The sequence below is a fragment of the Perca flavescens genome, chromosome 2, assembly GCF_004354835.1.
Source record: "Perca flavescens isolate YP-PL-M2 chromosome 2, PFLA_1.0, whole genome shotgun sequence".
In the NCBI taxonomy this organism is placed as follows: domain Eukaryota; kingdom Metazoa; phylum Chordata; class Actinopteri; order Perciformes; family Percidae; genus Perca; species Perca flavescens.
In genome coordinates this window covers 21179493-21323671 of record NC_041332.1, presented here as the reverse complement: position 1 = coordinate 21323671, position 144179 = coordinate 21179493, and the positions used below count along the sequence as shown (strand labels likewise).

The following is a 144179-nucleotide window of genomic DNA, read 5'->3' as shown; positions in this document are numbered from 1 at the left end:
CATGTCTGTTGGTCTGAGTCGATCTTGTGGTTAGGTTATTTTTGTAAACAAGTAAAATGTATTATACTGACTTTTGGTTGTGAGAAAAAACAGGGGGAAAAGTTTGTTTTCTTTTAAATATGCATTTTTGTATTGGATGTGGAGCATTGTACAGCCGACACACTTGATCTGATTTGACTCAGAGTGTGTGTATTTGTATGCAGTGTATCTTTAGTTTTCTATACTGTTTGGTTATATCTTACATTTGCACTATTTATAATGTATTACTGTATTGTACATATTACTTATCTTTTTTAATTGTATATATTACTTATCTTTTATATTATCCTTGTACGTGTTGGAGAGAAACGTATTTTCAATTGATATGTCTGGCACATATTCCAGAATTGACAATAAAGTTGACTTGACTTGACGTGACACTAAGCCATAGTGTGTGTGTGTGTGTGTGTGTGTGTGTGTGTGTGTGTGTGTGTGTGTTCAGGAAGCACCACTTGCAGTAGAATAGTGTGTCTCCAAAGGTGGTTTAGTGTAAATACATGATTAAAGTGTGTGTGTGTGTGTGTGTGTGTGTGTGTGTGTGTGTGTGTGTAATAACTAACTGTCTTGCTCTTGGTAGTCATGGCTGCATGATATTTATTTTTACAGCAACAACAAAATAGAATTGATCTACTCACTGCCAGTGTTTCAGTTTTCATCACTCAGCAGAAAGTTCTGTAAAAGCTAGGACCTTTATTATTTTAAGATTAAAGGGTTTTATTTCTCACACACTCGAGTCGCACGATATGTGAAATGCAAAAGAAGTAAGTTCTTATGTTTTGCAGGTTTGTAGAATTTGTAGGTGGAGAAGTGTACTACATAAAGTATTCTACTTTATTTCATGTTCAGCACTAAAATCTATATTAAAATCAGTCTTTTGTTCCCCTGTAAATTCAACCCGTCTCATTCCCTCTCATCAACACCCTCCTAAAAACAGACACACTGTAACTGGACATGTTTTGACAGGTGGTCGTCCCTGGTTTATACTGTATAATAGTAGCCTGCAGAAGTTCCTCCGGGAACGGAAGAAGAGACGAAAAGAGAAAGTGTGTGTGTGTGTGTTATGTATATAACTAAATGACAGACAACCAGAGCAAACACACACATATGGAAAAAGTAGAGAGTGATTGAGAAAGAAAGAGAGGGAGGCTGAATGTTATTTCAGTCACAATGCATCCAATTGTCACTAAGCTTCGTGACCAAAAACCTTTTCATTCCCTTCTTTTTCATAAACTACCTCCTTATGTTGTAACAGCACATCTGGTGGACAGATGTCTATCCCTCCTCCAGCTCTTGTTTTCTCTCCCTCTGTACTCCCCCCCCTCCCCTCCTTCAGGCAGGCCTGGTGTTAATCCCTCTCTCCTCCACCTGGTCCAGACCACCCAGGCACTGAGCGGTGCAGCGGCGGCCCACCAGCAGCGAGCAAGTGTGTGTGTGTGTGTATACAACGTCATGCCTACAAAAGGAGAACTGTACTTACAGTACATTTACATATAAGCAATAATAAAATGCAGAGAAATGGAAATGAACAGAATATATGTTTTGTGTATAAAACATAATATTAATTAATTTTATTAAAATATTAATTCTGTTATATGTTTCTGATAGCACATAAACATGATAATCAAACTCTTATATAATTATATAATAATACTCTTATAATTGTAACAACTATATCACTGTGTTCATTGCTGGGAATTGTTTTTACAAACAGCACAAATGAATGTGGTTGTGGAACGATGGACAGAAAACAACAGTGTCTTGTTGTTTTCCTCTCGGAGAGTGAGAGGGGAATTTGAAGTTGCTTAGTTGAGGGTTTTGCCACCTGGGACAAAAATTCAGTTTCACCATGTTGATTTAAAGGTATTAGAGCTGGACACTTAGGATCTTAACTTACATGCAAACTTTTAAAAATGAAAGAGTCCCAAATTAAAAGGAGCACCACCAACTTTCAACATTTTCTTTGGGTACATGGGGTGCATTGATCACATTGTCACTGTATATTAACTATTGCCTACGTATACTGTACATCTAATGATACTTTTACACAGTGGTTTGACTTTAGTTTTTCTCTTTATGTCAACTTATTTTCTTATTAAATACAGATGACATAATGACAAGGTTCATGGTGAAGATAAGAATGCCATAAAAGACAGAAAAAAGGTTGAAAAAATGTCCCTTTAAATAGTCAAGCAGCAGCTTGGAAGTTACAAGTTTAATACTTAGTCTTTGTCGCCATCTAGTGGTGAGCCAACCAAAACACAAAAAACAATCAAATCTGACCGCATTAGACAAAAATGGCACCTTTATATATACTGACTTGCCAGTTTATTAGATGCACGTAGCTAGACTAATGCAGTCTGATGCAACAGTCCTACAATAAATGCTACCTTCATGAAGGTTAATGTTCAGTTTTTGTTGAAACTGTTTTAGAGAAGATATGATTCAACTGTATGATCATTTTGGAGGCTGCAGTTTGTGGTGCTGTTGAACCATATTGTATTATATTGACAGGTGTTTGTTATTTAACCTACCCTCATTGATACAAATGTGGTAGACAAAATAATAAAAACACCTGTCCTTTTTAGAGAAGTGTTGAAATTAATCACTGCATCGATGCATCACAATGCGGACGTGGATGAGTCTGCATCGATGTAGTGACAGACGATAATCAATTTTTGCCTACTGATGTTTCTCGCAGATTTTTCGGTCGCTGCTTTTCTGGTTTTTGCCTGTTGTCTGCTGTGTTCAGGCTACATTCAGAAAGTGTTTTATTAAGAGCAGATGCAATAAAAATGGATGGTCACATACTGTATATCTGCTTGAATTTGTGAATTGATGAAAACCATGTGTAGCAAAATATAATAAATTTGAGGAGGTGGTGCATCATGATGCATCGGGATATTGAATCGTATCAAATCGTTGACAGGATAATCCTAATCGAATTGAATCGTGAGACCAGTGGAGATTCACACCCCTATTGTAGAGGGTTAGGGTGAGGAAAAGAAGCACCTCTGCAGGTTTAACAGGCTGTTCAAAAGTGGATTCTCTGGTCTAGACTTTCCAGACTAGCACAGTTAGGAAAGTGAAAGAGCAGAACTTACATCATATGTTGAGGTGCCCATGAGCAAGAATCTTAACTCATAACTGCTTCAGTGTAGCCGACAGATTAGACTGTCTAAACAGGACTGTAGCTACCACTGAGGACACTAGCCTATCACTGAACCTATGTGCTTTGCACTTTGGTAAATATGTAACCATGTCTAACTTTCAATTTAGATAGAAATTAAGTATGGAAATAGGGCAGTGTAGATTTTGAAATTCAGGCCTTGAAAGTCAGATCCTGTGGTGGAGAACCAAAGGAATCTGAAAAGGGCAACAGACTTTTTTTTGGTGTAGTTGAAACAAAATGGTCACATATGCTATATGTGCTTGATGAAATAAAATTAGCACTGCAAATATACCTTGACATCAAAGTTGTGTGAATGGGCCTGCTGTTTTTGCTTCCATGCATGCATGTTTTTGTAACATTTTCATAAAAACCTAAAACATTTTTTGTAAAAATGTTGATCAAATAGTTTAACCATATGCTTGCAGCTTAATGTTTTATCAAAAACCAGACAATAACATTTATTATCCACAAAAGCCACACACAGAAGTTATGTCATCAGTATTTAAAGATATATAGAGATATTTAAGTAACACACTTCACATGTCAGAATGAGTCAAGGGCACTTACTGTACTGACCGATAGTTAGATATTATTTCTCCTTTTGACCCGGCAGAGTTTCGTACATTGGCACATACAGTATAATGTGCAAAAAGAGAAGAGGTGGTTTCTACATTACAAATGTGTTCCTACCTCCACCCATACACAGAAAAACACATTATATCAACAAAAGCATTTTAGATAAGAAAGCAAACTGCATGCAGCTTTAATCCAAAACAATCAAGTCCAGAGCGAGGGAGCTCCAAACAGGAACTCATATATTTTGAATTAGAGTGTAAAAGTGAGGGAGAAAGTGGAAAAGTGATGCTGTGTTTCCTATTATTGCAGGATGGGGGTTGACAACAGGGCCGAGTCCCTCCGCCACACTGTGAACACACCAGTGGAATTTGGACGCCGGCAGTGCTGATGATGAGAAATATGAGAGAGGAAGACACAATACGCTGTTGTTCCGTGCAGTGTCATCGTGACCCGAGGGCCCCACACACACACACACACACACACACACACTATTGTCAGTGCTCATCTCATATGGAAATATTTGTAGTTGTGTTGCCAGAAGTGGAAGTGAGTGCGATTGGGCTGTCTGAATAGCCGCAGTGCACTCGTAAAGTTCTGCACGTAATCCATCGCAGGTGATGACGCTTCAGAGCCAAAGGTTAGACTGAGGCATTGAGGTCAACTGATTCAGACTAGTCCTCCCAGTGAGAGTAACAGGCTCTCGACTGCGTGTGTCTCCTCTTCTTTTCTGCATTTCTACGCACCAAGGGCGTGATTTTACTGGACACACACACACACACAGTGGAATGTTAGCATTACAACTTCTTTTTTTTAAAAGTGTCTGTGACAACTTTGTATTTAAAAGCCCATAGGCTCTTGTTTTATAATTGAATTCATATTGGTTTGAAGAGTAGGGGCAGATATGGCACTATTAGTGCAAATTTGAACAAAACCCAAGCAATAGGTGAACATTTACACAAGTGGTTTTATTCTGCACATTTTCAATTATGGGTAAAAAAAAAAAAAAAAAAAAAAAAAAAAAATATATATATATATATATATATATATATATATATATATATATACACACACACACAAAATCTCAGCATTCATTGCTGTAAATTGTTTTCACATTTTGCCTGTTCTGCAACTCAAATGGACAGTGCCTTCAATCATTTTTATTATTGGGCATTTAATATTATTATTACAAGCAAATGTGCAATGGGTAATGGAGAAGTGATGAAACTCAACTTAGCAAAAAATAGGAAATAAAATGAGTAAAATAAGAGAGTACATAAGGTTTAGATTTATTGTGTCAACTTAATTTTCTTCACTGACCCTATACTGACCATCACTCACTATACATCATTTTTATATAATTGTCAGGTTTCTTATGTTTTTTTTTTTGGTAGCCATAGAAACATAGTAATGTGCTGCTTATACTGCAGAAGGGTCAATGAAACATCATCACTGTTACACTCCTGACTTGAAAACACGTTGCCGTGCTGCTTTTCAGGCTCCTGTTCAACTGTTGACGTTCAATGTACAGTATGTGTGCAATCAAGGAAACTATTGATTGAACCCATTATGCTTTAAAGCAAGATCTGGAAGACCAAGAAAAATATCAGACAGAACAGCTCGCAGGATTGTGAGAAAAGCAAGTCAAAACCCACGTTTGACTGTACGATCCATCCAAAAAGATCTGGCAGACACTGGAGTTGTGGTACACCATTCCACTATAAAGAGATACTTGTACAAATATGGTCTTCATGGAAGAGTCATCAGAAGAAAACCTCTTCTACGTCCTCACCACAAAAATCTGCGTTTGAAGTTTGCAAATGAACATATAGACAAGCCTGATGCATTGTGGAAACAAGTTCTGTGGACCGATAAGGTTAAAATAGAACTTTTTGGCAGGAATGAGCAATGGAACGTTTGGAGAAGAAAGGGCACAGAATTTAATTAAAAGAATCTCTGTCCAACTGTTAAGCATGGGGGTGGATCAATCATGCTTTGGGGTTTTATTGCAGCCAGTGGCACAGGGAACATTTCACGAGTAGAAGGAAAAATGGATTCAATAAAATTTCAGCAAATTTTGGACGCTAACTTGATGCCATCTGTGAAAAAACTGAAGTTAAAGAGAGGATGGCTTCTACAAATGGATAATGATCCTAAACACACCTCAAAATCCACGGTGGATTACATCAAGAGGCGTAAACTGAAGGTTTTGCCATGGCCTTCACAATTTCCTGACCTCAACATAATTGAAAATCTATGGATAGACCTTAAAAGAGCAGTGCGTGACAGACAGCCCAGAAATCTCAAAGAACTGGAAGACTTTTGTAAGGAAGAATGGGCGAAGATACCTCAAACAAGAATTGAAAGACTCTTGGCTGGCTAGAAAAAGCGTTTACAAGCTGTGATACTTGCCAAAGGGGGCAGTACAAGGTATTAACTCTGCAGGGTGCCCAAACTTTTGCAGATGCCATTTTATTTTGAAAGTGTAAATGATGGAAATAAAATCTAACTTTTTTGACATATTATAAGAATGTCTAATCTGTCATTTGATGCCTTTTGGAGATTTTTCCATCTTTTCTTGGCTTCTTTATGCACGTTAATAAAAATTTTTTTACCTGGGGTGCCCAAACTTTCGAGCCCCACTGTATATAATAGTAAATAATACTGCTTCTGTCTACCCCACCTTCCTTTCTCCTCTATATATTTTTCATCTTATCCTTATCTACTTATTCTTCCACTTACCTTCATCATATAACCCTCCCTTCAATCAGTAGGGTATTTGTTTTCTTTAAAAAAAAAAAAAAAAAAAAAAAATATGTATATATATATATGAGGATGAGGAGCCTTGGTACCCTCACACCTGTGGCTGTGGCAGATATATCCTGTTTGGAAAAGGCCTGTTCCACCCCTTCGCCTGCCCCCTCCACTCCCCACCACAATCCCCCCTCTGCTCTGCCGAACCAGGAAGTGTGCACAGGAAACAGCTGTCCCCCACGTCCGCCCGCTCGCCCCAGGCCAGGTGCATCCTGGGAATGGAGCGATGTGTGACCGTCCACATGTGGCTGACAGCATATGAGGTGCTGCTACAGTAATCAGGATCTCCATGAACTTTAAGGTCCTTGCTGTCTACTTGGAAAACATCTACAATGTTTGGGCCTTGATGTTACAGGGCAGTAATGAGGAAGAGCCAAATAATTTGTTTGATCTGCTCGAGATGAAGCGGATACACTTGACTTACAAATGATTGCTTTCCCTCAACTTAAAGGGAAACTCCAATTTTACAGATCAAAGTCTGTTTACAGGTGTTGGAGAGTTCTACTGCATAAAGTATGTAATCAAGATGTGTAAAGCCTTTTGTGGCTCCAGAGGGAGCTGTGTGAAGTCTGATAAATTGCCTCAAGTGAGGTCAGTTGAGTCAGCGTCGGTTGACTACAAGTTAGAAACTTAAAAAAATCTATTATTGGCGTGAAGTTATAAAGAAGTGAGTTTACCAGACCCCTGTAGCGGCTCCTGATCTCTGCTTGAGGCCAGCAGCTCGAGGCAACATTAGCTGCTACTAGCATAACACACCTCAATCTCCCAACAGTCTGCACTTGAGTTGCATTGTGGGTAATGTAGGCACCAGGTTATGACAAGAAGAAGAATTTGTGAAATAAAAATTATATATTTTGTTCTTTTTTTAAACTGTCCACCATACATTAAATCCAACCATGTTATAGGAGTAAAATGTTAAATTGGTGGAGTACTAAATTTGTGATAATTGATTTGAACTAATGCATAAGTATGCAGATTGTTCATCAATATAACTTTTTCTTTTTAAAACATTTCAGGCTATAAACAATGTTTTAGTCCAAATTGTGTACTCCACTTTCACCAGCTCTACAAATAAAATCAATTTGCTCATGTTTTTGGTGTGAATGCTGCAGTACTGCACCTCCACTGATGTTTTACACTCACCTTTTGTTTATTTATTTGAACATATGATACATTTTTTCTTAATTAATTAACTAACCTTGGTTTTAATTTTTTTATATACAACACTTTGATCTACTATTTTAATATCTTACAGAACATTTAAAAATAAATCTCTTTGCTAATTGTATAGTGTCAATAATATTGCAATGTGCTCCTTTTGCCACCTCTAATTTAGTCAAACACCTGCTGTCCTGATGAGGTGGATCAGGTCTCTGTCATGTTAATGAAAGTATGCAGGATCAGATGCTAGGCCAACGGTGTAAAACCAATCCTCATGTTTTGTCCTAAATCTCCCACATTAAAGGTCCCATGACATGGTGCTCTTTGGATGCTTTTATATAGACATTAGGGGTCCCCTAATAGTGTATCTGAAGTCTCTTTCCCAAAATTCAGCCTTGGTGCAGAATTAAAGCCACTAGAGCCAGTCCCACAATGAGCTTCCCTTAGGATATGCCATTTCTGTGTCTGTAGCTATTGAGGAGGAGAGAGGGGGGGGCAAGGTGGAGGTTGGGGGTGTGCCTTGACCAACTGCCACTTTGCTCGTTTGAAAGCCATGCTGTCTCTCTCTCATGGGTGGGCCAAATTCTCTGGGCAGGCAAAGCACAGAAAGGGGAGGTAACCTTGCTCCTTATGACCTCATAAGGAGCAAGATTCCAGATCGGCCCATCTGAGCTTTCATTTTCTCAAAGGCAGAGCAGGATACCCAGGGCTCGGTTTACACCTATCGCCATTTCTAGCCACTGGGGGACCATAGGCAGGCTGGGGGAATGCATATTAATGTTAAAAAACCTCATAAAGTGAAATTTTCATGCCATGGGACCTTTAACTCAAAATCTTGTTTTCGTTCTCTGTAGTTAGATGGCCGGTCTCCAGGACAATAAGGAAAAATAAATAGAGTCGACATCTGTCGCAGCAGAGGAGGAGAGAGAGCGTCTGTCCCGGCCAGCGCTCGCAGCATTGTTTGTCACTTTCTCCATGAAATGCACTGTGAATATTGCCTTAAACAATTATGTGCCAGTGATCCGTATCGCCCGGCACACAATAGTGTTTACATGACGTGGAGGAAACGTGGCCATGGAGCCCACTTAGGGGAGTGTGTTTGTGTGTGTGTGTGTGTGTGTGTGTGTGTGTTCATACGACTTTTATGACTCCAAGTTCACACTAAATTTTGTGAAGGGATGAAAAATATTGGTGTTATAGAAAAGATTAATTCAAAATTCAAAAAAATGTTGTCACAGTGGCCACTTGTAGCACTTGCACTCCATGTAATAATATATATATATATATATATATATATATATATATATATATATATATATATATATATATATACATACATATGTGTGTATATATATATATATATATATATATATATATATATATATATATACACACACACACACACACACAAATTTAAAAGGGATGTTGAAGAACCAGAGGCCTGTACTACGAAGCAAGATCAACATGCCCTGGATTTATTTCAGTTACCCGGCTTCACCAAACCTAACCACCGCGGTCCCGCATAACCTGTGTCACGACGGTGGTTAACAACTAGTTCAATCAACCCAGGGTTTTCCAATCTAGCGGCATGCGTGTTCACATAAAAGAGGCGACGTTTGCACAGCATGACCAATTGCAAACATCTACCAGAGCCGTATACTTTACATAACAACAGCAAACTATAATTCTACATAAATATGAAGAACACAGACACGGTTTTACAGGCAAAATGCAATACAGTCCCTGCTTCCTAAAACAGGAAGGAAAGCTGGCAAAAAAGCTGACGCTGTTATGCGTAAATCACAACGCTTATCAATAGGGTATCACTTCCCCATCAGTCAGGCACTAGATCTGAACATAATTACGCTTGTGCTTTCCATAAAGTGTCGTTGCTTTAGCCTATTATTTCAGTTGCAACCCTGCCAGTGATAAGCAACAGCGAGAGCAAATAAAATATATAAAAACATAATTCAAAACGATGTGTGCATTGGCAACACACGGCTCAATAAGCCAACAAATAGCCTGTATGTAATTCCCTCCGCTGAAAATCTATATCTTTCATAAAAAATACCCATCGGGGGTTGTCGGTCTCTACATGTTTTAACTTTTCTTAGCGCACCTCTCTCTCTCTGCGCACCGAGCTCCACCGGATCTTCTAAGAACGGTGATGCTGTTATCAATCGAGTATTGATTGGTCAATAGGCGGGGCTTTTACACCGGTTGATCTCTAATCTCCAACATAACCTGCTCCCGAGCCTCTGGTTGATAAGCAGGAGTAAATGCAAAAACGTGGCATTTACTTACAAAAGGTTTACTGAAACAAAGGCAAACATGTAACCCGGGAACTAAATTAAACAGAAGCTAAATGAACAGAAACTAATAAAGCTGCAGCCTCACAACAAGCTGCTACCTCCTTCCTTCCTTTAGGCCCCCACCTAAATGGAACCTACCACCTGCTCAGGTAAGTATAGGGTAAGCTAAACAGAGAGCAAACATCAAAATGAGACAAAATAATTAACCAAGCATTCATGTAAGATTTCTTTCATGTAAGAGTTTTTTTCTCTCTAACTGCTGACATCAAAATGGGCACACTATATTCCTACATCTACAAAGGTGCTGTAGGTAGGATTGTGAAGATCCGGGACTTAGCCAAAAATTTTACAACTTATCAGTCCCTCCCCCCTTTCTGCTAAAGCCCAAACCTGTCTCCTACATCCCTCCCCCCCACAAGGGAGAATGAATGTGTGTGCATGAGCACTGTACTTGGGCGGCCTGCCCAGGTAGATTGAGAACCGCCCAGGCAATCCAAATTACATTTTCTTTTCCAATCAACATGTTGTTGTTTTTTACAGCGCACACAGACCGGTGGCCTCCAGCCCCTCCCCCTCGTCAAGTCTCGCACTGCGTGCATGACACAGCGTCAACAGGCACAGCTCAGAGGCTAGCTAGCAGTAGCATGCTGCTGGTGGTCTTGCTGTGGGATTTACTGTACTAATAAACCATAGAAATGCCGCGGCCCCACCGCTGTGAAAGCTCCCCGAACATCATTTATCAGAGTCTGGTTGTTCACCCTCTCTGCAGCAGTCTCCTCCACTCTATATCTTTATAATGGAGCTAACTGGAGCTAATCGTTGCTAACCACTAACCAAGCATTTTCTCTGTGCCCGTAACCACTTACTGTATTTATGGACTCGAACCCAAATAAAACGGATATACTTAACTCATAGTATAGTATTAAGGTTGTTAATATAACAATTTTGGCTCCGGGTAATCAGGTATTTTATCTGCTGAACCATAACCTTTGACAAACCAACCAGATTTAATTGACAAAGCACATCATGGCTGCACTTCATTTGTATCTATATCATCTTTTAGTTTAATTTGTTTAATATGTAAATAGGTATTTCTTTCTGAATTATCTGTTAATGTTATGTAGTAATTGTTTTTAATAAATAGTTCATAAACCTTTGTTTGACTAGTTTATTACTGAAACCAGCCATCACGTGCCGCGCCATCACATCCTGCACTACCCACTACCACAAGTACATTTTTAACCTGTGGGAAACACTGTATCAGTTAGTATTATATTTTGGTTCCTGGACTGCAATTTAATAGCTGGTATTTTCTTTCAACAATGAATAGGCCACAAGCTTTTCAGTTTCCACTCCTCACCCACACATGCTTACTGGCCCAGCAAGAAGATCAATGTTGTTTCTGCTGGTGAACACACACACACACACACACACACACACACACACACACACACACACACACACACACACAGAGCGACAGAACCTTTACATTTATTTTTACGATAAGTCTCAAGGGTATTTTAACAAATAGCCTGACCCTTGCTTTCACACATAAAAACACACACACACACACACACACACTTTACTCATTCACAATGTCTCCTCCATCGATACTCCATTTATCAAGCTAGGTATTTTGAGGTAGCCAGGAGGAGGGCGTGATAGCGAGGTTTTAAGATTAAAACAATCCCCTCTTGATTTCTTCCTCACTCAAGGGAAAAGCGGAAGCTGTCTGTTATCGCTTACTTCTATTATTATTCCCTGTTTACAGTTTGGGTGTTCACACTGAGCCGTAAATGAGAGTGTGAACGAGAGTCTGAGAAATCAGGCTTTTACAGTAAGGGGGTGGGGGGGAGGGAGCCCACAATGTTCACTGATTTGTTTTATCTCGACAAAGTTAAAGACATTAAGAGGCTTTTGCAACTAAAACTGCATTCTGAAATGTTTTTGGGGTCCAGGTTCAGTTTGGATAATTGTTGCCATGTTTCTATGCATTTATTTTTTGTCTTTGTTTAGCATCTGATAAACCATATTTACCCTCATGGTTTTTTAGCACAAACTCAGCTATAAGTCAGACTTGTCTTGACTTTGAAAATGTATTTATGTTTCTTTATTATATTTCCTAGAAGCACATATAGCCACAAACAATTATAAACAATCACTGAAAAAAAAGCAAAAGGCATTTTAAAGCATTTTTTATTAAAGTTATATTTTGAATGAACCCCAAAAAGCCAGATGCAGAAACACCTTTAAAAGAACCACAAACGCACTGACAAAACAGCAATGTTACAATATTGAATTATATTACTTTTAACAGTACCATATAAAGCACAGAAAAAGTTAATCCCAAAGGATTTGTCTCTGTCCCTTGGTGTAGCTTTTTATATGTCACAGGCAAATTCATGCAGCATCTGCAGGCACAGCGGTGCCACTGCAACTTAATTCTGGAACACAGAGTGCGATCAACTGGAACCACAGCTGCCAGACGCAAAAGAGTGTGACAGACCGATAGATGACTCTGTCTGAACTCGGATTGTACTATTATTATTTCAGCATATTCAGACCACAGTGCAGTTATTGTTGACAATGACGATGATCATTATGACTAAAACGAAAACAAATCACAATGATGATGATAATAATGATGATGAAGGCGATGACAGATCTTTTTTTCTTTCTTTCCCAGGACCTTGAAGTTCACGTAACTGTAAAGCCTTTATAATGTTAGTGTTTCAGTCTGTCTAAGAAGGAAATGACTGATGGAATGTAAAAGAGGTGCTGACCCTGAGGTTGAGAGAGAGAGAGATAAAGAGAGAGAGTGAAAGATAAATTTAGGAAGGAAGTTTGGGAGCTCTTGGAGAGGAAAGTTACCATGATGACGCGACATAGATCAGTGACACAGGTGTGCTCTGATGTCATAACAGAAAAGCCCCTGCCCAAAATCTCCAATGAATAGAGATCTTTTGTGTTTGTACCATGCTGTTACACACACACACACACACACACACACACACACACACACACACACACACACACACACACACACACACACACACACACACACACACACACACACACACACACACGAACCAGGATAAGACAATCAACTATAATAAAAGAAAAGCTCTATTCAGGAATAGTTGCTCCTCATCTCTCATTTGTATTTCATCTCTGCTCACCTCCTTTATTAAATCAATTTGTCTCAAATAATCCAGAATAAAAGAACATGTGTTTTTATAATGCTGCTACAAAGACAAATTATACGATCCTCATGAGATTCAAATCGAACAATCAAGATTTAAAAATTACCATTAATAGCAGACTGTTTAAGATATTTATCTACTGATTCCCCAAGGGCCTCTTTGGCATTGTCTATGTATGAACATCCACCATATACGTATGTGTGTATGAAGAAGCATGTGCTTGTGTGTACAGTACACTATTGTCTATTTATTATATTGATATTTTCTTGGAAACAGTCAAGATGCCTTCAAAGTCTAGGACTGACCAGTCTAGTGTGTGTGTGTGTGTGTGTGTGTGTGTGTGTGTGTGTGTGTGTGTGTTGGTATTGGTGGTGGAGGGGGAGGAGGGGTGGTGGAGGTTCCTTATCTACAGGCCACAGGCAGCTTTGAGGCTCTTATCAGGAGCCACCATATTGTACTAGCACATCCTCTTGTCCAGCAGGGAGCGGAAAACTCTCCTTGCAACATGGTTCCCTCTCTCCCCCTTGTCTCTCTCTCTCTCTCTCTCTCTCTCTCCCCTCCCACCTCACACTTGCCAGTACCAGAGTTCTCCGCCTGGCAACCAGCTAGAGCATTGTGTCTTCTTGGCCAAGAGAGTGGGAGAAAGAAGGATAGACAGGACAGTGAAAGAGAGAGCGAGAGAGAGAGAGAGAGAGAGAGAGAGAGAGGTGAGAATGACATATGGACAAGGGACGGCATGCTTTGAGTGTGTCTTCGTTCAAAGGAGCAACTTCACAACGAAAAACAAATACGTACATTTGGACGGTCTAATTCTGACTTCATCTCTTTGTGAATATTTGGGACTTTTATAAATATATCTAGTTATTAGCTTTTAAAGGGATTCACAGAATACGAGAAGTGTTTTGAGCGGTGTCAGTTTTGACCTTAGACATTGACAGACAGACAGTGACAGGCTGCTGGAGGAGGAGGAGGAAGAGGAGGAGGAGGAGGAGGGCGTTAAACACTGAGGAGATACAACATGTGCGTTTACAGATCACTTGAACGGATTTTGCATGACAGACAGACGAGCCACACTGGATATCATAATGTATCTGTAAGTACTTATGTTTATTTTATTTGTATGCGGCCTGTAGTGCATGAATGGTTTGCAGCCTCAACAATTATAAAAAAATATGTATGTATAAATATATAATATAAATAATAACAAAATAGCATCTGTTTGGAGTTTGTCATATGTGATACGTCATACAGTGTGTACTTTAGTAAAAAAAAAAAAAATTGGAAAACTGATAATAAAATGGTTATCTAGTGGTAAATAGATGAAGATAAAAATGTAATATCCCACCACGTCAGATGCTTTTTGATGGCCATTTACTCTATTGAATACAATACAAATAGTTTTCTTAAAAGCTGAAATATATATATATATATATATATATATTTCTTAACCAGTCTACTGGTGACAGTAAATATAAGGCAATAACATATAAATTGATTAAACAGAAAGAAAACACAAATATTGGACATATATAAAAATCTAGAGCAAAGAAATATTGGTAGCATAAAGGTTTATTATTAACTCGTGCAGAAATGTGCCAGAGAATACAGGCTTGACCAAAAGTCAAATGCTATATTATCTATACTTCAAAAAAAGTATATGAGTAGTGATAGTCGCTGTGTTTCTTGGCCACAACAGCAAAATAAATTATTTTTAAAAAAAAAACGTGCAAATCATTATGTCTTCATCAAAAATAGCCATGTACAACCGAGGCCTTTTAAATATTCATCTGTAACTTTCTGTCTGTGTTGCTTCTCTATGCATTCAATTTATATGTAAGTAAATACAACACTGCTGCAAATTAAATGATAAAAAAACTACCTGCAAGTGTTGTCCGCACATCATTGTGAAAGAGGGAACTGACCAAAATAAAGTCATGACCACTAGAAAAGACAAAACAGGAACACTTGCGATTGCAAAACCTGAGAAATCATAAGAGTGTAACGCATGGCAGCGCAGAGTAAAACCAAACGTCTCCTTCCTTGAAGAAATAGAGAACAGTGAATTAACTTGATATCCAGCATTTTAACATCACCTCAGGGCAGTAGTATGTGATGAATCTGTAAATTATGAATCAAATTCAGATTTTAAACTGTAGACCAGCTTCCACTGAGGGAACCAACAACTACTCCTTACATTTTAGTACAAGCTCCTGTGGTGCTTATTTGCAAATTATGACTTTTTAGAACATTTTTATATCTATATATACACCAAATATATATCCTGAGTGTGTTTTTTATTTTGTTCAACAGACTCTTTTGATATCAATCCAATCTTCAGGGGTCTGGGACGTTTTGAATGCTTAAACGGATTTTGACTCACATCCTCAAAATACACACAGACAGATAGACGGACAGACTCATAAAGAACAGCCACTAGAGACTTTTTCAAAACCTAGAATCTGCTGCTCAGGATGTACTGTGGGAGAAATCCACTCCAGATCAGACCGCAACAACCACCCTGGCTCCACGCTGCACCCAGAGACGATACCACAGGAGGGCTACTCCATTAAAGACTGCAAAGACTGAACATTTGTTTCATTGGCACCCTCTGTAATGTTGAAGTGAGGGAATGAATACAGGCTCACGTTTACTCACACTCACAGCCAGCAGAGGCGGGAATGATGGGTAATAAGGCTGGATCAGAGGACAGCTATAGCTCAATCTGAGGCAAATGTAATCTGAACTGACAGACAGAAGATACACATACTGACCCTGGCAAAGATAAGAACAACTGATGGGTTGCAGGTTGGCCAGAGGAAAATACACATTTCAAGTGAGGTAGAGCAGCAAACTATTGCATAATTTGCAAGAAAGCAGAACAAATGAAGAGGAAATAAAGACGTATAAGTAAAAGACTTGGTTAGGAGAGGTTTAAAGGGCTCTGTAGGACAAGCTGCAGGTGGTACACATGAATATGTTACTTATTCTCACACATATATATATATATATATATATATAGACACACTGACACACTCTCACCGCATACACTGAGCAGCCGGGAGGAACTAAATTTTGGAACTACTGAGTCTTTCCTACCATGATGGAGAAGCTAAACCCCACTGGCCCACCTACCTCACCCCCAAACCTACCTCGCCCCTCCTCCTCCTCCTCTTCCTCCTCCTCCTCCTCCTCTTCCTCCCCATCCTGTGCCTCCGTAGAGCAGCACAGTCCACTCCAAAACAGGCCTTTAGCATCCTCGTACGCTATCAGCAGCCTGTGTCCTGCTAACAAGACAGGGCACAAGGGACACACGGATGTCCCCTCTGTTGACTCGATTCAGTCCCCCATTGCCACGGCGACGGTGTTAACCAGTCACAACGTAGGGACAGCTACTGCACCTGAGCCCATCGTCATGGAGACCGAGGAGGAGGAAGAGGAGAAGCGAGGAGGACCAAAGTGCACCACAGCCCCTTCTGCTTCTGCCAAGGGGTCCCCAACTCTTTCCTCTCCACCTCCACTCCTCCCGGCGCCAGCAAAGACCTCCTTGTGTACTTTACCACCTCCAACCTCCACCAGATCCTTCCCTTTGTCTTCATCATCCTCTCCTCTTCCTCCACACATTCCAGTCATCAGCCTCGGTCACAGCAAACCCCCTCTCCCGCTCCCTAATACCCCTTTGACTGCCCTCCACCCAATTCCCAGTCTCCTACATGGGCCCCATGGGGACCTTCGCCGCAGTCAGCTGGCCTGTTTGCCTGTGGCCAGCCCTGGAGCTTCTGGGGGCCATTCAGCTTCCTCCCCAGGACCCCTGTTGCCTCAGCAGTACCTGTCTGCACACCCCTTCTTCACCAGGTGAGATCTGGCTTATATAGACCTTCTTCAGTGAGTGCTAAGCAGAGTGATTTCCTCCTTTCTCAGATTGTTTCAGTTTAATAATTTTTGGGTCCTAAAGAAGCAAATATTTCTATTCCACAAGAAAAAAAAGGTTGGTGAAAAGTGAAGCAAGGTGAAATCAATGTACTTTTGTGTTTTTACATCTTTCTTATTGGTTAATCATCATGCTACTTCTCAATCTTGCAACCCCTTTGAGGGGTCCCGACTAGGGCTGAACGATTAATCGCATTTGCAATAATATCGCGATATGTTAAAACATGATTTCCTAATCGCAAAGGCTGCAATTTGGTCACATGACTCGCGAGAGCAAAGCAGTCTGCACTCTGCAGAGAAAGCATCAACTTGGACGCTATGCCGTACCTTGACCTGTTGTACATTTAACTTTGAGTTACCTAAATATTTTCAAACAGGTACAGGCAGATATTTCTCTTCTTTTATTTTCTGCATTATGTTTTTTTACTGACTGGAGATCAGTAATATATACTATATTTTTACTTAATTAACTGTCTAGTGAAGTTCAAAGACAGCGTTTAAAAAGTGCAATCCACATGTTTACATATGTTTATTACAGTAAATAATAATCTAAATACGTTAAAGCCACATATTTGTTTTTATATTTAGGGAATTTGCACTTTAATTTGTGTTATTTGTTCTGACTTTCATATGAATGTTTCCACCAGGCTTGGTCAGTGCTCAATATACTACTGTGATTGAAGTAGTTAAATAAAAGATGTCATTCATATAAATTCATGCATCACCTAATTTCATCATCACTTACAGGCCTGGCCTCCAGGAAAGAACAGTTTGTTTAATCTATCTAATCTTGTGTTGTTCATACTATACAATGATTTATTGCTTGTCTTTGTTGAATAATACAGAAGACAAAAAGCTTAAAAAAGAATCGCATTTTAAATCGCAATCGCAATATTAGTGAAAAAAAAAATTACATTATTTTCCAAAATCGTTCAGCCCTAGTCCCAACCCCAAGGTTGGGAACCACAACATTAGCAGACAGCACTGACAGTGTTATCTAACGTATGAGCTATGGATTAAATAATCTTGTTGGTGGAATAGCAGTTTCATGACAAGTTAAACAATTCTGGAGTTTGCATTTTATGCTGTAAGAAAGTCTGAATTATTGAAAATATAATAAAACTTCAGCTCTCTATGAAACATAATACAATAGTATATCAAATATAACACATGGCACGTGCTCATGCACCTCCTTTTCAGCAGGCATGCAAACAGATGTGTAACTCTTAACCATAAAATAAAAAACGCTTTCCTGTGATGTTACTAGTGATGATGATGCCACCTCGTTGGTAGCAATTTTCTGTTTCATATGAAACCTTAACTGCTACGATTTCACGACTTCCCATTGAGATTAATTGTGGCTATGCTGCACGGTTATGTGAAATTGACAGCAGGATGTGTGCTGTTATGAAGGGACCTCACATTTCTCACGCTACATTTTCTCATCAGGACATTTGGGTGCTAAATACAAGTTGCATCATGAATTGTTTTTTTATTGTGTGCAACCAATAACCTGAAGATATTACTTTCCAAACTAAACATCTACTTTTAATTGCAACTAAATTTAGTCGTTGAACTGACAAAAGACAACAAAACAGATCTCTTAAAGCTTTTTTGGGGCTCGTAGAGTTGGCAACTCTTAGCTTACACTCATGACGAAAGGCATTCCTTTGCAGATATTATCAGAGCCCTCCTACTGTTCATCTATTCTCTACACCAAAAAAGACTTTCCTCACAGTTTCTTTCTGTAACAAAGGAGCATCATCTATGTAAAAAGTAGGACTTTTTTTCTACATCTAAGGTTTCACCATCTGTCATGGAGGTCTGGGAATAAGATTCCCTCCTCACTTCTCTCTGGTCTGTTTGTAGCAGGAAGCATTGATCTATTCCATCCCCCTGAAGTAGAATCACTTTAACCAGACTTAATGAGACTGGGCTAAAACTCTGCATGCACACTCAATCAACGCCACAAACCTAATCACATCGCAGTTAATGGCTTCCACCATATTCTTGATTTCTCCAACCACTCTACCTTTCTTTCTATTTACAAGAAGAGATTCTTTTTTTATATATTTAGCTGCACTTGATCGCAAATGCAGTTACAAAAATGTCACATTTTGCTGTTTTTATCTATAGTTCTTACCTGGGTCCTTCAGGAGGAAACTATGGTGTCATCAACAACAGCCGGATCAAGAGAAGACCCTCATCGCACTTTGAGGTGGAGATCAATGATTGTGAGTTTCTGTGTGACCAAATAAAGAATGAAACATCAATATTGATACAGCCATAATTATTGTATGTGAATGTTTGCATGTTTGAAATTGTACTGATTATGGAAATGCTGCACTGATCCTGGAGAAGGTTAATTTTGAATGTATGATGTTTAAAAAAGAAGTAAAAAAGGTTACAGATAATCTGTATTTTCCTTATGGTCAGCAAGTTCTATCTCTCAATACATTTCTACTTCCTTAACTTGTGTGTGGCTTTCAGCTCCAAGCACTGTTGTTCTTACTGAAGACATAAATGTTTTAAAAAATGGGTCATGGATACATGTTTAGATTTTTTTTTTGAAAGGTTAAATAATTCCCTAAAATAGCAGGGCACTGTAGTTTAAGTAAATGTTATTCAAACAGGAGTAAATAGTGCATTTGTTGTAGGACTATTTTCAGCAGTGGATTAATACACGTGGTGCTCAAGTGAGTATTTACAGCAGCAAGGCAGTATATGTGGAATTTACTCAAAATAAACTTAAGTACAGATGACTCATGACTGAAGATGTCCCAGTGCAACAGTGTTGTTTTAATAGTTTTTGAACAACAGAGTTCTATGTCACAGATGAATAAGACATATCAGACATTGGCTACACAACACATTATGATAGTAGGATAATTTCATTGTTGCTTTTTTATGGTATTTGTTGACAATAATAATATATATATTAACTTATTTTTATGTCCTTTAAGGCCCTGCACACTCAGACAGTGATTATGTGTGTCTAACAGGCCCTCCTCAGAAACTCGCTCGCCGTGTCTTCACCAACAGCCGCGAGCGCTGGCGACAGCAGAACGTAAACGGGGCTTTCTCTGAGCTGAGAAAACTCATTCCCACACACCCACCAGACAAGAAGCTCAGCAAGAATGAAATCCTCCGTCTGGCTGTAAAGTACATCAACTTCTTGGTCACTCTGCTCAATGACCAGGCACAGGACAAGAACAAGGACTCAGCTGAGGACGAGCGCAGCACCACTGGGTTGGACAGTAATAAACGGAACCGTATTTTTCAGTGCAACACTCCTTCTCCGTCCCACGCCACCCCGCCATCCTCAGCACGTCCCACTGCAGTCCACAGAGACTCAACTGACTCAGTCATTGCTCTGGCTAACTCCCCAGCAACATCCAGTTGCTATGGTGACACAGACAGTGAGGAAAACTTTGGGGCTAAGACCTCTTTGGTGACACAGGGCCTTCTGGGGAAGGTCAAAGGTCAGATACGGATGGTGGCAGCCACAAATGATGAGCGGTGACACCAAAAGACGGCAAGTAAAGAGGTGTAAATGTCACACTGACAAGACAGGACACACAATCACTGCCAGATTCCAAAAAAAGGGTTTGTGGAGCCAGTATGATTCTCATTTCAACTCCTAAGTAGTGAAATGGAATTTTGGAGAATTTATTGTAGTTTTAACTATCTCTGTCTTTTGCAGTGATGTGTAAACATTGAGGGTAAGTGCTCTGTGTTTTAGGAAAAGACTGAAATTGTGCTGTGGGGAAAGTAGTGAGGCATTTAAACACCACAGAACATTCAAACAGACTTGAACGTGTTTTATATCCAAGTAAGGTCCCAAAGTTCCAATGTCAAACAATGTGGATCCACAACACGGACGAATTATGCAAAACAGGATCCTGGAAATCTAATGAGATCGTCCGTTTTGATTTCTACGTGTTAATGATAAAAATCTAATAATCTCTTCTCAGTCAAGATATTCAGGATTTTGAATTCCTCCTCTGTAGACTCATAAAATGGTAAATCTCTCACAAGAGCCTTAAAAACCAGATTATTTTGTTCCAGCCTCAGAAATGTACAATTAAATAATCTGCATTGCCCCAGTACAATTATTAAAAGTATATAAATACTTTATTGTGCCTGCAAAGAAGAGCATGTAATGCATTCATGAATTGAAGTTGCAGTTATTAATGTTAATGTCAGAGAAGCAGGGCCGATGGTCCCTCCCTGACATTGTGACACACTTGTACCGGACAGAAATAAAGTGTGTTTTAGTTTGCTGTTCCTTATTTGACATCCTCTTATTGCGCTCCAAAGACTGCTCTTTGTCAGCACTATTTCTCAACACATGCAAAAGTTTTGCCGTGTTTAGGGAACATTTACGTATCCTCGAAGTGTTCAGTAAGTAGAAATCTCAGTGTGAGATGATCACAGTAACCATCACGTTAGAGGTATTTTGCAAAGCTACTTGGTTAGGCCTATAAAAGAGCCAACTTAAATGTCAATGCTTATTTTAAACAATAACATGTAGGCCTAGATAAGTCTACATGATTAACTACATAGATTAACACAACAACTTGTTACCTTATACAGTATGAGCAGAATAGTGAAAGCCAAACTCCATCGGTTTTATAGTTCACCAGAATGACGAATGATGAATAATGGTTAGTTTAACAATGAAGCCATAAGGCTCGTTCGAGATGAGCCAGATCTGCGCAGAATCGATCACCATCGTCTACTTTACAGGCGAGGCGCAGTTCATCTCGAACGAGCCTAACAACTTGCCTTGCACGGCAGCTGGATTCTCGCGAAATCACGAGATCAGGCGATACTCTCTGGATCACATATCACACGAAAATACATCTTGTCAGGCTTCAAGTAGCCTAATGTGTTTGTGTCTGAATTACCATCTAACCAAACCAATCGCCGTCCGGTGCAGAGCTATTTGCTGATACCGGAGTGGTTTAGGTGTGTACAATACATGTGTGCGACCATGGTGTGTGACGGCCGCGGTTGTTTGTTCAAAACAACAATGGCGGACGTGGTAGACAGATGGTTCATCCAATCACCTGTCAGGTATTTATTTTTTGTGAAAGTACCTGCCCAAACAATTTTCAATGACGGCTTCTCAGATGATTAACACACAGCCACAGTAATCCAATATAGAATAATAGATCACTGGATTATATGATATATAGGCCTATAGGAGATATATATATATCACTGACTGTGATATATATATATATATCACTGACTGACTTACTTACAAATTATTATTTTTGTATATATTGTTGAATATCTTAATCTAATAATAATGTATTAGTTGATTTATATTTTTGAATTAATAATATGAATCTGCAGTTACTAGTAACTAATGTTGTCAAATCAATGTAATGGCATAAAAAGTAGTATAAAGTACATAAAGTAGATACCTTGAAATTGTAGAAAAGTACAGTAGACCTACATGAGTAAATGCACTTAGTTAAATTCCACAACCGCACGTTTTGACATGCATTCTGTATGTGTGTGCAAGCAATCAAGAGGCAAAAGATTTATGTATATTGCATAATGGAAAGTTGGGGGTAAGTTGCAGCTGTGCAATAGTGCTGCTTTCACTCTGCCTGCGTGCTCGGCTCTATCAAGTGGCCATGAACGCCTACAGTTAGTGCTGTCTCATTGACGGTCAACGAGTTTCCTGGAGGAGGGGTGGTGGCTGTGTGCGTGTGTGTGTGTGTGTGTGTGTGTGTGTGTGTGTGTGTGTGTGTGTGTGTGTGTGTGTGTGTGTGTGTGTGTGAGTGTGTGATGGGTGTTTAGCCATATGGGGTGGCAACCACTGCACGGGAGAAAGGGAGAGGGGGAAAACAAAAAAATAATACAGCCACCAGGATGCTCTGGGAAGCCCTACACCCGGTCTTGGGACCACACAACAGGAAGAGCTGCTTTCACAACGCTGCTATGGCTGACTCTGCCCGCTCTGCTGTGCCAGGCTGATCTGTCCCCTCCTGCTCCGTTATAAAACCACAGAGAGGATTACAGAGGCAGGGGTCACACACATATTAAGGGGGTACTGCAGTATTCTGCAATTGCACACACTAAAGTTTTAGCCGGGTTTTTGCAGCAACACAAGTGATTTGCTGTGTTGTTGGAAGTTATTTAACACTATATGACAGATTATTATTATTAAAGATAAAAGTGGCACACTCTTGCAAAAGGCTTCCTGGTGTCATGGTGGGATGCATTAAAGGATAAACGAATAGACCTTTTTCACAGCAGAAATGTTGGCTTGTCATGGCAGGATTTAATAACATTAAAACAACTGCATTCCATTTAGATGAGCTAGTTCCATGGTCAACTGGTGGTATTGTGCATGCAGGCTCACTGTCATGGCTTACTGGAACACTTGATGGAGTTGAGCCATTGTTAACTAAATTTGTTTCACCAAGTGAAGATGTTTGTCTTGTATGTAAGAAATTGAAAATTGAATTTGCCTAATTTTGCGAAGCCTATATGAATAGGCCTTCTTTCACAGTGGACATTTACTTGTCAGCGTAGCAAAAGCACAGGTGTTACTAATAACATTAAAAGTTGTGAACACAAAACTGACATATCATCACCCTTTAAGTTATGGTGAACTCTTTGGCAAACAGTTGCTTTACACATCTAGCAGTTACAGAGCAACATTATCATTCATTTTGGGTTGTATTTCTGGTCACCTGGTGAATCTAAATCCAAAATTTTTGTTTGTGGTCTCCACCAACTTCTGAAAAAAACATGTCTCTTTAGCTGCTAAATGCTCCACTATGTTCACCAGCTAGTTGCTAACTTTGTCTGTCTGCTGTTTGGTGCTTAGCAGGTAGTGTACAGTGAGTTTATAAATTTTTTTTTTTTTTTTTTGAAAATGGCTATATGAGAGCGATGAGAGGGAACCAAAACAGTGATGCTGCGGACTGGACAGCTAAACAATGAGCTAAACTTGATATAAAGCTCCGTAAAGCCGAATGGAGCTGCAGATTCAGATGATAATTCTCTGAAAGTTCATCACTACGAGCGACCCATTTCACATTGTTTTCATATTGTCATTTAATACGTTATTATTATAGGAATACCAATTTTAGCTGCTATAACAATGGCTTTGTTCTATTTAAGTGTCCCAGTAAGCCATGACAGTGAGCCAGCGGGGACAACCCTGAAACTGAAGCAGCTTAATGAAATTGAGCCACTATTAATTTTATTATATATGTATATGTTTTTCCTTATGTGACAAGTCAAAATTTCTTCTGTGAAAAAAGCCTATTCACATTTTCATTGCATCAATTCATTTCCAGGATGTCTAACTCCATTCTCTTCGAGAAACAATGACAAACTTCGAGCTAGGAAGCTAGTTTTGAAGAAAATATGGATTGTGCAATAAGGCAGGCCTGCTTCGTTCTTTCAGAGAATTAATGTAAAGATTTACAAAGAATATGTTTGCGGCATTTAATATCTAACTGGGACGTTTTGGGACCTATTGGCGGGGATTTGCTACGGACAAAATACACACGGCGTTACACTGGTAAGTTTAGTTTTATAAAAGCAAATTACGTTTAAGTATGTATCCAGCTAATTTAAATAGCTCACGTTACTGTATTGTGTGAACAGTTAACTTCAGTTAATATTGTATGAGGCGTTTTCTTTTGCGGGTTACAAATGTTCCACCAAAACAAGTTCCTTTCCTAGACCATTTTGCAGAGCCATCGTCTGCATCCAGAGCTTAGCACAAGACCAATGTGATTGGTTTAAAGCAGAGATCTTCAACAGGGGGTCCTCCGAGTCACTCAAAAAGTATTGTTAATTTTTGAAAGTTTTTTTTTAAAATTGAAATGTCTTAACATGACACCAACATATTATTAGCAAATATAGTCACTAAGGTAGCCATACACAGACACAGTAAATCCTAAAGATTCACCGTGCCACATGTATTTTAACATTAAAAGATGATTTATAAAATCATGCCAACAATTATTTTACAAAAGCAGAATTTATAAATCCAGGATAACCGATAAAGCGAGGCTTGACCTAGTCTAATCTGTGTTGTGCGTTTCACAAAGGCCAAGCCAGGCTAAGGAGGAGTGTCTAGAACAGCAGTTTTCATACAGCAATATAACAGTAACAATGACACAATGTCACATGAATAATTCTAAAAAAATAATGGTCACAACTTTAAATAATAAGTGCTTAACTGAACAGCAATATGCACCTGTTGTATTTTAATGCAGGCTGACAATAATAAGGTAAAACCACTGAGTGAACAGAAAAGGCCCCAGGATTAATACATCCTGGCTGTTAGCCTGGTTGGGAGCAGGCTAGCTGCATAGAATAAATCTCCATGGTAATTTAGGTGCCTCTGCTTTTGTGAAACCGAGTCAAGGCTAAATTGAGCCAAGATAACTGGGAAATACCAGCTTAATCCGCTAGCTATGTTTTGTGAAATAGCCCTTTGGTTTAAAGAAATTTCAACAACCCAGAGCGTGTTTTTGTGTAGCCAGACCTTACGCCACAGCACTGTGGAGATTGGTCGGGCAATGTGAGACTACTAATTCAATTATTAATTCAACGTGAAAATATTAGTAACTTTATTGAAATCAACGGAACATCACAGCTTCTGCCTGAATTTACCTGTTAAGCCTTTAGAGTAAAGTGCAAGCTTGTGTGTTTGGTTTTTAGGTCTAAATATTGCAATGGCGTATAGGTCAGAAAAAATAAACTTTATAATACTGGTTGAGACTGCTGGGGTGTTTACCTTCTGTCCTTCTTTTGATACAGGAGGCCAAGCAGGGTGATGGTGGCCAGCCTGGGACTTAGAGATAAAGTCCTTGACTCCGCCCCTCTTGCTACACCCGCATGCACACAGAAATGCCATTAGCCCTTTTCCATCAGTCACATACAGACTGAACCTGCATGTCCCATGTGAGGATTGGACATGCTAGAAGGTTCTTGGTCCTAAAGCAGCTTTAGCATGCTGATCATGAGCATACAGCTTTTTAATGCAGAGGCTTAGCAAGTTGTGAGCTTTAGTAAATGTAAAAACAAAGTCAGTGTAGAACGGTGAAATTGTGAAATATATTTTTAAAAATTCATGATAAAACTTTCCATCATATTTGCATTGTGACACTCAAAACAGACAAAGACCCAATCATTATATAATAGTTTTTAATTAAGCACTAGTAGTACTAGTAGCACAGTGAAAATGCTAAGTGACCCATGTACTGTATATAGAATATAACTTATATAACTTGCTAAATGACTTACATAAGTTTAAATTAATGCTGAATTTACTACTTACATGAAATAACAATAAATCATCATTCAAAATAATTGCATTTATACTTTTACAGAATTTGACATATCTTGCAAACAGTAAGAGAAGCACCTAAATACTTTTCATGTGTATTAACAAAATCAATTTAGCCAAGTTTAGCAGAGTTCTTTTTGTCAAAATTATATTTGTGAAAACATAATTTAGTGTGAGTGATATTCACCCTTTTAAAAAACATAAAAAAACTTCATACAATGTGACAGAAGCAAACAAACAAAGAAACACTAATAGAAAAGTGTCTGTGTTTTAAAGATTGTCTGGTGCGATAAATTTAAAATACATATTTGCCACTGTTTAATTATACACTCTTATGTCACTTATTCACAACTAAATGTTTTTGCATTTGTTATACATTTTATATGCATGATCTTTTCAGCCTTTCATTCAGTTTTGAATACTTTCTCTCCTTGTTTTACCAGAGAGTCTATGCTGTCGTTCACTGTTCTCTCCACATTTTTTGCAGCTTTATCTGTCTTTTCTAACGTGTTTTTGTTGCCGATTTTCCGTCTGCCCACCTCAGTTACCACAGATCCAGCAGCTGCCCCCACAGCTCCGCCAATCACACCCCCTAAAATCACACCGAGCACCAGACCCAGCAATGTGCCCACTATGACTACCATGGGCACCTGTTTAGCAGTAGTCCCGATTTTCTCCCACACCGAGCTCTCCGCCACTATTTTTGCCCCTGCTTTGGCCCCAGAGCCAACCTTCCCCCACACAGGACTTTGCACCACCATCTTTGCACCGGTAAAAATTCCAGCTCCAATTTGCACAGAGCCGTCAGCAATCAGCTTAGCTCCAGTTTTGGCCCCAGATCCTACTTTTTCCCACATAGGACTAGCTGCTGCTGACTTTGCTCCGGATCCCACCCATGCAGAACCATCCACCATTACCTTGGGAACTCTATCTCCTACTAGTTTGGACACATGTCCAACATTAGCTCCAACCTTCTCCCATACAGAACTATCAACCACCATCTTCTGGACATTTTGTGCCTTGCTGCCGACTGTCTCCCACACCGGACTACCTTTCACCTTCGTTGCTCCCTCACCGACCCACACAGAGCCATCTGCCAGGAGTTGAGGTAACATCTTTGCACTTGACTCCATTTTCTCCATAATGGAACGGAGAAGTGAAGGGGACATGGTGGAATGCGTAATGGGAGGAAGGCTGTCAATATTCATTGTACTTACACTCATCTCTGCCTCATCCCTTGTTTTCTCAATCTCATCCTCTGTCACTTCCTCTTCTGCCTCAGCCACAGGCTGCATGTAGGGATAAAGTACCCGCCTTTCAGAGCTGAGCTGTCTAACGTCGCCCAGTCTTTCTTGCTCTAGTTCCCCCCCCCGTCTCTCCCTTGCTATCTCCAACTGTCTCTGCCTCACTCGTTTCTCCGCCTCCTGAAAAGCAGGATGGGAATAGCACTGTCCTCCACTTTCCTTCACTGTCTGCTCCACCTTCTCTAGCAGCCGTGCCACATTTCTTCTGTCCCTTCCTCCTCCTTCCGTCTCCATCACATGAAACCTGTCACCACATTTCTCCACAAGCTTTACCAAATCCCCCCGCTGACCAGCAATGTATGCCTCCACACTGTCATTTCCTGCCTTCCCGCTCTTTTTCAGTTTATCTGCATAAGTAAAGAGGAGCACAGTGTGTCTCTGGACCGCTTCTGGGCCAAAAACTGCCTCGAGGACCCCGAGAGCGTGCAGCTCGGTCTTTGCAGGCTGGTCTAAGGGGACGCACAGGAGGAAGGCGTGTGGACCGGGACTGGTTAAAGCAACACAGGAGGAGATCTGAGCTCGCACCTCATCTGGAGTTTGTTCTGAACTGAACCAGTCTGGGGTATCCACCACCGCCACCTGCAGGTGAAAAAGGAGAAATATGCAGCAATATGAAGAGTTGATTCTTGGGAAATCCGCATGATTTAATTGTTTTATGATGGAAAACAAGACGAGAGTGTCAAAGATTAGATTTTGGGGGGGGTTGGCAATGGCACATCAGTGAAAGAAAAATGAAAACATGAAAGCAAATGACATCTTAATAACTTACCCGTCTTCCGTCAACCAGTGCTTTTTTTTTCTCACATTCCTGAGTGATCGCAGTGAGGCTGTCCGGGCGTGACTCAAACTCCTCCTGCCCCAGTATGATGTTACCAGCTGCACTCTTCCCTGCTCCAGATCGCCCAAGCAGCACCAGACGCAGCTCCGGAGATGATGAAGAAGAAGATACGGAGGATGAGGGGAATGAGGAGGGAGAGGAGTAGGAGGGCAATGAGGAGGGAGAGGAAGATGAGGGGAAAGAGGAGGGAGAGGAGGATGAGGGGAATGAGGAGGGAGTGGAGGATGAGGGAAATGAGGACGGAGAGGAGGCAAAGGTTGGTGAGGACGGGGAAGAGAGGATGACTGGCGAATGAGGAGAGGAAGTCGGAGACGCCTCAGGGGATCTCTCTTCAAAGCTGTTCAATCTTTGATGAACTGAAAACAATCAGGTGAAATTTGGAGTTAAATATGGAACATTTTAAAATGACAATTATTTTCAAACATCTTATATCATAGGAGTGCACTTTTTAGTGACATAATACGAGACAGTGGACCTGTGACTCACAAGTAGTGACCACTCTCGGAGTTGATTTAACCTCAGACATTTGTGAGAGTATAGCTCCATCTACAGAGGAAAAACAGTAAATATAAGTCCTGTTTTGTGCTCACATTCATTTTCTACATGATATTGTGATGTAGAACAACATTGGGTACAAAAATGCATACATTTACCTGCATTTAGTCTGAAACTGGGCGTCCTGTTCAACTGCCTTTCATTATGCGTCTCTGAATAGGACTGTTGCTCTGGTGCTGGCGTTGAATGAAGCCCGTTAGATCTTTGGCTCACACTCACACTTCCCTCAATCTCATCCCTCCCTTCTCTCCTCCTCCTCTCCAAGGCGGCACTGTTCTCCTCTCTATCGATACTCCTGCGTGTTTCTGTGCTTTGGATGTGTGTTGAAGCGACAGTCTCTCTTCTCTCCTCCTTTTGAGCTCTGTAACTTTCCATAAGTTCTCTCCGTCTGTCTTTCACTCGCTTCTCCAGCTCTCTCTCCTGAGCCGTTTTCACATAGTATTCCCCATTTTCCTTCACCATATTGTCCACCTGATACATACATACATAAATAAATGTACAAAATATATTTAGTAAATCTCCCCCATACTTACATTTACAGTTACAGCGTCACACTTTATAAGTCCTGCAGTTAATCTCCATTGTGGAATCAATTCCCATGTCAGTCAAAGTTGCAATGTAATCAGCCTAATTATTAATAACTGTCCGACTACGACTGGGTGTGATAGTAGGAAAGTGAAACAGGGCCTTGCATGCTCAGTAACCTTCTGAGACAAAGAAGTTAAAACAAAGAGCTCTACCACTTGCAGTTTGCAATAAAACATAATTTTACTTTCTGAAGATCTTAAAAAGCGGTTAAAAAAAAAAAATCAGGAAATCTGCTGTACCTCTTTATTCGGGTTTTGTAACTATACACCCATACTGACTAAATTGTGAGATAACCACCATAATCAGTATGAAAACAGAGAAGCTGTTAACAATACCACTGCAAAATGTGTGCAAACTCTAGTCTTGATGCCGTTAATCGTTGTCTACACCGACGTCTCACCTTCTCCAGCAGCTCACAGACCTGCTCCCTGTCCTGACGCTTACGATTATTGAAGACATGGTACCTCCCCCGACAGCGCTCAATTATTTGCCTCAGGCCCGGGTGTTCTTTCTGCAGGTATTCCTGTGGGAAACAATTTACATTTGCAATGGGTTGCCTCCCTCCTGCTAAAACAGCAGCCGATTAGTCCAAATTGGACACAATGTATGGTGAGGAAATACTGCAAAGATGTCTGAAGGAGAATGCAGCAGTTTCCATTTTTCAAAGTAAAAATAATAAATAATATATTGTTGTTTGAATTTGTTTACATAACCTAACCTAGTTAGAAAGATTACTTTAATTCCTGTGTCAGTGTGTCACAAGACTGGCCAACCCAGTTAAAAATGAAATACAAAAGCTGAATTTGAATTGCAGGGTACCAACGTGTATAGACTTTAAAAACACAAAAATTAAGAGGACTTGACATTTGTATCTAGTGTACAACTCTAATACCTCCACTGTTCTTCCCATCAAGTAGTCCCCACAGGTCAGCAGGACCATGGTGTGATCCAGCACCTCGCCCCCAAACGCTTCCTCCAGCTCTGCAGGCACATGACTCTCCATCTGGTAACATCAGGGAAAGAAAAAGAAAAAAAAAAAAAAGATTATTAGGGCTAATATTAGGAATTTTACTGACAACTGTTATTTGATGATACACAGCAATACTGTATATCAGCACCAAACCATCCACTAAGTCCCCCCCCCCCTTCCCTGGTCAACTGTCTGCATGACATCAAAGCCTGGATGTCAACCAACCTACTCAAACTGAACAGCAATAAAACAGAGCTCTTGGTTATGGCCCCTAAGGCGCTGCTCCAGAAGGTTGGAGATCTCATCCTGGAGGTTGATGGGTGCGCCAACTGCCCATCCTCGGAGGTCCGCAACCTTGGTGTAATCCTGGACTCCACCATCAAATCCACCACCAAATCAGCCTTTTTTCATCTCAAAAACATCTCCAGTCTCCTAGCCTGGTTGACACCAGACCCTTCTCAGTTTTAACTGAGAGTGGGTCTGGGCAAGGTTAATTCACAGCTCATTTCCAAAGGGGCGTCACCAACGGACGCCGCTCAATTGCCTCTGGGCGCAATTGGATAGTCCTTCAACCAATCAGACCAACGATCCGGGTGACGTAGCAGCAACATCAACGGGTTGCTGCGCTTCGGTGGCCATCATATTGAATGTAAACAAAAAGCTGCTTGCTGTCGCTGCGCTATCATCATCGTGTAAAGCCCGCCTCAACAGTTGCGATTGGTGCCTCGATTTGAAAAAATTGGAAATGGGCTTGAATGGGCTCTTGGCCAAATTTGCCGGAAGTTCATCCGGGTTTTCCCAGGCTTCCAGACTCCGGCAATCACTCTCCGACTCCGTGGCAGAACCCTTCATTCATGCTTTCATAACCTCCCGTTTGGACTACTGCAATGGAGTCCTGTTTGGGAGCCCAAGCAAAACCATAGAGAGGCTCCAGTATGTCCAAAACTCTGCCGCCAGGGTCCTCACCCATACCAAGACCTGGCAGCGTATCACCCCAACCCTCATCCACCTTCACTGGCTCCCAATTAAGTCCTGCATCACATATAAAATCCTCCTTCTCACCTACAAGTCCCTCCATGCCCTGGCCCCACTGTAACTCTCCGACCTCCTCCAGCCATACACTCCACCCCGAAAACGGCTGTCCTCAGACGCTTGCTGCTCTCCATTCCCCACACCAGATTTCATACCTTTGGAGACGGAGCCTTTAGTGTTGCAGCCCCATCCATCTGGAACACCGTCCCTGCAGATATCCAAAATACTACATCCCTGGACATATTTAAAAGGTCCCATGAAATGGTGCTCTTTGTATGCTTTTATATAGGCCTTAGTGGTCCCCTAATACTGTATCTGAAGTCTCAAATTCAGCCTCGGTGCAGAATTACAGCCACTAGAGCCAGTCCCCTTAGGATATGCCATTTCTGTGTCTGTAGCTATTGAGGAGGAGAGAGGGTGGGGAAAAGGTGGAGGTGTGGCCTTGACCAACTGCCATTTTGCTCATTTGAAAGCCATGAGGTCTCTCTCTCATGGGTGGGCCAAATTCTCTGGGTGGGCAAAGCAGAGAAAGGGGAGGTAACCTTGCTCCTTATGACCTCATAAGGAGCAAGATTCCAGATCGGCCCATCTGAGCTTTTATTTTCTCAAAGGCAGAGCAGGATACCCAGGGCTCGGTTTACACCTATCGCCATTTCTAGCCACTGGGGGACCATGTTAAAAAACCTCAAAGTGAAATTTTCATGCCAAGGGACCTTTAAAAAAACTCCTGAAAAACCACCTGTTCACCACAGCCTACAACATCCTTTGGCTTAGCCACAGTAATTCTGTAAAGTGTCCTTGGGTTTCTTGAAAGGCGCTATATAAATAAGTTATTATTATTTTTATTATTTATAAAGACATGGTTAAAAATTATGCACATTTTATACCAACATATTGCTCCTTGTACTACAAATATGAATGGATGTTGTGTGTGTGTGTGTGTATATATATATATTAGGAAACACAGAAACGTAAATCAAAAACATGTCTTTTACTTAAAGTAATTGATGAATGCATGAGTCAATGAGAAATAATGGCAAAAGCACGGCAACCAACCTCTGTGAATTGGTTAACCGGCACGAGCAGCAAAATAGCATGTGGGCCTGGTGCTACCAGCGTCATCGCTCTCTCTGTCTCCTTCCTGACACTGTCCTCCATCTTGACGCCGTCCCAGTACCATCTCGGCGCCTCCACCACAGTCACACTCCTGCTCTCAGAGATGCCCTCAGAGATGCCCCGTCGCAGCTGGCAGCTCCTGGAGGCACTGGGAGAGATGGGGGACAGCTGGCCCAGGATAGTGTCTGCTGAAGACGTCTTTCCACATCCAATGTTTCCCAAAAGAACAAGTCTCAGCTCTGGGGGAGAGGACCCGTAGTAGCTCCCTTTCAAGTGTTCACTCATGGCTGAAAAAAAAAAGAAGAGGAAAGGATCAAAAGTACTACCTGGATGTAATTCAGTACCAAATAGTACTGGTTCTATTGGGTAGGAAGCTACACCAATGCACCAAAAGCAAAAGTGAGTTGTGAGAACGTGTTCATACATTTGTTTGACTGTTAGAAGATAAAACCACATGTAAATAAAACTGGAAAAACAGACTTGGACAGGTTGGGTAGGAGTTTGTAACATCTGATATGTGGACAGGATGAGTCACTTCTAAAAACAAATGGATGACTTTTGATGCATTTCATCTGTGACGTGCATGATTCCAATTGTTTGTGTCCAAAAGTACAATGTCTTCATATTTACTTTCTTCTGAGCATTACTTTTCTCTCCTACGTATTCACTCCATTCTCTCACCTGCATGAGTTAACAAGAACTAAGATAATTGATAATTGCTGTGCTCTTAGCTGAAGATTTAATTTCACTGAAACTTTTCTTCCTTTTCTGACTGCATCCTTTTCTCATAGTGTGCATGATACGCCACACCTTGCCAGTCCTGTTCAACTACATTCTACCTAGATGTTTATTTTTGGACTGAAAAAACGCACAAAACATATCTTCATATATGCACACAAAAATAAATACTGAACATAAGACACCACACATTAGTGCAGTATTTAATACAGACTGTACATATTTAGCCCTAAAGGGATATTCAAACTTGGCATTAAACTAAAAGGGTCCAGCTAGACACTTGTCTACGTGTCTATTCAAAGCTCACATAACACTGACAACCATTTGTATAATCTACAATTTAGTGCTTTAGTTAAACTCCCACTTAAATATTCAGATTAGTACTAGTACCAGTACAGTACTTAGTTTAGTAAACGGATGTATAATTCAAACAATAACAAACATACTTACTCAATCGTGTGAGGACTTTTAAGCTGTGTTCATGTATTGTCTTCTCTGTGTGCTCCGTTTGTTCAGTAGTTGTTCACTGAATTATGTCGCTCATCCAGACAACTTCAGTACATGGCGACTGCCAGTTGACAATCTCACCGAAAGCTGCCTACGTAGGTGAAATCCGCAGTCTCAGAAAGGCATTTGTCTCACCACTCCCAATTTTGAACACATGAACACACTTGTAAGTTTATTTTTTTCGTGCACAACAGGTTTGGGGAATCATTATCTACCACACCCATGAAGTGTCAAAACTCAAGGTTGACTGTCAAAAAAGCTGTCCTTCAGTGTTTATAGTCAAGGTTAATAACTATATGCCTGTACATTTTTGAGAGGCTGTAGTTGTCATGGCTGAGGGCATGTCACAGACAGAAGTGACAAGTTGACGACGGTAGTAAATCAACAAGGAACTTCCCTCTGCTTGGGTTGTGTGTAATACGGATGGGCATTCCCAAAATAGTACTTTGCAGTTTGATCCTACTACATAGTGTATTAAAACTTTGAATCCTCAAGCTTCAATTATTTAGAGCATATGAGTTTTGTATTATCTATATAAAATTCTGTGTTTAATTATTACAGCGATTACGTAAGGGTCATTGCCCGACGATGTGTCCATAATCAGGAATTAATGGACAACGGCAAGGCCAGAGCCTCAGGCTGCTGCAGACAGTACGTATCATTTGTTTGTGAAAGTCTTTATTGATTTGAGGACAATGACATAGCTGGATAGCTATGCTAGCTGCAGAAAGTGGGTTTCCCGATGATCTACATAGTTTATTGTGCAGTGAATCATGTCAGGCTGCTCTATAGGAGTCCTGAATCAAAAACTAAGACCAGAAAAGTAGTAGGCCTACAATAGCTGCTTTTTAAGTAATGTCTGTTAAGTCACTATCTGTCACAGAAGGAGGAATCACAATGTTGATTGAGCCTATGGCCCAATGATGAAAGTATTGCAATATTTATATATTTGAGATATTACAAACTGGGTGTCTTGCATGACATCTTCTGGTTAAAAGAATCTTGTAGTAGTTTTTTTTCAATTGTATACACACAACAAGACTTGTTCAATTGTTGTCAGTGGGGCCGAAAAGAGTGTTGCAGCTTGCTGGGAGGAGAGCAGGCCAACGGAGCTAGGGAGACATTTTCACCCAGCGGCAGTGGGTCAGCGGGCTGTTTGCCTCATTTTTTAATTAACCTTTGCACCATGAAAGCACAGCGGAACCAGCAAGCCGACCAGCGGACGACGGCTAGTTAGCTAGGTTGCTAACTCCATCATGCCCCCATGTCACAAAACGAGACAAACAAAGTTGTCACTCATCTGACGACAGCAATGTGCTTTATGTAATTGAAGCATTAAGTTGTTATATTTCAGTCATTAGCTAATTGGCTGGCTCTGCATCCTAACGTTACTACTCCACTGCTCATTTGGCCGTTGCTGCAAAACCTCACCTCCGCGACTTGCTGCTAGTCTGTTTATACAGAAGTTAGTCTGTTGCCATGTCCACGGTACACATAAAAATGGCTGCCGCTCTGATCATTCTGCTACGTTGATTTGAATAGGAATGGCCTTTCTATCCATTTTATTTCTATGGTCTGGAGTCTTGTCTGCTTCAAGTTTTCAGAATTATGTGTATAGTTAAAAATGTTTGCATGTATACAATGGCGAAAAACTGCAGTTTGTAGTACTGCAAATATAATTATTGCAATACTTCATCATCAGTGGGCTATAGGCTTTATCACCATTGTGTTAATTCCTTCAGTGATAGTGACTTAGACATTTATTTAAATGAAAATGTTTGAGTTTACAGCTTTAAATGCTAACCTGTGGTCAAATAATTTGTAAAACTTAAATTGAAATTACTCTCTAAGCATATATTTAGCTTGACATGAGTTAATTGCTCATGTTGCATTATTGCAGGTTGGATGCACATAGCCCATAAACTGTGAGCTTCTGTGTTCCCTGGGTATACTGTATGCTGCCATATTTATCATCAGAAAGGCCAAAAGATTCAGTTAAATTCCTTAAAATTAACTTATCTAAATTGGTAGTTTCTCCAACTTTTATATTTGAGTATAAACCAAGCGCGCGTGCGCTTTAATAAAGCGCGCATGTGACTTATAAAGCGTACACGCTTACAAAAAAAAAAAAAAAAAACGTCCATGTCACCCTCAGGGCTCAGTAAGTAAAAGCCTATGTAGTAAACATATGTGAGGTTACATCAACTCCACTGTCAATAAGAAAAATACACAGACAGAAGGTATCTGGGGTCTCTATAAATGTGGCCACTTCCCACGCAAAGGTTGTGATTTATAAAAAACCAACTTGACGGGAGAGTGTGCGGTCCTCCACGCAAACTCTGACCCATGCGTACGCACATTTTGGAGACAATGGGAATTGGTGACGCAGATGGTGAGGTGGTGAACTGAAGTCAGACTGCAGAAAGTAAACGTGGGAATAACGATTACTTGTAATATTTTCAAGTATTGAACATTTTTTCACTCCATATCATCCACATTACCATGAAGATTAAATCCAGCAGTGCTATTTGCGCTTGTACTGAGTGATACTTGTTCCATAAACCCCTTGTAAAATCCAACTCAAATCTTAAAAATTAAGTTATTAATGTTTAATCGGTGCTGTCTCACCATCACAGAGTCCACTACGGAGCGCAGGAAGAGGGGACGGCCCGATTGCATGAAATACAGGATAGCATTGGGATAATGGGAGAACACAGTGTAAATAACTAAATATCTGTCTTTAATACTGTGCATATCATCAAATGTCAAAGTCTGGAAATACAGCCGTTAAGCTCTCGCGCACACTTAATGTCCTTGTTATCAGTCCGAACTTTAATACTGTTTGTGACAAAACCTGCATGAAGAAAAGTGTGTTTGCCTAGACTTTCGTCTTCAAATTGAATCCCGGGGTGAGTAATACCACTAATTGATGCTGTGATTTTGGCAAGGTGTTAACAATCACAATATGTTGTAAACATATAAATACTGCTGTGAGCCCCGTGCGTAATGCTGCATGATGGCACTGTTGGCCCTGCAGGAGGACTACGCTAATGGAAGAAACAGAAGAAAAAAAAAAAAAAAAAAGAGACTTCAGGGACCATGATCTCTGTACTGAATTGGGTCCAGTAGAGAGGGCAACGCGACCGAACCGTGCCATCTCGGTACAAATACAGGTCCTCGCCACTCTGGGGGCAACCGGCTGTTTCCAGCGGTAAATGGCAGACAGCTAAGTGTTTCATATAAATATTATACATCATTTTCAAGCTCTAAGGCTTGTTTGGATATAATATATAGTTCTGTTAAATCTTATCATATACGTCTGGTATATCGAAGCTGTCCCCGAGTGCCGTAATGCCTGCCGTTTTGGATGGTATTATTAATATAGGTAGTCTATAAATCAGGTTTCCCTACACTGTGTGAGAACAGGCCAGCTTTATAATTCAATTTGCAGCAATTCACCAGCGTCTGAGAAGTTTTTAGCTTTTTCCCCGCCAGTCATCATGATTCGGCATAATGAAAGAACAACTGCCAGGGTCATTAACATACTGACCAGCATTCATGAGGTGCTTTGCATTGACTATTTATGCATGATAATGGGCGTGTACATGGCAGGATAAGAGGCTGATTCACATACGCACACTTGTGGGTAATCTGATTTATAAAGGGAACATTGCTTGTAGATGTGCGCACGCACGGTTTTATAAATCTGAATTTTTTTTGACGTACGCCATTTTTGGCTTTTGGGCGTACGTACACTTTTAGTAAGGATCCTACGCACAGTTTTATAAATGAGCCCCTGGTCAGTAAAAACAAGTTACATAGTTCAATCTTTACACACATCTTTTAATTAACCAACCAATACAAGACAGTAACCTGACATATCAAAGTAAACTTGCATGTTTGTGATAAAACAAAAAATTTTTTTTAGTGCAAACAATTATTCTTTTATAACAAAATTGATTTTAGACATATTTTTCAAGTGTAAACTAACCTATAGTGTCTTTCAGCATATTAGAACGTGCTGTGTGCTGCCAGTGTGGTCTTCATCATGACTCACAACCCGGGCATCACATAGGCAATGTTTCCCAGAGTGGAGGCCTTAAAAGAGAATAAAAAATAGGTGTTTCCTCCTTAACATGTAACTGGCAGAACAATAATTTCACTCATGTGCACACATAAATAGAGTGTAAAGTATGTGGTGTGTATGCGCTTATAAGTGGCTGCATCTCTCACCAGTGTGTGTTGAGTGCAGCTCCTCAGCTCTGGTATCTGTGCAGTGAGGCAGATTAGAGGAGCCAGGGCACACAGCAGAGAGTCCAAGAGCAGAGACAAGCTACTCGACATACTCACCATTTTCTGCAGAGAGATAAAGAAAGTCAATTATCATCTCTTAATGCAGTGAATAGGCTTTATGTTCTCTTGATGCTAAATGTAATCTGTCCTTCTTGATCCTGTTGTCAGTTAGTGTTTGGGCAGATTAAAGATGCAGTAGGTAAGACTTATAAAACTAACTTTCTGTCATATTTGCTGAAACTGACCCTATGTTCGAGTAGAACTACTTGAAGCAGGTAATGTTAAAAAAAAAAGAAAATCCAGCTCCTCTGGCACCACCTACAGCCTGTAGTGCGATTTGCAAAAATCCACAGCTCCCTGTTCAGATGCGCCAATCATGGGTGTCTAACTGCATGTCAATCACTGCTCATGCACACGCATTCATGCTCCCTTGTGGGGGGAGGGGCTTAGGAGACCTTTTGAGCTTTAACAAAAAGCGGGGGAGGGACTGAGAAGTTATCAATGTTCAAATTCTTTGGCTAAAGCCTGGATCTTCACAATCCTACCTACAGCACCTTTAATGTAACAAAAACTAGAGAATCACATTTGTCAAAACTTGAATTCTAAAATACTGTTTAAGTACAAATTAGTGTTGTTAATTTTCAAAATTGTGAGACAAAATAGCTTTGACTACATTTACCTCCTTCAGTACCATACATAACATGTAAAATTTAAACTTATTTAAACTATTTCTGTAATTTCCTCATTTTCCTCCTTATGCATAAATGTGACAAAAAAAGGTTCAATGCTCCCTTGGGGTTTTATCCATATATTTTTAACTACACATAATATAATGTCTTAAATTAATGAAAATCTTTTTTTCTACACTGAATCTACTCACATTGGTCTCCTGAAGATGGTGTCCAATCAGGGACAAGGATTCTCCCAACAGGTGTAGGTGAGCTGCAGCACTAACAGGATCCTGATCAGCGCAGCCAGGACTCGTGGATGTAGATCTGAGAGTGTCCCAAGCTGAACTGGTGGGACTACACATATAACTAATGGGACTACAGGTGTCAGTCATGGGGCTAGACATCATGGGATTAACTACAGAGCACACTGTAGAAGCAACCTCTGTCACTGAACTAGGAACAGGTATGAATGGACAAGGCCTGTGGGTTACTGGAGTAGCCAGAGGGGTGATAGTCCTGGTAATGGGACAGTCTGCCATACTGTGCTGGTTATCTGGATACACCCAATACTCTAACATGGAGCTTGGACTTGCCTGGGAGAAACAAAAAGGTAGAAAAATGATGAGGAGTAGAAGTGAAAGTAGCAGTATGTGAATGCAACAACTTGTCTTGGATATCCTGGAAGAGAGTTTAAAACATCATGAAGTATAGAAGGGATCAAATGACAGGTAGTTTAAATGAGTTCTTACAATCTTAACACCCACAAACAAACTTAATCCGACAGCGTCAAATTTATTTAATCTCATATATTCTCTCACCTCTTCTTCTTCTCCTCTTTCTTCCCATCTGTCTCGTGACACACAGACTGGATAAGCAGGGAGGAAGCCAGAGGACTCTGCTCCATAAAGTTCAGACTCAGCTTCACTATTTCCTACAATGTGATGTATTTAGTATTAATATGTATTAGGACTGTACTATGGTCATCATATGAACAGTCATGGCGTTTTAGTTACAATTTGCTCACCATTTACCACTGAGATTTACTGTAATCCAGCCATGATGGATTTGTGAGAGTTAAAATATAAAAACCTCTTTAGCTATTGTGGGAAATGAACATTTTTAGATTTTAGTACTCAATGAATTGATTTTGGCAAAGTGTGCTGACAATCAACTGAAAGACCAAGAATCAAAGGGTCATTGTCCTGAGGGAAGGATAAGAGTTTTTGTGCTGTGGGATGGCTAAGGCTTTTAACAGAAAATTGTCTAGGTACTATAACATGACCTTGGTTCTCAGGAAGGCCTCACACTGAATGTCGTAAATGCCTGACTGAATCAACCTTTGTCATGAGGTCAGGTGAGGTTGTCCTTTTTTTTTTTTTTTAAACTTGATACTGTACATAAGGCAAGCTACGCTGAAAGAACTTCAGAGATCATTCCAGATCTTCTCTCCATGCTGCATGAGTAAAGAAACTTTATTCATCACACCATCATTGACTCTTTAGTTTTTTAGGAGAACTAGAAGAATTTCTCTGACACCATCTACACAGCTGAGGCATGATAAAAGCACACGGTTACCTTAAAAGCACCTTACCAGAGTGTTTCCTTTTCTTGTTGAGTAAACCTTCTGTGTCCTGAAAAGTGTGAATAATAAATTATCACACATGGGAAAATAAAATGAATCTCCAATGAACATCCAAAAATAACAGTTTTGCAATCTGCAATCAGTTTTTTATAATATGTAAAAAGTACCTAATCTAGAAACATACTTTCACCTAATTTCAGGGATCAATATTCAATCAATCATATACTGTATTTATTAGCTGTCTGTTTCACAGAGTTAAATAGAGAGCTTAACCCCCGTAATGTCCTCCCGAATGCCTTACACCTTTTGCCCTCTGGGTTCAAAAGTGACCCCACCTGGTTTGACTGTTATTTAAAGCATAAAGTATAAATGGTCAATCAATTCTGTGTTACACCTTTAGTCTTACTTCAGTTCAACCCATTACTAAAAATTTTTCCCTTCGTTTTGGAATTTAGAGCCAATAGACCTTTACATAAAAGTATACCCTGTTTTTGAGTAAAAATAAAATGAAACTATGAATTATTTTTAAATTAATGGATGCGTTTTTTAAATCATTTGAATTTTTTTTTTTTTTTTTTTTTAATGGCAGCCCATAATCACACCCATAATCACACCTGTTGTCCTCTGGGGTCAAAACTGACCCCATCTGGTTTTACGGTTATTTAAATAATATTTAGTGGATAATTCAATTAATTCTGTATTACACCTTTAATGACAACTTAATTCAAACACATTGATACCATTTTTTTTTTATTTCATTTGAAATTTAAGGCCAATAAGACGAGTCAAAAGTGGACTTTATGTCATGAATTCGAGACATTGCGTATGCAGTAGGACCATGGTGGCTTGTCTCTCTCTCTGCTGTCAACATGCGTCGTCCGTCAGTGGGAGGGATGGGATTTTTGAATGAAAAATGAAAGCAGAGAGAGAGGGGGAATGACATGCAGCAGAACGTCGGAGTCAAACCTGGGCCCGCTGCGTTGAGGAGTAAACCTCTATATATGGCCAACCGCTCTACCAACTGAGCTATCCCGGCGCTAATGTTTCATCCTTTTACTGGAAATTTTCTTCCATCTCAGATTTTATATTAAAACATATCTGGCAAGCCTCCTGTGCAGTATAGAGCTTCTGCCTCCTCATTGTGCTGCCTGTCTCTCTCAGACTAAACTGTGAAATGCCCCAACACCTGTGAGAAAAGACCTGTTTTGTTGTTTTTATTGTTGTCCTAACCATTGCTTGACACCACACATCAAACATCCATGATCAAAGATGTTTTGGCAAGCGAGTATGTTTTGACAATTTGATCCATTGCACCACTTTGTGCTGCGGGGTCTTTTTGACGCCAGAGGACAACAGAAGTTATTAAATTCAGTAAAACTCAATAATTCAATCAAATTACTTCAAATTTAGTTTGATCATTAAGAGCATAATATTAAACAACTACCATTATTTTCAGACCATTTGATGAATAAAAAACATTTTGACGGCAAAAGATTTCCTTTGGGGTCAAAATGATCCCAGGACAACACGAGGGTTAAACACACAGCCATACACTGTTAAAAGGCTGCCACAAAGCAGAACAGTCCAGAGTTCAAATATCTGCAGTTAAGGATACACCTCTGAAATTGCAACAGAACGTATTGATGCCAATAAATCAATAGCATATGCCAAGAGACTACATATATATCAGAATATATTAAATGTATTATTTGTCACATCGATAATTACAACTGCTGCAGATGAAACATACTTTGAAAAACCCAATTTCTCTAACTACCACTAACCGTACAGACCCAGAGTCCACCTTGTAAAGCTTATTGGTGCTACATTCCTCAAAATCCGAATCTGCTTCCTCCAGCTCCTCCACATCCATCACTAAGTCTTTGCATGACCTTTTCTTCTCTCTCTGGCTGCCTCCACACACTGGGCCTGCTTCACCATCCATCTGCACCAGTCAGGGATGAGGGAGCATAAATGTTCATGTAAAGTATGAGCTCCTAAGAAATAATTCAGCTAGAGTATGAGACCATTTCATTATGAAATGTGCTTTATTTTAAAGCTGTGATGGCCCTATTTTATTTAAGATTTATGTCAGACCAAGGACTATGGTAATGCCATAGTAAGCAAAATGATACCCTGATATCTTATTGCTAAATTTACACACATTGACACTTCCAGTACATTTTGTAAACTATATTTGATTGTGAAATATCCAAAAGACTTTGGACAGATTTATGGTCTACTCTTTTGACCTTAGAAATATCACCTGTTTCTATAATAGTCCAGATAATGGCGCTCTTATCTGATTAATTTCATATGCCAAATGTTTTATTCAAAGATTTTTTTTTATTCATTTTTGTTTATTCATTACCATATGCCAAATGTTTTATTCAAAGATTTTTTATTATTATTCATTACCTAATTTTTTATGTTTTCTCATAGAACTGAATTCTAAACTCATGTCACTCAGTTTGTTAAACAACAAAAAAGTATTAAGCTTTTTGCTTAGAGAGCTTATCCCCCTCCAAATCCTCTGACTGAATATGATTTTCCTGTGGTGTAGCCTACATGTTGTTTTATTTATTTTATGTAATATTTCCTTAAAATCCTCACTTTATGTTCATCACATATTTTTCTGTATGAGGTTTGATCTGTGTGCTAATGTTGCTTACTTGTATATTGCATGTTGTCAATAAAAATAAATAAAATAGAAATAGGAGCTAGGCAAATAGTGAGCAACTTACTAAACGGTAGACCTACCTGTTGGTTTGGTACCGCGGAGGTGTTGCTAATGTAGAACTCTATAGCAACAATGGCGGTTCGTGGGGCTTTATTGTTATGGCGTAGGCTAATAATAGAGAGTAGGCTACATTTGATACTGTCTGCTCAGCAGACAGAGTCCGTTTTAATCTAGGTTACAATCAAAACAAACGGATAAGGCTGTGAGTTAACAATTAACTTAATTAGTAACGTCACGTCTCGCCGTGTTCAAAGTCTGTCGTCGACGGTTACAGCGACAGTTAACGCGAACGTTAATTCAGGGACACCTTTCTGTGTGATCCAGTTTTGTCGACTGAACAGCGAGCTAACATGTAGCTAACAACCTTAAAAAAAATTCTTGGATTCGGGTCACTTTTTTCGCCTTAGGTAAACAACTTATTCTCGGTCGACTGGTCTGAAACACAGTGGAAGAAAAGTTGCTGAATCACGTTTAGTTCTCTCTCTCTCTCTCTCTCTCTCTCTCTCTCTCTCTCTCTCTCTCTCTCTCTCTCTCTCTCTCTCTCTCGTCTCTGCTGATTCATGTTAAGACTGGAGTGAATGAACTGATTTATCAGATGACCTGCAGCTGGCTGAGCAGAAGCACGTGCGCATGCAGTTCGTTAGTTTTTACATAAAATGATCCTCTCGAAATGTTTTTGATATTTGTTTGCTTGGTTGTGCTCAAGAATACGATTATGTTTCCTACACTATTTTACAGTAAGGCTTCAGTAGACATAACTCATTTCTACATATAAATTAATTTCAAATAAAATGATTTCATGTGAGCCTAGCCCTAGGCTAATTATACTTTATGACCAAAAGTATGTAGATATGCTTTTGTGTAAACCATAGTCTGTCTTAATGATCTTAATGATGCATACTGCACTGATTGTGATTGTTGAAAAAGCTGAATTGTTGGCTTGATTAGTTGTTATGGTAGTAACATTATTTACAAAAATAATATGAATCCAAGTGGTTTTCATCAATCGGTGTAACTTTAATTCCAACAGTGTTTTTTTTAATGGAGAAATTCATAGCAGCAGCTTCTGCTGCCTGACTCAACACTGCTCATATCTGCTCTACTTTCTCAGTATTGCCTCTTGTTCTGCTGACATATTCTTTTCATGTGAACATTGACAGAGTTAACAGTGGTCTAGGAACATGGTTAAACTTGTTCATGTTTCTGATTAACTGAAAACTGTTGGTGTATTGTTTCCTCTCTAACATGAGTCACTATTTTGACACTTCCTCTCTCTCGCTTCAGAAATGTATACAGTCATGTTTAGTCGGCTCCACCTCTTGTCTGATCCAACTTTAGAACTCCAAAGCTGCCGTGTCATGTTTAGCACTCAGCCCTCCCTCCCTCTGGTTTTCCAGGGCATTACTGAAACTTCCATACTCATGCTAAGCCCCGTAGTCCCTCCCTCAAAACTTTTCCAAGTTGTTCTCAAAGTTGCTGCATCATGTTAACTCTCAGCCCCTCCTACTGTTTTTGCTGAAGTTGCCATATCACGTTTAGAGGTTTTGTGAGGCTGAGTTCCTGTTTTCATTCAGCTGCTAGAAGGAGGAGACAGAGTAGGAACATATAAAAGCAGGGAGAAGACTGTAGTCACACAGAGCACAAACCGTACTGCACATCCAGCGAGAAAACAGTGAATCACTGTGGACATCGATCAAGCTACCTAACTATCAAACCTTCAGAACTTTATCCTAACTGGTGAGTAAATATCTACATTGCTGTTTTTGTCATACTCTGAATTTCATAACCTCTTGCTGACGTTTTACTTCATTATGTTGGATGGCCTGCAAAAGCACTTTTCTGACACCTTGATTTTTTTTTACAGAGCTGCAATGGAGCCAGAGAAGAAGACTCAGACAACATCAGAGCAGATGACTGACAGGTAAGAATGAGCTGCCTTGATTTATTGTATCTCTAAATCCTTGCATTCACATTTCACCACCGAGCATTGCGAAATTCATCCTTGAAATGCTCCTACATTATTATGCTCGAACTGTACATTTCTTTAAACTTACACCAAGTTTGGATGATCTTATTTGCATTGGCGAGCAGCATCCGAGAGTAGGTTTCTAGTGCAGTATGTGCTGACTTTCTGTTTTTATCAGCTGCTGCACGTTGCCTACATTACATAAACATTTATAGGTTCAGTAATTCACAGTGTATTCACACAATGTCTATCTTCTGTACTCCCATATTTGTTCTTTACACTTATTTCATGCCTCCCTCTTTGACCTCCTTACTCATTTTCTTTTTTGCAGGGATCTGTCAGAACAAATCAAAAAGGTGACAAAGGATAGTCACGTCAGGGCCGAAAACACAGAACTGATGCTCAGCTTCCAGAAGGGAAAAGTCACCCTGCCACAGTACAAGGTAAAATATATTTTAAATCTCTTTTTTTTTTTTTTTTAAATTGCACAATCTTACATTTGTTCATACCTTTTTCTATGGTAGGCTATTAGCTACTGTGATCTTCTTGTCTGACACCACCTCTCCTCCTCCTCTTTTTTCTTCAGCTCCTTCTGTGCTCGCTGTATGAGGTCTACCAGGCCTTGGAGGAAGAGCTGGACAGGAACTCTAACCACCCCAGTGTTGCACCCATTTACTTCCCGGCTGAACTGGCCAGACTGGACGCCATCGAGAAAGACCTGGAATACTTCTATGGCCAGGACTGGAGAGAGAAGATTGTTGTCCCTGCAGCTACTAAAAGATACTGCCACAGACTCCGACAAGTATGTGTCATTGTGTGTGTGTATGTGTGTATATATATATATATATATATATATATCTATCTATCTATCTATCTCACACACAATCCTTTTCATACTGAAATAACACTCTTTATCCCTTTTCTTTTTTAGATTGGTAAAGAAAACCCAGAATTTTTGGTTGCCCATGCTTACACTAGGTACCTAGGTGACCTGTCTGGAGGGCAGGTCCTGGGTCGAATCGCCCAGAAGTCCATGGGGCTAAAGGGCAGCGAAGGTCTGTCATTCTTCGCTTTCCCCGGTGTGTCCAGCCCCAACCTGTTCAAACAGCTGTATCGCAGCCGGATGAACAGCGTGGAGCTGACGGAGGAGGAGAGGAACGGCGTGCTGGAGGAGGCTGTCAGAGCGTTTGAGTTAAACATTCAGGTACAGAGTGAAGACGCAGAGCTAGTAACCTTAAACCAAGAAATGTCATTGAGAATTTACAAGACGTACCTTTTTGATCTTGCAGTTGTTTATCAAGCAAGAAGAAGCTGATGAGCGTTGTTGCCTTTTTGTTTTACAGGTCTTTGAGGGTTTGCAGATGTTGGCGAGTGTCACTGAAAACGAGCTACAGACATGTTCAACACACTCCACACCAGTAAATACACTCCAGATCCCCGGAGCCATCATCAAAACTACCCCACTGCTCAGGATGGTGCTCGGACTTTTTGTGGCTCTGGTCACAGTCAGTGTGGGAATCTATGCTTTTTAGAAAAGATAAACAAAAAAAATACCATGCGTTGGTCTATTTCTGTAAGACCATTACAAACTTGTAAGATTTTAAATGACAAAATACTGTATATTTTTATGAAAGTTGAGTGTAATGATTTTTTAATTCTATTTTATGTCTAACACGGTTATCCAGTGTGCATTAAAATGTGCAATACATGTGCTTTTAATCCTGTAAATATGTTATCTTTGTAATAAAATCTTATTGAAAGAAAGTACCTCTCCTTTCTTAGTATGCCATTTTCTTGTAATGGGAATGACACGGCTGATGTTCTGGGTCCAGCTGGTTGACATTTGCACAAATGTGTTGGCACCCGACCAGGATCCAGCTATTTATTTGGCCCTTGGCCCTCTTAACAGTTCCTGGAAAAAAATCCCTCTCCATATGATTGTACAATTAATGAACACAACTGCTGGTAGGCAATCTACTACACCTTATGGCTTTCACACAAAGAGACAACACATCATTTTTTGGTAAATTTGGTATCCACTTTAATAGTGGCTTCATGATTTTTCCTAAAATGTCCACACCGGTGGCACACATAAATTAAAACAAACTGTTAACAGCAACCAGAGCAAATTTCTGTTTTTTTTTCTTCTGGTTTCTGGCCTCATTCATCATGACACAAATTAGTACAGTGCTGGTATCAGTTTCCCCCCTTGAGGACAACTAAAAGAAAAACAAGTAATGTCAGAAATGATTGTACTTCACAGGAATTGGCTTCACCTCAACCTTAAAAGGCACAGCAGCCTGAGTAAATCAGAAATGTCCTCTTATTGTCACATATACTGCCAAAAATCTTAACAAGCTGAAATAATGCTTTACATTCAAGATACATTCCTTTCTACTGCTGTAGCTTCTCTTTCAGCATTATACTTGTTTGTGCTATACATTATGCAGCCGGCATCAGAAAGTACACACCTAATACCAAAAGATAAAAGCATGTTTGTTTGACCAGACCCAGGGGCACTGGAAATGCATTACTAGTTGTAAGAAGGCCATCAACACCACCGAAGCGTAAAATTAGAAAAAGAGGGGGAACTACAACAATGTTTACATCTGACAGGTTTAATGTACAATGCTACCTTAACATGCCAATCTCTACCCACCATCTGTGCGCACACACACACACACACACACACACACACACACACACACACACACACACACACACACACACACACACACAAAATATGCAAGCTACAGAGTGCCAAATGGTACCCCAAGGTGCTTAAAGGGGGATTGCACAGCATATCTTGTCTTTGTAAATGTCACTGACGGAAAACAATGAAAAGAACACACTGAGGACTGATTGTTAAAACAAAAAAGAGAGCACAAACTCAAGGCAAAGCAAAGGAGAGGATCCATATTGTGGAAAGGCAAAAAATAGATCCACATTTATAAAAGCAGCTTTAAAGTAAAAAACTACAGTACCGACAACAAGACCCTAGTCAAATAAAATAGATTCAATCTTCAAATACCTTCTATCTAAAATGACACCATTATATCTCACGGCACTGTAGACATGAATGGTCATGGGACCTCATAGCACAACTTTAGATAGATAGCTTTTATTAGTAGGTCCATTTAGGGAAAAAAAAAAAAAAAAAAAACACAACACAAAAGGACAGATACAAAAGAACAGACTATACCAGTATTCCCATGAGGGTGACTGGTATTGCACACTGGTATCTAACTTTGTTTAGAAAAACAGATTTTTCTGTGTTTTGTGATTGCATATTAGTAGAGAGGCCTTTGTTTTTGTGATTTTCAAGGCCACAAGTTCATTTGAGAAACATGGTAACTTCACTTGACCGAGACAGATTTTCTGCATTTTTCTCCATTGATATTACTTATTGCACTTTACGTCTAAAAAGGGGAAGTAAATTACATTGGTGACATGCATCTAATTACCATGAAAATCTGTCAGTCATTCAAAAGTGAAATTACTTTGCAGATATAATTTGCTACGTGTACAGCTTTCCTTATTCTTCATCTAAGCTTGATTTGGCACATTGTCCTACTCTAAAAGGCAAAGAGTTTCCAAAGCTCAAATAGGTGGATATCAGACTTAAGCAATTTCCTGTAGGGCACAGCTTTCCACACCAGTTTGCATCCTAAAACAACCTTCAATCATCTGCATAATGCCACATCACCTTGGCTACCTGTTTGAACAGCTAGGACAAGTTTGGGCTAAAAAGATGCAGTTACTTTTAGGCAGGAGCAGCCATCATGGGGCTGCTCAGTTGGTTTCGTAAGAGGACAGCAGGGCTGCATCTACCGGCTCCATGCAGGAGGGGCAGGTGAAGGAGCGCATCAGCCAGGGGTCAATGCAATCCATGTGGTAGATGTGAAGGCAGGGCAAGAACCGAATGGGATCGCCGTACTCAAAATCCATCATGCAAATCACACACCTGGTGGAGAGAGAAGTTTAAAGTAAATTTATAATTCAGTGTGTCACTTTGTCGTTTTCTTTTTCTAAGTTTTTTAAACGAGAAAGGAGTAGGCCTGTAGCAATTATTGCATAATTGTCTAATTGCCAATTACTTTACATAATTGCGGTTTCTTTGTTTAACTGCAATTAATTGCTAACATTAGCTAAGGTCTTAAGACGTGTGATTGGTAATTGCTGATTTTGTTTAGATATGCCAATTTGTAATTATATAAGTGATTATTGGTCGGACTGTATATTTATATGATTATTTCAATTGGTAGTTGTTGGCATTTGACCCTATACACGTTCATAGCAACACAAATGACGGGGGAGATTTACAGTTAGAAACAATGTTTTATGATAATAAAGAGGCGTGGCTTAATTCATAGGCTGTGTATTTGTGTTATTCAATTATCAGGGTCACATGACAGTGATATTTAACCAGAAGATGTATCCTGGAATTCATTCAAAACTTTAATTTGTTTTTAAAAAGTAATACATACAGACATATTTTTTTTTAATTTGACTGAAAGAGACAATTATATATTTTTAATCGCAATTATTTCTGTGACAAATAATTCTACAGCAAAATTTGGAATTGTTACAGCTCTAGAAAGGCGCCCTAGAAGCAGGTGAACATCAACCGCCTCTTGTCTTCTGGTCAGAAAAATCCCAATACACAAAGAAATTTGTATTTTGGAGTACAATGTTTCTTTATTCCAGACGGCCTCATGTAGTAGCCACTGGAAGCTCATTTACTAATAAGATGGCACCTGATATCACTCTGAAATAAACCCATAGGTCCATTTGTTGATAATCACCACAACAGTGATGTGCGGCTGTGCATGTGTATGTTCTGATCTACATTGTAAGTCCACTTGTAAGTCCAGTTGTATAAAGTATTATTTTGAGCGTTTTATTCACTCAATATGACAGGATCCCATTCTGACCAAAAGCTCAGAGTACAGCTTTATTTACAAAATGGTGCAAACATTAACCCAGTCCTTTCTGTGTATTTAAAACATCAATAACAAAAAAGAATAATACAAAAGACTAATCACATTTTAGACTCACTCTTTAACTTTCTTGTCAGAGGGGTCGGAGCCCGGGTCAAAGATGCCTTTGGGCAGGTGATGGATGAGACCGATGCGCTGGGCAATGCGGACCTGCTCCTCCTCGGTCAGCTGATGAGCCAGACGACTCTCCCCCGGGGTGGGATGGTACACTGGCAAAGGCTGGGTGCGCTCCTGGAAAGAAGGAACAGAAGACAACCTGCATCATTTATGAAGCAAGTCTTCTTAAAAAGGGGATTTTTAAATATGCCAATGCTCCCTTTGCATTAAAGCCTAACAGATTTCCGAGGCTGATACTGATATTTGTCAAGCTGATCACATCAGTTTAAAAAGTCATTGAGGGACATCAGACATCGTTGCAATAACCCTGTGCTTTTGTCAACATCAACAGAATGGCCCATTTTACAAGTAGTAATGGATTAAATAAAATCACTGTTTTGGATTCCGTCCTGGTCGTGGAACAACGGACCAGCTCTTCACTCTCGCAAGGATCCTGGAGGGAGCCTGGGAGTATGCCCAACCGGTCTACATGTGTTTTGTGGATTTGGAGAAGGCGTATGACCGGGTCCCCGGGAGATACTGTGGGAGGTGCTGGGGAGTATGGGGTGAGGGGTCTCTTCTCAGGGCCATCCAATCTCTGTACAACCAAAGCGAGAGCTGTGTCCGGGTTCTCGGTAGTAAGTCGGACTCGTTTCAGGTGAGGGTTGGCCTCCGCCAGGGCTGCGCTTTGTCACCAATCCTGTTTGTAGTATTTATGGACAGGATATCGAGGCGTAGTCGGGGTGGGGAGGGATTGCAGTTTGGTGGGCTGGGGATCTCATCGCTGCTCTTTGCAGATGATGTGGTCCTGATGGCATCATCGGCCTGCCACCTTCAGCACTCACTGGATCGGTTCGCAACCGAGTGTGAAGCGGTTGGGATGAGGATCAGCACCTCTAAATCTGAGGCCATGGTTCTCAGCAGGAAACCGATGGAATGCCTTCTCCAGGTAGGGAATGAGTCCTTACCCCAAGTGAAGGAGTTCAAGTACCTTGGGGTTGTGTTCGCGAGTGAGGGGACAATGGAGCGGGAGATTGGTCGGAGAATCGGCGCAGCGGGTGCGGTATTGCATTCAATCTATCGCACCGTTGTGACGAAAAGAGAGCTTAGAAGGCAAAGCTCTCGATCTACCGGTCAGTTTTCATTCCTACCCTCACCTATGGTCATGAAGGCTGGGTCATGACCGAAAGAACGAGATCCAGGGTACAAGCGGCCAAAATGGGTTTCCTCAGGAGGATGGCTGGCGTCTCCCTTAGAGATAGGGTGAGAAGCTCAGTCATCCGTGAGGAGCTCGGAGTAGAGCCGCTGCTCCTTTGCGTCGAAAGGAGCCAGTTGAGGTGGTTCGGGCATCTGGTAAGGATGCCCCCTGGGCGCCTCCCTAGGGAGGTGTTCCAGGCACGTCCAGCTGGGAGGAGGCCTCGGGGAAGACCCAGGACTAGGTGGAGGGATTATATCTCCAACCTGGCCTGGGAACGCCTCGATATACCCAGTCGGAGCTGGTTAATGTTGCTCGGGAAAGGGAAGTTTGGGGTCCCCTGCTGGAGCTGCTCCCCCCGCGACCCGACACCGGATAAGCGGACGAAGATGGATGGATGGATGGATGTTTTTGAAGTCTTGGGATTGGGATTTTGGTTGTCATAATATTTTGATATATAGCTTATATGATGTCTGCATTGTAATTAGAGTTAAATCCAATTTCTGATGTAGAGCAGTGTGACTATGCCTCTTCCAGCTATTCTACGATAACAAGTTTACCTATAATATTTTTTTCACCCATTCTTACAAGTGTACCTGTGATATGAAGAACTCCATCTTCCAAATTAAAGTCCCAACCTGAACAAATTGTATGGTCCAGGGCTTCTGTAATTTCATAATTAGACATTTCTGTGACTGGTACATTAATAGTGAGTGCTAACAGTATACTAACAGCACTAATGGAAGAAATACTCAGTACTAAGTAAAAGTACTAATACACTACCACACTGTGAAAATACTCAACTACAAGTAAAAGTCATGCATTCAGAATCATCCCTGTCAGTGTTTTACTACATATGATATGTATGGACTAATATTACTGCTGCATTAATGTGTATGTTGTATTTGACTGTTTACTGTTGTTTAAGGTTGTGCTAATGTTAACTCCTTTATATACTGTTGGGTAAGATCATCATATGTTTGTAGTGTCACTGTACTGTGAGAACCACGTATCTCTAAAACGTCAACTTTTCATGAGCTCAGAAAAACAGCCCTGTTTTCAGCTTTCCGACAAATCATTTTCCAGCTATCCCAAAAGAGTTTCTCAGGAGAGTCAAAACTAATTTTAGTTCATGGCCACATAAAGCACAGGACCAGTACAACCATTGCATAATAACCAATAAATAACAACACCTCCAAATTTCTCCCTTTCCTTAAGTCTAAAGGGGTACAAGACGGTACATTCTGATGCTGTAAATTTCCACAATTAATGAATATTCTATGTCCAATACAGTTGATAAACAGCATGGGATATCTCAAGAAAATTAAGTGCAATTTGGACAATATGTATCAGTTTTTGGATGGAAAAGGAAATTACTCTGATAGTGGCACCAAATTAAAATAATATATACTGTGTATATATATATACATATGGTATATTCCTTGCATACTGAAAGGTACTGTGAACACACCAAGAACACTGTGTCCATTTACCACTGTAAAGAAATAGGAACTGGTCAATTTTTTCTTGGTAAGCCCTGTCCACTTTTCTCCTTTCAGCATAGGGCCTGCTAATCTTATTAGGACAACATGACCCCCAGTGGACAAATGGTAATATTGGAACTAATGACTTCTCTGCAAATTTCACAATTTGCAAAGTCATCCAGTAGTCCGAATTGGACAGTTTGGTGGGCCGGTTCTGGCCCAAATGCCATATGTTTGACACCCATGGTTTTATATATTGGGATAATTTTCTCATCCCACAAAAGTAACATTTGATCCTTTAGTTTATCAGAAAAATAATAAAATCACCAAATTTGGAGATACATGTTTTTTACTGGCCAGGAAGGCTATGAAAAATTGTAATCTAAAATGTAGCTACAGCTGTCAGCCAAATGTAGAGTAAAAAGTACAACAATGTTCTCTCAGATGCTATGGAGTAGAAGTATAAAGTTGCATAAAATACTCAAGTAAAGTGCCTCACGTTTGTACAACAGTACTTGGATGTAACGTTAGCCTACTTCACGTCAGTGACATTCCACCATACCTGTCAGGTAATAATAATCACTGCTATGTAGACTTTATTTAATGGCAGACAAAAATGACTGAGGTGCATGACATGCTCTTAAATCCCCGGAGTGTATTTAACTTGAGCCCCAGCAGCTCACCTGGTAGGGCGGCGGAGGCTCTCCAGGCAGACTGCCCCCCTCGGACTCGTTCAGCAGCGACAGGTCATCCGCACCTTGTGAAAACAGGCAGTTCCCCATTGAACTGAGACCACCATGAGAGTGTCCACTTCACTCTGAGGGGGACAGACACTTTGCAAGCCTCAACTGGAGCTAAACCATGGATGTATAATAATAATAATAATAATAATAATAACAGAGTGAACGAGCGTGCTTGACGTTAGCTTAGCTAAGGTTAGCTGTTAGCTTATAGTTTGTTGTCATCCCGCGAAGAGCTTGACGGAAAATCGACGGGAGGAACGACGTCGCTCTCTTGGCGGAATAAACGCCTATAACGTTGAGCTATACGGTGGCTGGCAAAACGATTGGTGACAAAGGTTTTAACCGTCACAGCGAGGTGTTGTGTGTGTTTCTGTTTGTATGTTGCCTTCTTGTGTTTACAAAAACCACAAACCGTTAATATCGTCACATAAAGTTTGTAAAACACTGCACTTCCGCCTTCAACATTCAGAATAAAAGTTTTTTTAAATTATAGTTTAGTATTCATTAAGCTCACACATAGGAGCATTCGACTTGTTGTTACGTAATATTTATACAAAATACAATAGCACAATTTAATAAAATATTTATTTTATTGATGTTTCTTTAACGTTAGTGATCATCAGGACATAAATGAGCTCTGTAACTTTCCAACAAGAAATGCCAGTAACTTCAAACGGAGAACGCGAGGAAGCATAAGTCAGCCCTATTGGCCTCTTCAGCAAAGATTTTTACTGGATGTAAAAAAAATAAATAAATAAAGAAATAGTACTACAACGTTACGTATGCCAGCGTGGGCACTGTAAAATCTCTTTGATTGTTGATCACATATCTGTGATCAACAATTGAAATTTAAATCCCCTCCTAACCTGTACTTCATCATTATAATCTGTAACTGTGCAATAATAAATATTAGCTCTATTGACCTACAGGCTACAGTATACAGTTTATGGCTATTTGAGGGTCTTTTCTCCATTCACATGGCCGGGGGAAAAATGTTGTACTACTAACGCGAACTGTGAAGGGTAGACTGATGATGCGGAACCACGTAGGGCGCGGAGGCTGAGCCACATGCGGTGCAGCATATAATACAAGCATATGAGCAGAGGAAAAGACGGTTACCGTTATTTTGTTTTTGTATTATTTTAACGTTGTTAGTGGAGAGAAACTGTGTGGTTTGTTTTACTTAACGTTACCTCTTTGTGTCCCGTCCTGCGCTTCACCTCCGCCCAGTACGGGTTTATATTTGAGGACTGAAAAATGGTAAGAGAAAGATCACGTATTTTGTCAAAATGTTTGATATATCTCACTTTAACACATAGCTTTAATTAGTGGCATAAAACATTTAATTTAACGTTAGCTGTTATTGTATAAATTTCCGCAGGGTAGTATCCATAGACAGTATATAAGATAGTATCTTTTTATTACCGCTCAAGCAGTCGCCATATTGACGAGAGTACTACATTCCGACTACGTCCGGTTTTCAAAATAAGGTATTGCCAAATACCGGTTCAAAGTACTTGTGCATGTATATGTACTTGTCCACAAATATTATGCTCACGAACTGCCTATGGAAGAAATGTTTTTCTACCACAAAGTTAGACGAAAAGGCCTCTTGTTCTTAGGAAAGGACAAATGTGATACTTTTACTCTAAAAAAAATCTCCAAATTTAGAAAGTAAAAAGTCCTTGATTCTGCCCAGTAAACAGGTAACAATCAGAGAACCTCCTGGGAACACGTGTTTGTATGTAGTCAGATAAGGCCTGGAACTCAAGTGCATCACTCATTTTCAGGAATGATTTTGTTTGTTAATTTTTTCCAGCAACCTAAAATCAAAGAATAGGCATATATATATATATATATATATATATATATATATATATATATATATATATATATATATATATATATATTTATATTTATTATATATATATCAATAAAAAGAAAATAAAATAAGCGTCAGCTGATTTAACTTCAGAGAGTCGAGTGTCGCCTGACTTTGACGCAATTGTGAAATGACGAGCTGCTCAAACAGAGACGTAAGTCATGACTCCAAATGTCCCCAGTGCAGCTGCACCACCAGACCAGCCGCCAAACAAACTGTTACATACAACAACAAATTACATATTTTTGTAGTAATTTTTTCATTTGTCATATTTTCCTGGAATCTTATTTCCCTACAAATGATCTAGGGCCGGGTATGTCATTCTGAAATCATTTTATAGGGTGAACTGCTCCTTATGTTTACCCCCCAAATTTCCATATACTAATGGAACAGGGCCTACCTTGTATACAGACTTTCCCTAATGTCAGTCTTCACACATTTAGTCCACAGCTACTCCTCCTCCACCACCACCACCACCACCACCGCCCTCTCATCCATCCCATGGACACCAGCGTAAAAGTATTACTCCATCCCCTGGGTATGCAGCAATACCATATTCTTCTGACAGCCCTCCAGTCCAAGAGACAAGTCCTTCACCAGAGGCTATACATGGTGCAGAGGTAAGATCTCCTCCACAATCTGGAGTTATGTTGGTGCAAGACCCCTAAAACATATTACTGTGAAATCTCCAAAACATCCAGGGTATACCAGCTTCATCACTACTCTCAGTTCAAAATGGACCCCAGTCTCCTCCGTCGGAAGGGCAAAAAGACAATCCCTCTGATAGTGAGGTGAGACACCATCCCGTGCAGGAAACTGACCCTGTACCGCAGGTAGATTATCTCTTAGTAGATTCTCTTTTTCACTTTCCATATAAAAAAACAAACAAGAAATAACTGTTCATTTTCTTTCTGAAGACAGAGCAGCAAGACGACGTAACTAATCAGATGGACCAGACTGGAGAGGACCAATTGACCTGAAGCACTTTAGTTACTTAAAAACATTTACCAGTACTTGAAAAGGCCGTTCTGAACTGCACAGAAACACTGTTGCATGGTAGGTACAGTTGAGTGAGCACATCACTTTATGTTCAGGCCAAAGCTGTTTGGATATGTTACTTCAGCCTTCAATCATCATTACCATCATCATCCTCGTTACTTGCAGCTGAATTGATAATTTAGTGCTTGGCTTATTTTCATGCAAATTCTAGCCATATAGGCCTACTTTATAGTGTCTTTGAGAAACTCTTAAGCTTAAAAATAGATATTTTAGTTACATAGCCATACAAATCTAAATGAGCTTATTGCAGAAAAAAACAAAATTATAAATCATAAAGCACTGGGTAAAAAAACTTTGAGGGTATATTGTTGCAGCTATTGTCTCTCTGCTCCTGGAGACTGCACATTTTTACAGCCTGGGTTACAAACTGGGGATGTGGATTTTAAAAGACATAATTTACCCAGGAGGGAAATGTTTTGGTTGAATTAAGGGAATTGTAAGATCAAGCATATTTGGAGCTTGACCTATATAGTTCGCACCAGTGTGCAAACTATATCTTTATAAAGTGAATTAGTGATAAATCACCTTATGCATGAATCATTCATCAATAATAGCTTAATTTTATGCATGATCCATGCTGATGAAGATACAAGAAAAATAGAAATGCCAGGCAAAAATTGGATACTGCCAATATTTAAGAGACCCCTCAAAATTTCATAAAGCATCATGTCTTATTAAGACGATCCGAGCTCCCCTGTAATTGGCACACTGCTTAAGACCTGAAGTCAGGATATTTTGCAGTTGCGGCTTTAATTTTAAGCACACTATTTTAATCTGTCTCTCTGAGTTCCCCACAGTTTTATGGAATTACTGTATGTGCAATACTAAATATTGGGAGTACCTCTTTATTGACAGTATATAGAGTAAGAGTACTTAAATGTACAATTGCTTGTGATTTTCTTAAATTATCTCATTTTATTGTTTTATTGAAATTCACATTTGGATCAAATTTTGTTTTTGTCACTTTCCAAAAATGTTTCCAGAAATTAAACTCAAGCCTGCTTTGAACACAACAAAAGTTTCTTTTCTTTTCTGCTTCAAGTAAAAACTTGAAAATACTTTGTTGTCAATGCTTTAAAATCATTACAGTATATGCAGGATGTTACAGCCATGCTAGCTGCTCTGCGAGGCTGTACTTAGACAGGGCGGTGCTTTGAGCTAAATGCTAAGGTCAGCATGCTAACATGCTCACAATAACAGTGACAGCATGCTGATGTGTAGCAGTGTTTACCATGTTAACTTCAGTTTAGTGTGTTAACATGCAAAGATTTGCTAATTAGCAGTTAACAATTCTACATGTTTTAAGAGATGTTGATGATGATGATGATGGCAATGCATTTTTTTCTTACATCCCAGCAGCTCCAATTGCTACATCAACAAATACAAAAAATTAAGACAACAAACAAGAATACACACACTCCACATAACGTTACAATCACCAAAGGCAATATATTCCAGACCCTTCAACTGTACATTTAATTTGGGATTAAGTGCCATGTTACATTTTAGGATTGACTGGTGCTCAAGAGTGCTTCAGTTTTACTCTGTGGAATCGTGGAACCCTGTGTTTCTAATTGAAGTATCAATTTGTATTTACTGTTTAAGACATGGTTGGGGTGAGAGACACTTTTATTGGCCAGCCTTAGTATGTTATTATGGTAAACTGATTCATATTTTCTGAAGGGGTTGACCTACAATCCTTGAGCAGATTTTCATTTGGTGGAACAGTTTTGACTTTAAAGTGGTGGACAAACACTTCATCACAATCACATTAGTAAAAAGTAGTCTACTCACCCCAAAAGACTTAAAGCAGCAGATAAAATAAATTCTTTGTTTTGTCCTTTTGATATTAAGGCTGCACTATTTACATGAAGACAAGTATACCAGCATTTGCTTAATAGCATGTCTACTATATCATGTGATTATTGTACGTTATGCAGCTCCAGAGCTGATTCCTTATTTAGTCAGCAGTCTATAGAAAGAAAGACATGGCACAGCAAGATGGTACAGTCAAGAACATCCTTTTTATTCAATCAGGTGCTGCTCTTTTCAAACTGTGTTTTTCTTCTTATGGAAAAGAAACTGTAATTAACACATGCATTTCACCTAGAGCTCTGGGGGTGTTCTCACAAAGAAGTGGTGCTGCACTGAGGGCGTAGACAGAGGCGTAGAAGAGCTGGGAGTCAGGGGGCCTAGGGTGCTGCCTATTACACCAATAACCATACACGCTTAAGATAAAGAACAAAATAAACAGAGCAAAGACACGGAGAAGCCCAGCATGAGGTGGTCAGAGGAGAAAAATGGAGGGACTTCCCTGAATCCTCAGAAATCTGAGAGTTCAGGTTCATGCTGGCCTTTTATCTATCTGGTTGGTGTGTTGTAAATGGTTAATACTGCTGACACTGTGAACAATAATACTTCACTTTAAAAGATTGGTCTGAATGGATGTGGATATGGATATGTCCTGAAAATGCAACCCCCCTCTTTCAGCCTCGTGCAGGACAAGTCCGGTTATAAGGTGCTTGTAGCTTTCATTTACAGTCCAGAGGCATCCTTGAAGAGAGCCTAAATGACAGCATACCCTGATAGCAAATATGAAAAGAAATCCAAATTAAAATAAAAAAAAAGGGGGGTAAAGCAAAATCAAAAAATAAATAGCTAAAAAAAAAGTTATCGTAGTCAACGCAGCCCCTTTCCAACATCCCAAAGGAGTTCATCCAGCCTTCTCGACCCCATTAATCTTCTCTGTAAACCTTTTAAACCTAAAACCCCTGTCGTCCTTTCCTAACCCACCCAAGGACACCCCCAAAAGCCCGTCAGCGTAATTTGTTCACTTACATTAGCTGCTGAATGGAGAAGCTGAAGAAGATGGGTATGGTAATACAATGTGAAGCATACAGACAAGAATAACATGTGAGCTAACTGCATTCTGCTCAGACAAAAGTTTCGGCAAAAATTTTTTTTCACCCTCCCAACAGCGGAGAGGGCAGTAGAGAGAAGAGAGAGAGAGAGAGAGAGAGAGAGAGAGAGAGAGAGAGAGAGACGGACACACAGTTACAGACTACTCCAGTGTCTAAGAGAAAACAGACAGTGGAGACAGAGGGGAAGAAAAAAGCAAGAGCTGAACGAGAACAAGTTTTTTTGCCTTTTCAAAAAAGATTTTTGTCATTATCAATAAAAAGTAAAGAACTAATTCACACCAGTTTCCTTTTGTGTATATATATATATATATATATATATATATACGGCTTTGAAAAGGAAGAGAGGATATAGGGGAGGTACAATGGAGGGGATTCATTTCAAAAGGCAGGAGGAAATAAAAGTTGTCCCCGAGCGCTGGATGGGCGACGACCTTTTGCGTCCTCGCAGCACTCAGGGGCAACCTGCTACCTCGAGCCGTTTCGAAAAAAAGGGCCGATCTGGATTACAAAATGGAGTCTGTGAACAAAAGGCACTTTTAAGGGACAACCTTTAACTGCTGGGAAACTATACACTACAGCACAATCACTATAAGAGTCATTTACAGAGGAGGGGGTGGAACAGGGGAGAGGCTCACCTTGCTGCCTGTTTCATAGATGTTTTTTTCTTTTTTTTCTTCTGATTTTAAGCTACTTTTTTTGTTGCCCCTTTTCTGTTTCTGTTATTTGTGCAGGTTACAAAAGGTCTTACCTTTTACTCTTTCCATTGCATGTGGGTCTCAACACAACCTGCCGAATTTGATCCAGCTCTAGATTCAGAAAAATACCAACATGCTCATGGGAATAAAATATTTCTGGATGTAAAACATCTCCTGCATTACAGGAAATAACTTGTAATGTTTTATACCAATGTATGAGATGAAAATGTGTTAAATTGGTAGGGTTGTTTTTTTGCTGGTGAGTTTCAGGCAGTGAACGGGTAAGTTATCTAAAGAGTTTCTTGACAGTATAGGTTTGTTATTTTCTAAAGGTTGAACCAAAATGCCTTTTGTGTCACAACCTTAATAGGAACCTCTCCCCCCCCACTCAATACAAATAGAAGAAGAATAAAAATAGAGAGGAATAATGCTGTTTCCTAAATGGTCTGTTATTTTTGTTCATTACCATTCATTTATAATAGTTGCTGAATGTACTTTATAGTGTTAAAGCACCAGTTTTCATCTGATGATAGAGATTTGTTTTTCTTAAGTTGTGTAGAATTGTTTTTTTTCCTTCAGCCCTCCCACATTTTTATAAACAACCGATTACACATAAAACATTAAAAAAAAGACAAAAGAAATAAAAACAAATACCCCCGACTTACAAAGACTAGGATTTTTCATGGCCCTCTAGTTTAGAGTCCTGGAGCTTACGGACTTGAAACAAATACTTTTTTTTTCTCTTTTCTCTTAGCTTTCTTAAAAATCTCTAACAGACAAACACAATGATCTACCCAATGCATTGCACGTGGCTCAATCGACACATATTTTTCAATAATAATACTTTCCATCAAAAAACACTTTTTTTTTTTTTTTCTTCAAACCTACTGTCGATTTTTGTTCATCTAGGTATTATAATGCTGCGCTGCAGATGGCAATGGCGTGTGTCGTTTGATTTGTACTGGTAACAGTAAGGTGATGTTACTGAAATGGGTTGTGGGGATGGGGGTGGGGGTTGGGGGGAGGGGGGTGGTGAAAGTTCAGAAAATAACTAGACTGCCAACCAGCTCATGTAGTAAAAGTTAAAAAGGAGCATATATCATAAATATATATGTATAAGATCTCTCTCTCTCTCTGTCTTTACAAAAAAAGTTTGCAGTCCTCTATAAAGATCTGTCCTAGGCCAATGGTTTCCACATGCACCAACGCTACCATTCCCTGTAGCTTTAGCTTATATGTGGGAAGAGAACCTGAAGTCAAGTTTATTACTAATTGCATGAAGGGAATACAGAGGCACTTTCATATATTGTTATAGTCTTGATATATGGTTTTAGTACATAGAGCTAATGTTACTAGAGAGGCTGAGAACAGTGTCTCAGGCCTGTTTACTATCCCTGCAAAATAGAACCAACAGCTAGGCAGTCCAGTTATTTTGTGAGGTCGGCTTTTGTTGGATGGTGTCATGATGAAAATAATACCGATAGAAATTTCAATATGAAGTTACATAGAAAAAAAAAAGGATCTCAAATTAAAAAGAAAAATCTTACGTGAATGAAAAACCATTAACAAAGGCAGTTTGGAGAACCAAATATAAAGGCTTCCCTTTATTATTTAATGTCAGGTTGTTGGTGGTGTTAGTGTGCCTTTTATATGTGTGTCTGTGTGTGTATGTGAGCGTGTGTGTGTATGTGTGTAGTCCACTGGGTCTTCCTGTGAATGGACTAAGGGATACACGGTGAAGCAATGCAGGGGATGCATGTGACGAACTGTTGTTACTGTGCTGTTCATATGTGAGAGATTTGAGAAATTACTGTTACTGTTTTGCTGAAATCTGAGCATGATACTTAACGTATTACTGCAAACTACAGAAAAAGTGTTATGACATGAAAGAGAAGGTTAAAACAATCCAAGTGAGACAAAAACCAAAACCAAATCTGGCACACAAAAAAAAAGGAAAACGCAAGAAAATACCTACAAACAAAATCAAAGTTAATAATATGAAGCTGATGATGGCTGTGCATTACTGTAAATTAAATTCCATGTCTATGAATAATAAGATGATATTATGAGTGGTTGTGAGACAGACTTCTCAGAGAAGATGGTCTGTCTGCAAGTGTGTACGTTTGTGTGTGTGTATGTGTGTGTGTGTGTGTGTGTGTGTGTGTGTGTGTGTGTGTGTGCGCGCTGCATGCTTCAGGGCCAGGACTTGAACGTTAGCACAGCCACAACCCTGCAGTGGCAGCCAGCCTCAACTCACTTCTCTAATCGCTCATCTGATCATCGATGTGCAATACTGTTCATCCCTTATTAAAAATTAATAGTGCATAGGTGAGGGGACGAAAGAGCACATGTAGAGTTAGTGTTATGACTGTCGTGTGTTCACTCGCTCGCACTCGCCTCATGGCTATCATTTCTCCCACAGCAGGATGCCCTGATAGTTTGACAGGTAAACAAAGACCAGCCACTTAGTGCATATATGTCACACCATCAGATGGTGTCACCATGATTGGCCAATCAGAAAATGAAAAGAAGCTCAGGGCTGAGCGAATGAAGCGGCAGAGTGTGGCGACACACAGGCATGTGGCTGCTGGTTAACGGTCTGGAACATGGGCAGCACTGAGCTCCAGGTGGGGTGGTGGTGGTGGTGGGTGGAGGGGGGGGGTGTCAGGTGGTACCTGGAGGAGAGGTGCGTGGGGAAATACACACATATGGAGGCGTGCAAATTTGGGTGGCAATCTTTTCAACTTGCACATCCGACTTCACCATTTACCACTACTTTTTTGGATCTCCCAGCCAATGCATGGAGTTTCATTGTGGAGACAACAAAATGAAGAAAAAAAAAAGAAATCATAAAAAAAGAAACAACAAATGTATAATTGGTCATCTGTCAGGTTGCCATATTGTGTTTCCTTTCTGACGTTTCATGGTGTGTGTGAGACAGTTCATCATCTTCCTTCTCCTTGCATTCTGAGTCTGTCCACTCAATCTCATTGAAGCCTCCTGCATAAAGGGGGGGTGGGTGAACGTTTCTGTTCAAATTGTGTTGGATTGGGAGTCCTTTTGGGGTGGTGTGGGGCTTTTTGGAGTTCTGTAGTAGTACTTTGAATAGTGTTGGCTAGAGAAAAAGACCTTTTAGTGTCAGCAGTCTGTTCTTAATCAGCGGTGATGTGTTTGTTTATCAAATTTCAATTTTTTATGACACACGTTAAGCTCTTGGTTCAGGGAGGCCTTGTCAGAGGAACCAGGACTGTGGAGAAGAAAAGAAAAGAAGAAATTAGTTTTAAACAACATCAGCAGATTTACTTTTTAATTAAGTTTTGATTCTCATTAGTCTTGAGATGTAGCTACAGTGCAAAAAAGGTACAAAATACAGAACATTACCTACCAACAGACACACATACAAGTTATTGATATAATTAAAGGAGGGAGAAAGGGGACATAACACAGTATGAAAAGGTGTGAAGTATGAACAAAGTGAACTTTAAAGCATGGTGTAAACCACAAAGGGTCACAATATACTGTATGGTAACACTTTACTTGAAGGTATCTACACAGGAGTGACATGACATTATCATGAACACATGCCACTGCCATGACACATGAACCCTAACCCTAAGTCTAACCCTAACTTGTCATGACAAAAACCCAATGACACTTAATGACAGAAGCGTTATGTCATAAACGTTTATGACTTGTTTATAATGTTCATAACACGTTCATGACAGTGTCATGTCACTCTTATGTAGATACCTTCAAGTAAAGTGTAACCCAATATATATGTGAGGAAAAAGAAGAAAAAAATTCTGCTACACAAAACAAGGTTTATTTTTTCACATTTTTCTAGTGAATTACTGGACAATTGTACCTCTTTAGATCTCTGTACTGTCTGGTTGAACTGCTCACAACCAGGAGGCACATGCAAGGTAACGAGGAATCGCAAGTCGAGGTTGCTTTGTTTCAAGGGGTTTACAAGACTTGGGAACCACTTGTATGAATAGTCCTTTATCCACTAGGTGGCCGCCTTCTACTCCTTTTCTCTCACATGTACAGTTCTTGCTGAGCTCAGCTGTCCCATACAGTGTTGAAAAAGTTACTACCTCAACTTCACCGCTTGCTGTTTTTAAGAGGTCTGACTCTGACGTTTTACTCATTAAAAACACTTGTGTTATTTCAGAGCTACAAATAGCATTAGGGCAGCAGTTTTTGTATCGGCCTGAATGGCTTTCTAATGAGCAAACACAGGACTATAACGGCTCTGTCATGCGCTACCAGTTTACATGTAAGGTGATCCTCCTAATGTGTCTCTGCTCTGTGGGCCCGAGTGGTCTCAGGCTACACTGTAAAGCTATTGAGGGCAGCTACTCCAGGGATCCGGTTTCTTAGTTTGATAAGAGGGCAGAGTGGAGGCTTTGGCACAGGCCGGGCTGTTCTGGCTGCCACTGACATTCCTCAGGCCTCTGCCCGGGGAGAGCAGCGGATTACCCCACCTTTAACAGCAAACTCTGTTGTCCCCTATTCTAGCAAACCCAGAGAGTTTTAACCCCCCTCAACCTCCGTCTATCCTCCACCACCTCTGCCTCCCTCCTGCCTACCCATGATTATTTGGTGTTTGTAGATGACTCCTCCTCCTGGCTCCGACTTCCCTTAACCCCCTTCTCTTTTCCTCTCCTTCTCTTACTCTGGCTCTCCCAGTGTAATCCTTGGCAGCGGAAAGTGACCCCCTCTCTCCAACCCCCCTTCAAGTCCAAGTTCAACTGCCTATGACATCATGTCTGGTTGCTGCGGGCAACCAGACAGCCAGGACGTGACTGTGGAGTGCAGCGAGCTTCAACTAACTCCCTCTCTCTTTTTTCCCTCCGTTTCTCTCAGTCCCTCCTACTTTTTTCACACACATCCTCCTATCTCCCTCTCTCTTCCTGCATGGCCGAGGTCTCACCACCAGAGAGCTCCTCAGACCAGCTTTTCTCTGCTTCTTGTCCTGACAGCAGTGGGAAGACTCTCTCCCTCCGTCTTGGCTAGTTGGCTAGAAGGCGGCAAGGCAGGCCGGCAGGGCCATCGTCTGAACCTCTCCATATGCCAGAGAACAGCAGGATAGGCAGAGACCTCTGTTACTCACTCTGGCTGGGGTTGTTACTGACCTACTAGGCTCAGCTAACTGGGAGCAGTTGATACCAGTGCCCAGGTTGTCATAAACCCGGCAGAAATGTTCAAAGTGGACATTTTTTAATGATGTTTGATAAGCAATAGCAGTGGATACTAAGCGTTCTGAACAGATGTAAGCTGTTGTAAAAGCCCTGTTGTTTTTTAGGGGGAAAAAATGAGGGGCAAGAGTTTTGGCACAGAGTTGAAGTGTATGTGTGTGTGCGTGAGCATTAGCGCACACACATTACATTTGGATGGTGTTTGGATGTCCCCTCAGTGCCAGGTCTACATCTGTGGGAGAGTGGTGCAGGTGGGGATCTTGAAAATACTAGAGGGAGCAGCAGGAGGAGAGAGGGAGAGAGGGAGAGAGAAAGAGAGCGAGGCTGCTAATGCATGACGAGAGGGGGGGGGAGCGGAGCGGAGCAGTCGAGCAGAGCTGTGCCGAGGAGGAATGCAGATTGTTTCCATGTGTGGGGAGGACAGGAGAGCCGAGTTGGCTGCAGGCAGGTGCGGTTAGCCCCTAATGAGAAAAGTTGTGTTGGTGATGGAGGAGGCCCAAGACACTGCAGCCCAGTGGCAGAGTGCAGCCAAAGCTGAAACCACAATGTAGTTCACTACTGGCCTCACACGCTGCACTAATACACACTGTGGGGCCGAGCAGAGATAAATCAACACTGCTGGAGCTGAAACTAACTGGCAATGCTTACATTCACTGTGGGGAAACTACTGTGGTACAGACACTGTAAACCAATACTGAAACTAAAGGCCTTGATACATGGGCAACACTTTTTGTCAATGTAGGTGGGCAAGTGAATGGGACTCAAACAAGCACAACCCAAAAGATGTTTAGCATAAGAAGCTTTAAAAACTGGATATACCAAAAACATTATGGTTCAAGGTTTATTCTAGACCTTGGAAATAATTTGGCATCCCAACTCAAGGTCCACTTTTAGTTAGTCCAGTTTTATTTATATACCATATAACAGTGTTAATTAAAGGATGGAGTTTTACTTCGTTGACATGCAAGCTTAACATATTCTCTTTATAACAGCTGTGGCACATAGCAGCATGCTGCTTTCATGTCAACAGATCCATCTCCATTCAAAACTGAGCTCCATCCACTGATGAAGACTGTATGTGGTTGAAAGCTCTGGAAGCTTGTGAGTGCACCTTGAGTTGAGATTGTTTTGCCAAAATAAGAGCCTGATTTAACGAAATGATGCAGGTAATAATAAGTTATAAATGTCTAGTGACTAATGGCAAAATATTCAAACGGTTGATCGACACTGGTACCATGGGCTGAATCACTGAGTGTAGCAGGTTGCCAATGCAGAGCCATTGTCTGAGTACTGCCTCTCTATCACGGCCTTCACTCTGAATGACATGCTTGTCCCTTTAAACCCGAAGATACCTACAGTAACGCAGCACTGTAAAGTATCATCTACGTACAGGACTGTGAAGAGTCACTCTTGCAGCGGGTGATGAGCGAAAAGGAAGAGGAGGGAGAGGAAGGCGGATGGGTGGATGTTAATAAAATGAGGGAGGTTGACGGGGTACCTGAGTCTGCTGGGGGATATTCAGAAAGTTGTCCCGTGTTCCGATGCCGACAAACCGGTTGGGAGCTGTGGAGCCTGGCGTGGAGTATGCTATAAACAGAGAGAGACAAGTGTGTACATGCTTTTTACACACACACATACACACCGAGCTCATAGTAGAGTTTGATGCTCTCATCATCATTATCTATATGTTTTAATATGATATCAATCTGCTAAGACTATGACTACAATTCACTGTCAAATTAATTACTAGGAAAGACAGTGAGGGTCAGGGATACTTATGCCATATTAGTCACATGGATGATTTAATCATTTTGTGGACAGGTTTATTGTTATTTTTCTGCCCTTAACCCTTTAATCTGTTGTTAACAAGGGGATGTACAGTCTGTAATGATTAGCACTAACATTAAGAAACAGATTCCCCCAAATATGGCTGCGCTGTTAGTCACAGACACTCCTCAGCAGCCCCTGGCCTCAGTAAAACGCCTCCGTAATCATAGAAACCACTGAGGACTCACTGTGGACATAATATTTGGATGACCGATGGAGGAACTGTGTTCATCACCAGTGGTAACCAATGCTCCATTTATGTCAAAATGTTAAGAGGAGCATCTTGCCGACAAAGTGACACCCTCAGTGATGCCACAGGATCAAATTTAGGGCAGTTGTGCTCACTGGACTCCAACATGGCGGTTGAGTAAAACTTTTGCTGTGCATGACTTGATTGAGGTTGAGGGGATGGGGATGCGTGGGGGGGTGACAGTGACAGGGCTGGAAACTGATGCATGAGTGAGGGTGAGAGTGCATCTAGTGTGTGTGTGTGTTTGTGTGTGCATCTAATGTGTGTGTGTGTGTGTGTGTGTGTGTTTTTTTATGACTGTAATTACGATATCTTGAAAATCAGAAACAAAATTAGAGGGGTAAAAAAAAAAAATACAGTGATAACAGTCACCGGAATGAGAAAAGAGACGGAGAGTACGATATTTATTTATATAGATGTTCATATAAATAAATAAAAAAGTGACACGTTAATCTGAGACAGTTGGAAAGGGGTGGGGTGGGGGGGGGGGGGGGGGGGGAGAGAAAGGTTGATAGGACAGGAAGAGGAGAAAAAGTCAAAACAAAAGGAGGAGAAGGTGCCCCGGTTGCTCCGTCCAGTGCCCCCTCTTGGTGTGCCTCTCCCATGGCCCGACTCTCGCACTGCATCTGTCTGGGTGGAACCAACCAAAGCCTCACCGCTCCCTAATGACACTCCTCTCTCCCGCTCCCCCAGTATAGCACTAATTAGACAGGTTTGATTAGATTTTTAAAATTTATGTTTAGAGAGATTGGGTTGTTCTTGTTACACTGTGATTTTCATGTTTTTTGTTGTTCTCAATTTTTAATTGTTGTGAGATTTGTGTGAAAGTGGCGAGGGGATTGGGTGGGTAAACTGGGGCATGATGTTTTTTTTGGAGTCCACGCCAACTGCCCTAATTTTGTTCCTTTAAAAAGAAAAAAAGAGAGAAATAAAGGAAAAAAAGAAACAAAGAAAGGAGGATATGAGAATATATAAAAAAGAAAAGAAAAGAAGACAAAAAAGAAATGAGAGAAGGGGGTAGATTGTATTGCCGCTGTCACAAACAGACATGCAAAGTCTGCATTGATCAAAGGCTTGTGGCTACAGAGGCGACGTGCACAGGGCCTTGCTCTGCTCCCCCCAAACTACAAAACACATCAAAAAGAAGGGAGAGAGACTACACTGCCTCTTGTGGTGCTTGCAGGAAATCAAACACCAGAGAGAGAGAAAAAGAGAGAATAAAAGGATTTTGAGAAAAGAGAAACAAGCTGAGGAGGTTTGCAAAGACATAAAGAGATAAATGAAGACTGAACTTCAGAGCAAGATATACAGAAGAGCTTAAAAGAGGATCTCTGGTTTGGCAAAGGCGTGGCTTCTGCCTCGACAGATTTGGATCTTGCTAGTACGGTACAGTACAGTACAGTACAATGGCGTACAAGGTGATGGATGAAATAGGAGTGAAGCTCCTGGGGCTGCTGAGTGTTTGAAGGAGCAGATTGCAACCTCACTGGAAGCAGACGGTCAGCTAAACTATGAAAAACTACAGCAGCAGCCATTTTAGAAGTCCCAGACCTGTGCTTTTTCAAAAGTTATACTACAAGATTACTGAGAAAAGGCCCAATGTATCTGCACTGCACATCAATACTGGGACTTCTATGATTTGTTCTAGTCAACAAACCTGATGTAGTTTGCTTGAAATGGAGGACAAATTAGCTGCCAGCTAAGAGCTAACAAACCTACTGAAGTCTAAATTTGGTTCGGACTGGCCTCTGTGACAAGTCTGTGGGGGGACTTGGGCAGTAATGGGGGTTTGTGGAGGGGAGTAGGAGTGGGGGGGTGACTTACACGGAGATGCGGGTGAGCTGAGTCCGCCGTCAGTGGGCGTGCTGATGATTTTAGAGTCGGGCATGGGGAGGGGCACAGGGCGCGCCACCGGGGGTGGCGGGGGCAGCAGGAAGGAGCCCGGCATTTTGCTCTGGCCACCTCCATTAGGCTGCAGATGGACCATACAGACAGGGTGAGCATGACACACCCCGAGAATATACAGTGCACAGGGGGCCAGACACAAACACACACACACACACACAAACACACACACACACACACACACACACACACACACACACACACACACACACACACACACAGTGTCATGTAAAGGTAAGACACTTATATATAGACAGAATGCCAACAGTATCCACACAAGCATTCTTAAGTACACACGCAACTGCTTGCACACAGGGGCAAGAGAGATCACCTAACTCACACAATTTTTAAATCAAACAAACACAAATATCAGACAGTCTGGCCAAAAACCGTGAGGTCAATAAGACGTGGAAAAGTGATGAACATTACATGGGAAAAAAAAAAATGGATCTGTCCACAAGGAAAGTTATAACAGTGCAATGTAAGAAATTTAAAAAAGAAATCATCAATGAGAAAAGGGTGTCTGTGTGTGCGCAAGTGTCTGTGCACAGTGTATGTGTATGGGCAGTTTCAGGAATTATACTGTGTCTTTAGGGTGTGAAGTAATGAGAACAAAGGACAATAGGACATGAAAAGGGCTTGATATGTGGTTTCAAAGTTGCTCAGAAGGCCAAGTTTACAGTAAAGGTTTACAGTACTACCAGCGCCCTGCACCTTAGTGAATGTGTCGAAATAATTCTAGCTTTCAGGCTGAGTGATTGAATATGTCATTGGGGTTATCAAGGTGTCACATTCCTGCACTGATGTTTCACTGAATTGCCCACGACACCTTAAAAAGCCCCAACTGTGTCCTGGGAAACACCCCCACTCTGTCCCCCTAACCCTTAGCTTCCGCAGTTAGTTTCCTCGTCATCCACAACCTCCCACTAGCATCCATGGCTTCATCTGACACATGGTATGTTGTAATATTTATTCTTCAATTCTCCTTGGCACTTGGAAGTTCTTCATAGCATGTTACTTACAATATTTTGTTTATATATAACTTGATCTTCCAACATGCATTATGCAGAGAAAGAGACTGGGAAAGATGTGCCCCTTGGGAGAACAGCATTTTTAGAGTAAAGGAACAACACTTACAATGGCAGCGGGTCAATAAAGGCTTGTTAAATGACTATCGGAATGCACCAGGAGTCTTAAATATCTGCTTTGAATTCCTTCCACGGATACCTTACTTTCCAAACAGTGCTAATTTAGATCCGTCTACACACCCTCTGCCAATCTCTCCCAAGTTTGCAGTATTACTTGTATTGTAAATCCACCGCCACTCTCGTTCAGGCCATACCTTCCATAGATGTCCTGTCTGCCTAAAAGGGCTTTTTCCTGATATTTTCTTTCTCCCTCAACCTGAACATAACTGACAGGTAAGTTTTCTCCTGCCTAACTGTGAGAGAAGGTGTTGCATGATACGTTGAACCTATCATGAGTCAAATGTGGTTTGGCTTCTTTCCCCTTAGTTTTCTGCAGCTGAGTTTTTATCTTCTGTTTAAGCACATCTGGCTGCCTCCTGTTGACGGATTTGCCCTAAAACCAATTTCCTCTGCCCTGGTGAAGTTGCTTCACTTCATAAAGATTGCTCTATTCACAGGTCTCGGCTCACATGATCTGGTTGTATAACAAATAAGATATGAAATGATATGATGGAGCAGTCATTACGTATACAATTATGATGCTAATGATTTATTGTATTCTTGCTCTCTTTCATTCTGCATGTTCTTCAGTAAATTTCACAAAAATAGACTTACTTCTAATCTCTCAGTTCATTTCTTACACTGCACTGTAACTTTTATTCTTATATTTCATGCCTGTCTTATTCTATTTTTTTTTAAATATATATATTGTCTTTAACAAATGTTTTAATTGCTCTTTCATGTTTTATGTAAAGAACTTTGAATTCCCTTGTTGCTGAAATGTGCCATATAAATAAAGTTGCCGTGCCTTGCCACTGTCAACGTTTGCACCGCAGACCATCCCACTATCCTATCAGCTTCCTCTGCTGAACCCATAGAGCACTTACCTGTGTGCTGGGCTGTCCTGTGCCGTCGGTGCACACAAACTGCACAAACTCCTTAAGCGGGTCCTGGTGGTGATGGTAGCGTATGGTGGGGTGGGTGAAGTACGGGCTGGACTGCTGGATGATAGAGGAGGAGGGGAAATGTAGGGCTGAGGCTGAGGCACGGGGACTCCCTGAGGAGAAAAGTAAAAGGGGGATAGGAAATAGGAATAGGAAAGGAGAGGAGGAAGAGGAACGTGAGGAGAAGATAGACAAGAGACCAAAAGTGGGAAAAATACAATGAGGTTTAGGTCATTCTATTGTTTTTCTACTTAAACACAGAACAGATGTTAAGCATACAAAAACACTATATTACATTAACATGCACACCTATGACAGTATACAAGACATGCATATGTTTTAACTGAGCACCAACATAGCTGGCAGCAAAGACCAGGTTACCGCTTAGGCTTATTATTGTCATAACACAGAAAATAGCTGTGACATTCTTTTGTGATGGACTGACTGGAGTTGTTTCTGCTTACAAATGACTGGCATTATCCCTGGCTATTGGGCAACATCTGGTCCCATTCATTTTATAAATCAGCCAACTAGAATTCTCTGTACCTCTGGTAAGCCTGGCATCACTACACACGCACACACACTTTCACAGTCCCATACATGCTTGAGTGTGTTACAGTATTTTCTGCCTCCGGCTCCCTCTCCATTTCTCTCACACACACACACACACACACACACACACACACACACACACACACACACACACACACCCCACTGGAGTATCCCCCCTCCCCTCACACACACACACACACACTGGGTTTTTCCACTTTTGTTTTATTGCTTGTTGGTGATGTGTAATCAATCAGCAGCATATCCTTGCTGTGCGGTTCTGCCCAGTAGTTTGAAGCTTGAGAGAGAATCTCCCCTCTGCTCCCAACCGACCACAAAACTCCCGGAGACATTAGTCAGCCAGCCAGCCAGCCAACCACACATCCACACACTCCACTGTCTGTCTTGTCTGCTGAGATTCTATGGCTTTGGCAATTTGGCACACCAAACTAAAGAGGCAAGCTGCTAGGTGAGGGGAGCCTGGCGAACCATCCTCTGTGATTTTGTCTGTCACCTACTATCTCTTGTGTATGCTGCACTCACAAAGTGTGTCAGTGTTTTGGTGTCCCCATATTTTTGTGTGTGCACATGCATTTTGTATCTTAGTTTGCATGTATTTTTGTAGCCTGTCTATATGAATGTGTTGCTATGTCTGTTGCAGCTTTCATGTGTCTTTGTAGGTATATTGGTGTCACAATGGCAGACTCTCCAGACTAGAATAATCAGACAACAGTCAATCTGGCAGCTCTCCACGTCAGTTCGAAGCCAAAAACAGGACATAAACCATCCAGTATTTACCCCTGAACACTCACACTCACTAGACCTATACAACAAGAGCTAACAGCTCCAGTCCATCCAAGGCACGCCTCGATTGCTAACTGCTTCTTCCCCCTCTCTGTCTACCCCCATTTCTCTTTTCATCGCTCTCTCCTGTCCTCCCTCCCTCCCATCATCCTCCAGTCTCTTTATAGAACCAAGGCCTCTGAGGGACATTCCATTTGGATGGCAGCCATTTTAGCACAGAGAGTCCTCCACAAGAGTGTAAATTTACACATGCACGCATGTGTATCTCTGTGTACGTGCACTAATGCACCCATACAAAATCTCTAAACACTGTCTCATTACAACCTCTCTATTACATCGAAACCTCTTAGCCAACAGTCTATACACACAGTTTCGAGAGTGTGAGAAGTTAGCTGGGGAACAAAGAAACTTGAGCCAGTCCCTCACACCTCTTCAACTCGCTCAAAAAAAGAGAGGAGCAAATTTTAGAAATCAATTTAAATGCAAAATTTGGATTCTGCAGAGGGTATAGGACTGCTCTGTGCAGATAAACAACATGGCTTAATGATGCGAGATCCGGTCTGGACTATATTTTCTAAATATACTGTAGGGAGCTCCGCAAGTAAAATTCAATACGTTTCAACATGGAGGGCAATGAGTCCAAATGACCTTTACATGGTAGGCCTGGTTTGGCTGTGGACCAAGTTATCCCTTTGAGAGACAAATGGAATGAGAGGGAGAGATAGAGAGAGGAGGACATACAGTATGTATTCCTTTGAAAAGTGAGACCAGCCTACAGGGACTTGTTGGCAAACTGGAGATCCTGGAGACTTTGGGAATTCTCTGACTGGAGATGGAGAAACCATGTTGATTATCCTACAGGACTGAAAATCTCTTATGAGAACGACTTGCCCTTAGTGCCTCTAATGAAACAAGACCTTGGAAACAATGGATGATACATTAACTACAGTCTACTGTACATCTGTGCAATTTCATTATTTCTTCCTTTACCTTTTCAAATCTCTATTTGCTCTACATTCTCAAACCACACACATCTTTTAAAGAACAAAAATACAACTGTTATGGTGCGTCTGAATGTAACCCCCCCCCCACACACACACACACACACACAGGCACACACACAAAATAAGTAAAAAACAAGCACTGTCTTCTTTTTGCGCATATGATAAAGAGTTTTTATATTTTCATTTCAGTGTGTCTTAAAGATTATTTACATGGTATTGCAGCTCTTTAGACAATAAAGAGGTAGATATTTCTAAGATATTTATGATACTTATGTACTGTACACACAGTATAAGTGTTGGGTCTTATTACGACATAAATTTAATTATATAGCGTGCTGATAGCTCCATTTGGTAAGTTAACACACCCGGTCAAGTTCCTTACATGAGAATAAACAGCTTTGTCAGTTTAAATGCAAGAACTGAACAAAAACATTACAATGGATGCATAAAGCAGTTAGATGTGAGGCAAATCAGTCTCAAAGGCATGGATGCAGCCATGGTACCATGCAATGACAATATCAAAACACAAAGGCACAAAGATGATGGTAAAAAATGGATGGATGGAGAGAGGTTGAAAGAGAGAGAGAGAGAAATTTATGCCAAGCCATGATGATAGCAGTAACACTGAACAGGTGAAACTCTGCGGGCATATTGCTTCTCAGCAGTTGCAACTGTAGGATTTTATTTTATTTTGTTTTCTCAGCAAGTACGTTTAGGATTTTCATTTACAGGCACACGATTGTAGAATTGATTGTTTCCAGAGGAATTTTTGAGGTGTAAATATGGCAATCTAGAATCACGTTTGACACTCCCTTTCCTTCTCTCTCTTTTTCAGATTATAAAAGGGGGATTGGGGTTGTTGGGTTCATGGCAGGGCTCTCACCTGGTCTCACTCCTGCCAGCACAGGCAGCGGGTGGTGTGTGAACGCCATGCGGGGGGACCTCGTCTGGGAAGTCAGGGCGTTGAAATCAAACTTCCCCGGCTTCTTAAGTGAACCAGGCGAGGACAGTCCTGGCAAAAAAAAAAAAAATGTGATCAACAAAAAAAGTGGGGGGGAAGAGGGAGGAAAAGAGAGAGGTGGTTTTAATCAACAAAATGTTGCTTCTTTAATTGGCTACACTAAAAAAAAAAAATAAAAAAAAAAATGATTCGATTTTTATTTGAGGGGACTTAAACAATCATGATTTTCTGTTTAGATTATTTAATTTCCTCATTGGTTGATGGCAGTGCATTGCTCCCTGTCCTTTTGGCTGTCTGCCATTAACTTCTGCTAGTTTTAATAAGTCCAGACCAGAGGACTCTATGCTGTAATAAGTCATTCTGAGATATACTGTAGGATTCTTTACTCCCAGCTTTATAGTCATATAATAAGGGCTGAGCAATATTTCATATCCCAAGTGTATGTCTTCAAAGGAAAAAGCCAATCTGAATCTGGTCTTTGTTTTGGAGCCAAAGCACATCTGTAGCTATAATAACCTCTATTGTGCCACTGTCTATGTTTTTCTGTCTCATCTCTTTCTCTCTCTCTCTCTGTCTGTCAGGTGCCAACTCCAGGCTTTCTCTGTGTATGAGCATGGCCACCATACAGCCACAGTCAGCTAGTTGTGGTCTGGCTTCAGTGAAGCTCACAGGATGGCTGCACGAGAAGAAGGCTTCATTCAGAAATAGCACACACTGTACAGTATGGACACGGCAGCTGCTGAGTGCGAAAGACAAGCAGACGGACAGAGAGAGGAGTCAGAGGGATAGAGAGAGAGAAAGAGAGGCGAGAAGAACGTGGGAGACATGAAAATATGTAAGGGAGCGAGAGAGCAAAGCAGAACCTGTGAAAAATGCAGCAGCGTCTTGTTTTTCAATGCGTTGCTCTGACGACATGTATGAAATTGGAATGTCATAAGATGTTAAATATGGTTATTATCTCTTGCTCACACACACACACACACACACTCACACACTCGACATCTGAACACACTCGAAAGCACGCGTCTGCACAAAAAACAACCGTTACAACACAGCCACATTTAAATGACGAAACATGCACATTTATTTTCCATTAAGTTTTCCTCTAATCTTCCTAACAAGTGAGTGATTTGATAATGTTCTCTTTTGAAACTTTTTTTAGACTCTTGTTTTGTAGTCTATTTCTGTGGCCCCTCCGCATCAAACAAGGCATTAAATATGATTCCTGCTCAGTTCTCCAGCTGGAGATGTGTGAAAGTATATGGGAGTGTGGGGGCGTGTAAAACCTTCCTTCCTTGTGTGAAAGAGTTAAGTCTCAAGCAGGTGGGAGTGAATATGTGTGAACCATTTATGTCTTTAGCAGACATATATTTCTTTCCCCCCACTGTAGCGGGAGTCTGTGGGCGTATTGTACTGTCAGACAGATTCCAAGCATGAAGACAACCCTGATCCCACTTCTGACACCAATAGTTAGCTGTGATTGCTATGACACTGTCAAACTGGTAGGAGCAAACTGGAAATAAGAGCAGCCTGCAGAGACTTAAACAAGGATAGGCACTGGAGGGGAGAGAACTGGGGAAGATCAGAACCTTATACTGTAGAATAAACAGTCATGGCTTCAGAGAGGTAGTTGTGTGCTTGTATTTTGGAAGTATAAAGTGAATTTGAAGTATAGAAATCAGAGCCAGGAAACACAAAGAAGATCAGATGAAGACTGACATCTGTAAATATAGGACGTTATAGCACTGTCACTGTCACCAGGGGAATGTGAAAGACAGTATTTCGGTGCTTCAGAGACTGTGCAATGGTCTGATCTGGTTTGTGTGTGTATGTGCCACAAATGCACTATTTCCTCTCCTGGCAAGCCTTAGTTTTTCACTGGCAACCAATCAAGCGCTCCCATGATGACCCTTCTGTCTCTTTGCACTAACAGGCCTGCCACCAGATGCGCCTCTGAAGCATGCACACGCACACACACACACACGCACGCACGCACACACACACACACACACACACACACACACACACACACACACACACACACACACACACACACACACACACACACACACACACAAACACACACACACACAGAGTTGGGAAAGACAGGATAGTGGTTTAAACAAGTGAAGGAAAGTCAGGGATGTCTCCTCTCCCCAGTGATTTAAACCACATATGTACATCCAGCCATATCCCTCTACAGGCCTGTAACATTTAACTCACCAAGAGCACCAAGAAAGGCCCCCACCACAACAAGTCTCTGGTGTCTCAGGAAAATTTCACAATCATTTGGAACTAATATGAAATCATGGTTGTTTCATTTGCCTCCACTAAGCCCCGCCCCCCCCCTTCTATTCTAGCCCCTGTGGAGCAGATGTCTCCAGCATCCTCACGGATCCCAAGGCTACACATGCACAGAAACACCATCTGGGACCATGCTTCAGCTGTGTGTGTTTGTGTGTGTGTGTGTGTGTGTGTGTGTGTGTGTGCGCGTGTGTGTGTGTGTGTGTGTGTGTGTGTGTGTGTGTGTGTGTGTGGGGGGCTTTGTGATGTGTGCACAAATCTAGCATGTGTATTTCTGAATGTAATTCTGTTTGTGTGATTTATGTATAAATGCATCTTCATACATCTGTGTGTGTGTGTGTGTGTGTGTGTGTGTGTGTGTGTGTGTGTGTGTGTGTGTGTGTGTGTGTGTTTTGCTGGTTGCGTGTGCTCTGTTGGTTACGGAGGGAGTCAATGGTGCTGTGGACAGACGGCGAGGTACACCTGTGTGTGAGTGTTTTTTTTTTTTTTTTTTTTTAAGAAGCCCCTTGGTTTGTTTTTGTTTGTGTGTGTTTGTGTGTATGTGTTTGTGCTTGCTTGTTTACATACCCCCCACCTGGACAGGAATTCCCAGATGAGCTTTGCCTGTAGCAGGTGGGATCCTTTGGAAAATCGGATACACACCGTACCAAAATCACACATTCTCTACTCCCTCCATTCTTGCTCTCCTATACCTCCAACTCTCCTTTTGCCTTGGTTTGTCGAGTGTGGACCATGTTTTGCGCTAGCTACTGTTAACTATTTCCAAACAAACACACAAAAACAACGGCTTATAATTACAAACACTTTTGGTTTCCTAATTTTTCACTAGGATTTTGTAAATTAATTGGGTAAAGGGTCCAGATTTGCACGCTATTCCACACCTCTATTTGCCAAACTCATTAGGAGGTGTACACGGCTGTGTGTGGTGCATTATGGAGAGTAAGGGAGGGAGAGAGAGAGAGAGAGAGAGAGAGAGAGAGAGAGTGTGAGAGACAGGAAAGATGGGAGGTGAGGCTCGGGTGCGCTAAGGCGTGCAGCAGCCTCTGTTGTGGCTCTGATGAGCAGCCTCTTAATTACATTTACAGCTAAGTGGAGCGGGAGCAGGAGAGCAGCCGCTAAGGCTCGAGTGAGAGTAGACTGGGGCAAAACCTAACCTGGGCTTTTGGCTCTAGTTCACATCCTGATAACCCTTCTCTCTCATTAGCTATCACCATTTGAGTACACCAACGTCTCCTCTCTTCCCTGTCTCACCTCCCACTTGCCTGCTTTCTGCTTCTCTCTCCTCCTTCTTTCCTCTGACATGTTTTCTCTCTCCCCAGGGTCCCTCCTGCTGTACACGTTTTCAATTAGACAGAAGGGAGACAGGGATGGAGGTTTGAAGGGAGAGCTATGGAGCAGGAGGAAGGGTTTTACACCTCTGATCCACAGACGGTAAGCGTCTTAATGAGGGATTTGAAGCAAGGGAGGGATGGAACGACTGAGGGATGGAGGAAAGGCAGGCACCTGAACACCTGCAGGGGTGGGGAATACGATAAGCATGTGTTTCAATGTGTGAAAGTCTGCATAAGTGTGTAAGTCAACGTGTGTGTGTGCGTGTGTGTGTGTGTGTGTGTGTGTGGGGGGGGGGGGGGGGGGGGAGGGCTCTGTGGTTAGTTTATGTTTGTGCATGTGTGGGACAGTCTGTAGGTTTATGAGTGAGTCACTGTGCATGTGTGTGCAAGTGAGGCAGAATGGGCACAGCATGTGAATATGCCTGCTGGTGTTGTCAGTGTTAGCCTGGTGACATCTGTCAATTCAAGTGCCACTGGGAGGACTGACATGACTTCAGAGAGATATAGCCAAGGATCTTAGGTGAGCCAAGTGTAGCCTTATGTTTCACACAGAAAGTAAAGCCTGAGCGGGATAATCCTTGACAGTCCTGCTGTACGTCACATGGAATGTTATGTGAACTAATTTACATTTTGATCAGCAGCAATAAAATCAATTTGATAACAATTAAACATTACCAAACTTTTTGGGTACACTACAATTGTCCTTACCACAGACATCATACAACTCACATATAAACACACACACACACACACAGTATATAATATATATATATATGTACATCCACTGTATGTACATATACACACATACACAGAGGAATGACTGAGCTACATAGGCTAATAAATAGCAAATATATGAGTGTAATCAATGTTGTTCTAACCATGGTAAGGAAACTGCACGCCATCGTTTTCATGTTTTATCTTCCTCTCCTGCACACTCGCCAAATGGTGCTGCACTGAAAGTGGAGAAGGGTATTGTTAACAATGAGATAGGGGGAGAGTGAGAGAAAGACAGATGGAGGTAGTGAATGACTGATAATTGACACAACATCAGGTAAACTGTATGTGGGATCAGGGCTTTAAGATGAGGATGAGTAAATATGAAGCCTTGAGATTTTGGAGTGAGGAGGTGAACAAGAGAGGGTTTCTTTCGTGGAGTTATTGGGTTGTTGGAGGGATGAGATATGGATTACTAAGGAGGTAGAATAAAGAGGGCAATGTCCAAAGCTGAATCCCAGAGGTAGTGGTTACTGCCAAAACAATGGAACCATTGACATAAAGCCTAAATACAGGCTGCTGTAAGCTGTTGTTTCATCCTTGATGCATCTTGGCATTTATATTCCCGATGTCTGAAGCTATTTGGTGGATAGCATATAGCACCATTTATCCATGATAAATTCAGTTGTCTGGGGTTATTGTGATGGTGTTGAAATGTTGACCAAAAAATGGCCCAGACTATAATTTAAAACATGTTGATGTGTTTAAACCCAGTGACTACACAACAGAGGAAGAGACAGTCAAATCAGTGTAAAAAGCCTCACCACATGATGACTGTGTAACGATTTTATTGCCAATTATATTTTTTCTTGACAAGACCTAAACCTGGCCTTTCATTGTTTTTCTTAGTCACCTTTATTTTGGCAGGTATTCATATGTCTTTGTCAGAGACAAACCTGAGAAAAGCATTTCTATTTCAAATCTACATGGTTTACGTGCTTAAATATATGGCAGGGTATTATATGTTTAAACTACTTGTGCTACTAGTGCTTTTGCTTTATATCGCTAGACACTGTGACCAATAGGCCGTGGTCAATCTCGGTCACCCCTTTCAATATTAGATAAATAGAGCACTCCTCATATTTTTAAACAAAGTATCCATCTTTAATCTCTCTTTGGTATTCAGGAGCTGCAGTCTTGGGTGTTGCCGTGTCTCTAAGGTATACTGACTGAGGTAGAAGGCCTTAAGAAAGGTGGTTGGTGGGTGAGTGAAAGAGTTTGAGGGATGTTCAGGGATATGTTAATCACCAGAGTGAAGGTAGGAAATTGAGGTAGGGAGTGTGGAGAAGAGACAAAGTCAGATGGAGGCATAGGTTGAACTTTGGTGAGGGTCAAGCAGGAGTGTGAAAATGTTTCATGATGCTTGCCTAGCTGGTGGCAGGTGGGAGTGGGATAGAGGGTACCTGCATCCATGTCGTTGGGCCACGCACTGGACTGGGAGGAGCTGGCAGCAGGCGAGCGTCCAGGGTAGAAAACATCATCTGTGGGGCTCTCCAGCTCACTGTCGTCTAATGACTTCCTCTTGGTGGAGCTGAGGCCATGGGAAGGAGGTTTGGAGAGTGAAGGAGAGGTGGAAGGCAGAAAGAGAGGGGGAGAGGAGCCATGATTTGTTTTTCTAATGACAAGGAATGTATGGATTAAGGATAAAATACCTTGCAGAACTGACAACTTGAAAATAATCATATAGACAAGCACTTTAACGTTTAAAGAGGCTTCAGGTTTTGCATCGTAGGGGAAACAAAGTCGCAAAGTCTTGGGGCAGAACAGACAAAGCACAAGAAATGTCAAAACTACAAATGAAAAAGGAGAAAATGGAAAGAAAAGTTAGAAAGCACAGACAGCCACACAGTAAGACTCTCTCTCTATATATATGTGTGTGTGGTTCTGTGCGTGTGTCCCATTAGTTTGTGTCTTTGTAGGTGTTTATAACTACCTCCGTGGAAGGTTTGCGTACAACTCCACCTCAGACCTAAAGTGACAGCAGATGACAGAGGTAAGAAGAGAGAAAGAGAAATGTTAAGAAAGACACAAATGGGGAAATAGCAGAAAAAGCCATCACACATTCATAAAGAGGAGGGCAGCTAACAGGGAGACACACAAACATATATATGAGGTTTAAGACAGATTCCAAGACTGGGAATGGACTGTAGTACCAAATGCCATTTTTAGCAAGAAAACTCAATGAAATGGGGTACTTTACGTGCCAGTAAAGTCATCTTTGCGATACAAAGCGCTAAACCGTTGGCAGATATTACTGTGATTTCACACTTCAGTCTGCACTTGGCTTCACAGCAGATCGCATAGCAAGGTAGCACTGCTACTGCCACATGGTGGCTTCAGCCACAAGAGACTCCTCTAATGGCAGACAGCTGGACTTGTATAATGGTCACTGGTGTTTCGTGAGCAACATACATCTCCTAACACCCGTACACTACTGTTGTCTGTGTGAAATCATAGTCCGGACTGTGTACCTGGTGGAAGGAGGGGAAGTGAGGGAGCGTCGCCCCAGAGCCACCTGGTTGATGTTGTAGTAGCTGGGACTGCTGTCCAGGTCAGCCAGCGAGAAGTTAGGACCTGACGCCGTGGCTACAGGTGCTAACAGGGAGAAAAATAATAGAAAGAGGGGCAAGGAGAGCAAGAATGAGTTAAGATGATATGTAATTATATTCCAGAATATCCAGTAACATCAACTTAAAAGGAATACACTGGATTGAACTGGGTTCCTTCAGTATAAGAATATTATCAAAATAGTGTTGTTTTGTCAATTCAAAGCCACAAATCATACTGTGGGCATTGTAATAGTTTTCCTGCCGCCTCTCTCCATATCGTTTTACTTACTCTGTGACACTCTGACCAGCTCTGCCACGTTCCACACCCCTGAGGTGACGAAGCAGTCCTGGAAACTCAGGTGCCCTGTAAAGAAAAGGATACTATCAGGACTTACATACAGACACAAAGGCTTTAGAGAAAAATAACACCACATCAGAAATTTATGGAATTCATGGAAAAAATTGGAAGAAGCCCTGAAAATCACATCCCTTTGAGAGGGCGACCATCTGCAACTATGTTTGTGGATCAACATCTGTGTGAGTGTGTTTGCTAATTGGATCCATAATTGGAATACGTTAAGACTGATAAGCATGATGGAATCAATTTTAGTATGCTGATTTGACAGTGTTTGGACATGGATCTCTCTCTGTGTGTGTGTGTGTGTGTGTGTGTGTGTGTGTGTGTGTGTGTGTGTGTGTGTACCTACCATTGGGCGGTGGTTTGATGTCTGTGTCCCCCTGTTGGCTGGAGCTGTCTGATTGTCCAGATTCTACACAGAAACAGGGACAGGGAGGGGAGAGTAGAGAAAGACAAATGGTTAGGATCTGGTTTGTATGCTAAAAAAAAAGTAATCAAAAACATACTGGTAAGTGTACAATGTCTCTGTGAATCATAACTATGTAATGTATCCATGCTGCCAAGACCAAGATATTTGAGGTGTGAGAGGGAATAAGAGGGACTTGAAGTGTGTGCTGGGGTACGGTATACATCTTGTGAGTGTATGTGTGTGTGTGAATTTACACATTTTTGTGTGACAGTCTTGTATCTAAGAATGTTCTCTCCCATCTCCCACTGTCTCTCCTGACTTAAGGTGCAACGATTTACAGTGTGCTGCTATGCCATTTAGTATCTAACCACGCAATCATATCCCTTGCCCTAATCCTATTTAATACCTTCTTGCTGGTAGGGATTTAGTCTGCGTAAACAGAGCACCTTACACACACGCACGCATGCGCACACACACACACACACACACACACACACACACATACCTCTCTCTCAAGCTGTTTCTTTCGTTTTTTCTGTTTCATACTTTAAAGGGGAACTATGCAGATTTTTTAGCTTAATTTACCTTAACTGAACAGTCATTGGAATGGTTATATGACTTATTTATTTATATATATGTATGTATATGTATGTATGACACTCCCCCCTAGCGCCTGTGATCGGAAAAACCACCCTTGCAACTTTTGGCTGGCGAGCCGCCGGCCTCAGCATCAGGTCTCGCGATGTAACAAATTGCTTTAGGCACTGCACACATACACGCCCCCATCCAGGAACCGGCTAGTCATGGCTGAGCCGGAAAAAAAGAAGCAGAAAGCTAGGAAAGCATTGTCGGAGGAACAGAGAAAGAGGAAACGGCAGACTGACCAAGCGAGCTTTTACACAGTGTTGCCAAATATCTATTCCGAAGCTGTAGGGGGAGCTCTATAGAGAAACTTGCGAGCAAACAGCAAAGATATTGCCAAAACTGCATAACGCCCCTTTCAGAGATGTAGTGGAGGCTAAACGCACGTAAACGCCGTTTACGCACCTCCCAAAATTCGGAAATAGCGTTTATCCACCTCTAAATAGCGTTTATCCACCTCTAAATTGAGTTTATCCACCTCTAAATTGCCTATAGTTCCTAAGCCATTTTAAATTAAGCTTAAATATTATTATTATGTCGTTTTAGTTTCATATTGTTCATTAGTAGTTTCATAGGTTGTTAAACCTAAGACGAAGTCTTTCATATTGCGCTGCATTACTGTTTGTGTTGACCAATCTCTTGCGGTGTTTGGTGATTTAAGCCCCCAACGTCGAAGTCACTAGGATTAGGCAATGTTAGGTGCCTTGTAGTCATGAAGTCAATGGTCGCAGCACTGCCTTCAAGTCAACGTTTCGGGCTTTACCACCATCGAGCATCTCCAGCGTATCCAGCAGGAAGCAGCAGACTGCATCCAGATTCGTCAGTCACTAGCTACTGTCTATGGTCACTAGCCCAAACTAGCCTACATGTCTCATGTAATGATGAATGAATTGTAAATATGGCTACCCGGCAATTGTTTAAGCACCGTCAAGACAGCAGCCCTCCTCCTGATGCCAGCAAACGGCCTCGGCTACAAGCCCAAAGTGGGTGAGCTCGGAAAACACTACTAAACTTCATGTTTTTGAGGTACATTTGGTTCACGTAGATTCATGCCACTGACTCAACAAGTCAGCTCTACCTTTTCCCATTAGCCCATGTTACAAGTAACAGGTTTTGCAAAAGCGTCTGTTAATGTCGGCAGCCATTACGCTTGTGGAAAGTACAGTGCAACTTAAATTTTCTTTCTTCTGTTAATTACAGAAACTGAGTTATATTTAAATTAAAATTTGTGGCACCAGATTCATCCTTGTGTCGTCAATCTGCACCTGCTACATTAGCAATTGTTAAAAACTGTAATCAACATCTATTTTGATAATCAATTTGTCGGTTTGAGTCATTTTTAAGACAAAAGTAAAAAAATCTCTGATGTCAGCTTGTTAAATGTGAATATGTTCTAGTGTCTTCTTTCTGTGATTGAATATCTTTGAGTTGTTGACAAAACGAAACATTTTAGGGACGTCATCCTGGACTTTTGGGAAACACTGATCCATATTTTCCACATTTTTCTGACATATAGACCAAACAACTAATCGATTAATTGAGAAAATAACAGATTTATCAACTATGAAAATAATCCCAAATCCCTAAACCCATAATCATTACGTATTATGCATTGGAAGCCATGGATACTGTATGAGCCTCCCTCTATATCTCTCTTAAATATTTTTGTTCTCTGTTTTGTCATTTAGTAAACTTTATAGATTTCAACCATATTATTCCTTCTTGAGTCTCTTTAACAAGAACTTAGATTAATGTATGAATTGAATAGTGATTGTGTGACCTATGAGGGAACAACCAGTGATACCCTTGGTAGTAGCGTCAAATGATAGCCTCTAGCGACGTCATCAGGATACACATACACCGGTAGGCAGTGGCCCACCTTACCGGGTGACCACGTCGTGGTCCACCTGATCACAGAAGTTATAGTTTACCCACCTCTTTTTTTACCAATACACCTCTGGCCCCTTTAATACATGTTGTAATCCTTGCATGGACACGGACACGCACGCACGCACGCACACATACACACACACACACACGGACACGCACGCATACACACACACAGCCAGTCTGGCTGGGAGTATGTTAAAGTTGAGGCAAAACTCTTCCTCTTGGGATCAAATGTTAGCAGAGCAACACAAACACATGCACACATTTTGAATCTGCATAAACAAACACCTGTTATGACTGGTCTACGAAAGCACTCATGTGCAGACACAAACATGCAATTTTTTGGCAACAGAGGGCAACAATTATACCTGGAGGAGCTGCAGGCTGAAATAGAAGGGTGCAATATGAGGTTTTGTAACAAGAGTAGTACTGAGAAAAGTTTGTGCAAGCATTCTTGTCCAGGCTGTTAAATATGCTGTGTGTGTGTGTGTGTGTGTGTGTGTGTGTGTGTGTGTGTGTTTGTTTATGAATAATCCGCTGTATGTATTTCCTCCATATTTGTGACCACGTGTCTGGGGGGGGCGAATGCTATTGCCCATCCATTCAGGCCTAGCTAGTTCTGTCAGCTAGCTAGCAAGCTAGCTAAAGGAGGTGTTTATCTGCAGGCTGTAGGTGATAACAGAGCACACAGACTCCTGCCAGCAGCACTTGCCTTGCAGCCACACTAAGCCACAGATTACTGAGCAGAAACAATAACAGACCTGTCTCGCTGCCTACGAAGCACTGCTTATCCACAGAGAGAGGGGCGAGACAGACGAGAGCGAGAATGAAAGAAAGAAAGAGCACAGAAATGAAAGAGAGCTTCTTTTTCCCCTCTCTTCTCATGCAGAATCTCTCCTCTTCTCTGTCTCTCACTGGCTGGGTGTAATCCTGGCAGCCATCTTAGAGCTTGGCAGCCATCTTAGCATTGGCGGTAGCGCCACATTCCAGCTAACTGACGGCATTCACTCCAAACATACGAGGCAGCGTACGTACCCAGACACTTTCAAACACACACTCATACGTGGACAAACATTGAGGTACACACTCAGAGTAAACATATATGGCGGCCAATGAAAGCTGTTGAAAAACAACCTGACTTCACTGGACCTTTTGCCGTTGTGTAGTATTTCACCACAGGGCTCTACAATATTGTAAACACTCTATTTCTCGCACCATACATGCCCTGGGTAGATACACAGCCACATTACTGTATGTATGTACAATATAGAATGCTCCAGAGACATCCAATAGTCTAAAGTGTAAGTTGCAGGGTGCACTTTGCAGCCACAAACCTTCACACAACTTTAAAGGAATGTACTATCACCGATGGAAGTTCAAGATAGAGTAAAGAAATCTCAAAAAGTGACTTTAGTTAAGCCTGCTTCTATTAGGTTTGTATTACTCTACTATCATATCTACATTTACTATCTTTCAATACTTTAATTGCCGACATTTATGAAAAGTGGACTGAGTTTGTCTGATTACCAATGGCATTAAGATGAAACAACTTAAGTGTGGCACTGATGCTCAGTTATGTTTATTTTAAATGTGAAGAAGGTTGCAAAACTTAAAAAGTCTGTTTTAGTATGCTAAGTTCTAAAATATGAAGGGGACAAATTAAGCCAGGATATTTTTAAACTAAACCTTTCTTTATAATACCTTAATAGTATACTACTTCTTAAATCTTAAATCATGCACTGTATATCTTACTAAGTAACAGAGAACAATTGTATTTCAATATGGACATATCACATTTTGGAAAAACCCAGCATTTGGAAACCCTTACTGTTTCTTAAATGGCGTATTGTTGGCCTGTCATGATCCCAACATGTTCTGCTGTTGCCGAGGTGTGAAAGACCAAGGAGTGAAAACTGAGACTCATTGTAGATAAGAGACTGTCAAGCAGATATGTGCAGTAGCAGTGACACTGATAGCTGTCCTCAACATCACCCTGAGGCCTCGACGGGCCTAACCACATCAGCTCTCACAGTACGTAAAACAGAAAGATATATGTTGGTTTACGAGTTTTCTGAGCTCAGGCTCCTTAGCCAACTAACACTGTACTTACAACGCAGCACTACATCATTCATTGTCCAACAGTGCATCATATAGCTGGGTAGAGAAGTGTGGAAGACAGGGGGAGAGGGAGGTAAGACAGAGGAGGTCTGATTGCTGGTTATCACCACTCTGCAGCCTACAACAGCAGCCTCAACCCCCTCTCCCCCCTCCCCAGCCTCCTAACCACACATCCAACCCCTTATCTTCCCACCGCAGCCCCCCAAAGCCCTCCCTTCAGCAACCCCAATCATAGTCCTGCAGTCCCCCCTGGATGCCCCTCCACCTCCAGCAACCCCATCTCTAACCTCAAACCTTTGAGCCTACCCTGTAGCCCCCTCACACCAGTGGATTTTTAAAAACAACTACACTGATAAAAACTGAGTGTACACAGTGTGACCTGACATATAGTACAAACAAGAAGCACATGTAGGACTGTTAGGACTTTACTTAATTTTCGATAACCAACTATGTTTGACAATCGTTGCAAATGAAACTGAATAACCACTGTAACCATCACGTTAGGCTTTTCTCTATTTGGGTCTGATTTGGCACAGATGTCATCTACATCTGTTTCACCTGGTTTTACACAAAGCCCCAGTCCCACTTGACACTGGATTGGCAAGACTGACTCTACATGGTTCAGTTTATGAGTCAATCTTGATGTAGCAGTTGGGGCAATGGGTGCCAAAGTCATTAGCAGAAACTGAGCTTTCCCCTCCAACTTATTAAAGTCAGATTTAAAGATTATTCATTAACTAGCAATTCTGCTTTGTGCTGAATTTCTCATTTGTACTTGATTTCACCAATGTGAAAACAGTGACTTTCAACGGATGATCAGTAAAAAAAAAAAGATGCTTCTTCACAACTAAATCTTGTTCTGTATTGTAGAGCCAAGGTAAATGAGCTGGTGAAGAGAGTAAGTTCCAGTTCCAGTAAGATGAAAAGAACGAGATAACTCGGTTGGTTGGAGTTGGCAGACCAAACCTGTGCTGATATTGGACCTAAATTTGACATGTAGCAAGAAATATGACTAAATGTTTGCTAACACATTAGCATATGGTAAGTTGATATGTCGAGGCTTGCTGTGGTTGGTTGTCTTGGAGCCCGCTTTCTAACTGTAGTGGTTCTTTGTGGCTGGAGCTTCATGACGGCTACTGTCATTGGTTGCTGATTACTGAATTTCCCTGCAGGCTCCAGGGCAAATCTCACGACCCTTACCACAATCAACACAACCTGTCATCATGGCCTTGACATATACAGTGCTGTACCCTCCATCCCTGTTCTCAACCAACACAACTATTCATTCTCAAGCCCCACCACATCATCTTCTATTCATTCACTTCACTTCTCTACTCTTCCCCCTGTGATTACCTGATGCACTGTTGATGTCCAGGGTCAGAAAAAACAACCAAATATGTTACCCTGTCTATCAAACCACACATCCCGCCAAGGAAGCAACCAACCAACCAACCAACCAACCAACCAACCAACCCACCATCCATCTACCAGTTGTGGATTAGTTTTTGGCTCCGTGACCTGTTAGATTGTACTGTTGACCGATTAGTGATAGAGAGTCGGAGAGTGTAGCCAGTCTGTCACTCTGTGTGGCGAGAGCAGAATAAAGCAGTGAACTAAAGCTCACCTGAAAAAAGACCAGATTAAAAAACACATTCAAACATGCCCTAAAAGAACGGTGCACACAGGCTACAGTAACAGACAAAACACAAATGCACAAATTACATTTATCCCAAGTGTTGAAATGTAAGAACTACTGATTACAAACATGGGATAAAACCAGAGTAAAAGTCAAGGTCAAAAATGAAAAGTGGGCTCCGCAGTGGCACACCACTGTTTGACAAAAGCATAAACAGTGCTGGTCATTTGTGAGTCTGTGCAGTACAAGCATGCACACTCCTAACATTAACATACAAACCAATAAGTGAGCTGATCTACTGTAGCCACATTAAATCAGCATGTGTCCATATGTGCATGTGTGTGTGTGTGTGTGTGTGTGTGTGTGTGTGTGTGTGTGTGTGTGTGTGTGTGTGTGTGTGTGTGTGTGTAGCTGCATGTACTGTGTGTGCACAGACTGTTTTACAGATTTCCCTCCTTGTTGGAACAAATGTCAACTCGACTCTCCCCCTCTCCTCTCTCCTCCTCCCCAAAACACAGGATAACGCGGTACAGCATCCCAATTGGGTTTCGCTTAAGAGGTTTATCGGTATGTTGCTAAACATTCTGACCTTTTTTTAATCCTTAATGCGCTTAAAATGTTCCAAACCCTCCTAATCCCCCTGGCTATCCCACACAGATGTTCACTCAGCTCTTTTATTGGACGTTATTTTATTATTATTTTTATTTTTTATTTATATATTTTTTTTCCATTTTAGTCTTTAATTATTTATGTCTGTGTCATATGAGGGTATATTTCTGTTTCAGTGGTAAGAAGTCTTTATCATTGCTACTGTTTAGTGTATGTGTGTGTAGTAATGCTTTTGTCCTAAAAGTGTTAACCAGATCCCTATGTGGTGAACCAGAAGTGTGAATGTGACCTTTTCTAGTGTTTACTCTGTTGGAAGCAAAAACCTTTAAGTTACTTAGAAGTGAAATCTTAAAGAGTCATAAGAGAATAAAAATGTCAGCGGAAACTGAAACATTCTATGGTGAAATTAAGTATTACGTGTGTATAAAAAACACTGTTTGCATAGTATATAAACTACAGTATTCATATACAAATCTGTGTATGCACAAACATTTGCATGTACGTATGGATGTATAAATGAATGCATGTATGTATGCACGTGTGTCTGTGTGTATTTGTGTTCCTTTGCCAGCTAGGCAGGCTGTGTGACAAGGTGGCAGAGTAGGGCTCTGTATATATGTGTGTGTGTGTGTGTGTGTGTGTGTGTGTGTGTGTGTGTGTGTGTGTGTGGAGCAGGTGTGCCTGGCCGCCCTGCGCAGCTTGCTGCCCATCTGTGCTCCCGTCTGTGTGCCGCCTGCGCCCATGCTCTGCCAACAGCTCCACACCACAGCAAGAAGACCCAGGAGAGAGGGATGCTGAGAGATGAGGGGAGGGATGGAAAGAAAACAAGAGATGGAGGGGAAGAGGAGAGGAGAGGCGAGAAGAGAAGTGAGGGGGGATGATGGAGGGAGGAGCAGAGAGAGGAGCGAGCGGGGGATTACAAGGCTGGGAGCATGGAGGATAGGAAACAGAGCAAAAGAAAGTGGGAGAGGGAAAAGGAGGGGGTTATGGGTCTAGAGAGGGTGCATGAACTTGCAGGGAATGGGTGGAGTGGGTGATAGTGAAAGGGTGCGGTGCTGAGTGGAGGTTTTATGGGGGGTATGTGGCTGGCTGTATGCCCATGTATACCCCCCTCCTTCTTTATCCCCTTCACCCCTTCCCGTTGTTCCTCCCTCTCTCCATTCATCCTCTTATCCTCACCCCACTATCACCTCTTGGCTCCATCAGTGCAGATTACTGTGGACCTGTGTGAAACCGCTACACAGTATTTTGTAATGCTTCTCCATCACTGGGTTGGGACCCAAAAGTATGGGCCTCCTAAAAATGGGTCCCTAACTGTTTCTCTTTATCCAAAGATATTGGCTTTGTAAAGTCACCAGGGTATTCCCAAGCTGTAACAATATAAGCTAAGCTAATTATTAGGTTGTAAGCCCAGAGGTAGAATCCCCAAAACAGGGTAGATATTATTAAATTAGCCTACCCAATAGCCTATGAAAATCAATTTTTGGGAAATTCCAAGAGTGAAAGCATGAAAACCCAAGTTATACCAATTACACCATTTTAAGTCCTTCATTACTGTATGTGGTAAAAAAAAAGCACATAAAAGCAATTTTGAATTTTGTTAAAAGGGTTAAAAGTAAACGGATATATTCTGCATATTAAGGGTGAACTCATTCACTTGTGGCATTTAAAGTACGTCAAATGCTTACTCAGAGGGTTGTGAAATGACATCCCATGAGAGTTATGAACTGAAGTACAGGATGTTTGAATCTACGGTTATCCATGTGTCTATAAACCTGGCCTGGTTTCACATGTATGTGTAAAACTCGTTGCTGTATTTTGGATTTGTCAATGGGTTCTTCTAACTTCGGCTGTCTGTGCCAATGACATCAACATTGGTAAAGGTTTGATAGTCAACTCCCACAATTCAGTTAATTTCACTTTATTATTATTCTTTAACGAGGTGCTCCCAAAAGCCAGTTTATCAAGGCTTAACATATTGTTTTCATTTATGTTGCCCTCCTCTACCATTTTAATGCATTAAGCTGAAAATGAGTCACAGACTTAGTATCCACACATGTGCCATGGCTTTCCTTAAATCAGAAACAATGCATTGTGTTAACATTGCCAGTAATTAGGACCTTGTCAGCTTGTTCTAGGTTACGGCTATTGAAAGAAATATAACTGCAGATGAAGTGAAGAATAAAATAGCATCAGAAGAATTATTTTTGTCTGGACAGGGAAAAGTTTAATTCTGATGCACATCACATCCATACATCAGACACCGAGGACAGTGACAAAGCATCTGTATTTATAAAGATTTTGGTGTAGGCTATGACTGAACTTGAATATGCATCTGGAACCCTATGTGTCAGCGGTCAATGTTCTGGTTATTCTGGTTTGGTGGCAGTAAGTCAATTTACACACAAAGGTTGTAAGTGCAAGAACTCAAGAAGTGTATCTAAAGACAGTAAAATAAAAGCAAAGCTGGAATTACTTCAAAAGCCCTGTGCAAAACAAGCTTCTGTATGTTGTAATTTCCTTTAGGTAGCTAGACACTTAGTGGGGCAATAGTAACTTTTGTTAGGCAGGCAATCCTGTTATCCTCACATTGGTTACTGTGATCATTGCTATGCAATGCAGTAACAGAGACCTCCAACACAACTCTGAATCATAATTAATATTGATAGTCGAGTGTAAATTGGATTCTGTGTATGGAGTCATGCTGACAAGACTTGCTTTTGGACAGCTGCTCAAAGTCCTGAAGGACCACTAGGGCTCAAGGAGCAAAAATCCTACTTAAACAGACACAAGAAGACACACAGCTACACACACACAGCTACACACTCAGCTACACACACACACAGCTACACACACACACACACACACACACACACTTGTGACACAGAAATGTACTCCTCCAGCTGACACGTGTCAGAGAGAGAAAGCGCACAAGGCTCTGATATGAAGTGTGCCTGACTTAGTTGATTAAATATGAATAAATAAATCTCTTTTAACGCGTAAAGAATTTGTCTAAAAACTAACACTAACATGTAATGATGTGAATGTATTCAAAAGAACATGTACCTACGGTGACTTGATGTGTTCAGCATATGTGTATAAATGTGTGTTTACTGTATATGAGTATGAGCATTTTGCATTCATGTGCATCTAACCTGCTTCATTAGCAGAGGCCCGAGCATACTGCATGTGTGTGTCTGAGGCTGGGGGCCCCCAGCACGGTTCACGACCCAGCCTAACAGAGTGTGAACGTCCCCCCGCTGAGTTGATACTGATATAACTGTCCTGTAAGTGGTGTTGACACCAGCATTATTACCCTGTCAACCTCCATCTCTACTCAGCTTAAAGACGTCAACCACCTTGGGGGCCCGAGCGCATTAAGGACCAGTGTCTCTGCATAGCTCTGCTCCAGCCCAAATAAATACAGCTGCACAAAGGCCGGAAAGGGAAAGAGAAGGGGAACACTGGGGAGCGGGAAGGAAGGAGGAAAGAAGGGGGGGGGCATACAAACATCACACAGACACAGACACACACACACACACACACACACACACACACACACACACACACAGAATGGGTGGCTGCAGCAGGAGGTTATCACCACCAGGTGGCACTTTCCTGGCACATAGAGAGCATGGTGAAATGCAAATAAAGCAACAAGGCCTTGGGCCAGGCTTCTTAGCTAGCTCAGACTTCACTCTGTAGACTGTAGTGAGAAGCAGGCCAGAAACTGAGAAAAAAGAGAGACAAAGAGATGAAAAAGGAGAGAGATGTGATGTGAATAAAATCAAAGTGAAATATGGAGCTGTGAATATTATGAAGATGTGAGTAGGAGCTTATCCCTTCTTTATTTTGCCCTTAGATAGCAAGATCGAACACATAGCGAGCACACTATCGTGTTTAAAAAAAGTGTTTCAAATCAAAATGCCTTACACTTTCCAACATCAGGAGCTGAACACCGTTATACAAAGAGGCAGGAAGTGCAGCGCAAGAGAAAGATATGTGAGCTGGGGGAATGTAGATTTGCAAGAGAACAGAGCACGGTCAGAAAATAAAAATAAAAAAACCTAAATACATAGCACTGTAACAAAATGCATATTTGCAGCAGAAGAGAACAGCAATAAAAGAATGAGAAAAAATTGCAGAAAAAATTGCAGAAAGCAAGCAAGGAGAAAATACATTACAAGGGTGGCTCACAGAATTTATAGGGGTCAGCAGAGTATGAAAATAAGCCATGACAAAACTGTACAGCATTGATTTACTTTGGGTTTAGATAGTTGGAGTAAAGTTAACCAGTAGGCTTCAGAGCAGTTGAGTGCAGCTTTGAAAAAAGAAAGCTGGAAATGTCACAGTTAAAGTATAGCACAGAGCTGGATATAGAGCTGGGGAGCGAGGGAAGGCCTGTGTTGAGACTTGGATTTCTTCTCCCTCAGTCCCTCTTCCTGCTGGCCCAGATACACACTGTGGGTCTTTGTGCTGAGGCTGTTACACACACTTCCTGTCTGGCCAGCAGAAGGGTGCTTTAAGGTAAGCCTCTCCCATGTTCTAATGCTGGAGCTGTCTTTCTATTCCGCTCTCTTCCTGTATCATACTTCATATTTCCCTTTGTCTGTATTCATCTGGTTACAACACATCATTCAATCTTTTTAAATTAAAAATGTCTTGACCACCTGCTTTCTGCCCACATCCTTCCCTATTTAACATTATATTTGTTTTTAGTGTTATTTTTTACAAGCCTCCTACACTGGTTCTCTTTTCCTCATGTTTATAGCCCAAGTGCTTTGCAATTCTTTGCAAGATACATAAAAGAAAGTGAATTACACTAATAGAAGGCTGGTGCACTTGCATAGCCAAGGACACATCGATAAGAGTGAGAAAACATCCTCAACACACACACACACACACACACCCACAAATTGATACTGAGCAAGGTTGCCAACTCCTCCAAATACACCACTGAGATAACAGTGATAACAAACATTGTTCCTGCTGCCAAGTCTTTTTCTCCCGAGGAACACTTCAATGAAAATTCAGAGCAAATGTGCCACTTTAAGAACATAACAATACGTCAATAAGTCAGCTGGGTGAATATGCTGCACTAGAAAGCAAGAGACCCAATTACAGAGGATCTCTTAAGTTCTTTGCTCATGAGAAATGCAATGATGAAAGTAAAGAGAGAATCCATCCATTTGAATGCATTTGGAAATAATGATTGTTCTTTTGGGAATGCATACAAGTCATAATCTAAATTATTTCTGTTGGAAAGAACTTTTCAATATAATAAGAATGAACTCATACATTATAAAAATTGCGACAATGTAATTTCAATAAAGTATCCATAGTAACACACACTGTTATATACAGTAGGGGTTGGACACAGTTGCTCCCTTTTGGGTTGTACACATACAGTGCAGCACTCAGTGGGCTGGACACTGACACAATATGCGTCTCACTGGGAAGTGTGAACAATCCAAGGGACTCAATCTTGTCAATATGTGCCAAGCTGACAGAGGGATGGTGGGAGGCAGAAAGAAAGAGGGCTGGGTGGGGGGGAATCAAAAGAAAAGGAGGAGCAGGGATGCTAGCAGGAGAGGAGGAAAGGAGCTGTTGGCAAGTAGACGAGATGAGTGAAAACAGTGAAGGATATGAAGGCTGTGTATATTATATTGTGTATATACTGTATATATATAGAGAGAGAAAACTCTAGGAGAGCAACATGATCAAAGAGGTCATGCTGTCCCGTTGACAACACACACACTCACACACACACACATAGGAGCGGAAGGACATGGAGCTAGTGCTGCCAAGCAGTGGTCACCTTTGACCCTTTGGCACTGTAGCTGGAGAAGATGCCAGCCAGACAGCTCAACGCAGGAAGTAGAGCAAACAGTGTGTTTGAATGTGTGTGTGTGTGTGTGTGTGTGTGTGTGTGTGTGTGTGTGTGTGTATGTATGTATGTGTGTGTGTGTGTGTGTGTGTGTGTGTGTGTGTGTGTGTGTGTGTGTGTGTGTGTATACACAGGGGTGTGGACACACACTGGCCAATCACAGAAGTCAGATCGTATGAGCCAATGAAAGTAAAGTTTGACAAGGCTGACAAGGGTTGATGTTCGCTCATTTTGTGCCATGTTAATATGCATTCGTGTTAGGGGTTGTGTGCATTTGTACCAGTGTGTTGGTGCGTATACTGGTGTCTGAGTGTTGCTACGCAGACTGAGGATTAAAAACCAAGTAGAAAGAATGTGGGAGGGCGGCGGAAGAGAAGAAGCAAGGGAGAGGAGAGGAGTTGGCAGGGAATTGGCAGAGGAGACAGTGAACTTGTGCCCTTGAGTGCCAGGTCTCAGGAGCTGAACTGCCATCTTATCAAGTCTGGCTCATGGTGCACACACTCCAACCACACAATATATATAAGAGATGAAAGAGTGCTAAAAAAGACATGACATGTCACTTGGTAATGTTCACACGCGTTCTCTCTCTCTCTCACACACACAGACACACACACACACACACACACACACACACACACACACACACACACACACACACACACACACACGCTCTCGAGGCACTCTTTGTCCATTGTACGGCCTGGTGAGGGCAGATGGGGAGAGTGGTGAGGGGCAAAGGGTGAGGTCATGTTAGGGAGCTGGAGCCAGGCGCGACAGCCAGCCTGAAGTCAACCCAGTAGTCAGTATCACCAATGGGTGACCCTGTGAGGATGTGCTTGTGTCTCTTTGGATGTGATCTTTGATGCAGCTAAGGGTCACAAGCACAGATAAAAACGGAGGATTCTAAGCACAACATTCAACCAGGAAATTCATAACTGCATCACCCAAACACAGGTGAGCCCATAAATACCATTAAAAAACATGTATGAACAAAATCACTTAAAGTGTTTGTGTGTGTGTGTGTTTGTGTGTGTGTGTGTATATAAACATGAATATTAATCTTTATTTAAAAAGAAAACGCTTAGACGCACATGTCTTAACATGTTCAACGCGCATCTAATGTACAAACATGACACTCACACACATGCATACCGACCATGCTGAGTAGTAATAGGGTAAAAAAGAGGATTACTACTTGAGGAGGGGGAAGATGGTAAAAAAAATCTAAAATGCACAGGGAAAAAGTCACTCTACAGGGAAAAGTAAAAAACAATGCACAGGCAATGTCAACAAGCTATCCAACAAATGGCGATGGTGGGAACCCTCACAGCTAAGATAGTTACAACAGCTTGGAGTCTGGACCAAAAAAAAAGTGATGTCAACACTAACAAATAGATAAACCAATCAGGATGTAGATGTACAGTTTATCAGACCACCATCTGTCTGGTGGTATAGAAACTCAGTGGAGAGCTGCATCGCTGCCACATAAGGTCATGGCGTGTGTGTGAAAGAAAAGAGATTTAGTGATTGAGAGAAAGACAGAGAAATTAAGAAGGTGAGGTGTGTGTTTATGATCAGTAAATTTATATGTACACCCACATCTTCTCAAAACCTTTTGCCATCCTCATTCGCTGTCCCCAGAAAAGAGCACTCAGTCTAGGCAGGGGACCTGCATGCAACTCCAATGCTTCTGCCAGACAACAGAGGCCTACAGTATTTTTTCAGAGTTTGGACCACAGACAAAGCACGTGTGTACCCACAGAGCACAAGTCACTAACACACCACACACTGAACATTTGTATGTGTGGGTGTCTATCCTTATTTTGTCTGCCCTATTCAGCCATTTCTTTTTCTTTGTGTCTTTCCTTTTTCTCTTGTTGTCAAACTACACCTCAGTCTTTCCACCAGAGATCAGAAAGACATTCATCTATTGATTAAACTTGCTGTGCGTATGATTGTGTGTGAATGAGTGTTTATATAAGAATCACATCCACTCTACCACCTCACAGCGCTTAGCCTGTAAGCCCATCCCGCTTAATGTCTCCTCACTAATTCTAATTTTAAATCTAATTCACCTCCTTACCACAATCACCCCACACATCATCCCTGTACTCGACCCCAGCTAAGCTACACACAAAATCTGATTGGCCACATGGCAACTGGACCATGGTATTTGACTGTGCTGTATAGTTAATCCATATTAATAATGATTTGCTTCAGCCTATGACCCTAATCAATTAAATTCAGTTTAACCCCACATCCAAAGCCTGCCACAACATACAGGTAGAGCCTTTCCAATAAAACACCTGATACTCATTTTGGATTCGGACACAGGACACAAGAACAAACAAAAAACATTAATACCACTGTTTACTATTCTCTTCACCAAATGAGTAGAATTCATTAAACAGTCATAGGAGCTTTCATCCATACTGTATAGATCTATAAAATGGGAATGCAATGTGTGCTGGGGCAGAGGTTGTGTGTGAGCCTTGATCCCCTGTAATCTAGCCAGTGATGTAATGCCTGGTGCAGCCACCATAATATGTTACATAACTTTATAACAGGCTTACGTACCATGGGGTTCACAGGGTTCATTCTGAGAATGAATGGCTGGTTTGTCAGAATCAGATGAATAATAATCAATAATAAGCTACTCAAATCAACAAGGCATCAGTAATTACATTGCTAAAGCCACCAAAGAATTCCAACTTTGCATTGTTGAATATTTTATAAAAATGAAGTACCAGCAATCAGTATTCTCAAAAAGTGTCAAGAGTCATTATGCAGGTCCCCTCTGAGAAGGACCGGTTTTAAAAAGCGAGTGTTACTCAGGACGAGTAGATGCCCAGCAGCACACAAATGCCTACATTCAGCCCAAAAATGGCTATAGTCAAATCAGTATTAACATACATACCCACAGCATACCTCCTTGGCCCCCAACTGTTCTTAGCTCGGAGGGAAAAGCTTTTGATTTGGTTGTGACTGGCAGCTCATGTAAACACTGCATCAGTTAGTGAGCGATAGTGGAGACCGGGAGAGAGTTGAACGCCTGCCAAAAGCTGCAAAGCCAAGTTTGGCCATATAGCTGTGTGGCTGTGTGTGTGTGTGTGTGTGTGTGTGTGTGTGTGTGTGTGTGTTTTAAAAAGAGGGGTTGTACGTGCAGGCATGAGTGTGTACATACATTATGTGAGCACATGTGTGTCTGTGTTTAACCCATTTACGTAACAGACGGGGTCCCTGGGTTCAAGCGAATTTAAAGACTGAGCAAGCAAGCAAGAAAGGCAGAGAGAAAAAAAGGAGAGGAAGGAGCTATACAGGGAGGGTGAAAGAGGGGGGCAGGCTAGCAAGTTCTGCCAAAATAAAAAAAATGTAGGGCTGAGGTGGGTCGAGAATTGTAAGGAAAGACAGCAAGAAGGCAGGAAGGAAAACCACTGTAGTATAGACTTCAGGGTGGATAAAGGACAGAAGAAAAAGGAAAGTAAGACAGAGCGAATATGAAAGCCCCCATTTTTTCACCGCTTCCCTTGATTGAAGATTCAAAATCCTTTATTAATCCCACAATGGGGAAATTCACAATGTTGCAGAGGCAAGGGATAGTGCAAAGAAGTACAAGAAGGACACTCTTCCAAGCAAATGGCCTTTGCTCAAAAGTGGATGCACAAAGCGACAGACACCTGACAAAGGGATTTTGATGGAGGATGTTAGACGAAGCAGAGGCTGAGCAGACTTTCAAGGCCAGACACCGGGATGCTTGGACGACACTCTACAATGTGATTAGGACACCAAGATGTTGCCCTTGACAGAAAGGAGGAGAGAGAGTCAGACAGAGAAGAGTGTGAGAAAGTGTTAGGAGAATGAGAGACCAGGAAGAAAGACTGGGAACCAGGGGCTGAAAAGGGAGGAGAGACATAAAGTATGAAAGTGAGAGAGAGAGAGGGAGAGAGAGAGAAAGGGTGGAAGAGAGAAAGAGAAAGGGAAAAAAAAGAGAAGCATGAAGGCTTGTTTCTGGTGGGACTCCAAGAGCCAGCATCTGTTTGGCTGGAGCTCAGAAAAGTCTAGTGTTTCACCCTGCAGCGCCCGGGGGAATGCTATTCCAGGCTGCACGGGCTTCTATGAAAAACAGCTTTATGTGGAAAAGGGGAGATGGAGGGAACCGGGGAAAGAGAGGCAACAAGGGAAGGAAGGACAGCAGGAGTGAGAGGAAGGAGGGAGGTGGAAGGAAAGAGAGGAAGAAGAGGAGAAAGTGGGGAGAAGGAAGGGGAGACCTGGGGGAGGAAGGAAATTATGAAGGGTGGAGTCTGAGCAAGAGGAAGAAGATGAATGACAAAGTGCAATGCTTATGAGTTATTTAGAAAATGACAAAAAGTGAAAATAAGAGAAAGGATAGAAACCAAGCACAGAGGAAATGAGGACCATGCTTTCACCTGTCAATGTCACCTGTTCACAATACTTATTCAAAACCCGAAAAAAAAGCAGGGAACCACAAAAACACACACACACACACACACACACACACACACACACACACACACACACCCACACACACACAATTTTGGTTCCTCCTCGGCATCTGGGCTAGGCCAGCTGTGTTGTGGCTCTGAGCCCCAGGCCTCCTCACCTGTCAGTCAGACGGCTGAAACCCCCCAAGGGACAACAAACAGCTGGCAGACAGGTGCCGCTTCTGTCCACCTCCCAAACCAGCACCTGTGTGTTTTTATGTAGATGCATACTTCTACTTTGATAACTGGGCATTCCTTTATCTCTCAGAGTGTAAACAGTATGGAAAGGCACAAGCAAACATATCACAGCACATCTAAGGTGGCTTCTTTTTAAAAAGAGACACATAGGTAGTCAATCAGTATCTGTTTGCAAAAGCCAAACCACTCTAATGCTCAACAGTAAGGCAAGATATGCTGTTGGTACAGTGCGTGTGTGTTGAGGAGGAGGTGGTGGTGAGAGGGGGGGGGGGGTGGTCTTAGTATTAAAGCGGGGCTCTGGGCTTAATCAAAAGCAGAGGCACTTTCCCGTGGAAAAACAATGAGGGAAAGCAAAGTGAGCTAACTGACAGAGAGAGGGAGGGAGGAGAGGAAGGAGAGATGGATGGATGAGTGAGAGAAGTTGGTCGGGAAGAAAATAAACATACAGGGTAGTTAGAGCATGGAGATAGATGGAGAGGGATAGAGAGAGAGAGAGAGAGAGAGAGAGAGAGAGAGAGAGAGAGAGAGAGACTAAGGGATGGCTGTGATAGCATTTGGCTTCACTCATGTTAGCTGCTACCATAAGAGTTCTGCCTAGGATATGCTATATATATATATATCCAATTTATATATATATATATATATATATATATATATATATATATATATATATGTGTGTGTGTGTGTGTGTGTGTGTGTGTGTGAAGCTGGTTGAGTCACTGTTTGAAATTTTCAGAAAATTCCAGCTGAGATAATATTAGGTCATGAGTGTGTGTTTGTATGTACAGTATATATAGCCAGCAAATGGTGAAGTAGTGTGTGTTTGGAGGATTTGGCTTCGTTTGATTGGTGCTTCAGTGTGACGGAATAAAATCATGAAAATGTGTTTTACATTTCTACCTTACCACCACCCTCTCTCCGTCTCTAACCCTATCTTTCCCTTTACTGTCCTATTTTCTCGGTCATGACAGTCATATGTTGCATGCCGCCATCAGTGTGCAGGGTCGAAGCAACACAAAACATGGTCAATCAACTTATGTGCTGTAGTCATGAGTTTGTGGTGAAGTAAGCCTATGGCGAATTTATTTTATCTGCCAATGTAGATTTTGACTCACATTTGGCAAGTGGCGGGTGCTTATTTTGGACCCTACCTGCCTCCATTATATATATCTGAGATACTTTGTTTTGTGATATGATTCTTGTATGTTAATTTCCATTGAATTCTACAGTGGAACAACTCATATCTCTCTCTCTCTCTCTCTCTCTCTCTCTCTCTCTCTCTCTCTCTCTCTCTCTCTCTCTCTCTCTCTCTCTCTCTCTCTCTCTCTCTCTCTCTCTCTCTCTCTGTCTAACTCCCTTTAGATCCCATTGGAACACATAAGCCTGTACTATCCCTGTGCTATCAGCTTTGGGGGGGATTTCAGTCATTTTAAGGCATTTCACTCGTCCGGCTGGATTGATGTTGAGCAAAGCGGCTCCCAAAACCACCAAACCCGCACATAAAGCTGTTCAGGGTTGGCTGAGGACAGACCAGGCAGAGCGACAAACAGACAGAAGAGACAGACAGACAGACAGAGAGATGGTTGTGGGGAGGTGTGAGATGACCACAAGCCTTGAAAGTCTTGTGACTGACATTAATGTGGAAAAGTTGCCAGATTGATGCCAGCAATTTTTTGCTGATTCAAGTTTTGCTGTGAGCAGGGTGGGCTCCAGCAGTTCAGTTCAGTAAAAATACTTAATTATATTCTTTATCCACTAATTCATTTGAAGATTAAGGTAAAATAACTGAAAGTGCTCCATAATAAATAAACCCGATGCGCTTTTCTCTATTTTGGCTTTTTTTCCAGTGCAAAAATGTGCGTCTTTTTCTAACTTTGAAAAGACCAAAACCAATCATGTGATTGTCCGTCTCTAACTACTTTTCAACTAGGGATGGGACTCACCAGAGGCCCAACAATACAATATTATCACAATACTTATGTCACAATACGATATTATTCCAATTTTAAACATATTGCTATATTCTATGATATATTGTAAATTATTACCTTTTTTTCTAACTTCAAATTATGTCAAAGGAAAACTTTGTCAACATCTGTTATTTAAAAAGATAAGTTCCTCTGTTCTCTGAAGATGCAACTCTTTAAAACCAATCACAAATGTATTGCTCTGTTTCTTTTTCCTAAAATAGATATAAATAAATAAAAAAAATGTGGTGCTTTAGTTACGTAGTTACGGCAGCAGGACAGTTGGACATGTTGGATTGAGTCTTGATGGTGTTTTAAGCCCCCAACGTCTCCTTCCAGGCAGCGCTGCGACCGTTGACTTCAAGGCACCTAAGCCTAACCTTAACCCTAACCATAACCATAACCATAACCATTGCCTAATCCTAGTGCCTTCCAGACAGCGCTGCCTGGAAGGAGACGTTGGGGGCTTAAAACACCAATAAACCAAAATAAATTACAGTGCCCATGTTCATTATAACAAAGGAACATTGCACATTGCTTCATAGTCTTTGGACAACCATTGTGGACTAGGACACAGCTAAATAAGGCTTTGGCTGCACAGACAATACTTGTTAGTAGGATCAATCATTGTTAGTTTTGACCTTTTAATGGCATTTGTTGACAAATAGGCTATAGAATGTCACAAGGCACTCAATCGCCACACTGCACCTTTCATTAATCAACAGTACAAGAAAGTGGTTGTACTGGACAGCTCTCAGGTGTGTTACATGCTCCCTCCCCTCGTACATACTCCCCAAGGTCATTGCCTTAAATTGAAACACATTAGCAGTCAATCTGCCTGGTTAAAAAGGAGGTGAGTTAAAAAAAAGTACAGATAGAGCATTCTGCATCACCTCAAAGGCTGAGACTATTCATGCTATCTCTAACACATCATTACTCTTCTCCATTCAGCTCTTTCTGTTTTTGAAGTGTCTCCCTCAGGCAAGGCGATGTCTTGAAAACTGTAAATATCTCCCCGCTGACTGGTTCGAGCTTACATGTGCATTAGCGTTATCTTTGGTTGCGCAGCTCTGCTGGCCATTTATAACCAAGGTACCTTCACAGTGAGTAAAGAGGAGGACGATAAAGAAAAGCGCCCAGGTTCGAGCCTGGACAAACAGTATTTAACATTTAATGTTATCTTGACTGCAAATTCTTTGTATACCAGACCAGGGTGAAACGCTGTCCTAAGTTAGGTTAGACCTCCTCCTATATCATATCTCTATCTCATTTGCTACATACATACAGTTATTGGATGTGCCTGGTATATTTTTCATCATATTAACTAAACTATTAAATGTTTATTTCTTACAGGTTAAATTGTGTGTACAACTCCTAGGTTTATGAAACCACTACAAAATTCACTGAATAAACTCAAAATATATTTAATATAATCTAAAAACAATAATCAGCGAAAAAAACACTGGCCTTCAACAGCTAATAAGGGCCCAATAAAAGCTGTTAAACGATCATATTTGTATTATTAGTTTGAGCAATCAAACGGTACATAACAGTATAGTAACACTTAATTATAAGTGCGATCTGTTAATCTATGAAAGTTTTGCCACAAAGTCTACAGTTCATCACTCACCACATTATATTAATATTTAAAAAACCAAGTCATCTGGCCCTTCTTTGACAGGACGGGACACCTGATGAATGAGAACTGATGAAATGGAACCGAAAACAAATGTATACTGACATGTTTGTAGGAAAGTCATCCTTCCATGAAGGAATGAATGTCCTTTTAATCTCATGGCTTTTGTTCACCATTTTTTTCCTGACTACAACAGTAACTGTGCTAAATGATTGGCTTGTATTTTTGTGTGTTCCAAAGTTCAACGTAGTGTGAAGTCATGTGTCAGGCAGGTTTAAAACAGTGATCCTTTTTTTTTTGTATTACATTTTTAAGCTCACTGTCCTGATCAGGCCGGTAAGCTTGTATGTACTGTACCGATGTGGCTTTCATCGGGCTCTGTCCCACTGTGCAAACTTTATTGCTCAACCTTATACCAACTATTTCATAGACACATTACTGTATAGTGCAACACTTTCACACACCACTCCATACCCACTTTTTATTGAGCTCAATAATAAAACAAATGAGTGTGGAAAATCTGCAGATAAAGGATATGCATCAAAGGGAAATAGACACACACACACACACACACACACACACACACACACACACACACACACACACACACACACACACACACACACACACACACAGCCATATGGGCCATAGCATAAATGAGCTGGCATTTTTTAATGAGCGCTGTTGACTGAATGTTTACTGCTACACTGAAACTGCTTGCACTCATCAACACTCAAACTCTCTCTCTCTCTCTCTCTCTCTCTCTCTCTCTCTCTCTCTCTCTCTCTCTCTCTATTCTGTGATGAGACGGCCATATGATTTCACTTATCCACAGCCTTGGTCCGAGAGCCTCCAGGATGAGGATAGTGACAAACTAATAATCCCCCTTTCCTGCAATTATCCTCCTCCCCTCTCTCCATCATTCTCTCTCACTCATAGTTGTTCTCTTTCCCTTTCAATCACTGCTCAGCTTTGTCTGATCCACTCCCCACTTGATATCTCTTTATTTATGTTTCACAAGTTAACCTTTCCCTATCTCTCCCTACACATGCATGCTTATTTCTCTCCGTTCCTTCTTACACTATGTGCAAACATTTATGATTATACAGAATTTGTGATATCCATACCATTTTCTTTTGTATATATTTTCCTTTGTATACAGTATCAAACCTTCTCACCCGTTCTCTTCCAGCCTTTAGAGGAAGTTCTGGCAGAGAATGAGAATACAGTATGTGTGCCCCATGGTTTATATAGATAGGCTACTAAATTCCACATCCTGTTACACAATCCTGCAGATGTGTCCTGTATGGGACTGTGTTTACCTCCAGAGAGATTTCTCATTTTTTATATCATAGAGAAAAGAAAGAAAGAAAAAAACTGAACCCTGCAAATAATCTAAATCAAATGCATTTCAATGAGAAAAAAGGTCTTGACATTACAGGTTGCGCCTGTGGCTTGCTGTGACTGGTTACAACTGGTTCCAATATTACAATAAAGTTGAGTGGAGGACCGTATGAAGTCGACAGCATGCTGATGGCTTGTGACAGACAGCGCCGTTAACAGAGGCGGTGATGTAATCCACTTGGGGGCTTTGTGGTGAAACTACTGACGCCCTCACTGATTGTCTCTCATGGGATACAGCAAGCAGAAAGAGAGACAGGAGGATAAAAAAAATGTTTATGACCTACTGTGTGTTAGAGTTGAAATCAGGTACATGCGCATTAGTACTCACTCCCTTACACACTCTAATCAATGTGCGTGATCAATAAGCCAGTGTCAGACTGTTTTAGTTCAGGCTGGCTGGTGGTCTGTGCTCAGCCAGAAATCATGCAGCTCAGCCTGGGGTGAAAGGCCCAGTAAGGCCTTAGTATTATTATTATTATTAGGGGTTGGGCTAACAGCCACAGATCCTCCTGCTTTGGCTCATTAACAACATATAGTGATTATTTGGGCTTATTGACAAGCTAATGGGGAATCAGGGCTATGAGGGACTGTTTTGAGAGGATTACTGAATGAACTAGTGGGGATATAGGGACCATGACGACAGCAATGGTGGTGCTGATGATGGGGCCAAGCTGATCTGGGATAGTAAGAGCAATGAGATTAGCGATTCACACTGCAGGATGAAGACAGAACAGAAACACAGAGGAGTGAAAAGGAGCAGTAAAAGAGGGGTGAATGAAAGTGGGAGAAATGAAAGTTAGAGACATTTGGTGTAATGCATTTGGTCTTCTAACTATTAGGGCTATGAATTACAAGGCAAAATACAATACTATGATGGCATGTGCCTATGAGAACAAGGGTAACACAATACAAGCAATTTGGCAATACATGATTTACTTCAAGCTGTGTGTCAAACTCCAGTTCTTTACTGTGTTATGGAGCATCTGGGTCTGAGCAACATGAATACATGTTACATCATTCAAAAAAACAGCTAAATTTGTTTTAAGGCTGAACTGCCAGAGAGCAAAACAGTTCAAATGTCTCAAGCGCGAGAAAACCCACACTTCTGCCTCAATATCACTGCAGAACATGTTGTGATATTGGTGCCAGGGTATTCATAACTTATTTTAAGACTGTATTACAATTTACTGCAGTAAGGATTATTTGTCGCATGCCTACTTTCAACTGGTTTTAACTTTAACTGTATTTTGCTCGTGGACATTGTTGAGTGTGCACGACTGAAAGCCACAGAGCTCATATGTTCAGTTAAAGAGTGGACTCAAAGCAGAACACAGCAACAGAATGCAGGCGGAGCTGAGACGCAGAGCTGATCAAACACAAGGTGGAGTGACTCGCTCAGATTAACTCTCCTCTGGCTTTTTTAAACAACACTGACAGATGCATACCCCTCCGCACTCCCGTTTGTCAGAGATCTATTCCTGCACTTAAAGCAGACTCTCTCTCTCTCTCACACACACACACACACACACACACACACACACTCAAAGGGCTTACGCTACCTTTGTCACCTCCCACACATTGGTTATCTCCAAGGACACAAAACCCACAAGATCCCCTACCCAATTTCCACGCATGCAGCCTAAATGGAGCTGTAAGCAGGCATTAAGCCTGACGGGGAGAAAGGGAACAGGAAAATAAATTACCAATGCTGGAGAAAAGGAGGAAGAAATGGATAGAAGGGAAGTAGGGAGAGAGGGAGGGGAAGGAGGGAAGAAACAGAAGGTGGATTTCTATTTAACACACTGACTTTCATCTCCGCTTTACAACATACTTAGGAAGGGTTTGGGGAAGTTACGCGCCTTTCTGGTTTGTTCACACACAAATGCTCCCCCTCCTCACCCAGGCAAAAAAGACACAATGAACGCTCTGTACTTTCTACACCGGGGGGACACGCACAAAAAAAAGCACTGCAATCCCTGCCAGACTTAAGAAAGTCTTGGTTGCTAGCCAAGGTATCTGAAATAATACTCCACAGCTCACAATACTTTATGTAACTTTTCTTTTTTTTTAAATCAAGATTAGAGGTGATCTACTTTCACTGTTAATGCTCCAACCAGTCTGATTGGTGTGTCTGTAGTTTGGACTTGATACAGGCTAGGAAATGAACCATGGACAGAACTGGGCAACAGTCCAGGATGGAAATATATAGCTGGATACTTCAGACATAGATACACATACATCTTAACTTAAAACTCCACTTTACCAATGTTTTTATGTAAATTCCATTATCTGAGGATGTGTCACACAAGAGATGATTTTAGTTTTTTTCATAGATAATTTCTACACAGTTCCAAGCTTCCAACTTTTGAGCAGACATCATGAGAGTAATCCAGCACATATATAAATATTTCTCCAAATATTCAACATGCTTTCCAGTTCCAAGTTTGACCAGAAATGCATTCATGCACTTGTAGATTGACTTGTGAGGATATAAAAAGGTTTTGGGGGGCAGCATAAATCAAGATTTAAACTGTATACCTTAGATAAAGGGATACAGACAGGCACAAGAAAGGTGGATACAGACAACACTTGCCCACAAAAACCACATAAGTGCTCTCCCTCTCTCAAACAAAATCAAACCCTGAAGAACGCTGTCTGTGCAGCTACGAGTGGGTTGCTTCTTCGTTTAAATGTTCTATTATGAAATAGCCAGTAAAATAAAGGCTTTTTAAATAATATTGAAGAAGTGCCTTGGATTTTCCTTTTTTTAACCACACACTGTATTCAGCAGCGTCAGATCAGTTCACTTATTCAGACCTCTGACTGATCAAGGACAGAGTAAATGCAGCTTCTCTACTTGACTACTTGTTAGCCACTCCCTCAAATTAAGTTTTACTTTTTGTTGGGCGGCACGGTAGCTCAGTGGTTAGCACTGCTGCCTCACAGCAAATAGGGACTGGTCTGGTCTGGGCAGAGTTCAGTCTGTGTGTAGAGTTTCGGTCCGGTTTCCTCCCACCATAAAGAAATGCTAGGTAGGGGCGCCTTTTCTCCCATCCCGGAACGCTGTGTGGACTAGCCAGACCCTGAAGGTCTGGCAAAGCAAGACTATCAAACAATAGGTGATAGGGAGAAAATCATTGAGTGCATGTATAGAATCGCAGCCTTTGTTGACATGCAACTACGAAAATATCTAAAAGTTGCCAGGTTGAACTTAATATGATTGCAAACCTTCTTTAGGAGCCATATGAGTTGTTTTCCTCCAAGCCACAGGAGCATGATATTGCCTTGTGTTTGTCAAGGTCTAGACTGGCTTGGGTATTTAAGTTCCTGTATTGATGCAAACAGGTGTTGTTAATTGAAGAAGAGGAGCAAACAGTTTTTAACTGTGCTCGGCTTACGTTGTTTATGGGACTTTATATGACTTATTATTCATTGTAAATCAACGCTGCGGACGCGGAAAATAAACGACCCAAAATGCAAACTATTGGAAAGGATTGGATATCGTTTTGTCTGAGTACACGTTAGAAACAATAATCGCAATTAGCAACTAGTAGCGGCTAAGTATAGGACTTAGTCACTACACCATCTTTATGTGCGATTTAAAAGTGAGATTGTTTTGTGTGGAATGTGTAGACCAAGGTATTTAAAATCTCAGACGACTTGTAGTCTCTCCCCCACTACAACTACTTCTGGTTGTGCATACTTTGGGTCAACAGAAGTACATTTCCAGGATAATTCATGTCCCTCACTTTGCTGTCCCTCACTTTCCGCTCTCTCTGTGTGTTGCCACTCTCAAAATAGGTTACTGTTCAGTTGTGAAAGCCAATTTATTTGGATTTATTTATTTTAGTCAGTTTTGGTTGCATTCAGTCTTTGAATTTATTCATTTGAATACAAGGCCACACCATAAGGAGTAATTAGCTCTCCTTTCATTTCTCCACAATGCTGTCACAGTGAAGCTTTCAAGATCTAAAGTCTCTGTCACGCTCATGGGCACAAGTTAAATATAGGCCAAATAAATCAGGATTCTCTTGCAGGAATCTAGCTGTGATAACCCGGATTATCAACCTGATAAATTAAACCAATTTTATGGACATGAAAGTTATGAAATACAATACAAAAAAACTGTATGTTAACAGAGTATTACTCCTCTTCTGGAGCAGCTAAGAAGCCAAAAAACATAGCTGCCTGACTGTGACAGTGCCTTAATAAAACACAGTAGCCTAAAATACTATCTTGACATCTGAGAAATCCACAGAATCCCCCCCAAAAAAACCTCCCGACTGAGTGACTAGCTATCTGATGTAGTCAGGCTGCCCACTAGCAGGGTTAATAAGATGCCTGACTGTCTGGCTATCACTAAGGGACAGGAGCTTATCTGACCTGTGGCCAGTACAGTAGTCATACTGTTCACAGAATTCCCATCTTGGAAATGTCTGTCTTTATCAAGACCTCTGCTACCACAAGGCTGCTCTTGAGCTTTGATTCAGTCTAAAAAACTGAAAAACAGACACATTGGTAAACTGGCAAAATAATTGACAATGACAAGACAACTTGTCAACTCTGCTATGAACAGAAAACACTTTTAATTTACATGGTGGTGATGAGTAATGCTAATTACATCCTCCTAAAGTAACCTTTTGTTACTTCAGGTTAAATATGTATCTAACAAGTAGCACAGCAAAAAGAATGCTGAACTGCCTGTTACACCCATGTAGCTCTTGCTTTCTGTTACCAGTGAGGCTGAACTGTCAACTAATCTGATCTGATAACTGCTATTTTTTTTATTGCTTTTACTTCTATTCAACAATTAAAGCTTTGCTAGTCTGTTAACCTGCCTTGCTTGACAGCTCTGCTGGCATCGGTTTGTCTGTTTGTGTGGGTGAATGTGAGTTATTGTGGAGTATGTTGTAAATAGATTGTGTGTGAGGGACTGTACAGCACTTTGCTTGTTAAAGACAGTAACTACAAGTTCATATATAATTAACAACCAATATTATTTTTAAATGGGCAAGAAGCAAAACAATCACATAACAGCACATATGGCAATGACAGCCAAAGCACCACTGACCAAATTCACTAACCAAAGGTGTCTCATCATCCATTGACTTCTCCTCACTCTATTCAGCATTAACAGTGGGCTGTCTGTATGTCAGCTGCCCTTTGCCTGACCCAGTCAGTCACCCAGAGGAAGAAGTAATTAGCAGGACTGTAGTAGCAGGAGCCCACCTGCTCAGACTCAATAGGAGTCCTTACACAGCTAGCTCGCTAGAGTCAACAGAATTTTAATCACATATACAAAGACACACTTGCACAGACAAAGACCCATGTACAGATAAATATACATAGGTGCGTGTACACACACACACACAAACACACACACACACACACACACACACACACACACAATTATGCACATAGGGAATGCTCCCTCACATGTACTCCCTCACAGACTCTTTCATCCTAGCAGATAGATAGAAAGAGGAAGGAGGCAGAGGAGTGATAAAGGCCCAGACAGCAGTTAAGGGAGGGGGGGGGTGAGGAAGGAAGGGAGGTGGGGAAAGAGAGAGAGGGAGGAGCGTTTCCTGGAGAGACGTGGTAGGCAGGATATGAAGAAGGAGAAGGAGGAGGAGGAGGAGGAGGGGAAACACAGGGGTGGCTTGTTCCAAGCAGAGGTTGTGTCCTTACAGTGGCTCTGTACATGCTACTGTCAAACACAGGGGGACAAAACAGTGGCTGGTCACTTCCTGATATATGGCACACTGAAGAGGCGTGCACACACTGTAGAGCACCAACACAAATAGACAGCCACATGGACTTGTGCATAGACAAGCACAAACCCACATGTTCTCATATGCATGCACACAACACATGCAAATGCAGACATGCAATTACACATCAATGTTCAGTTCTCCTTGCAGGAGGCAGTTTGGATTCAGGTAATGAAATACAGTTTCTGTGTTGCAACTTCTATGGAGACAAAACCCTGAAGGACTCTACAGTATGCCCTGTATGTAAGAGGATCTCTCTCTTTCTCCTTCTCAGCCTCTTTTTTTTTTTTTTTTTTTTTTTTTTTTTTTTTTTTACTGCCAAGCCTGTTTTGTTGACTGCTTTTCTTCAGCCTGCTGCCCGTTCTATCTCTCTGTCTGCTCCCTTTCCTTCGCTCTCTTTTTTCATCTCCCTCTCTCTCCCTTGGCACAGTCTGGCTTGTCAGGCCTGTAATAGAGCTGCCATTGTTTGATCAGGGAAGCAACAGGAACTGTACCCTGTTAACCCGGCTCTGTCGGTATGTGTGTGTGTGTGTGTGTGTGTGTATTTCAGGAAGGTGCATGTCATTGCGTGTAGTTATGTATATAATGTATGCTGCCTGCAGGGAGTGTGAGCGTGTCTGATAACAGTTTACATTTCACTTCAGTGAGAAGCAGACTTTCTGTTGTGTGTAAGTAAGCATGACATTAGGGCTTTATGTTGAACAAGTGCATCTCTTCATTGCTCCTTATGACTACAAGCTTCCCCCATGTACTTGAAGGATTTGACCTCTAAACATGACCTCTCTTTGCTCCGGCTTTTTTCCAAATGCATGCTCACACACATGGACTTATTGAAAACCACACTGTAATATTTCGTTTTCACACATGCTTTTCTTAACCTGCCCTATAACCCTTTCTGTAACATTCTCTTTTTCCTTTCTATGCTGTTAATAACCCCATCCTAAATCTCCAAATGCCCCCATCTCAAGTTGCAGGACCTGTCTCTCATGTCTCTGTGTGTAAATGCACATATGTAATGCTCCATTAACTCTTGTGGTGACAGGGCCTTTGATGCCACCACTTCTGCTTAATCCAACACTGAGGGAGGGGGACAGCGGGAGCGCGCGCGAGAGAGAAAGCAAGAGAGAGCGCGCTACAAGTAATGGGGGGAGGGTAGATTGCTGACTGGCTTTGACCCATTCAAGCTCTGGTTCAGGTTCAGCCTAAAGTTTTAAATTTCAGAACCTGAATTTATGGTAAGGAAATGTCACAGTCTGCAAGCACTCGAGTGAGAGGCATTCATAAAATGCATTGGCACTCTGATCTCTTGCGTGCTCTGTTGCCTTCAGCAAATTAGGCTATTGTTGTTCTCTTCACTAACATAAAATAGAGAAAACTAGCAAGTCGTGCAATTATGACACCAAACCTTCAAAAAAGTAATGTGCCGAAGTAGTTTGCATTGGACACCATAGTTTATTCTACATAGTTTTAGGATTAGGCTACATTGTTAGTTCTTAACTGGATTTCTTTCAAAAAAATTTTACTCATCCTATACAACATAGTTGTAGCCCATTTAGCCCTTTTGATTGTGTGTAGTTTATACACATACACATACTACTGCGATGCAAGTTTTAGATTCACAAAATTAGATTTTTAACATTTACTTGTTTTGTTTGTTAAAGTACAACCTTTATGGTGTAGAACCTAGCTTAACATGAGCTGTTAACCTGACAGACGAAGATGGCCTAATAAATTAAGAAAACACTAGATATGATAAGACTTCATGTTAGCTTACGTCCTGTGGGTGTCAAGTGACTAACTGGAGAGAACCACCATGACATAATGGTGCACTGATTACACTCAAGAACATACAACAGACACTTTGGCTTCATATCCAGTGTGATGGATGTTTTATCCTGTTTAGTGGAAGTTGTTTTTCATCCTGTCCTGAAAAGAAATGGTAGCAAATGTGTTCTTCTGAAGGAAGAAAAGAGGCCCAGCTTTCTCAAACTTCAATGAGTATGAACAGACACGACCACGACAGTCTATAACCAAGAGGGTTGTGACAAACAGATCTGGATTAAATTAAAACATTTAAAAAACAATGTATTTGAGTTATTGTTTTATTAATCTTGCCACAACAGCATAAGATTTGAATGCTAGTCATCATGAATCAAGTGCACCTTATGCATTTTCATGAATTTAGATGCCATTTCTGAAATAATACGTATGTACTATTACAGTATAAGTGTGTGATGTTATATATAGCAGTCATCAAAGAGCAGTGAGTATTGGCATTTAACGAGTTTGTGATTGATTGTTAATGTTGTCGGTTGGATGAGGATAAGGACTGTGGGCCTCTGGGTGTGGTGGAATCATTATTGTAATGCAGAAGACTTTCAAAAAGGCACTCTTTAAGCTTTGCACTGTGAGAAGACAGCTTTGACATGTGTTTACCATTTTGCCATCACACAGGGGAAGATTTACGAATATCCTCTCAACTACTAATCAGAAGGGTATTTTTTGTTCTTCTTTTTAATGTCTATCTTCTGTAAGAAAAGCGGTTGCTTCACTCTACCAGGTGGTGTTTGTATGTGTGTGTGTGTGTGTGGGGGTGTGTGTGTGTGTGTGTGTGTGTGTGTGTGTGCGTGCGTACATGAGTGATGAGGTATTTGGCAATCGGAGAGCAGGTTTAATAATAACTGAATATCCCTGAATGCTTTCAGACCCATTCCAGCTGGGAGCGGTCTGTGATGCCTCCAGACCCCAAAGTGAATAAGAAAAGATGATAGAGAGAGAGAGAGAGGTTATGGGAAAATGGATGAGGAGGGACAGAGACAGAGAATGAAGAAAGCAAACAAGATGAAGAAAAAGGGAGGGAAGGTGTGAGCTGACATCTGCCTGGCATCCTTTCACCTTGCATGCTCTTTGACCAATCACTCTCCCCCTCCCTCGTCTTTCATAAAGTAGGAGGGAAAATGACATCGCTCATCTGACAAAGGCAAACATCCAAACCACACAAATCCCCCCAACACCCCTGTATGACACTTCTTCACTTCTCTGAGGTGCTGTGTATGTGTGTGTGTGTGTGTATGTCATATATTCTGAGGGTGTATTTTTTTCACAGGCCTCTGCTCTCACACAGAGAGACGTTGAGATGAACCCAGTGCCTGTGCCAGGTTTCTACTCACTGAGAGATATTGAGGCGTCTCACACTCTCTAGCTGGCTGGCTCTGGTTGCGTGTGTGTCTGTATGAGTGTGTGTGTGTGTGTGTGTGTGTGTGTGTGTGTGTGTGTGTGTGTGAGAGAGAGTAAGAGAGAGAGAGTGTGTGTGTATCCACTGGCTACGGATGCCTGGATACGTCTTTACTCTCACACACAACTGAGAGAACAGTATAGAACATTACACACATTGGCATTTTCTTGTGTACTTTGCAGACACACATACATACAGAGCAAAAGGGAGAACCATAACAGCATGGGCTCCAACAGTGCCTCTTTGACAGATTTAAGTAAATAGCAGCAAACAAGAGATTTTTTTTGGCAGACCAGGCTGCGGCTCATTCCAAGAACTAGGGGAGGTCCAATGGGAATGGAGGGAGATGAAATCACATAAACAGATGTGATTAAAGTCACTATCATATGTGTCATTATTCATTCAGACGACGTACTCCTTCACTTGTCCCAATTACACAAAAACAGGCAGACACAAAAAGCTCTGTTTTTTTATTCTTTGCTACCACTCGCTCATTTGGTGCTAATCTTTTACTGCCATTTATGTTCAATCCAACCCTCAGAACATTAAACCGTAAAACAGTTCTGAGTCTCCACGGACTGCAAGGTCTCAGCATCTGCTACACGCACTGAGAGCAGGATGGTCATAATGCACTAGGGTCAATATGTGCATGTGGGTTACTCTCATGTACACACATGCTTCATGCATTGCAACTAACCACTTGGGAATTCATCATGTTCATATTTGTTCTTTCAAATATGCAACATGAAGCGGTGTAGAAGGGCAGCAGGATCAGTGCGGGATCTGCAGCTGACATAGTCAAGTTGACCCACTATAAGTGGATTTGTAATCCCCGAGTGGATTTAAACTGTGTTTTTGTCACGGCCAGTGTGTGTGTGTGTGTGTGTGTGTGTGTGTGTGTGTGTGTGTGTGGTTATGCACAGCTGCATCTGTTTCCCTCAGTCACTAACTCTTTTGTCCCTATTGCTTTTCGATCATGTGCTACTAATCATATTTCAGGATAAGGCACAGTGCTGTCCTTGTAAATGTAATAAAATCATCAGTAATATACAGTAGGTACAATTCACTCTTTCTTGTTTCTTCTACTCTGGAATTGGGAAGTCTACTATGAGCAACACACAATCACAGGGTGTTCTGGCTCTGCCCCGGAGAGGATAAGCTGCTTTGTGAGGGGAGCTCTGATACTGTCACCAGTCGATTAATCAGCCATTACCAACACCAGGCCAGAGAGTCTAATGCTAATATGGCTCTGCCACGTACACACTGGTAAGTCAGGGTGTGCAGGGTCAAAGGGAGATCAGACCGCTGCAAGAGCTAAACGTGCTATGACCCTATATGTTTGGTTGAGGAAAGAGTCAACGTAAATCAAATCAAATCTGAATTATGTACAGAGGAGTCAAAGTTTTATGATGGCTACAGATGGAGCCCGAGGTGACAGTCTAAGCACTTGAAGCTAATGTACTGGAGTCATGGGGGGGTCAGGAAGTCATAACAGTTCATCCAAAAAAGCTTATTTAAACGTGTCTGCACAGTATGTATGGATTACTTGACTTTGTATTATCCTTTACGACCTGACTGAGGCACTTGTGGATGAAAAGTTACTGTCATTTTTCTTTTGCCAAGATATAGTCAATGAAGTTGTTAAATATTAGACAGATGTGTTTAAATGAGGAAACATAAAAAAACTTCAAACTTTAATTTATAACAACTTATCTTACTTAATAATGTGGGTAACAGGGAATGCAAAACTAATATGATTATTTCACAGTTCACTTAGGAAAGGTAAAGCTACTTCCATACGCATCAACTGCCACCGAAGCCAAAGTTTAAAGATCAAGGTGTTGTGAGAGAAATTATATAGGATATGCCACCGCAGACCACCTTCTAGATTTGCACGGGAGGAGCTTAAACCTTGGGAAAATCTTGTTTGTTTACCGAAAGGTTCATGGATCATTAAATGAAGTCAAGACAGGACTGCAGGAAAAACAAAACAGGTAGAGAAGTAAAAACAGGTTCAAATAAAGTCTAATTCTGTACAAGGTGCTTCGGGGGCTTGTGAAGGAGGACATAATCTAATTAGTTCTATTCAAACTATTTAAGGACCTAAATGTGAAATTACTAAATCTGTGTTGGGATGGTAAGGGAAGAAAAATTAGAGGATGAGGGAGATTAATTTAGCAAAGGATACTTCTGGGTCTGCAGTGATATCAAAGACTCAAAGAGTCATTGAGGGCATGCTTTGGATCAAAAGGTCAAAATAGCAAATGATGGCATTTGGTACTGCTGACCAGTCAATTTAGTTTATAGAAGAGTTACATCTAGGTTTTAAAGGCTTAGTTAAAGTAACAGCAAGGATTTCTTTTTTTTAATAAGGAAATTGAATTAGGATCCATATCTTAGGGTATGAAGGGGAGTTTGGTTAGATCTACATTAGATTAACTTAATTTAGTTGACACTTTCTGTACGCAAGTAAAATTAATATGAGAAAAACGTATCAAAGATGAGATAAAATGGACAGAGATGAGGTACGGTAGATGGCAGTATTAATGCCAGTGTCACCTAGACAGAGCCTTCAGGGAAAACATTCATTGGCCCCTCACTAACACCTCGATGTGTGTGTTTGTGTGAGTGTGTGAGAATGAGAGTGTATATTTATTGGCCCCCTGCTGCCACCTCTGGATAGGAGCCATCCAAGTGCTGAGTGACACATGCTGCTTAGTGTCTTAATGGAGGGAGAGGAGGGCCAGCCAAACCGCAGCCTTTAGACTGGGATCTCTCCGCCTGTAATTATGGAGAGATGTTAAAGTTGCTCTGTGTGTGCGTGCGTGTGTGTGTGTGTGTGTGTGTGTGTGTATACATATGAGAAAAAGGGAGAAACAAAAGATGCAGAAAGATATGCTATATCCTTCTCCTCACAATATCAATTGGATCCTATGTGTGTACCAGTGGACCTCTGTCCTTCTGTTATGTGTAACCATGTGTATGTGTGATTTTTGCACAGCGGTGTGTATCAGTGCCATGTGTCTCCTGCTGCTCCAGCTGTGGCCACGCACACGCCCACCCACACACCCACACACACACACACACACACACACACACACACACACACACACACACACACACACACACACACACACACACACACACACAGTAGAAGAAGAAGAAATGAAAGTTGTTTGGAACTGGAGCTGCGTTCAATTAGGGTAACCACATATTTACAAACAGTGGGGGGAAAGCTGCCTCTCTGTGACTCATCAGCCAAGCGCCACACTTGCACTTTTGACTCCAGACCTGCCTCTCCCAACTGCGCAGCTAACAGCGAAGAAGGGAAAGAACAGAGGGATGGATGGAGGGTGATGAGAGGGTGTGGACAGAATGAAAAAAAAACACATGTATGCTTGCTGTACATGTGTGAGCAACTGCATAAACAAATACATATGTTTGCATACGAAACACTTGCGCATATTAAATTAGCTCATTTAATCTCTTCTGGTGTGAACAAAAGCACACAAATCCACACAGAACCTGCCTACTTTGAGAAAATGAATCATAGCCTCAAACGCAAAACATAAATTCTGGAAGGAAAGAGTCCTTGTAGAACAAAAAGTTGCCAATTTACAAATTGGACCTTCACCATTTTACATTTTTGAATAATGAACGTGACAACATTTTTACAGTAGTCTGGTTGCAGATGTCCAGTGACAGGTCCCCTTTTTGCTGCTGAACTCAATGTGCCCTTATTACTAGCAGGAAAAAGGGACAGCCTTGAGTACCAAGACAGGGCTTTTCACTACGTCTGCAGCCAGTTCCTTCTGATTATTTCTCGTCAGAATATATAGTGTTTTGTCTTTCTTGACACATAAAATACCACACAACATCTTCATGCACACAGTCTGCATCCATGTCACACAGATGTACCCCTTCCTGTGCCTAAGGGCTGTTGTCAAAACTTACTAATGTGCATGTTGGAAACATGAGAGCACATCAAAGCACAAAGACCAGCAATGCAAAAACCCTGGCCTTGTTTTTTCTCCTTGGCTGTCAGCGCCTTGAGAGAGAGCAAACGGAGGCACAAGGCTTTAAGTGTGAGTGCTGTTTGTCTTGACCTGACCTTGGTGTGTGTGTGTGTATGTGTGTGTGTGTGTGTGTGTGTGTGTGTGTATGTGTGCATGAGCATGCACGCATCTGTGTGGCGAACCACATCAAAGAACGACGGAGTGGCTCAGTTGTTATGACCTCTGACCCTGGCATGCTCCGAGACAGAGGGAGGGTGGCGGAGGAGGAGAAAAAGACACACACACACACACACACACACACACACACACACACACACACACACACACACACACACACACACACACACACACACACACACACACACACACACACACACACACACACAGAAAAGGGTGGGATGCACACTACAGCCTCTAAATTTACAACAGCTAGAAAAACAACCATGGATTGAGACATAGCAATTTGTCTTGTTAGCTTTTATAGACCTGTGAGCAGGCACACACAAGTAAATCACTTGGACACAAATGCACACACACTAAAACAGTCACTGTTGACATGCCTGTCTCCTTTCTCTGCTCGCTGTGCATCTTCTTCTGTGATGCAGCCCATCCTTCATCCTGCTGAACCTGTCCTGACTGTCTGTACTGCAGTGTCTCCTTGATTCAATCAATTGCATATGTTCAAAATGTTCTCATTTGACTCTGGAATGAAAATGGAGGACAAATGGAAGAGTTTCTTTGCCCTTGGAGGAGCACTTTATCTCTCTCTCTTTTCATCATTTGAACTTGAATTCTTCAAAGGTGCACTCTCCTCTACGTCTGCATTTATTTCTAGCCGACGGCGGATATAACTTAAGTCCTTGACAAAACATCAAATACTGGTTTAGCATGTGTGTGCATGGCGTATGAGTCACTGGATCAGTGTATGTGCGAGTGTGTGTTTTAACATGTTTGTCCAACCAGCAGTAAATGACTCATTCACTCTGCATGTAACTGTACACGCACTTACGTGTGTGTGTGTGTGTGTGTCACAGCTGTAAAAACTTATAGCTCTCTGCATTTCAGCTATGCTGTCACGGTCCATTATAAAATTCCTTCTAAACACACACACACGCACGCACGCACGCGCACACACACACACACACACACACACACACACACACACACACACACACACACACACACACACACACACACACACACACACACACAAAAACATCTTCTGCATGTGCTGGCAGCATGGAAGTTTCTACAAGTACATACCCCAACTCCAATGAAGTTGGGACATTGTGTAAAAAAAAAGCACACGTGACACGTGCAGAATGTGGCTTGGCATTGTCTTGCTGAAATAAGCAGAGACGTCGAAGAAGACGTTGCTTGGATGGCAGCATATGTTGCTCCAAAACCTGTAACTACCTTTCAGCATTAATGGCGCCTTCACAAATGTGCAAGTTACCCACGCCATGGGCACTAACGCACCCCCATACCATCACAGATGCTGGCTTTTGACCTTTGCGCTGATAACATTCTAGATGGTCCTTTTCCTCTTCGGCCCAGAGGAAATGATGTGACCACAGCACACTTTTCCACTTTGTGTCAGTCCATCTCAGATGAGCTCGGGCCCAGAGAAGCCGTCGGCGTTTCTGGGTGTTGTTGATGTATGGCTTTCGCTTTGCATGGTAGAGTTTTAACTTGCACTTGTTGATATAGCGACAAACTGTGTTAACTGACAATGTTTTTTTTCCTGAGCCCACATGGTAATATCATTACCTACGTTTTTAAATGCAGTGCCACCTGAGGGATCAAAGGTCACAGGCATTCAATGTTGGTTTTCGGCCTTGCTGCTTACGTGCAGAGATTTCTCTAGATTCTCTGAATCTTTTGATGATAATATGGACTGTAGATGATGAAATATCTAAATTCCTTGCAATTGTATGTTGAGAAACGTTGTTCTTAAACTGTTGGACTATTTGCTCACGCTGTTGTTCACAAAGTGGTAAAACTCGCCCCATCCTTGCTTGTGAACAACTGAGCCTTTTGGGGATGGTCCTTTTATACCCAATCGTGACCAATTAACCTGTTCACCTGTGGAATGTTCCAAACAGATGGTTTTTGAGCATTCCTCAATTTTCCCATGAATAAACTTAATCAGTTTGAACATAGCACACATAGCTATATTGTCTTTGTAGTGTATTCAATTAAATATAGATTGAAAAGGATTTGCAAATCATTGTATTCTGTTTTTATTTACATTTTACACAACATCCCAACTTCATTGGAATTGGGTTTTGTACATGTACTGTATGTGTGCAGTATATCCAGTCTTAGTGTGCGTTGGCCATTCTGTATGACTGTACTGTATGCATATATGCTCATGCACATATATGACTGCGTGTTTGTGTCTTTGTGTGTATATAAAGCTGCCCTTGACAGCCATTGGGGGCAGCGGTGGCGTGGCCGCAGTGTTTGCCTTGGCAGCGGTTCAGCATTCCACATTCCTCTGCGATATTCAGTACTGTGACCTCAGGAAACCCGCCCTGCAAAAAAGCTCTCGCTCTCTCTTACGTTCCTCCTCTTTGCAGCCTCGCTTTCTTTCTCTCTCTTGCCACCTCCCCACTTCTCTCCGTTTCTCTCTTTCACTCCCTTCCTCTCTATCATTTACTCCGCCCTCTTTTAATATCTGAACTTGGGAAATCATCTGTCAACCCCCCACCCTCCGTTTATTTTCCCTCCTTCCTTCTAAAAGTTTCCCCTTTTTTCTGACAGAGGTCCCTTGACGAGGCACCTTTCTCAGTGCTCCAACTTTGAACACACATCTTGCTGCTGTCACTGAAAATTCACAACACTTTACACTGTCCCGGTCATTCAACGGATCACTCAGATGCATATTTCGCCTTTATTAGGAACTCCTTCTGCATCCACAGTACAGCCAGAGGCCAGAAGGAGTTTTCCCCTGTCTCCCACCCTCTTTCTTTCCTACTTTCTGTCATTCTTAAGATTTTCATTCCTGCCAATGTAATTGTCATGCACAAAAGTATAACTAATACAAGTTAAAGGATGGAATTTATACTACATTTGACGAGACTTTTGTGCTAAGAATGTACAGAAATATTGTTGGTTTCCTGATCACTCCTCCTATAACAAATTTTCTATCTATCTTGTGTGTCAACAGACTTCTCCTCTGACCCCTCCTTTGTCTCTTTGAGACCACGCCCACATGTCCAAAGAGCCATTTCACCTGAGATGACCCTATGCCCGGGGCAAGGCAGTTCCTCCTCCCTCCCTCCCTCCTTCCCTCCCTCCCCCTCTTAGCTTGGGCTGTAAACTACTACACATACTTAAAACACATGGCCGCCACACCTGCCACAGAGAGGCAGAAGGCTGAGGGAAAGAAAAAATAAAAGAGAAAGAGGTAGGGTCTGAACTCTATGTGCTAAATATAGTCAGAAAAAGAAAGCTATCAACAGGTGTTGGAGGCCCAAACAATTCTGTTACTGCTTGGTGAAAAGAAAGGCTTTTTAAGACTGAACATTTACATAACTTCAGACAATAAAAGGAATAACAGACACCCCGATAATACCTTGACTATAACATGAAAGCTATTAAGATAAACCAAGATATAAATCAAAGTCACATAAAAGCTCAATAAAAGACTGATAAATTGTTGTGCTTAGAAAGATTCTTCAGACAGAGTGAGTCAAAATGTGCACTGTGTGGTTGACCCACTTACAGTAGAGCAGAGCGGAGCTGGGGTGAACTGAGGTAAAGGGTGGAGCTGCCAGTCAACCCTCTTATGCCCCTTCACTGTGACACTTTCCCTTATCTCAAGTGTACCTTTATATGGCCTGAGGGTGCAGCAACAACCCTGTAAACTGCTGAAGTCATGCAAATTAAGACAGGAGGGAGAAAGATAAAAAGAAAGCAAAAGAAGTCCAAAAGAAGTCCGAAAGAATGATACAGACTTTGACATAAAATGATGTGGGGCATGTTTGCGTGTGCTTGTGTAGAGATGAGGACCGTATGAATCATCAATTAAAGCTATCCTACATAAACATGGCCATAAGGTCATACACGGATGCACAGTCCATCAACAAAAACAAACAGATAAAAGTGCATCTGCGGGGCAAGGCCAAACTTGTGACGTTAAACATTTTTATGTGTGAGTGCGGGGTGCATATGTTGCCATTCTTTTGATGTATTGTATGAACATTGTTTGAAGAATTCACAAAATAAGTTAACCAATTTCTGGGAATTTCCAGACTTTTTGTGCATACAATTAACAAAGAGGACTGAGAACATGTGTATGTGCATATGTTGTTCTGTGGGGGGATGTGTGCGTATGTGCAAATGTGTGTGTTTGCAAGACTATGAGTGAGCGTATGTGTGTGTTTCGGATTAAGAGCTTCACCCCTGGACCTCGAAATTAGATAGGGGATTAGCGGGACACATCCGCCACCTGGCATTTTAAGCCCCGCAATTACAACAACAACTTTTAATCAACAACAGCCACACATATGTGTCACATACAGTCAGAACTCAGCAACTCATTCATCTTCTTCCTCATCCTTTTCTCTCTCTCAGGCTGTCATTGGGCTGACCCCGCAATAACACCACATAGAGGGCAGTGGTATGCTAGTTTTTAGGCTGAATTAATAAGGATCAGCATGGATTGGGACTTATTAGCAAGGTGCACAAGACAAGGATTTAGCATCCAGAGTGACTTTTACTTGGCACAAGACTAGGAGATAGGATGTGAAGCAGCTGTCGCTAGGCTAGGGGGGTAGCATCCCATTAGCACCTGTGCAAGGCATTTACCATCCAAAGAGCATGGTACTACGCTAGGAGCTACTTGTGACGTGATACCTCACTGATCCCCTGTAAAAATGCTTTACTCTAGTTGCCATGTTCAGGGGGGTCAGAGGTCAAGGTTGGTTACAGAGTAGCACCTCTGGAGCTGGTAGGGAGGTCCCGTTCAAGGCAACTTAAACAGGTTGGGTGCTTGCTGACCACCAGAGCTTTAACCTGCTCTTATTTAAATCCCTGGTGCCAAGGTTAACAACAACAATTACAACTGAAAATATGTTTCAATGTAATTTCACTTTGCTATACTGATTGCACATACACATATATCTACAGCCTCCAAGGCTTCGGTTGTCACAGTGAAGGGTGGGGGTGTTCTGTCTGTATCAATATGTTGTGCCAAAGAAACAAAAAACAGCTAGCTAGCAACCAAACTAAACACACACAGCAGCCAGGCACCATGAAAGGAAAAGAACTCATGTTCTTTTTCATGCACACCTCCAGTTAAACACTGTAACACACATATACAAAAGTCCTCCTGCGGTTAAAAGGCAGTTCAGACCACAAAATGAGTGTGTGGACAAAAATAATGATCCTATATGGCAGGATTCACTGCCAATAAGCTAATAACCAAGATTCATACATGAACAGTATGAAGAAAACACACTTTCAAAACTTCATTACATATTATAAAAAAATATTCTCTTCATTCTGTGAAACTGATTTCAGTAAGCATTGAAGAGAAAATAAATGAAGGAAAGAGAAAACTATTTTAAACCCAAGTGGAGAGAAGGCCGAAATAAAAAAGAAAAAACCCAATCAAATGAAAACAAAGGAGGGAACAAAGAGAAAGGGAGCACAGCTCTGCATTTATCCTTTATTAACAAGCAGCTTTTCCATCCAAAGTCTCAGATAGCAATCTACCACAAATTAGGACCAGATTTCTCTAATTGACCATCATGTTGCTTTTAAAGATAAAGTGCCATCTTGATTTACCACTACGTTCTAAGAAGATGACAGCAAAAGCAGGCGAAGCAGAAACAGGAGAGAGGGAAACAGAATGATTAGAGTGAAAGAGAAAATGAACAAGATGAACAGACAAAGCTAAACAGAGAATTTGAGAGGGAGAGGGATACAGAGAGACAGAGAATAGGAGAGAGGAGGATAATTGCAGGAAAGGGGGCTCATTAGTCCGTCACTATCCTCAATCTAACCCCCAATTTCAGGTCAGGAGGAACACAGAGAGAGACTAGAGAAAAAAAGAGAAACAAAAAAGGAGGATGGAGCAACTTAATAATATTCCATCTCCTGTTTACGTAGTCTCAAACAATGTAGTCCCAAACTTTTCTCCCTCTGTTCAACTTTCTACCTCTGGCCTCTTTACACTGGCTGGCAGCGCTAAGCGTGCACACTGCAACCAGCACCGTCATTGATCACACACCATATCTCCTTACACACCTCGCATGACGAATCCACTGTCTCCCTGCCACAGGCTGAACTCACTTAGGAGTGAGGAAGAAACACTGACTTTGTCTCACAAAGAGAGAGGGGGTTGGAGGGGGGACTGAGGCAAAGGAGCGGTTTAAAATCGATGAGACCGAACTATCATGGAGACACTCACAATACAAAGTTGTGAATAAACTAAACTTTCTCGTTAATCTGAACCCAAGCTCAGGCAAATTGTACACTGCTACTTTCATCAAGTGGAGACCTACTGTAGCAGTGATTGGCTCATGACCAATTACGGATACTGACTCATAGTTTAAGCAAGCTGGGTGATGAGATATCCATTCCTTCCCTGCAGAGTCAATGTGCTGCCATACCCACCCTCTGTGCAGTTAAGATCTGGAATGTATTGTACAGAGAGCCGCAGACTTTTAGTCAGAGTCTCTGTCGGTTGGAGACAGAGTGCTGCCTAAACCGCATTTTGTATCGCTAATATAAAAAAGCCAGTCAAATACTTAATTCACAATGAAACACCCCTTTAAGCTTCTGATAGTGGGCTGTATTTACCAGGGTTTCTGCAGGTTTCAGCAAGTCAAATTTAAGACCTTTATGAATGAAATTTAAGACCTATATCACAACATCAAGTCAAGTCAAATGTATTTGTAGTATGTATATAAAGTATGTAGTATAATGTAGTCCGGAAACATCGTCTGAAACAATTCCCCAATTTCCTCATTTATATTATAGGACTGGTGTCTAGTCACCGTGTGGAGAACCCACAAGCACAGACACACTTTGGCGAGAAAAAAAGTATTGTATAGAAAAACATAATAAAACCGTAACCCCTCATGAATGAATTTCATCTCTAGTTCAGATTGTGGGTCTACTGATGGTTTTTGGCATCGGTCATAAAACCATATTGCCTCAACAGATACACAGTGCTGTGCACATCAATAATCATGCATTTAAAGATCATACGCATTTTGGCAAGACACGCAGAGCAAAATGTGTGCAGCTGAATATTTACACACCACAGGAGAAAGGCAACGTTCAAAAAACATATACGCTCATATATTATACATTAAAAATGCATCTCTATTCTGTCTTTCTCCCTCTCATTCTCTCCTCTGTTCTCTCATGTGGGAGGCAGCACTGGGCACCCAGCCATGCCACATCAATATGCGTACCGGTGAAACGCTTCCCCTGCTTCCCCCGTGCAGCAGTCGCCGAGGCCTGCAGCAGTGGAAGCGGCAGCTAATGTCACCGGATATGGCAGGTCATGTTAGCTGGTAGTTAGTTAACAGAGGTTAGCAAGCTAGCACTCCCAACGTGGCCGTGGGAGGCCAGAGCCAGACTGGCCTTGTCGTAGCAACCTGCCGCGGCGACAGCCCGTTGACGCAGACAACGCCAACCAGTGCCACCCTGGAGGCACCTTGGATTCTACCCAGGCAAGGTTCCCTGGGAGCCTTGGTTGCCATGGTGCCAGCCAAATTTGGGTCCAATAAACGTGAGGGGAACGAGCTGTGGGCTATAGGGAGGGGGATTTTGGGGTGGCAAGACAGAGCATAGAGAGAAGAAAAGGGGGGTTCCTGAGTGCTATGGCAACCTTAAAATCAATCCTGTGGTTCTAAAGGAGTCAAATAAAAAAGACCTGTTTAGATAGAAGAGATATCAATGAAAGGACATTAAAATAACATCATTGATAACCCATAAAAGACAGGCAGTAACAGAGAAATTGAGAGAGCATGTGTGCTGGATGCTGCTGATAACCTACACAAAGGGCTTTTAAAAGAGTCTGTTGGCAAGGTGAACGACAAGATGTCTATGGCTCTAAAGTTGGAATCGAAAAGCTCAGCTGTCAGATCAGTCGAGCTCAAATGACAGATGCACATCTCATATCTTACTCCACAAGGCCAATGCTGTAAAAAAGATGTGCTCCTAAACGTTTATCGGCAAGTTAAAAAGGAGTATGAATTGTTAACATTCAGCTTGGCACAATTAAAAAAAAACGGAATTAAAGCTTTTGAAAGACGCCACTTTGTCTTGGCTTCTCTGCCTTGCTCTTCCAGATGTAGTCTCAGAATTCGCTAAGTGGTTGGAGGGGACTTAACCCTGATCTTTATATTCATAAATTCATCTCCTCTTAATTAAAAAGTTTGCATTGCGGAAATGGACAAAAACTTTATAGCACTTAATGTACACCTGGCTCCCTTGGCCGACCGGTTGACGGGCTGAATTATGAACAGCTGAAGCAGAGAGCGATGCACGGCACCTTGCTGTGGCCGGTTCACCGCGGTGTCCTTGAGAGCCCAAGACTCTGCTCTTTCCAAACTCTCTCTCTCTCTCATAAAAAAGACCTGCTGCTTGGCTCATAAGACTGTAAATCATGCAAAATAGAGCATAGCACTCGGTCTGGAAAAAATAACCATGTATAATGAGCAGACGGAGACATATGCACATATGCACTCTCTCACACACACACACACGCACGTCTGTGCATACACGCACATAAGCCTTGCCAAAAGCACACCACCCTCTAAACTGCTTTGTACTAGACACACAACACATACTGTCATCGGCCTATCCCACAAGTCTAACCCCCAAAACACAATCCTTCCCTGAATCCATGCTAGTGATAAAGAACAAACAAAAACACACTTATCTCGACCCCCACCTTACCCCACTCGTTAAGACTGTCCACCTCCCACCTGCTCTGCACCCCCCTCCAAACACGAACACACACACACACACACACACACCATTCCACTTCAAACTCCTCCTGTTATCTAAACAAGCGGCGTCCTCTCGTCAGCGTCAGTGGGTTCCTTTCTCTGTCTCCTCAGAGAAAAGAGAGACTCTCCTGTTCACAGATGAATGGAGTCTTTTGATGAAGCGCCGAGCCTTGTTTACTGCCACTCCATTTATTTACCGGCCTGTTTTTCAAGATGTCATTGAGGGACACTCTACCAAACACCTCCCACTCGCCTCACCCCCTCAACCTCACCCACCAACCCCCTCCATCTCCTCGTCTACTTAAATACACCCCCCCCCCATCCCTTATACACATATACAGATATACACACTACCCCCCATCCCATGTCGTTCCCTATCCCGTTTCATCCTGCTTTCTTCTTTCCGTCTAGTGTCCTAGATCTGTGTCCAAACTGATTTGAAGCTTACTCGCTTACACAGACGCATGCCAAATGTGATTCTCTGCATTCTGTTGTGCTTCTCAGCTAGCTCGCTCATCCTCTCCCCCACACACACACACACACTTTCTGTCTCCTCTTAACTGCTCTCCTTCTCACGGTGTAAGAACCACCAAACGATGCCCCTCATGAAGGTTGTCTCTCAAGAAAAACATGCTGCGAGACAGCTGACATTTGTAACTGAAAAACAACAAAATTTGGTAAAAAAAGAAACTATGTTGTTAATTATTTTAACCAGAAAAAAATAAGTGAATCAAACTTAATCAGTGGTCAAATAAATGTTGACATGTGAAGGCAATACATTTACGCAAAACAAAAGTTAACTAAACTGCAAACGAGCCTCATAGCTCATATGATAATGCTTCTACTGAAAATATATCAAAAAAATTCAAACAGCCTGTGATCCCATGTGAAATGGAAAGATACTGTTAAAAAGGCATGATGCCAGTCTTTGTGAAGATATATCAACCGAATGTCTGGTGGCAAAACATCTTTGGATACTAAATAAAAGAAACAGAGAATTAAAAAAGGAAGAAAAAAAACTCACAGTCAAGGCTCATAGCCCATGATGGCCTGCTTTCATGAAAAACAAGGATAATGGTCCTATTGAGCACTAAAATGTTTGTGCCTACAAGTTATTATACATTTTTCTGTTGCAGTAAATAGGAGTCCAGGGTGCTAATGAGGCTAGGGGAGGGTATTCATTTGAACCCTAAAGAGGAATAAAAGAAAAGGGGAACAAGTGAAAGAAAGAAAAGAAAGCGAGGATCAGAGGGAGGAGGTTGGCAGAGACTGTTTATGAAAATTTGGCGTCTTCCATACAGAGATAGCATCGTGCCAAAAACGGCCGACGCCACAATGCCTCACAACTCCTCACAACTCCTCCTCACTTTCTGATCATCAGCGTTAAACTCGCCCACATAATCATTTCTTTATTCTTCAACCCACATGTGCAAAATAAAATGAAATAGAGGTTTTTGCCTTTAATTTCTAAAATCAGTACTGACCTAACTTTTTATTCAGCAACAAAAACTCAGCAAAGTCACTTATTGTAGGAAAATTAACTCCATGGGAAAAAACTGAATAAAAACAACAAAAAGAAAAGTAATGGTGCTTTGGATTTAAAACGCAGTATTGTGACTCTCATTTTAGCATGACTATGGCTGTGTGGTGCTGAAGAGCGTTGTTAGCCAGACTTAGCAGCCGATGCCAGGGCCTCGCTGTGAGTGCAGCCCGGTGAATAAGGCATGTTCCCTGGCTGACAGTGAGCATTGGCCACTGCAATCTTTCTCCTGCTGCTCCTCCTCCTCCTCCTCTCTGTCTCTCTGAGGTCGGGAAACCCTCCTGAGTGGGTATATGGTTTTTGGGGACAGACACATTTCATGGTTGGCGCCGCTACAAAAGCCTGAAAAGAGACCCGGCACTGGGAAGACACAGTATTAATACAGACAATACCACCCCCTCGCTGCTTCTGACTCTCTTTTTTCTCAATAACCCCTTTCTTTCCTTTTCTTCACCTCCTTTCTCCCGTTTTTTGCTCTCTAGGTTATTTCCAAATAAAAACTGTAAAAAAAAAAGAAAAAAAAGAAGAAGAAGAAAAAAAGAAAGCCCACTCAGCTCAAGTAAAGAATGCAGTTTTTACCATTGCGTGCTTAGCTTAGCTTACACTCATTTTTATTTGACAATCGTTAATGTGTTTTAATGTGTAATTAAATCTTAACAGTAGGTATTAGACTGGGTTCGGCAGTGTGTGAAAACGCCTTTTTTTTCCCTTTAGACAAAATTAGAAACTGCTAAGCATTTATGTAAATACCATTCCACAAATCACATAATTTATTAGATTATGATTTTTGAAATAATAAAGATAAATGTATTTTGATTAACATAATGTATTTTTGACACATACATTTTAACACATTATATCTGGGCCTAATTATAGATTAAAAAAAACAACATTTGGGAACTTTATACCTGACACTGATAAATGTAACGTTTTGTGGATATATAAATTACTACACGAACAAGGTAGCTGTAAAGGAAAAAAAGGTGTACAGCATTAGTAATGAAGAAACCATTCAATTGACACTAAAATAAGATTTCTGTTTTTCATCCTGAAGAAGTTCAGAATACAAAGCTGAAGAATATCTACGTAAATTCTTCTGCTTTTCTAACTATGTGGCATTTACGATGGAGAGCTTTACCTGAGGAGAAACGGGAAAAATCTGACAGCGGAGTTCACTCAAAAAGAAAGAGAGGATCAGAGAAAAACTGATAACAGAGCCAAATAGCACAAACTGCCTCATTTGTCTGTTCCACCACGATGATGGCCTCCCGATTTCACTGGAATAATCTGTTTACCTCATATCTCCCAACGCAAAAACTCTTCACACAAAAGGAAACAGATGCGGGTAAACCAGAAATTTTCAGGGGTTTTACTTTCCCCCGAGTCAGACACAGCCAAAGAAACTGAGGCTTATGATCGTTATGTAAAAACCAAAAAAGCAGGGAGCTGTTTCTAGGACAAAGGCACCGTATCACAGAGCATGCCAGTTTTTACTGGTCAATTTAATGGGAGACCAAACATAACAACGTTGTCTTTCTCATGTTTTTTTTTTTTTTTTTCCTCGAGTCTGCTTGTGTCATCATGGTCTCATGAGATAAATGCAGACCCTGCGGTTTTGGACCGATCTATGTATATCTGTGACACCCCAATGTTAGCCTTGCGTCTGTGTGTGTGTGTGTGTGTGTGTGCGCATGTTTTGGAGCGACTGAGCACACAACAGGGCTTTGGCTAGCCCGATACCATTAGCTATCCAAATACACAGACTTTTTTCCGAAGCCAAGAATAATGTGAGAAGACTCCCTTCTCACTCTGTCTCTCTAATGTGACGGGGTTCTCCCTCTATCTTAACCCTTCAGATTTGATATGTAGCCACCTCGACGTGCCCCGGTCGCCAGACAGAAAGACAGAGCCGTGCAAAAAGAAGACGCGGCCCCGGCTAAACAAGACCCATCAGCGAACATTTACTAATGCCAAAGCTGCTCTGCATGTGGAGAGCTTTTCTTAGCCGGCGTGGGCCCTGTTCCCACCAAACACAACACAAAAGCCTCAGACCTGACCAACTCCCTCGGTGTCTAGATTTAATTTAATCAAAACTCAATGCTTACTTCACTGCTGAGGGTCATCCTAAGATGTGTGCACACACACACACACACACACACACACACAAAAACAAAAACACTTACACACAAGAACAGTCCACTCAACCCTTGTGATGTCATGGGAGCCGGAGAAGAGATCCAGGAAGTAATTAGGAACAGATTATTTTCACAGGACAAAAAAAAAAGAAATACTGAGCCACGGAGCAGTGGGAACCTGTGGAGTATCCTGTTAACTTTTAACATGTTGCAAGCCATTCATCATGTCAGGATGCCTCTCTTTTTCTCTGTTTCACTATCCTTCTCCTATTCCCCCCCTGCCCCCCAAATCTTTCTCCCACATTTCTGTTCTTTCCACCCAAAAAATCCAACAAATCCGGGAGTTTTCCTCAGTGATGAACAAAAGTGTTTTTTTTATTTGTGAATCCTGCCTGTGGTCAGTAAGTTGGCCGGTGGGCTGGCTGTAGGCGCTAGGGTTTCTCTGGGCTTTCTCACAGCGCCGTCCAAGGCATGACTATTGCTATAGCAGGAGGGAGGCGGGATCTGGCACCGTGGAGCGTGGAGCGTGGAGCGTGGAGCGGTCATGGCAGAAATGGCACGGCGAGCACATTTCACACCTCCCTCGGAGTGACTGCAAATTTCCTGTACTGAACTTTTGATTGGAAACACATTTGAAACATCTTTTCATGATCACACTTACTGCGTACAAAAGAAAGAAAAGCGAGAGAAAAAAAGAAAGCAGTAAGAATGAGGTCCAAAATATGACTAAGTGCACTGAGCTAACTTTGGACCTCACAAATGGGATCTTTTTTTCTTCTATTTTTCCAATCTTGAATAAATCACAAATGTGCTGAGTTTAAACTAAAACAGCACAAAGATTATAAATCAAATAGTCCACTGAACACTATGAGAGGCAGCTAAATGATATCTCCTCAGGCGGCGTACAAGTGGACCCACCTATGCAGTAGTCACACTAACAGAAGTGAGCTAGTACTGTGAACTAAGCCTATCCAACACACTCCATTCATAAGTTATCAAAGGGACCACACTGCCAGTGTGTGGTGCTCTGGCAGACCTGTGGCTCTTCCAGACCACTATCTCCATTATATACCAGTGAATCACACTCAATAAAACAAAAATAATGACCAACTCACTGTACTGTACTGTACCACAACCACTCTTCCCCTCTCCTCTATTCTCCACCAGTATTTCAGTTACAATGTTCTGTCTGGTTTGTTGCCCTTTATCTGAGGTGCCTAAAAAACGGGGGAGATGGTTGTGTATTGTGGCAGCGTGATATGATCTGTTACGGCGGCAGTGTGTTATGCTCCGTAACAGAGAGGATCTCAAAGGCTGGCTGGAGAACAGCCTGAGAAAGCCTGACGGCAAGCCCAGAGATTCCCTGTGGCAGCTTTTGCCACTCTCTCATAAACAAAACACAAGACGTCTTTCTCTTCTTCCCACACCAACGGGGCTCAGGCGCTGCCAAACGGAACAATCACTACCGCAGCCTCTTCTTCTATCTAACACGCTCACGCTCTCTCTCTCTCTCTCTCTCTCTCTCTCTCTCTCTCTCTCTCACAATATAAACAAAAGAGATCAACAGAGGCTTTACCTCTGTGAGAGCAACAATGATGGCGATGTTGAAGGAGACAAGACAAAAGTGTGTACGGGATCAAAGAGGAGCGAGGAAGACAGAGATGCTAAAGACCGACAAAATGCAAACCAAACAAAAACAAACAATAAGCACATCTTGTCATTCATTGCGCGACTAAGGCAAAACATGTAACCACTCATCACTGTAACAGTGAAATGTGACAGATGAATGCCAGGCCTTCATGCCTGTTTGCTCATAAATACGCTTTTACAACTTAAAAGTGAACGAGAGCCTAGTGTGGTAACAGTGGCGACCTTATGACAGGTTTAACAGTTGGTTGCCCTTTTGTCTCTCTCGCTGTCCGTAGACGCCAAAGTGTATCTCCAACCAGGACTTAAACTGAGCATGGGTTCTGGAGGCAGATAAAAGTACCAAGGCACACCGTGTTAGCCAGATTAGATAAGAGAGAGCACACAGGCAGTCCATATTATGAATGGGCAGCACACTGGGCAGCCACTCAAGGCAGCAATGTGTTTTACTGTACTGCTGTAAACCAAAGTACTGTAGCAACGAGTGCACGGTGACACACTGGAAAGCCAACAAAGTCAGAAGAGGTAGAGAAAATCAGTCTAGACATTCAGAGTTTGTGTGTGTTTCACAATATGTGTAAAAAATTTAAATACAACATTTAAAATGTTTTCTCACTGCAAACCTCCCTCAATGATATACAGACAATTGTAGCCACCATCACTCAGTAGTTTTTATTTAAAAAAAAAAAAAGTCTTCATGCCACTTATAGTAGTATATATGTAGTATAATACCACCAATAAAATATTTCAAGCTTTTAAGTGGGTTTTGTTTCTGTATCCAGCATAATAGGAGAATAATTTTGCCCTCTCAATAAGTTTTGAAAATGTTGTAGGTCTAAATAAACTACATAATTACATAATTACTATAATAATAGACCTACATAATTGCTTTAAATATATGTATTAAAATACCAAACACATTAATAATAACTTCCCTTCCAAAACCAAATATACAAGGGTAAGTCTTTCTAGATTAGGTGTATTATTTAATTTACAAACATTCTTTCTTGAGTTAAGATTAAACAAGAATAATTATAATTTACAAGACAAATAGCATTTAACAGTGCTGTACATGTATTAATAAACTGAGCAAAAACAGGCTCTGCAGATCCAGAATCCACCATAAGTCATTATAAAAACACTTTTCTTTTTTGCAGCACTGTCTCAGTTATTGTGCAATAACAGAATAAAGTAAACATTTTAAATTAAACAATCATTTTTGAGAGAGCATATATCAGAAAAAAGTCACTAAAATAGTAAGACAGATTTCCTCAGTCAACGTCAGGACTGCCCGCTACCTATGGTTTATCACCGGCACAGACAAACCAATAAACTGGAGCTGATGCCAGGATTTGGCTCGGGCCGTGTGAGGTGTTTGGCCTGGACCAAGATTTTGTGTGTGTCAGAGAGAGAGAGGGAGCGCGCGAGAGAAGGAGAGAGAGAGAGAGAGAGAGAGAGAGACTAAGGGATGGCTGTGATAGCATTTGGCTTTACTCATGTTAGCGGCTACCGTAAGAGTTCTGCCTAGGATATGCTCTATATATATGTGCCTGTGTGTGTGTGTGTGTGTGTGTGTGTGGAGCTGGTTGAGTCACTGTTTGAAATTTTCAGAAAATTCCAGCTGAGATAATATTAGGTCATGAGCGTGTGTTTGTATGTATAGTATATATAGCCAGCAAATGGTGAAGTAGTGTGTGTTTGGAGGATTTGGCTGTGAAATGTGTGTTGTGTGTGTGTGTGTGTGGGGGGGGGTTGCAATACGGGGAAAAAACTATAACACAGCCAGTGTTTTGGCTGTGTGTGTAGAGTATGCGCACTGGAAGCTACAGCGATGTTTGGCCGAGTGCGATGGTGGCTAAGATACAACAATGTTTGGCTGTATCAAACTGTATCTATGATAGTCCTTGGCCTAGTGCGCGTGATGTGTGGGTGTGTGTACGCAATCGTGACTAAAACTGTGTTTGGCTTCATGTGTGAAAGTGCGCTACAAAGATGACAGAGTTGTTTTTCTTTTTTTAAATCAAATGTGTGTATCTTTTTTTAGCTGTGTTTGTATGTGTGTATGGGTGTGAAGGTGGCTGCAATAGTACTGGCTGTCTGTGAGCACTGGCAATTTGTGTGTGTTTGTTTGGCAGCCAGGTCCAACGTGGTGCTAGCGTTCAGGCAGACGGTGAAGGTGGCAGCAGCCTGCGGCCTGAGAGCAGGAGACTCGCGGCTCGGCTCTGCTCTCTCTCTCACACACACACACACACACACACACACACACACACACACACACTCTGGGCTGTGGCCAAATGACGGTCCCTGGCTACAATGGCCTTATCGTGGCACATACACTTCGACAGACTGAGTACAATCTTATAAACAGCGACTCTCACTCATCGTACAAAAACACAAGATTTGACTGTGGTGATCGTCTCATAGAAAACACACACACACAGGCATGCAAATTCCTTCCTATAAAAAACACAAAATACATTCTCATATGAAGCCGCAAATGCCTTGCTCAGAAAAATGAACTCGTACTTGCCAGAGAACGCTGGCTGAATGCCCTTGACACACACACACACACACACACACACACACACACACACACACACACACACACATATTCTTTTTTATCACTGTTGATAAAATGTTGTCATGTACAGTAATCAAACACTAAGGAACACAAGAAAAGAAGGAAAATACGAAAAAGACAAAAGCAAAACTATGTGCCTTTTGCTAAGAAAACAAAAGCAAGAAGGTATATTCATTACGTTTCTCAGAGGTACATGTTTTAGTTATTTATTTAAAAGAATATTGTTAAATAAGAACTTTCCTAAATTCACAATTTTTATATAATAATATTAGAAATCTTAATTATAATCAAAATGCTTTCCTACATTTTAAACACCTTTTAAGTGTGTTTCTGAAACTTGGTTTATCTTTATGTATTTTATTTCTGTCAATCCCTTTTTAATTTATTATGTGTCATACAAGCAAGTGTTTCTGTTATAGGTGTGTTTTTGTGTATGCACGTCTGTGATTATGCAAATGTTTGTACATCTAAATGCCCATGCACACGGGCATGTATGACGAGTGTTTATGTGTTGGCATCCCTCTTTTTAGTGTCTAGTGTCCACATACCTGGCGTGTGGACGAAGTAGGCCAGGTAGAGGTCCAGCTCCTTGACGGACACTCCGATGTGGTGTGGCTGGACACACAGGCCAGGGTTGGTGCACTGTGGTGACTTGACCAGCCGTTCGCCGTCCGTGCTCTCCAGGGGGCTGCCCTTGAACAGGATGACCATCACCAGGTCCAGCCGCCACACCTTGTCGGCCTGGCGCAGGCAGTCGATGCGACGGATCTTGCCCTTCTGGTCAGGGTTGGACAGCACGCAGCAGGGGGGCTTTTTCCCCGTGATGGTGAGCACAAAGTCCTCACGGAACTCAGGCCGGATGTCCTTGCGGAGCTTGGCCAGCAGGCGTGAGGCCCACTTCTGCTTGATCTCTGGCTTCTCCCCCAGCAGCTCATCCTTCACTGCGCGCTCTTCCTCCTTGGACATGCGCTTCTCGTGCTTCTTGAAGTATTTGCGCTTGCGAGCCTGCAGGTTGAACCAGGTGTAGGCGAAGGCGCGGACATGGGGCAGCAGGGCCTCGATGAAGGGGTGGAATTCATCCTGGATGAGGGAGGAAGAAGGGGGGAGGGTGGAGGAGGAGAGGGAGGAGGGGGGGAAGCAGGAGGAGGCAGTGGAGAGAGAGGGGGAGAATGGGGGAGAGAAAGATGGGGAGAGAGGGAGTGGGGGTGAGGAGGGGAAGAAAGAAGAGAGGCAGTTAGCACCGGCACGCAGCATGGAGAAGCGGCGCCTGCTCTGTGTGAGCGGAGGGAGAGAATGAGCGAGAGGTGCCGAGAGAGAGAGAGAGAGAGAGAGAGAGAGAGAGAGAGAGATGCTATACACTCTACCTTAACACCTAACACAAACACATCATGTTGAAGGACACACTTTACAAAACACTGAACAACACAATACTGAAAGACTAGGAGGTAAAAGATGAGAAAGGGAAATTAAATATCTACTGCGAGATTTTCTTCAAATATTAGTGTAAACATTTATGTGCCCGCCTATATAAATACACGTGTTAGTTATAAATACAAATATTGTCAGACTTGCATTTACCCATTGCAAAACAAAAACATTTAATATTAATTCTTGAAAACATTAATTCTAAAAAAATATTATTTATTTCTAAATCTGTAAAGAAAAAAAAAGTAAAAACGTGTAGAATTTATAAAATGACTAATGCATACAACACTAAAATAATTTAAGAGAACTCAGAACCAAATTATAATTATTAAAATTAAACATGAAATATTCGTCCATAAATAACATATCTGCGTCCCACTCGGAATTAGCAAATAGCAGTCGCTATCAAAAAAAAAACATGTGAATGAAAAGAAGATAAAATAAATAATAGAATAACATGGTATTTACCATTTTGCTCTCTCATCATAAATTCACCCGCCGATTGCAAAGAAACTTAAAATGCACCACGAGGACAACAACTGGATTGTTGAATCCAAAGGCACTGAAGTAATGCTGCGTATATTGGAAAACAAAAGACTGAAGGGAAAAAATTAAGCAAAAAGAGAAGCTGAGAAACTGTCCAATAAAAGCAGCAGGGGGGAAAAAAGCTGAGAAAGAGGAGACAGGCCAAGGGGGCGCAGTGTAATACCAGCACAGGAACACAGGAGGTACTGTAGCAGGAGCTGCAGGAGAGGTGCTGTTCAGGAGCACAACAGAAGGAGAGTGTAGAGAAGTTCAGCAATCTCTCCAAAAGAGCTGGACGTGCACGAACAAAACAAAACAAAACAGATATTGCCGCAAAAAGGATAAAATTGTCAAAAACGTAAACAAGCCTCTTCTTCGTTCTACAAAATGATGTAGAAAAAAAATATCTTGACGAAAAAACAACAACAACAAAAAATGCTTGGCAAAGCGGCGCGTGCTATTGGTTCAATTCTGTGGGATCTGCATAAGACACAAAAAGGGAGAGAGAGAGCTGGACAAGGGGGGTGCGGACAGAGGAGAAGAAGAAGAAGAAGAAGAAAAAAAACAAGAGGACCGAATCAATATTGGAAGAGTGTGCACGACCGCTGGCAAACCCGAGTGCAGCTTCTTTTTTTCCCCTCTTTCTCTCCAACTCTGTCTCTCTCTTCCTCTCCACTTTCCTTCTCTAACCATTGACTGAGTCTGTGCCAACATGCACAGGGCCCACCTATTTGGCACAGAGTCTCAAACAGCCCAGCCAATACGCACGCTCCCACCGCTGAAAGGGAGGGAAGAGAGAGATGGCAGAGGGAGAAGCAAAGCGGTGGGAGGGGGATGGGGAGGGGGGTGATGGTTGGTAGCTGGTAGTGGGTGGGGGGGTGGGGGAACTGTGTGTGGTGCAGGCAGAAGGCACGTCATTAGCCAAATAGACAAGTTCCAATCTATTGCAAAGGCAAAGTCCAGAGGATATTAATTTTACATGCATCCAATCCAGACAGCAGCCGCCTTCTAAAGCCCTCCTACGTCCTCCAACCTCCCTTCATCGGCTTCGTCACCAGCGTGGTCACAGCCATCCCAACAAACCAGCTCGCTCTCCAACTGCACCTCCCCACCCCCACCCTCCAGAAACACACCCCCCCTCTCTCTCTCTCTGCTCGCGTTACACCACCCTGGCATGGGATGGCATGAGAAAACACAGGCCCAAAATCCCACTAGACCCTGAGACCAGCAGCTGCTCCTGGATTTACCACACAAACAAAGAGAGGAGGAGGAAGAAAATGCCCGTTACCCCCCCAACAAAAAATACCATCCAAAAACATGCTCTCCTGTTTCAAAATGCACTCTCACATCCAAACTGGCCCCTTCTCTTCTTCTCTTTTTTTGTTAGTTCCACTTTAAAAGCCCCAACAGCGCAGACACAGAAACACATTAAAAGTTTCTGTTACCAAATTAGAGAGCAATCTGATTTGTGGGTGAGAGACAGGATTCGTTGGACAATGACGGCTATAAATGCTGTGGTGGACAGCTTCATGTAAGTAGCCTATGTTAAGCTGTTTAACAAGGCAAGGCAAGCGGATAATAAAACTGTCTAAAACAGGCTATACCGCTTCCCGGTTATTCACAAAACTTAATCTAATGCTTTCAGATTCAGATATGCTGGTCTTTGTAATAGCGAAAAGAATTATAGTTTCCTACTGCAGCCGGTAAATTGCCCATATTTTCATCGTGTTGCATTATGAAGTACACAATGACACATGATTGTGATTGAACAGCAGCAGAAAGTGAGGGAGCACAGGGCTGTATAGCTGCGCTGGCAAGCTCATTGTCTCATTCTCATTGGCTGACCCACATGACCTCAGAGGGACAAGCTGTGCCCAGTGCACCATGGGAGAAATATTTGAGAGACAAAGGCTCTCACCAAGGATCAATTCAACATAATCTAATGTATGCATGAAATACAGAAACATAATACATATGTTAGAAGTGCATTTAAATGTCATACTTCCAAATTACAAAAAAGTAAACACATTTGCTCATTTATACTTTCCAAATTAGTCCATGGGGCTCATAGGAATTATAAAGAGACTGTTAAAACTGGAATCTCTGCAATGGGCAGCCGCAAAAAGCTAACTTGTCATGTGGCAAAGTTGAGGGCCCGGCCATTTGATTGTGGGTTGAAGCCCCCTGCTGTGCAATGGGACAGGCTGTCTGTGTGAACGCCCTACAAAGGCCAGAGTACTGTGGTTGGCTCCCAGGACCATCAGATTTAGCCTGGCCTGCTCCCTCTGTCAGTGTCTGACAGAGGAGCCGCAGCCTGGATGACTGGCTGGTCCACTGACTGGCTGGCAAGCTGGCTGTTAGGTTGGCTGAGAGGCTACATGACTGGCTGGGTGAATGACTGGTTGGCTAACCGGGTGGGTAGCTAGCTGGCTAGCTGACTGCCTGGCTGGCTGACTGGCTCGTCACTGCTACTGCTGGGGGGGGTGCGGACTCCATCTGGACCGGGCCGTGCCGGGCTGGGTGCCGATTGTTCATGCTAACATACGCCTGCCTCACACAGCCACACTGAACACGTGAAAATTTGGGAATGAGAGAAAAAATATATACGGGAAAAAGGAACATGAGAAGTGTGTTTTTGTTTTTAACAATAATGACAAAGGTGTGCTTGTTGCTTATTTGAAAAGACTGAAGGGATCTAGACTTTTTGATGAATGGGCCGCAGAAAAAGAAAAGGAGTGATATGTGCCAAGTATTGCAGTCACTTCCTGTAATATCATCATGCCATTACTGACAGGCAAAACAATTATAACCAAGATTACTCTACATCAGGGAAATCCAAACCTGCCCTTTTGTCCATTCAAACTATAGCAACACATTTTCTTTTGTAGTTCCAGCCCTGCAACATTTTTTCAGTAAAATAACTCTTCTAAACTCATAAAGAGGATAACAAAACGGACAAAAACCTATTATAAGACAACAAATAAACCCATATTATTAAGCAAATACTATTTGTATGAAATATGTAATCCTTCAAAAAAAAATCCCCTCTTTTTAAAATCACTTAGTTAAATCCATTGCCAGGCATATTATGATCATAAATTGGACCAAATACAAAATTATACACAATAGCACAACACAGCCATTGGAGGTCTGTGCACAATTTGCAGTTAAGGAAAGATCTTTTATGATTTGGGCCAAGAAAAGGTTGTGTGGCACCCTACTATTTAATGTGTCCATTTAATTGTGACATTTTCAAACCCACATTTCCTTCGGCTCATTAGAGAGGGTTTCTCCTGTTTGCCCAGAATTCTTCGGGGCAGAACGAAGGGTGGCAGGTTGTCGGGCCTTGGCCACTGGACTCATTAGGTATCTGCTCTGCAATAATTTGAGGGAGAGCTCATCTTATCTCTGCATGCCATGCTCTGTCTTTTAGAAAACGACGACCTTTGTTCGCCAGGCTGGGCAAAACAATCTCCCCTCCTGCCCTGTCAGGGTACAACTCAGGAGTGCAGGAGAGACATGAAAACCACCTCTGGTTTTATTAACAAGGCCAAGCTCGGAGCAGCAGCAACTGCCAAAAACACAAGACAAAGAAAACCCATAACATCTGAAATTGTTGTATTGAAGATTTTGATGGTAGGCCTATTAAATAAAAAAACAGTGCTTGGTGAAAATTCACCCATTACACCTTTTGCCATGTATGCATGGCTGGCTGGTATGAATACCCTAAATCTCCCGCAGCTAAAACACATTAATTCAGTCATAAAAATGAATAAGTAAAATGGCACCTAATCCAGGTTTAAAGCACAAGGCAGGTCCTATCGGAACACACCAAAAGTCTTTTAGCCTCAAACGGCCTGCACCGTGCGTCTCTACGTTTTGTTAAACAATTTAAAAATCAATATTCACACCTTGAAAAGAAAGAAACCTACCTCGGTCACTAAATAATAATCTCCCCAACACCGGTGTAACGTTAGTTTTAACGGCTAATAACGGCTGTTTTTTTCTCCGCCCGTTAACCTGAACGGACTGCGTGCTTGACCTCCGTCCGTCCGTCTGCTTGTAAGTAACCCATTGTATTTTACGCTTGTTAAAACCAAACACACAATATGTCTCCTTCTTCATAGTACAACGGCTCTTAATACTAAATATGTTCAAATTAATCTAATGCTCCTCTTCCCCATGGATAGAAAATTGAACTTGAGCTTTGCCAGCGGACAGCTCTGGCTCTCAGCTTCAGTTACGTGCGGCCTATGTTAAACACAAAGGGTCAAAATTAATACTAAAAGTCGAAATGGAAATAAAAGTAGGTGGATGATGTGTCGTAGTAGAAATAACAGGCTAAGTAAAAACAGTGTACGACCTCAGTGAAGACAAACATTCACCATAGTAAAGACATATGTTACTTTTGCACAAACTATAGCCTACAGTTAAACCCACATAAACTATTGCAGGCGTATTTAATGTAGCCTATTTAACGTTTTTTTTTTTTTTTTTTTTACATGTTTAGATAAGACACCTTTGTGCAAATAAAAAGGGGACTTTTAGTTCCTGTCTGTGGGCTATTTTTGCAAAAAACTAATTTTAACAACCATAACTCGGGCCTGTTTCTCACAATGTTGTCAACAGCTCTAAAAAGCAATTACCTGAGATTAATTTGTGGTATTAAACTTAGATATGCAAATGAATGCCAAACGGCTGACATCTGAATAGGACACGTGGAAATAAAGATCACACATTGATTTGATGCCACATCCTACAGTGTGAGGACGCCTTGGTTGGGAGTCAACAGGCATTACATGTGATCTCACTGGGCTGCTGACAGATTTCAGGCATTTGGCATTAGGCTATCTAACAATATAAAGGTCACTTATTTATTTTTTATTCCTTTTTACTGATAAAAAATAAATAGAGTAGAAGTAATAAATCAAAACAGAATAGAAAATAAAGTCCAGCCTCATCATATAGCCTTACAACCGGTCTCCTTTTAATTATATTAATAAATGCACCCCATTCATATTTCCTATTGATATTATAGTCACCAACATGACCTAATTAATCTAAATTCCATAAAGATTGTGGTTTGAACTAGTTGGTTTAAAAAAATTTAATTTCTTGCAAACAAAACTTAGGATACATTTTAAAACCTATAAACAATTACAACAGTGAATTAATGAATACCAATATCCTGCAAAATCTATTTGAAATGTGTTTTTAAAACAAAGGGACCATATTTATTTGAAATTCTAACTCATGCATACATTTGATCAAACTTCCAGCTTAATATGAAAATTCTGAACATTTTGGCATTATCATTTCAAATTGTCCTTGTAAATACATGTTCATAAATATGAATTCCATTACATTTATCAAATATTTTCTAATAATAAATTAATTCAACCATATATTTGCTGGAAGAATAGGAAACATCGGGACATATTAGCCTTTTACTCTTTCAGCATTTTATTTTAGCAACATTTCTTCGTAAAAACGAATTTTAAAGAGAAAAGCTACACTTTATTTTTAAATGCTACAAGGAAGTAACGGAAGGTCAGATTTTTCTGATGAAATTATATTTGTCTCACACACAAGTCTTTTGTTAACTTTACACAGGACGATCCTGTAAGGCTAGGACAAAACACACACACACACACACACACACACACACACACACACACACACACTCACACACACACACACACACAAAGCTGAAGGTTACAACGTGTTAGGACGTGTCACGACAGGAATTTAACTTTGACATCTGCTGTGTGAAATTGCATATTCACAAGTATGGTGATGTAAAGGAAAGACATGAGATATCTGAGCTATTTTCCGTGTGTGTGTGTGTGTGTGTGTGTGTGTGTGTGTGTGTGTGTTGACCCCTCGAGATGGTCTGGAATAATTTGGTTAAAGTTTCTTGAGCTGTTTGTGCTTTGTATATAAATCATTTTTTTAAAAAATGTATTTGCCTTATTAGTCTAAACTTTACATAATATTTTTTTTTTTGCAGTAGTACAGGCATAATGCTATTTATGTCCATTATGTATAAAAAAGAAAAAGGAAGTAGAAGAGAAAAAAGTTGCTTTTGGGTTGAGCAAAGTTTCCATATTTTTATTACAGGAGTGCAGGACAAATGAGGTGTGCAGGCCTGACTAGTGGTGAGTAACAGCCTGCCATTAAGAGGTGATGGGTTAGTAACCTCACAATCCTCTGGGATATAAAATAATTACGGGACAAGTTGACGTAAATTACTACAATTTCCTTGGAAACTCTCATGAGACAGAAAAAATAAGTGTCCTTTTTTTCTTCCTCTTTCATTCACTTATTCTCTTTTCAAGCCCACACACATGCACAGGCCCACATTATTCTTCTTAAAAATGTCCGTCTTAACTTCTCATCAATGCCAGTCCTTCTATTTCCATCCAGCTCAAAACCTTTTCATCCATTCATCTACTCCCTGGAAGAGGAAAAAATCCCAACTTTCTGCTCTCTTTCTCCCATCGGCACAGATTGATGTTAAAAGTGTGTCGTGTGCGCATCGTTTGTAATTACGCCTGTTTACACACTGAAGCATTACTATGTGTGAAAGTCTGGAAGCCATTTGTGGCATGAGGCTGAGAGGGAAAGACAGAGCGAGCAAGCTTTAAACAGCTCCAGAGACACAAGGACTGATAACAAACTGGGGCTTCTGACATGACAGACCTGGGTAATATTATAGCCTACTTAAATATGCTTTTACATTTGTGCGATGGATTTGTCTAGGCAGACTGTTTCAGCCTAAAATGTAACCACATCAAAGATAAGATCAAGGGCTCTTTATGATTCTTTTTAGTATCCAAAATGTATTCAGCCAGGATTTTCTTAAGGTTTGTGTGGTTTGTTTTATGACTCTGGCCCATCTGCATGAATTTCATTCTATACAGTTAATTATAAACATAACTTTAACCCCACAAGTGAGTTATATTCCCAATTT

General features: G+C 41.4%; 8 protein-coding genes and 1 long non-coding RNA gene across 12 annotated transcripts in view; 3 read left to right on the top strand and 6 right to left on the bottom strand.

Moving 5' to 3' along the window:
- The first annotated feature begins 13877 nt into the window (after nucleotides 1-13877).
- lyl1 (LYL1 basic helix-loop-helix family member) lies at nucleotides 13878-21476 on the top strand. 2 transcript variants are annotated; one of them, XM_028590150.1, is made up of 4 exons: nucleotides 13878-14364; nucleotides 15582-17123; nucleotides 19335-19432; nucleotides 20201-21476. In XM_028590150.1, exons 2-4 carry the CDS (start codon nucleotides 16369-16371, stop codon nucleotides 20719-20721), a joined length of 1374 nt encoding a protein of 457 aa, XP_028445951.1. In that variant the 5' UTR covers nucleotides 13878-14364; nucleotides 15582-16368; the 3' UTR covers nucleotides 20722-21476. The 2 variants fall into 2 exon arrangements, with proteins under 2 accessions (XP_028445951.1, XP_028445944.1); XM_028590143.1 differs by having other exon boundaries at nucleotides 20162-21476.
- A 5226-nt stretch (nucleotides 21477-26702) lies between these two features.
- On the bottom strand, nucleotides 26703-28848 carry LOC114562569 (immune-associated nucleotide-binding protein 9-like; the record flags this gene model as incomplete). The annotated part of the gene is made up of 2 exons (XM_028589038.1): nucleotides 26703-28415; nucleotides 28606-28848. Coding segments are annotated over 2 exons (1722 nt in total), but the record flags the coding sequence as incomplete, so codon positions are not given.
- Nucleotides 28849-28857: 9 nt separating this feature from the next.
- On the bottom strand, nucleotides 28858-33220 carry LOC114562566 (GTPase IMAP family member 4-like; the record flags this gene model as incomplete). Its single annotated transcript, XM_028589022.1, has 6 exons — nucleotides 32876-33220; nucleotides 30710-30820; nucleotides 30218-30340; nucleotides 29328-29700; nucleotides 29161-29220; nucleotides 28858-29030 (listed from the first exon to the last, which is right to left on the bottom strand). Coding segments are annotated over exons 1-6 (1185 nt in total), but the record flags the coding sequence as incomplete, so codon positions are not given.
- Nucleotides 33221-38002: 4782 nt separating this feature from the next.
- hmgxb4b (HMG box domain containing 4b) lies at nucleotides 38003-43964 on the bottom strand. Of its 2 annotated transcripts, none has more exons than XM_028599070.1 (7): nucleotides 43487-43964; nucleotides 42531-42671; nucleotides 40736-40775; nucleotides 39963-40075; nucleotides 39354-39737; nucleotides 38414-38536; nucleotides 38003-38278 (listed from the first exon to the last, which is right to left on the bottom strand). In XM_028599070.1, the coding sequence occupies exons 2-7, from the start codon at nucleotides 42669-42671 to the stop codon at nucleotides 38234-38236; spliced, it is 846 nt and encodes a 281-aa protein (XP_028454871.1). In that variant the 5' UTR covers nucleotides 43487-43964; the 3' UTR covers nucleotides 38003-38233. The 2 variants fall into 2 exon arrangements, with proteins under 2 accessions (XP_028454871.1, XP_028454879.1); XM_028599078.1 differs by having other exon boundaries at nucleotides 42558-42671.
- A 110-nt stretch (nucleotides 43965-44074) lies between these two features.
- Nucleotides 44075-47171, top strand: hmox1b (heme oxygenase 1b). Its single transcript, XM_028596426.1, has 7 exons — nucleotides 44075-44203; nucleotides 45041-45203; nucleotides 45331-45387; nucleotides 45764-45875; nucleotides 46019-46234; nucleotides 46364-46636; nucleotides 46776-47171. The coding sequence occupies exons 3-7, from the start codon at nucleotides 45338-45340 to the stop codon at nucleotides 46962-46964; spliced, it is 840 nt and encodes a 279-aa protein (XP_028452227.1). The 5' UTR covers nucleotides 44075-44203; nucleotides 45041-45203; nucleotides 45331-45337; the 3' UTR covers nucleotides 46965-47171.
- Nucleotides 47172-48683: 1512 nt separating this feature from the next.
- On the bottom strand, nucleotides 48684-55451 carry rnf11a (ring finger protein 11a). 2 transcript variants are annotated; one of them, XM_028596447.1, is made up of 5 exons: nucleotides 55376-55451; nucleotides 55144-55200; nucleotides 53891-54024; nucleotides 50491-50663; nucleotides 48684-49396 (listed from the first exon to the last, which is right to left on the bottom strand). In XM_028596447.1, the coding sequence occupies exons 3-5, from the start codon at nucleotides 53987-53989 to the stop codon at nucleotides 49225-49227; spliced, it is 444 nt and encodes a 147-aa protein (XP_028452248.1). In that variant the 5' UTR covers nucleotides 53990-54024; nucleotides 55144-55200; nucleotides 55376-55451; the 3' UTR covers nucleotides 48684-49224. The 2 variants fall into 2 exon arrangements, with proteins under 2 accessions (XP_028452248.1, XP_028452238.1); XM_028596437.1 differs by lacking the exons at nucleotides 55144-55200; nucleotides 55376-55451 and having other exon boundaries at nucleotides 53891-54394.
- On the top strand, nucleotides 54924-58847 carry LOC114567365 (uncharacterized). Its single transcript, XR_003694164.1, has 4 exons — nucleotides 54924-55210; nucleotides 56276-56452; nucleotides 56534-56665; nucleotides 56750-58847. It is a non-coding gene; the product is annotated as an uncharacterized LOC114567365 (long non-coding RNA).
- A 4574-nt stretch (nucleotides 58848-63421) lies between these two features.
- Nucleotides 63422-124605, bottom strand: LOC114562559 (nuclear factor 1 X-type-like). The gene is made up of 12 exons (XM_028589009.1): nucleotides 124545-124605; nucleotides 82805-82867; nucleotides 82387-82461; nucleotides 82020-82143; nucleotides 81482-81517; nucleotides 80952-81079; nucleotides 79653-79727; nucleotides 75062-75190; nucleotides 71765-71934; nucleotides 69610-69757; nucleotides 67207-67295; nucleotides 63422-63754 (listed from the first exon to the last, which is right to left on the bottom strand). The coding sequence occupies exons 1-12, from the start codon at nucleotides 124603-124605 to the stop codon at nucleotides 63740-63742; spliced, it is 1113 nt and encodes a 370-aa protein (XP_028444810.1). The 3' UTR covers nucleotides 63422-63739.
- An 11155-nt stretch (nucleotides 124606-135760) lies between these two features.
- The window catches only part of LOC114562550 (nuclear factor 1 X-type), a 24059-nt gene continuing 15640 nt past the window's right edge, over nucleotides 135761-144179 (bottom strand). The window contains exon 2 of the mRNA XM_028588996.1: nucleotides 135761-136336. Within this exon, the coding sequence (XP_028444797.1) occupies nucleotides 135761-136336 (576 nt within the window). The remainder of the gene's footprint in view (nucleotides 136337-144179) is intronic.

What these genes read in the sequence shown, in the direction of transcription:
- lyl1 (XM_028590143.1), top strand. Translation starts at nt 16,369, where the DNA reads ATGATGGAGAAGCTAAACCCCACTGGCCCACCTACCTCACCCCCAAAC. An exon ending in GCACACCCCTTCTTCACCAG is followed by an intron (nt 17,124 to 19,334) that starts GTGAGATCTGGC and finishes TTTTATCTATAG; the next exon opens with TTCTTACCTGGGTCCTTCAG. An exon ending in TGAGGTGGAGATCAATGATT is followed by an intron (nt 19,433 to 20,161) that starts GTGAGTTTCTGT and finishes ATGTCCTTTAAG; the next exon opens with GCCCTGCACACTCAGACAGT.
- hmgxb4b (XM_028599070.1), bottom strand. Translation starts at nt 42,671, where the DNA reads ATGGATGGTGAAGCAGGCCCAGTGTGTGGAGGCAGCCAGAGAGAGAAG. An exon ending in CAAGAAAAGGAAACACTCTG is followed by an intron (nt 40,076 to 40,735) that starts GTAAGGTGCTTT and finishes ATCACATTGTAG; the next exon opens with GAAATAGTGAAGCTGAGTCT. An exon ending in ACCATCTTCAGGAGACCAAT is followed by an intron (nt 38,537 to 39,353) that starts GTGAGTAGATTC and finishes ATCTCTCTGCAG; the next exon opens with AAAATGGTGAGTATGTCGAG.
- hmox1b (XM_028596426.1), top strand. Translation starts at nt 45,338, where the DNA reads ATGGAGCCAGAGAAGAAGACTCAGACAACATCAGAGCAGATGACTGAC. An exon ending in ACTGCCACAGACTCCGACAA is followed by an intron (nt 46,235 to 46,363) that starts GTATGTGTCATT and finishes TTTCTTTTTTAG; the next exon opens with ATTGGTAAAGAAAACCCAGA. An exon ending in CGTTTGAGTTAAACATTCAG is followed by an intron (nt 46,637 to 46,775) that starts GTACAGAGTGAA and finishes TTTGTTTTACAG; the next exon opens with GTCTTTGAGGGTTTGCAGAT.
- rnf11a (XM_028596447.1), bottom strand. Translation starts at nt 53,989, where the DNA reads ATGGGGAACTGCCTGTTTTCACAAGGTGCGGATGACCTGTCGCTGCTG. An exon ending in AGCCTCCGCCGCCCTACCAG is followed by an intron (nt 50,664 to 53,890) that starts GTGAGCTGCTGG and finishes CCTTCTTTCCAG; the next exon opens with GAGCGCACCCAGCCTTTGCC. An exon ending in TCTGACAAGAAAGTTAAAGA is followed by an intron (nt 49,397 to 50,490) that starts GTGAGTCTAAAA and finishes TCTCTCCACCAG; the next exon opens with GTGTGTGATTTGCATGATGG.
- LOC114562559 (XM_028589009.1), bottom strand. Translation starts at nt 124,605, where the DNA reads ATGACGGTGCTGGTTGCAGTGTGCACGCTTAGCGCTGCCAGCCAGTGT. An exon ending in CCAGTGTAAAGAGGCCAGAG is followed by an intron (nt 82,868 to 124,544) that starts GTAGAAAGTTGA and finishes GTTTCTGTGTAG; the next exon opens with AATCTGGACAATCAGACAGC. An exon ending in CGTGCAGTTTCCTTACCATG is followed by an intron (nt 75,191 to 79,652) that starts GTTAGAACAACA and finishes TTTTTTTGCCAG; the next exon opens with GACTGTCCTCGCCTGGTTCA.